This window comes from Cryptomeria japonica, chromosome 10 (genome assembly GCF_030272615.1).
Source record: "Cryptomeria japonica chromosome 10, Sugi_1.0, whole genome shotgun sequence".
NCBI lineage: Eukaryota > Viridiplantae > Streptophyta > Pinopsida > Cupressales > Cupressaceae > Cryptomeria > Cryptomeria japonica.
The window spans coordinates 463957014-464101192 of NC_081414.1; the positions used below are offsets into that span (position 1 = coordinate 463957014).

The following is a 144179-nucleotide window of genomic DNA, read 5'->3' on the forward strand; positions in this document are numbered from 1 at the left end:
TTGGTAGCCTTATCTGCTTGATACTTCCAGTACAGAGCATCAGAAACATCATCCAAGCTACGTCCTGTGGGATATGAGGTATATTCATTTATGGGAGTCCCCGTCTCAAGTTGCAATATTTTTGCTTGCAACTTTTGATTCTCCTCTTTAGATTTTTCATACAACCCCTTATAAGTGATGTTTTCCCTGACCAAAAATTGTGTCTGGTCCAAATTTAATTTGGCAACATCCAAGTTTAATTTAGCAGTGACCCTAGGGTCAGTCTTTCCAACCTGATGAACCATGAGGTGTCCAAAGGTTTCTTCGATATCCACAATAATAGGCCTTTTTCCCTTTGGATATAATGCCCACTGTAGGAGAGCCTTTTTATCAGGATCATATCCGGAGCCTAGGAATAATTTGTCTATCTCCTAAGGCAACACCTGTTGATTCAAGTCTTGCTTCTTCAAGAATCCGTCAAACAAAAGTGCTGAATTTATGTCCCAACCAGAAAAGATGATAATACCAGCCTCTTTTAATAATCTTCTCCCTTTCTCAGGGGTCATATCTTTCATGAGGGTATCAATTTCTTCCTCTAGTCTTTTCATCTGTTCCTCTTCTGGTCTTCCAGCCATGCTTTGTTTCACATGTGCCCCTTTATACTGGTACAAGAATGAAAGGAATTCCCTCGAAGAGGCGAATCCGTCGTCAGCAACAAAATCTTCATGCTCTGTCATCCTTATATCAACAACATCTTTAATGTTAATGTCACCAGTGTCCATATTCACCTCTGTTTCAAAACCAGGAGGATAATCTTCTCTAGGAGAATCAGCAGGGATACTACTAGCAGTTGATTTTGGTGACATGTGAGCCAATGGTTGACTATCCTTTTCAGTGTTGATAAAATGAAGGAATTGTGGGGGCACTCTATGCATGATTTCTACTTCATGTTGGAGTAGCCTTTTGGCTATTTCCAGAGGATCTTGGAGGTTTCCAAGTAAATCTCCATCCACCATCCCCCTTGCCCTTTTCCATTTGAAAGCCTCCCAAGTCATTTCACTCCTTTCTCTCAAAACCCTGGCTTCCTCTCTTTCAAGGTTCTAGATCAAGTCATCTGGCATTTTAGCCACATGTATTCCAGCCTTTAGTTTTTGTGACGCCCTGGCAGCTCTTATATATCCCTCAGGATCAAAGTTCTCTCTAGGTTCACCCAGAGTCATGCCATAGTAGTTTAATTTATTTTGAAGTAGATGGTAACTTTTTGAACTTTTAACAATAAAATCAGAAAAAACCAATAAACCTAGAACGATGGATTGTTTACCGAAATCCGTAAGATGTTTGGCACTGACAGCAGATAGTTGTCTCACAATCTCTAGGCTAGCCACCCTGTTTGGTACTGTAATTGGAAGCATGTGTGGCCTTCCTTCATACCCAAATACCCTGATTTTTGTATGATTATTGTGGCAATACCAATCACCCCAATTGTGATCAATCTGTGACTCCGGAGAGAAGTCTTTTGGCCTGAGAAATCTCTTAATTTCAGGGGACAGAGTATAATCTCTATGTTGCCCAAATGCCGCACTAAGGGGTTTCACAAAATATTCCTGAAAGTGCCAGTACTGGTTGTTCATGAATCTCTGATCCCATGCGGAAACCCACAACTGAACTGGTTTTTTCAAACCATTCTTATCATAAGCTCTGATGCAGAAATCATCTAACCAGAAATTGATTTCTTGTCCACAATAAAGAATAATATGCATCAATAAAGAGTACAATGAAAAATGGATATTCACAAGGTCCCCTTTTAACTTCTCCAACCCATGATTTAGGGCATCTGCAACATAAGTGGCATAATCAAATGACCTAGGGTCTTTTGATTGTAAATCAACACATAGAACCATAACCCCAATATCCATGAGAGGATGAGCTTCTAAACCTAATACTTGAGCTGCAGCATAATATGTATACTTAAAATATGGATGGAAATGGTTGACATCAAATGGCACCTTGTCATCTTTGCCGAACGGAACAAAGGACCCACCCACTTTCGGCCGGTGAATAGGTAATCTCCATGTCCTGTAGATGTTTTCCAAGCTAAAGAATTCCTGCGACAGTTTCTGCATATCGATTTTCTCCTCTACTTCCCAATCTAGATCAAACACCATATCAATAGTCTGTTTGTTAATCACCACCAAGGGATTTCCTCGGTAGTCGCATATGGTTTTGGTTCTCGGATTATAGCAATCTACCAGGGCTTTCATTAGTTCAACATCCACAAACACATTTGGGACTACCAATTTCCCTAAGTTTTTCTTCCATAGATTACTTATGGGCTCAGGAGCATCCCTTCTTTTGTAACTAAATAGGAACAATTCATGTCCCCTTATTTCAGTCCATATGTCTCCCAGATTTTCAAATCTATCCTCTAATCCTTCTTCTTCACTTTTGATCTTCTTAGAGCTCACGCTGGATGTCGGGCACTGGTCTAGCAAATCCTGAGTCAGAGCTCTACCTTCCTTTTTCTGTCTTTTGGGTTTCTCCTCAGGATTTAATTCTTTCCCTTTTCTACTCTTTTTAGAAGAAGAAGAAGATTCCATAGCTTCAGTAAATACGAGAAATCACACTTACTTGGAGAAATGTCTGGCTCTTCAGATTGTCGTTCACGAACCTCAGCAAATTCCTTGCAATTGTCAATCTTTTGGCATCAATCTGGTTCTTATGAAGATTTGATCAGTTCGGCTGTAATTGCATGGGCAACTTGTGCACAGTTAATGTCTCTGCATCTACAACGGCTATTCAAATGTTTAAACTTAATTGCAGATGTGACATTCTTCACTTGGGCCTTTAACTCTTTTGCGGGAAGTACAGTTCGACCAAAATGATCGTAAGTCAAGTTTTCGATGAAACCCTCGTCTTCGGCCGAATGTTTTGATCTTTCATCGAAAGCTCACTTTCCTCGATATCACTTTTTCGGTGAATAGCCCATGTCGAAAAACCATTTTCAAGACTCATCGAAATCATCTTTTCCTCGATGAACTTTCTTTCGATAAGTTATTCACAAGTTTCATCGAAATCATATTTCGATGAATTTTGTTCTTCGGTGAAAGTCCATGCAAGCTCCTCGAAAGTCTTTTTCCTTCGATATCCCTTTTATTGATAAAACACCTCTATTCTTGTTCGATATAATGTTATCGATGAGATTTGCATTTCGATGAATGCTTTATGAATTTCTTCGGCAGTTGTATTTCTTCGAAATCACTTTTTACTTTTTGCTTTTCATTTTTCGATGAAACTGGAGTATCGATGAGCGGCTTCCTTTATTTATCGACAGTGATATTCTGCCGAAAATACTTCTGCGTAGTGCTTTACACGTCATGCTCTATTTCGATGAAAGTATCCTTTCGGTGAAATTCCTTTTGAGATGCTCGATACAATATCTTGGCCGATAACCTTTTAGTTTTCAAGCCTATGGGAAGATTTTTTTTTATTTCAAACATAGTGTTCAACACATTGTATGAAGACAAGTTCAAAATGTTTTTGCGTGTTTGTTTGTCTAGGGAATGAGCAAAGTGTATTGCATCTAATGCAAAGCACATGATGAGTTACAGATCTCGATGAAGCGGTAATCAAGGAGCCGTTGAGGTTTTCTTGATTGATGTGTAGAGATTGCTATGAAATCCAATGGTCATGCTTGTACCGACTTGTTTGTAATCTCAATGAGATGATTAGATTTTTGTTCTGTTACCGACCTAATTGATTTGTATTTAAGGTCGATGAAGTTGTTTTGTTTAGTGTTGGCAAGAGTTAGCAGAAAGCAGTTGAGTGTGTGATTGCCGAACCAGAGTGAGTTTGCAGCTTGAGTAAAGACAAATAGAAGCTTAAATGGATCTGATCAAGCAAATGTAGTGCTATTCAGACAGATCAAGAAACTCTTGTTGTTTTCTAACAATTACAGCAGAATTGAAATCCCCTAACCGGGTAAGTTCTAACAAGCTTGGTTACTTATTAAATCCTCTAACAAGGTGGTCCATTAGATTGGATTTTCAAATCGTCTACTGAGGTTACTCCTTATAGGGTATTTGCTTCTAACAAGGCATTTGTAGTCAATCCCTTAACTGGGTGATTCCTAACAGGATCAGTTCTTAACAAGACTTTTGTAAAAGCTTTAACAGGCTTGGCTCCTAACAGGGCGAACTTCAAAAGAGTTCAGATATTATCTTGTGAGTCTCATCTCACCGTGGTTTTTACCTATTTGGGTTTTCCACATATAAATACTTGGGTCATGTGGTGAATGTTTTTGTGGTTATGATCTTATTATTGATTTGATTAACTATTTCTGATGAGGCATGATAACTGGAAGCATTGAGAGATGAAGTATTGGCATATGATAAAGCATTTGGATGTTTACAAGTTAAATGTTGTTTACTATTAAGTTGTTGTAACAGTCAACCAGTATTCTTATGAGTATTCATATTGACAGTGATATTTCATTGATAAGTTTACTTTGTATGTTTGAATTTGAGTATGGGAAGTTTGTATCAGTTTTTCTATTTACTGATTCACCCCCCCCCCCCCCCCCCCCCCCCCGCCCCCCTCAGTAATCTATCGGATACTTATTCTTTCATCATACCATCAAGGTACACCAACTCTTTCTTTATAAAGCTACACTTCTTGAGGTTAATCAACAACTTTTCTTGTCTTAAATTTTCAAAGACCTTACAAATATGCATCAAATTTCCTCCAATGTCTTATTGAAAATCAAAAGATCATCCAAGTAAACAATAACAAATTTACCCAAAAAATCTTCTAGTGCCTCGTTCTTGAGTCACATGAATGTGTTCAGTGCATTGGTTAGTCCAAAGGGCATGATTAACCACTCATACAAGCCCCACTTTATTTTGAAGGTTGTTTTCTATTCATCTCCTTATCTAATCAAAATTTGGTGATATCTACTCTTTAGATATAATCCTTGTGAAGTACTTATCTCCACTTAAACAATCTATAATATCATCTATCCTTGGCAAGGGAAATCTATACTTATAGTAATCTTGTTAATAGCTTGGGAGTCTATACACATCCTCCATTCCCCATTCTTCTTTGATGATAGTACAGTAGGTATCGCACATGGACTTAAAACTCTCTTGAATCACCCTTCTGCAACAACTCTTGTAACTCTTCACTTTCTACTTGAGTTATTCTATTGGCTATCTTATTTAACAAACTAAATCTAAGAATCCGATCCATCTGGTGACTAATCTTCCTCATCGGTGGTAATCCTTCAAATACATTATTAGATACAATCTCCTGAAATTCATCCAACAAATTTGTAACTTCCACAGGTGCATCTTCTACTTCCTCTCTTTATGAATTAAAATAAAACGCATATTCTCATGTTCCATGCCATCTAGAAATTTTCTTTCATCTACTAACATATTCTTGCATTATTGCATACTTTTTCTTCTACCTCCTTCAATGGCTTCAACTTGTGTCGAACTCCATTCTTTGTCAAAGAATAGGCATTTGCATACCATCATGTCCTGCATGATGATCAAAGTGCCATGGTCTTGCTAACAACATATGGCAAACATCCATAGGCATAATATCACATAATTCTTCATCATGATAGTTTCCAATTTTAAACCTTACCAGACATTGTTCATTAACCAAAATATTTTGATCCTTCTACAACCAAGCAATCTGGTAGGGATTCAAATGCCTTTTTTTCTCTAACTTCAATTTACTATCCATTTCCTATGAAACAAGGTTATCAATATTACCATCATCTATAATAACATTCCAATCTTGGGTTGGTTCTTTCTCATCATTCAGCAAGGCTCTTTTAGTAACAAGAACCTCTCCTCTCTTTGCATATTTAGAATGTGAAGACTCAACATATTCATCTACATGTGCAACATCTGCATTCCTCTCAGGTCTTCAACTTGTCCTCCCTTGATGTTGGGGACAATTGTAGAATTTATGTCCTCCGCACTAGAAATATGTTCCACATAACCTTCCTCTTCTTGGTCCTCATCCTCTACCTCTTCCTCTTTGATCTCCATTATTTTGATTGTGGGGGCAACAAGCATTGTTTCCCTTCTGATTCCTGTTGTTACTAGATTCTACATTCTTCTTCTAGTCTTCATTTCGACCTCCATAAGACCTTCCACTAGTCTTTCCACCACGACCTCTTCCATTTTGTTGGGTCTCAAATCTTCTATTTAGCTTCTCTTCTACCTTCAAAGCAAACCGATATGTATTTTCAATGATGGACATTCTTACCAACTAACCTCTTCTTGAATACTCAATTTCAACCCATTTATGTAATAAGAAACTTTCTCCTTATTGGCCTCAAAATGGTTTGTTATGATCAGGACCGATAGAACTCTTTTGTATACTCATTGATAGATTTTCCTACTTGCTTCAACCCTTGCATCTTTTTCAGCAAATCAAGCTCATGATCAATAGGAATGCATTGGCTCTTCAATTTGTACACCATTTGATCTCATCTTGTTATTTTCTCTTTTCCTCTTCAATTTCTCTCTATCTTAACTTCTTTCCACCAAAAACTAGCATGATACTTTAGTTTGGTCTTTGCAAAGTTGACCCTTTCAGGATCACGCACTTCATACTCAAAATATTCTTCCATAACATTGATCCAATCAATCAACTCTTTTGGATTAAGATTTTCAAAAAAATGTGGAAACTTCAATCTTTGGCCTTTTGCCAACCTTGAAAATGACCCTTAAAAACATAGCCTCATCAAGATCTTTGGCTACTTCTTGCTCTTCTTCAAATTGGCCTTCTTTAGATTCATCCTCACTTTTATCTCTTGCCCTAATATCAATTCCTCTATTTAGATCCTCTTGCAATGCTTGAACTTATCTCTAGAGGGCTCTAAAACCCTCTTCTATTACACGGACATTTATTCCACCACGATTCTTTCATGGAGGCATTTTCCTCTTTTCCTCTTCAATTTCTCTCTATCTTAACTTCTTTCCACCAAAAACTAGCATGATACTTTAGTTTGGTCTTTGCAAAGTTGACCCTTTCAAGATCACGCACTTCATACTCAAAATATTCTTCCATAACATTGATCCAATCAATCAACTCTTTTGGATTAAGATTTTCAAAAAAATGTGGAAACTTCAATCTTTGGCCTTTTGCCAACCTTGAAAATGACCCTTAAAAACATAGCCTCATCAAGATCTTTGGCTACTTCTTGCTCTTCTTCAAATTGACCTTCTTTAGATTCATCCTCACTTTTATCTCTTGCCCTAATATCAATTCCTCTATTTAGATCCTCTTGCAATGCTTGAACTTATCTCTAGAGGGCTCTAAAACCCTCTTCTATTACACGGACATTTATTCCACCATGATTCTTTCATGGAGGCATTTTTATCAATTTTCTCACAAACCCACAACCACAATCTTGGTCCAAAACTACCTCACATTTGATGATTTTTTTACACACTTGGGGAATTTTTGCTCTGATACCACTTGATGTAGGCTCTCCTTACAAACCCAAACACACAACAATAATAGAGAAATAAACTCAATGCAAGAAAGGAAACACTTGCTTTCTATTATCCCAATGAAATGGAAATACATTAAAAAAAATGCCACAACCACATGGGTTTTCTCATTACAATAATATGCAAGCTAGAGCCACAATTTGTACTACTGAAACTATGTGCTTTGACCCCCATTCACCTTCTTTATCTAGAAAACATAATTGCCCTAGAATGTTTTGGAAATTGAAATACCCCATTTCTTGGGCACCAAAAGACTAAATGACCACTTCCCCACTTAATAAAATATTTTATTGGATTTTCGTAGTCGAACTTCTAAGAGCCATAACTTCAAAATTGATTGTCGGATATTTAATCATCATATATCGTTAGAAATTTTGTAAGGAGACCTACAAAAACAAAGGGCACACACTCTGGTTAACTTTTGAGCCCATTTGAAGCTTCTAAGGCCCTCAAAATCGCATTTGACACTATGTTTGAATTTTTTTCTAAATACATTAAATATCTCTAAAATGCCACAAGATATTGGGATGATTATTTCACCATTCAGGAGGTCTATTTAAGATTTCGTGGAAAACTAGCAACTTATTAAAAATATTAACCTTACCAGAAATATCCCTTATTAAAAAATTAAACAATATTTTTTTTGGTGATGCAAGATTGTTGTTACACCCTAGATGCTCTTGCATCAAAAATCAAGAGTTGTGCATAGTTAATATACTTCAAGAAATAATTATGGATCAAATGCATCCCATTTAAATTAACGAGGAGATTACAAAAGCCTCGCAATTGATTATAATGGTGTACCACTAACTATGGCTTAATGTAATCAAGCCAACAAGTATGACTAGAGAAATTCCATAAAATGCTAATAGGGTTCTATGAAATTCCCATAATAATCATGGAGACATCAACCATGGATCCTTCTTGCTAGATTACGCATTCCTTAGAATCATACTAGGCACTTTCAGTCTCTTATAGAAGAAAGACTTGCATCATTTGATACAATAGAATACATTTTGGCGACCTCTATATATATGTGGTTCAAAAGACCAACCAACAATAAACTTTCATATACAACGTTACCATCTCCATTTAAATCCTAAGGTACGAGCATATGTGCAACTCACAAGATGAGATAATTGTGCTATATCATTTCACCATACAACTACAAGCTTTAAACATATGCACTTGCATGAAATAAAAAATATGTATTGCATTAACAAGTATATTTTGGTGTTGTTTCACAGCAACCTGTTGTTGTTTTGCAATAGCCTCCAACGGTTATACTACAACACTCTGTTGACACTACTAATTGTAACCCTGTGGGGTCCCTCCCGATTGATCTCTCTTTTGATGAGTTCCATGACAGTATCGCTTGGACAATGGTTTCTCGCAAGTGGAAGTGGAAGTCTTCTCCCCTCCCCCAAACCCCCCTTTGTTTGGGTTCAAGTGTCTCTCCCTTTCCTTGATTAGGGTTTTGGGTGTTTTTAGATTTGATAGGGTTTTCTTTGGCCTATCTAACTGTGTTTTGTTTCTCACTACCTTCGGGTGGTTGTTTTAAGGGTCAACATCATGTTTTGGTGTTGCTAATGTGTTGTTGATAGTCTTTGACTATGTTAAGGGTCAACGCCCTAGTCAATGTTGCTTTACTAATAAAAAACAAGTACATTCTTCAAGAGTAGGGGAGAATCCTCTCCCAAAGTAATACACGTTATCTTGGTATTAATTTGTAATTCTCTAGAACAAAAGTGCTTGCCCCATGTGTATAAATATTTCAAATCATCAATATCACACTCTCAAATAATGTAACATCATCAAACAAATATCTTGGACACCGTGACACCTAATTTTGCATGAAATATATTATTTTTATTGACATGCCTATATTTTTAGTATGGATGTCTATCGATTCCCACATTTATGTTTTTAGATTGTGTTCATTAGTATAGATTGGAAAGGGTAGTATGAAGTTTGATTTTAGTAGCCTAATAAATGAGTATAAATATTGATATAGATTAGTGGATGCTTGTGGATAATTACTTTCACTATGATACTAGACATAAAATTGAGATTAGATGATTTTATTCTTATGATACTAACCTTGCAGGACGTTCATTAGATACAAGATTTCATATTTTTCTCTATTTTACCATGTTTGAATTAAATGCAAATGATTGACATGTATGTTTTGGATTTAATCATTAATCTTGTTAGAATTCGTGAAATGTGAATCCCACAAGCCCAGTTATCTTCTGCAAGAATACCTGTCACACATAAAGAGAGAATTGAACAACAAAATAATTGAAGACAATAACAATGAAATTGATTGAATTGCTTTGAAATTGTTTGGCATCCTTATAAAGAAATTTAACTCTAAAGATAAAAACCCTAAATGGTGGAGTTTACAAGAAAGAGTTGAAATAGAATGCATGAATCAATCATGTATGCACAAATAGCATAGTAGACTAATTAAATGCATGAAACTCTCGAAATCTAAACATAGTTTTCTTTTCCTAGTTTGCATTATGCATGGAGATAAATACTAATTAATTATCTATAATTAATTAATTAACTAAATAATAAATGCCAATAATTAATTACTAATTAAGGCACAGATTATTTAGTGAATTAATGCAATTAAGTGAATAATTAATATATAAATTATTTACTCCAACACCCCCCTGAATGCACAACTAGAGAGAGGCAAAAAAAATGTAGGAAAAAAGCATGCAAAGATGAATGCAAGATGGGTCCCAGCATAAAGCCTGATGAGGTACCCATGAACAAACATGCAAGTTTCTTAGAAAAAGAGCAAAGGAGAAAACCCAGTGGGAACAAAACTCCTCTCTAAAAGAGAAACGAAAAAGAAAGTAAAAAACCAATGTCTCAAGAGACTCTCTCAAGAACATATGTACAACTAACCCCCCCATGAGAGAGGATTGAGGCTCCAAAGCCCCCCCAGAATGATAGAACCCATGTGCCGATGATCAAACCAATGTGGCTCCAATGTGGAGGAAACAAAGTCAATGGACAAAGAAGAGGAAAAACCTGTATGTAAGACAAAACTGGAAGGCATGGATGTTGATCAAAGGAGAACGCATGATGATCCTTAAAAGGAAGCTCCAATGATGGTGGGATAATAGATGTGATGGATCTATCATCTGAGAGGGGATGAACATCCTCTGATATGTCCTCAACAACAACAGTAGTGGGCTCAATGCATGGAGCTACAATGTCAGGCAGTGCTGACGAGGAATCCTGTTGAACATATGTTAACTCAAGAGGTGGAGGTGTATAAGTCACAACACTGGTCTCAGGAACAACACATAAGTTCAAGTGACTTGACTTCACCTCAACATGCTCTCTTGAAAAAAGAGTGCTTCTTAGACAATGGAGAAAGTGGACCAAAATGAGAAAAGGAGTACAAGCGGGAAGAATGATCAATTGTCCCTATGGCAACAATGTCTCCAGTTTTATAGGGTTTCGGGTCCCTTAAAACCTGTTTTTCCTTAATCAAAAACAATGTCTCCAGTCTCGCCGTCTCTGATGTGCACTAAATCTCTTGTGAACTTAGTTGTCTTCCCTACCCCACTGTGAGCAATCTGATAAATAGAGAAAAGGTTAGTAGACAAAGATGGTACAAAAAGTACATTACTGAAAGTACCGTCATCAATGTCGATAGACCCTTCCCACATATCGTCATAACAGTGTTGTTGCCCATCAAGATGTGTGGTGTAGGAGAAGTCTGAAAAGATGAGAATATCCTGAGAAGATGTCATATGGTGTGGAACACCTGAATCCAGTAGCCATCGAGAAGAGGGTAGACTAGTGGTTGCACATAATGAATGACCCTTTCCATTGGATTGTCCATCTGTTTGGAATGAAGGAGAAGAAGAAGACCTGTCAGAAGAAGGAATGTTTCTCTTTGCAAGAAGAGCAGTCAAATCTGAAATCTGTTTCTCATTTCCATCAAACTTCTTCTGATGGTATTATGACTCATCATGCCATGGCTTGTTGCAATAAGCACAAATAGGTCTTTCTTTCTTCGATGATTCTCCCTTAGGAGAAGGTAAACCAGAGGAGTTTTGTGAACTGAAATCCTTTCCTTTCCCTGTGGCCTTTGGATTTTGTTTCTTTCCTTTGTTGGATGAAGCCTTCATGTCTATCTAAGTTGGTGTAGTAAGAAGAGTTCAAGCTTTTGAAGGCTTCAATGTACCCATCTGAATCAACTTGGACTGCTCTCGCATGAGTTAAATGGCAAACTCGTCAAGAGAAGGCATTTTGTAGTTGGAGCCCATAGCATCCTTTGTAGCATAGAAGGTAGAAACAAAGACAAAATAATTCAGACCAAGCTTTGCAAGAATAGAAAGGATCAATTGGTCATCTTTCTTTTCAATACCAGACTACTTTAGCTAAAGCCTCAAGGACTTAAACTTTGTGAAGAGGTCCTGGATCATGTCAAAATCAAAAGGATTAAGACATATCAACTCATTCTCCAACTGATAACTCTTGAGTGTGTCCTGCTTACCAAATAGAAGCTCAAGTTGTGCCCAAACTTCCTGCGGTGTATTACAAGACTAAACATGAAACAAGAGATCAAGAGAGATACTCATGCAAAAAGTGCCAAAGGCCTCATCACATCTGTTGAACCATTTCCTCTTTTCTGCAACACCTGTTGGTTCAAGTTATGTACCCATGGTGACTCGATATAACCCCAACTTCTTAAGAATGATCTCAATGTGAGACTTCCACTCGAAAAAATTAGAAGTGGTAAGAAGAGGCACGTTGCTTTTCTCCATGATGCTGGAAAAAGTACAGATCTGAGATAAGAAAAATCAAAACAAAATTCCTCTGAGAACAAGAATTGCGGAGCTCAGATCACAAGAAGGCAGAATAGGACCAGAATATGCACTGTTGACTTTGGAAGGAAGAGACAAAAATCTAGTAAACAATCTGCAAAAAAGGACCAACGATCTGGATAGAGCTCTGAATCATCTTTCCGATGATATTTCGTTTGTGAAAAACAAAGTCCGGATGTACAAGATATGCCCCCGAGAGTGCAAATAGCAACTTCTGACTTCAACTGGCAAAAAAACTTGTAAAATGGAAAAATCAGAAGAAAAAAAATTACCTCCACCTCTGGATCGGGCTCGGAAAGAGCTTTCCAACGATATATGGTTTGCAAGATTTCGCCTTCATATGCTCAAGTTAGAGCGAAAAAAAAAAACCCTTGCTGAGAGCTTTGAAAAAAAATATCCCACCCCTTGGTGGCTCCCTAGCCGAGCGAAGGTGGCAGAGCGACAAAAGTTGGTGGCGACACAACTAGGCAGCGACGGGTCGACTGCTAGCGGTGGCGGCTTTGAAAGCGGCTAGCGGCAGGGCTAGCCACAACCGTGAGCAGCTGTAAAAGCCGCTGGCGGCTGCCTAGCTTTTCCTGCAATACAACCTGATTAGGAAAAATTGTGCCCCAAATGCCCCATCATCGAAAATAGGCGAATTATATATTAAAATTCGTGGAATTGGCCTTCTGAATCCAATCGTGAGATCCTTTGGGCCCAAAAAGCTCCAAATTTTCAAGTACCCTCTAGAACAGAAAACCCTCAAACTTCGAACCCTTGCAAAATGGACTCTGTGTATCCGATTTTAGCGAAACAAAAGGTGATCTTGACTTTCTCAAGCCTTCTAGAACTAATTGTGCACCCCAAATTAACCCAAGATAAACAATTTGTTGTGTAAATGCAAATAATCTCCAAAAAAACGTACAAGAATCTTCAGATCTAAAGCTCTGATACCATGTTAGAATTTGTGAAATGTGAATCTCACAAGCCCAATTATCTTCTACAAGAATACCTATCACACATAAAGAGAGAATTGAACAGCAAAATAATTGAAGACAATAACAATGAAATTACTTGAGTTACAATGAAAGATATGACATCCTTATAAAGAAATATAACTCTAAAGATAGAAACCTTAAATGGTGGAGTTTACAAGGACTGATTTTTTAAATAGAATGCATGAATTAGTCATATATGCACAAATAACATAATAGACTAATTAAATGCATGAAACTCTCGAAATCTAAACATAGTTTGTTTTTCCTAGTTTGCATTATCCATGGAGATAAATATTAATTAATTATCCTTAATTAATTAATTAACTAAATAATAAATACCAATAATTAATTACTAATTAAGGCACAGATTATTTAGTGAATTAACAAGTGAATAATTAATATATAAATTATTTACTCCAACAAATCTTAGTATTTAAATAAAATCCATAGTTATTATTTGGCAAATTTTACAATTAGCATACAGTAACAGTTAGAAATTTTATTAGAAATCAAACTATTCAATTTGCACAATTAAGACGCTTTAGTAATATGTATCATGAAAATTATATAAATAATGGTTTTTCTATTACAATGGGTGAGTTGAAGTTATTGTTGTATATTTATTCACCTATCCTTTATATGTATTTGATATTTTCTCAAGTATGCAAGTGGGTATACTTTTCCAATAAAAAAATTGTATTTGGAGGTCCTCTAGAAACCCTAATTGTCATTTCCTTGCGACACCTTGACTTTAGTCTTTGAGGAAAGTAAGTCCTTTTGTGAATATGTGTTTTAGTGTGAAATTTGTGATGTATTTTATAAATTTAATCTTGTTATAAGGTTGCATATGTCAAGGTCTTTGTGTGAGAGACATAGAATATCAAATTGTAATTTACAAAGATTCTTAAAAGTCTTATACTAAATTACTTCATCAATTAGGTAAAATTAGGTCCCTAGTGATGAAGTCAAGATCAAGGAGCTCCATCAAACTACCCAATTTTGCAACCTTCTCTCTCTCTCTCTCTCTCTCTCTCTCTCTCTCTCTCTCACACACACACACACACACTCTCACACACACACACACACACACACTCACACACACACACACACACACACAAACAAACACAAACACAAACACATATATTACAATAAAAATAATTGAGACACGTCTTTATTACAACAAAATTCCTCAAGAACAACTATATCTAGTGAGGATTTCAACATGAAACAAAATTCAAAATTTTAAAGGTTTTCTAGACTTCACTCATACTTTAAATTCTAATATTTTTCTTCATCCTACAACTCTCATGGCTGCCCTGAACACTTACAACACGCCTACAAGTTCCTTATTTTCTTCTATTCCTCTCCTCTTGTCAAACTAATTCCTTAAACTATTTTCGGGCAATCTTTTATAGTTACTTGCAAATCATTTATACAAAATTGTCACTATTGATTGATGTTTGTTAAGACCATAAAAGGTTATATTTTATAGAGTTTTATGAACCCTTGTAGAGCACCAAAAAGTAGCACCCAAATTTTCTCTCATTTCTCTCAACTTGACTTCTAAAATTCCTTTAAAAAAATGAAATAAAAGTTGGGTCGCAAATTGAAGCCTCAATTGCAAACATGGAGTCACAATCATAATTTTTTTCAATAACTTTTTCTCAAATTCAATATGAAACTATATATAACATGGATTTCTAGGAAGGGCATATAAGAGTCTAACTAGTGTAATATTTTTAATAGTGTAGCTTATGACAATATATTGTTTCCTCTTAAACAAGAGGCATTGAGCATGACAATTTGGAATGTATGAATGATTACCAACCATCTAAAAATGTAGGCCAAGTTTTCAAAAGCATGCAACTACTGGCCCTTTAATAATTATAGTCAAGATTATGGTCAAAATTTGGTAAGATGGTGAACAAGATATGATTGAAAATTCTGTGGACATGAAAATGATATACCATAAAATTACATTGGAAAATATAGCTACAACATGTGAATAGAAAAAAAAGAAAAAAAACCATGATCAAATCTTTAATTTGTAAATAATGTCAATATTTATTATTTTATTCTTGAAAATGCTTATAATTACTATGGAGATATAAACGGAGTACAAGGATCTCATATTAAAAATGTTTTGTATTAACTCACACGGTATGTGTTTTCTTGAGGAAAACTAGGATGAAACCCATTGGGTGTAACTTTTTCTATATAATTTTCCTAAAGATCTTTGTTGCCAAAAATGGCCAGTTTACTGAGAACATGTGCAAGGTGAGGAAGTTACCATGCTGAATGATTTTACAAGGAAAGAACGTCAAATTCTCACGAGGAAACGACTTAAAATTAGGTATTATTAAAAGAACATAGATAAAACAAATGAAATGAATGAAATAGTCTTTTGGACTGCATGATAAAAACAGCCACACCATCCCTCCATGTTGGCATTTCTACGCATGATAAGAATAATGCATGCCTTCTCAATTCGAAGTGCTAAAGGTCTTTTTGTCCATTACATTCACGTTATGGCTTGCCTAATCATAAAATGACAAACAAGACATAGGAATTGCTTAAATGGATACTTTATTCACCGTAAAACTAAATAAACATAAGTTAATCAAATATGTTATCTTTATCAAATGATGTTGCTTTGTGCCTGTAATGGATAAGGTTTGAAATCTAAATGAATAGTATAGTAAAAGAAGAGCCCCCTTCATTATTGAAAATGAGAAAGGCGAAGGCGCCTAAGGGTTATAGAAATTCTTTTGGTTTGAATGATTTCTTTACCATCCCAAATTTGATGCCCTGGCTTGCGATTGATCTCATGCAACCAATTGTAGCGAGCTTCCCCGCATAGGAAAAGGAGATCTCCTGCATTCAATAGGACTGGAATTTTCTTCGATGGCAATGCTTTGTCATTCTCATGAGTAAACTCCATCACACATACTGACTCCAATGATATAATTGCAATGCCATCTTCGAAACATGCTAAATCAACATGAGCACATATTCCCTATAAAACATGACACATTAAGATTTTATAAGCTTATGACCATTACATTACATTTACAACTTACAAACATAGATACAAATAAAGAAAGGAGCTCTCCGTTCTATGCATATTCTAACCTCAACGAAGAAAATTGTTGGATATTGTCTGTGTAATTTATTTTCTGTAAAATATGTATTTGATTACTAACATTTTCTAAGCAAAAATTCATATTGGACCCTAGTTGACATCTCTCATTCTATGAAAATAATCACATTGTTCTTGTTTTGTAAATAGATTCTTAATCAAGTAGCCCATAACTGGCAAATGTGTTTAATTGCATCAACAGTTGTTTTGTTGCTTTTTAGGATTGAACTATAGCAGCAACATGGATAAACTTAAAACTAGAAGTAGTTTTGGATAGATGATTGCATTACTATAAAACACATTACACAAAATCCATTTGAAGATTGGATCTAGAGTTTTTTTGTGCCGTACAAGAAAGGTTAAATGCTCAATCATTAGACATTATAGTAGTAAAGAAAATGGAGTCCAAAATACATGGTGTATGTCACAAAAAAAGAATTAAAGATACTCCTCCAACAGATAATAAGGCAAGGAAAAGAAAGCTTAATTTTACAAGTCAATTTGAGATGATATTTACCATGCGTTCTATATATCGTCAAGGAAACAAATATCAATACTGCTAGATATATTCAAAGAGACAATTGATGGATGGATGGATATATTACTACAAAATATTGTGTAATTAGGTATTTAAAGAACTAGATTAAAGAGATTTTATGTACCCCTAAGGAAACAAGGAATTGGAGTTGTATTACATGGCAATGTACAAGAAAGAATCTATAAGAAGATTCATGTATGGGTATTAATGCAATCTCTTATTCAAATATGTTCAACAATCATCCATGCACCTAATTTGTAATATTATGTACATATCACTTTAAGGATGTTTATTAGTTAGGAAATAATCATTGACTTTACTGGTCCTCAACTACCTTGTAATTATAGTCCTTCTAAGGCCCAACAATCTTGCAACCTCAATTGCACATTGCACTTAGCATTCCAACACAATGACACATTTTGGACTGAGGGTGTCAATCTTAATTTAGGACATCTGTTCAAATTATGTATTTGTTATGATACACTTGTGCATGGCCATAATTTTTATATTTAGAATTTATGTGTTGAGATAATCAAATCCCATTAACGAGACATGCTAACAATCTCCTTATATAATTAGGAGGATTCTTGCAGAATGATGAGATGGAGTAGAGATTTTAATATTATATTATCTTATTACGATTGAAATATACATGTGTAAGTGTTTAAAAGCATGCATCTTGCTATTGATATGCGAATTTTCATGTGCTGCTTTGGCTATCTACCTTCCATCAATGTATTTGATGGCTAATGGGTGTGTATGATAAATGTTTGACTAAAGATACGAGAGATTCTCCAAGTGCCAAGCAGTGCATCTGACTCCATGTCATGGGGCAAGAGCTCACATACCCATGTGTTACACATATAAAACTGCATCACATCATCTGGCATTGCATTAGCTAAGACCACCTCTGATGCTAGTAGCATACTTGTCAAACCCTTCCAAACCATTCCCTATAATGTGAATGTTCATTTTTTGTTATCAAGTTGCAGAGCTTCAATGTTTTAGAAACCCACAAAGGCCCTCTCGTGTATGAAATTCGAATGGACTCTTTTAGTGGATTTAAAAATGTTCGTAAGTCTTAATTTTGTTCTTTTCTATTAGTTTTTAGAACCCTTTTAGAGTGTCCTAGGGATTGTGTCAAGTACCTTATTGACCTTGGGATTGTATGGTGTTCCACATGGGATTGTGAGAGGTGGACTTCAAAAACTTTCACATGTCAACCACTTGCATTCAATTGTGTTAAGAAGCTGGAGTACACTTAACTACTTGCTTGGGATGCATATGGGTTTGTAATATTGTTCTGTATGTAGCATTTTAAGCTTTTGATTGTCGCGTGGCTCCATCTTTTTGGTTGGTAAGGAGTGACATTGCACTCGTATTTATTGTTGAATCCCTAGTCTAAGGGGTTCACTCGTTCATTTCACGTTTTGGTTTTTTGGAATTTGGAATGGTCGTCTTGTGTTTCAGAGAGTTTGGAGGGACTTTGGGAAGGCGAAGGATTACATTTCTAATTTGGAGCTTGTGCAAGGTAGGTTCTTCACTTTTTAATTTCAGGTTTTCAAAAGAAAATTGTTTTGTTTTGTATTTTGTCGAGGGAAGAGAGAAATCGAGTTTTGAAATGTTTTGACAGTGTTGAAGTTCTTGTGTCATTGTTGAAATTGTGATCACCTAACATGTGAGCCATCACTCCAAGATGAGGCTCACGTTGGTAAAATGGGGGTTGACAAAGTAAATCTACATGCTAAGCAAGGCAAGTTTGGAGGTAAGGGACGGGGAGAAGGCTTGGAAAGTAACAATTTGTGGCCTGTTCTTAATTTTGATTGTATTTTACAGTTTAAAATGAAGAGAGATCATAAACATGCTGACCTAAAACTACAATCCAAATTTTGAGCTTTTTATCCAGGGCAACAATGTTATGTGTGGATGTTTGCGCATTACAGTTTTAAATGAACAGAGATCATAAACATGCTGACCTAAACCTAAAATCCAAATTTTAAGCTTTTTATCCAAGGCAACAATGTGATGTGTGTATGTTTGTGCAACGCACTAATATCTTGTGATTTTTCAAATTTTGAACCATGGGCTTCCCACCCAATTGCTTGCTCTTACCTACCATAATGTCCATTTGTCTGAAAAAAAAAATGCTTAAATGTCCAAACGTGACCTTACAACTTCCTCATAAGCCTCTTAGAAAAAGTAATTTTTGAATTTTCACAACGCAAGCTACTCCTCTCTCTCATGTTTTGATAGTCCTGCAACTACTCCTTTATAGTTTACCTCCCTATTTTGTCATTTATCCTAGTGACCATCACCACCCCTATCTAATCTCATATGCACACGGGTGTTTGTCCCCATAGACCATGGATTTAACATCAATAGATTTCTTCTAGTGTTATTTTTTATTCCTACACACACGTACGGTTAAGAGCATACATTATATCCAATCTTCCTTGACTAGCTAGACGAGAGGTCAAAAGACCCGTATTAGAGAGGGTTTGACCATCCTTGGCAAGCTCCCAAGCAATCACACCATTCTCCTCTATCTCATAATAGGTTTTTGGAGGACAAAACTACATGGGGGTTTAATTCTCTTCTTATTTCATCATACTCTCAGCAGTTCTCATTTAAAATCAGTAGAATAAAGTGATTTTGAGCTTGCCGTTAGTTTCTAGTATCTCAAGTATGACGTCCTTTGTGTTGCATGTTTAGGTGCAACTATCCTTGAGATCCGTACAGAAACTTGAATTGTGCATCAACTATGAACAACACACTAAAGTCCTAGCTAGTAAGTTAGTTTACTTTCCAAGTTCTCCAGTATTATTTCTTATTTTTCCGTTTTGTAGCTCACTTTTGCAAATTATTTCTGTTTCCAATTTTCTTTGTTTTTATAACACAACGCTCATACTGTAATGTAATGTAGAGTTTAACAATAGCTTAAGCCTTAAAGTCACCTTTTGCACATACATTATGAAAACTAATGGGCAAGCTACACAAATAAACCAACTCTTCAGTGACATGATGCACATGTATGTGATGGACTAAAAGACAAGATAGGAGAAGTATCTACCATTTTGGTGAAATTTGCCTATAATAACAACTATTGTAATTCAAGGGCAGGATAGTTCCAGCCAATAAGAAAGAAAGACAACTCGTCCCTCGCCCGGGTAGGTGGGGGCCCTCGTCCCTCGGCCCAACCAATAAAAACAACTCATCCCTTGTTCTTGTTCCTCGTCCCTTTGTCCCTTCCAGCCAATAAAAACAACTCGTCCCTCGTCCCTTGTTCTTGTTCCTCGTCCCTCGTCCCTCGTCCCTCGTCCCATCAAGTCAAGAGAGAAAAACTCGTCCCTCGTCCCTTGTCTTTCTTGTCTATTTCCTTGTCCTTTAAATTAGAATTATTGATTAATATTAATATGTAATTCATTGTTGTCCCTTGTTCCCCGAGGCCAAATACCCCTACTTCCGAAGGAGGGGTATTGGTTAGGCCTCGTCATTCTCCCACTTCGTCCGAGAGGCCAGACCAAGACCACTCCTTCCGAAGGAGGGGGATTGGTTAGGCCTCGTCCTAAATAGAGGCCAAATACCCCGACCTCAGGAGGGGTATTGGTTAGGCCTCGTCATTCTCCTCCGCCCCCGAGGCCAAATACCCCGACGAAAGGAGGGGGATTGGTTAGGCCTCGTAATGAACAAATCCGCGAAAACAAAATACGCGAAAAAAATGATGCTAAAAAACAGGAAAAAAAAGGATGCCACCTCTATGTTATAATTTTATTAGCTAGTTAGCTAATAAAACCTACCCCCCCAATTGTGGCCAGTGTATGAGGGGGGGTTCAAAAGTAGCGAGGCACTTCAATTCGCTCGTTCTGCCGATCGCCTTTTCGCCAATTTGTGGTCTCCTCCCCTACTATGAAGGCAATAAAGTAGGACATGTTACGGCAAATAAAGTAGGGCATGTGACGTATATAAACAACTAAGCTCACAGACTTCTTAAGCAAGACAGGGTGAGATAGGTCCAAACTAAATAGGGCAATGCGCTCCCAACTCGGTTTCCCTACTAACCCCGTTCCGGTCGGGCAATGGTAGGGATCCCCCCCCAGACCGGTTGTTCATAATTGGGGCTAAAGTTGGCATGATGTCATATGGAGCTTTGTAAGGGTGGCCATGTAGAGCCCCTTTTAGTTGGGATAAATTGGGCGACCAAATTGTGATCATCTTAGAGATAGTATGTTAGATAGAAGAACAAGTGATTCAAATTTAGCAACACCTCAAGGAGGCATGAATCATCAAATGAGTTAGTTGGACTCCCACATGGTAACTAAGAGTTTTGCAATTTATGACACAAAGTTCTTGCTAGTTAAGCCTCATAAACAGACAAGGGATTTGAGTTGGATCTAATTTATTGTACCAATCCATTACAAACAATTGAGGTTTTCAAGTAGATAGGGGCAATTGACTATAAGCTTTCTTTACCAACCAATAAGTACAAGATGAAGAATGTATTTCATGTATCAACATTTGAGAAAATTTGTAACAGATCCATGTCTCGTATTCTCATTTAGTCATTTTTACAAATGGACTTGGGCATATGTGGATTGCAAACAAGTGCTCCTTCAACTTCAGTAACACATGATTGATCAAGTCTAGTGGGACCAATAGATGTGACAAAGATGCAATATCTATATCCATTACTTTTTGGATGAAATTCTAGAAACAAATTTCCTAGACAGGAAAGTATGTAGTGCAACATTTGATGACAAATTATAGCTTATGTGTTGTCTATCTCTAGACTAAATTATGATATTTTCTCTCTACATAATTATTATGTGTGAATTCTATAAGCAATTGTAAGTGTAAAACTTGATTTTGATACGTTGGACATTCCAATGCTTTATTGATGAATTGATCATCTTAAATGATTATGTTGTCAAATGCTTATGTTTTTGAATATGATGATAGAAGAGAACAACTGTTCAATAATAAAAGATGGTGTAAACTGTAAACAATACTTGATTTTAATATTTTAATGATGGTACTTTAAAATTGTTTCATTTTGCGAATGATTAGGACAAAGAGAGATATTATTAAGTAATGACCTGCATTAGCATTTTATGCAAGATGCCTTTATGCTATTTGGTGTTAAGTGTATGTAAATCACAAGAATATGTAAAAGCAAGCAAGGTTGTAGTTGGGGTATGAGGTTTCACAATGGGGGAAAATTGAGTTAACCCAACAATTAGATGACACCAAGAGACCATTATGCCACAAGAAACCAATAACCTGCATTGTAGAATTTGAAGCTAACCATGTGACCAAGAAGATAAGAACTTAGAATTAATGGGAAAAATAAAGGGGCCGACGAGATTTAAACACTACCCATGGAAAACAGAAAGGGTAAAGCAAATTAATGCCCACCCATCCAGATATTAACTATGAATATAAATAATTCATTTAGAGCACAAAAATCACATCATCTAGATGTGTGAAAATCAACATAGGGGCATTAAATGGGAGACAAGAATATTGATTAGATGGGATGAAACAAGGAGGTGGTGGAAGAATTTAAGGAAGCTACATGTGGAAAGAATGTGATCCCATTAAAGTGCACTAGATTAATTGCTTAGAAGAAGAGGAAGTTGTGGATTGGATGAGAAAGAAGTGGGCAGAAAAATGACTAGTAAAAAGCCATCCCTTAACATTCACTTGTTGGAATCAACACCATAGAAGGTAGAGGAAGAGAAATAATAGGAACAAGATGCTTATGAAAGAGGATTTAACCATGTGACAACAAAACCTCATTCCATTGTTTGGATTCCATTCAACTCCTTCGTACTCAGAAAACATTTTCATAGCATGCAACTTTTGTTCCATCGAGTCCTTATATTGTTCTCTAGTTTCCATTGGTTGAGGACTAATTGCTATAAAGGGAAAAGCAGAGTTTCTAGAAGAAAAAGAAAGGGAGAAGGTGAATTCAAATGGGTGGAGAAAAAAAAAGAGAAAGAGGATTTGTGAAATGTTGGAAGAGCAGATTCTCAATGGCTATATTTGTTATGGCCATTTGTTTTAACAGTTTAGTTCAGTTGTTTTTTGCTTTCTTCTTCTTGTTTGTTTATCTCATGATTAAAGGATTTTTCTTGCCATTCCATATTTGGTTCTTTATGTTTTATCCCTTGTTTCATTATTATAGGAAAGGAGGAAAAGGGGGAGGAAATGATTGGCCCATGTAAACCAGCTTCACAGGAGAACATTGTAAGTGAATTTAACGCCTCTGTTATGTAGAGAAGGGTAAAATCAAACCAACACATGAGCATGTTACTCTCTTGCATGACTCTAAATCCACAAGAGAATGGGAAAAGATCAAAAGCTATATAGAATATATAGCACTATTTGACTTGTTATAGACTTATTACTAACCAAATTTGAAAGTCTATTTAAAATAAATTAGAATTCTCAATTTTTTCAAAAAGTTACAATTGTTCAATTTTATTTCTAATGATTTCAGCTTATTTCCATTGAATAACTAGTTTGTTTCTATAGGTTTTTAAAATCCAATCTAATAATAAGTCTAAACTATTTGAAATAGTTCATGGAGGGACAAAGACTCACAAGAGATTCTATTCATTAGAGCACCATTTTATTTTTGAGGCTACATTTAAGGTGGGTGAAGGATAAACTTGCACTTTAGGTCATGAGTTTGAGAAAAATCTATTAAAGTATTGTGATGTTTCTATAATGATCATCTTATTCGTTTAGTTAGTATTTAGAAAGTTCTGATTATGTCTTTCATGTTTCTACTTACAATCGTTTCCGTTATGGAAAGATAGTCTTGTACTCTCTATTTAAGGAGTCTTCTGTCTCCTTTGTAAACATCAAACTCTCAATTATTATTACATGGTATCAGAGTGGGTCGATGGGATTTTTTAAGTTTTGGCCAATTTTAAGAAAATAAAAATCGTGGCCTCCTACCTGGAATTTTTTCCAGAAATTTTTAATCAATTTTTTATGAAAAAAATCGTTGGTGATTTTTTGAAGGGGTTTTCTCTAATTTTTCGAGGGTTTGTTGTGGAATTTTTCATGGTGGATTTCTTTTTTGTGGGTCTCTGAGGGTTCGTGGTGAATTCCTGTGATAACCCCTACGGTATCACAAGATGTAAAATCACTTGCAAGGATAAGGATATTGTAAATGAATAAATTAAAATAATAATCTAAAATAAAGGAAATATATTTAATGTCTTAGTAAAGGAAATGTTATTTAAATAATTAATATATATTTAAATGGAAAGATATTTAAATATATTTTGATATGTAATATTGAATATATTTAAAAGAAATGTTATGTAATATTTATTATATTTAAAAGGAAATAATATATAGTATTTTATATATTTAAAATGAAAGGTAATTAATATTTAATATATTAAAAAGAAATAATATATTGTATTTTATTTAAAATGAAATGTAATTAATGTTAATATTTAATATCTTAAAAAAAGGGAAACAAGATATAAATACAAAACATAAAGGTAATCCCAAAGAGGGCTGGGTTACCTCCGCACGAAGTGGTGCGTAGGTAACCACAGCCTAGGCTGCGATTACCTCCGCACCCCTTCGTGCGGAAGGGGCCTGTGGGGGGGCACAACCCTCACGAGTTATAAAGGAGGCAGCGGTCAAGGCTAAAAGGACAGGAGGAGGAGCGGACTGCAGGGAGAGGGAAAAGGTGAGCAGACTGCAAGGTAAAGAACAAAATTCCTCCCTATATTAAATAATAGGTATAGTATATGGAAGATCATTATTATTAATATTAATAGGTGGTGTTAATAATAAAAGTTCATTAATATTAATTAATATTAGTTAATGAGTAATGGGTAATGGGTAAGGTTCATTGATATGTGATGTTAATGGTAGTCTAGTGAATATTTATACACATCTTAATGTATAATATTCACTAGTCGTTAAAAATAGGAAAAAGATATAATCTTGTTAAATGTTGTATACATAAGTTTGCATATTAAGAAGGATTATGAATACAAGGTATCTTAAGAAATGTAATGCATATGTAAAAGATGGAAAATCATATTGATATATATGTTAATTAAAGAATACATTGAGAATTCATGTTAACACAAGGGATAGTTTATAAACTGAAAATGTTATGCAAATGTATGGCTTGGTTGACTAAAACTCAACCAAGAAGAGAAGGATCTGGTCAATTCCCTTGAGGACTTGGATGATGGAGGCATCACTCAAGACAAGGAAAGGCAAGGGTCTTCCTTGGCTGGCTTGGGTGTAAGAGGTTATACCCAAGACAGGACTCAAAGGTCGGGCCGATCCCCTCTGAGGACTTAGGTGATGAAGGCGTCACCCAAGGCAAGGAATAGACAAGGGTCTTCCTTGGATGGCTTGGGTGTAAGAGGTTACACCCAAGACAAGATTCGAATTCATTTTCGATTTCCTGGAGGGCTTGGGACCAAGGGGTTCCAAGAAGGTGAGCCTCACGGCCACCTAAGGACATACTTACGTATGGCATTGTATCCTTTTTTAGATGAAAATTATGATTATGTTAATTGAGCATTGAAGTTAGATTGCAATTTAAATTACTTATATATATATATGTTTGTTATGTTCTAACAATCTGTTCTGCAGGTTAATGATCTCTAAATAGTAGGGACATTACAATTCCTTTGTGAAAATCGCATCTAGTTTAACACTCTTTCTTTTCCTGAAGATCACGAGTCCTTTATTTTGAAATCGCACGGGTTTCTTTTTTCTAAAATCGCAGTGATTTTTGCAAAATCATGGGTTCATTTTAGAGGAGAATCATGCGGATTTATTTGTTGCAAATGTATGCACTAGGTTTTCTTCTGAGCGCCACGACGATTATTCTTATCAAGCGGCTCCTTGTTTTCTTCCTACGACTGACGAGGGTTCCTTCTATGATGAGATGTTTTGTTAAACAATTTTCTAGAAATCATGGCCGCATTTGCTGTTTCCTCACGCCAAATTGTGGTTCATGGTTTTAATTTCGTGAGCAAGAAACTTTGTGTTTTTTCAATCGCATCAAAGGGTTTCATGTTTTTTTCTTGAGATAGGAGTTTTTGTTTGCTCAATGGAAAAGTTTTTTGGAAACGTGAAGTTTTTTTTGTCCGCATTTCTTGTGGGTTGGGACTTTGCACTGGCAACGAGTTAATGTTTTTCCTATTCACGTGAAGGTTTCTCTATCGCTACTTCTATGTCACACAACTTCATGGTGTTTTTCTCAGGAGTTTCGATGCTTGCAAATCCTTCAACCATGTGAAGGTCTGTGTTTGTCATTGCGGCAATCGTGATGGATTGTGCAGGGTCATGCAAGGTTGTGCCGACGACTAAGGTTTTTTTATCTGGGTTTTTATAATTTTTTCCTAAAAATTACGATCAGGTTTTTTCAGTTTTCTCCTCAAAAATCGTGTCTGGGTTTTATAATTTTTCCCTAAAAAACTATGGTTGGGATTTTGCAATTTTCTCAAAAATCATATCTGGTTTTTTGGGTTTTTTCAATTCTCCTCAAAAATCATGTTTGGATTTTATAATTTTTTCCTATAAAATTATAGTTGGGTTTCTTCAATTTTCTCCTCAAAAATCATGTCTAGGTTTTTATAATATTATAGTTGGGTTTTTTTGATTTTCTCCTCAAAAATCATATTTGGGTTTTTATAAAATTATGGTTGGGTTTTTTTTATTTTCTCCTAAAAAATCGTGGTTTCTTGCAATCTGTTTCGGGTTGTAGTGCTCATCTACAAAAATTTTTGACAGTTTTTTGACAAAATCGTGGCTATTGCTATCTTTAAGATGTAATGGAGAGTTTGGCGATTTTTCCACAAAATCATGATTTTAGTTTTTTGTCGATTTTTTGTCAACAAAAATCGATGCTTTTGAGAACCTAATCTTTGTGTCTCTGGATGAAGGGAGGGACAACTTTGTTACCCAACATCAAGTTGGAAGGATTCTAGTTATCTTGTTCGTTTCTAGAAGTTCTGCAGAACCAGGGAGGGTCTCAGCCGTGTTCATGTCGTAGAGTTTTCTGAAGAGAAGAGGGTGGTCTTCTATGCATTTGTGACCAAAAGATCTACAAATTTTGCCATTCCTTCTATTGGGTAGTTAGAATGATGTGTAACAGGCTACTGCTACTGAAGTTAACAAATAACGAAAACAAAAAGACAAAAATACATAATGATCAAGAACATTTTGATATGAATTTTTTTTTTAAACTAGAACTAATTGAAATAGAACTCTTTAACTTTTCTACAAGATCAAAGAGATAACTATTTGATACAAGAAAGAATAAAAGAGCATATATGAAAGATTTATAACTTATGAACATAATGTAAAAGGCAAGGAGCTTAGATATTACTACAAATGGTAGACCATCTGGTTTCTTCATACTTTGAGTTGTCTTACAAGAGGGAAAGTATAATTAGGGCGATTTACCACCCAACCAAAGACTTGGCGATCTCCCACTCAACTTTCGACCGAAAGTGGCCCTACCGTTCACAAGAGTGTAAGCAAGTTAATTGGTCTATGCCATCTGAGGCTGGTGTTTTGACCCTACACAACTCTAGTCAGTCACACACCATAGGAACCTCCTAACTAGCATGACCTCTAACTCGGTGGTTCTTTGGACCATATGAACTGACAAACGCTCGCTCTACGAAGTGTCACCTTGGCCAAAGGTTTTTATTTTGCATACACGATTAAACGTGTTGTCTTGTTCAACACCCTACTCAATTAGAACCATCATATGAGTTTAGTCTTGCTAACCAAAAAGGAAGTCTCTTATGCTATCTGCATACCGACGTAACCTAGATGCACACTGGCACTAAGTTAGTTACCATACTAGGTGAAGACATGTTTTGACAAGATTTACGGTCTTCTACCTTTATGGTTTAAGGTCATATTTATTGACTTTCTTTTCTGTTGTTTATGCATTATTGGCTTCATACTCACAATCATGAATAGCCATACTACATGCCTCCTCATTATTGTGGGAACGAGTCTCCAATCAAAAACTCATTGCTAATATCTCTACTTTGTGATCTTGTATCATGTCGTACAGCATGTGAGAAGAGTTGCATACATATTACGTCTACTATGACTTCTTGCCTTTATTCTTTCTTGGGTTTTCCAATCATTTCATGAAATCTGTTATATTTCCTTTTTAATGGACTAATTCAAGCCTTAGAAGTTTATTCTATCCTTGTTTCCATTTTCAGGTAAGTCTCAGACTAAGTTTCTCAGGCTGCCATGAGCCATGTTTGCTCATTCAACAAGAGAGGGTTTAGTGCATTAACTTTTAGAATCCACCCATGCTCTTAGCAGTGTTTGAAATATTAAATTAGAGTCATTTAAATTATCTTCTGTTCTTTTACTTTCTACTAATTCAAAGAAGACTCTTCAATGAACGTTTAAACTGTTATGGCTTAATAAGTTAAATAGAATATTATGAATTTCACAGTTATACTTAAACAATTCATAGCAAAAGATGGTTTCCAAGCTTGAGAAGCTTATTGCCTTTCTTATGACAACACTTTAATTTATAAACAATTGATTCCAAACTAGAAACCTTTCAATTTTAAATACAAGGGAAAACCTATTTGCGTAACTTGGGATTAAGCTTGTTATTCAGATTGAGGATGAACTCCGAGTTCCAATCCTTCCTTCTAGCTATCACCAATTACTTCCAAAGTATTCTCTGTGTTTTCCTTTTCAAAATATGCAGAGCAGTTCCTACGTTTTAAATTCCCCTCTTCAAAATGAATAAAACAATGCTCACTTTCTTCTATTTATCGTATGGATTTCAAATTCTATCTTTTACTACTTATTCTAAGGAGTTATGCGAATAACGTCTAATTTGGAGAGATTTCCATTTCATTTCCAAATATTCATTTTGGTGAAGAGGATTAAATTTACTCACGTTGGTGAGTTCCATGAGTTTCTTGCTTAATAGCTAGTGGCGACAGCCTCTTTTGCTTTATGTGATGAAATGAAGCTCTTTATAATGTTTGCTTAATAATGGACAGATTCCCAAAGTTTAGGTGCCAAGCTTGCAATGCTTTTCATATATAAAAAACATGGCTGTTCATTTAAGTCTATTGCCACATTGAAGAATATGGGCATAATAAAGTTTACCGCAAAAGATATATGTTTGAAATAATGAAATTGCTCGCACAAATGAGAATGGCCTAGGCCATTACATTCATGTATTACTATATTGATAAGTTCTTTAGTATTGATAAAGATACTCTATGACCATAATGTATACAATATGGGGTATATATTATACATAGGTATATATGTATGTATACTTGTGCCACACTAATATGTCGCACACATATACATACACACACACACACACACACACACACACACACACACACACACACATATATATATACACGTATATTTTCATAAATATATACTCCATATGGTATACAACCATGGTCATTATATGTATATAGTATATTTTAATTAACTTAAATCCAAAATGATTATAAATACCATTATTTAATGAGCTTGGTTAACCAACGGCTAAGGTCAACACCAACAGTCTATAACAAGAAGGTATCCTAATCTCTCCACTGGAAAACTTGAATCAGCTTAATCAGGTATCTAGGACATAACTCCTCGACACTAGGCTCGATCAACAAAACATGACATGACCACACTTACAATTTTTGGTGAGTTAGATGGCAATCTTGACTAATCAACTACTTTCCTGATGATACTTTCCCTCCCTTCTTGGAGGATAATGAATTCCCTGCATCCACTAGGTTAAAACAATGTAGTTAATCTGCAATCTCATCATTAGGAATCATTTACATAAGCATTATGAACCATTGTTCAACGATATAAAACATCATATATCAATGCATTAAAACATAACAAAATATCAGGGAACAAGAAGGATGTAACACGATGACCATTAGGGGAGGGTATTAAAGTATTGTAATGAATCTATAATGGTCATCTTAGTCGTTTAGTTAGTATTTAGAAACTTCGGATTATATCTTTCATGTTTCTATTTATGATCATTTCCGTTATGGAAAGATCGTCTTGTATTCTCTATTTAAGGAGTCTTTTGTCTCCTTTGTAAACATCGAACTCTTGATTATTATAACAAAATCCTCTGATTAAGTTTAGAGGGATTAGAAGCTAAACCAATGATAACTTTCAATTGATTTCTTTCATTAGGTACCAGAAGGGAAAACTCTATTCTACTTCTACCATGAATTTCAATTGTCATGCATACATGTAATGTCCCCTTTCTAGTACACATTTTATGATGTTGTCGTTAGCCTATTTCTTCATGGTCCCGTAGGCTAACTGGGACATAAAAAGGATCTTGAGGATATTTGGCCTAGGCATTTCCAATTTTAGGCCAATCCGAGTTGATTTGATACAGTTTTGGGGAGCTTACTATTTTTAGTAAGTCAGTTGGCTAGGGCAGTGACTCAGCTTTTTCAGTGCATTCTTGAATGGCAACAATGTCGGTGATGATAGTTGAATACCGACTGGGTAATTTACTTCTAATCGAAGATATTTATTATTTAGCGATAAAGTCTAAGTTATAAAGTTAAATTAAAATATTTAACTTTATCGTTATTTAATAACTTTAGTGGGACCTTAAAGTTAAGTGTTAAAAGTATTAAATGTCCCCTTTCTTTAAAAAGGTACATGGGCACCCTAATGAGGAGATTATAATATTAAAATAAAAGTGATTTCTATTATCCGACATTGCTTGTGAGTTGGGTCAACTTCCTTGGAAAGTGAATAAATAGAAGTGTTGAGACCTCTTTCAGCATGCTTGGTTGGAGAATTTGTGAGTATATTGCTGGGGTAATTTCTCAAAGGCTGTGAGGAAGAAATCCCTCATGAACAACATTCTCTTCGCTGTTGCAAGATACAGTCAGGAGGATTATTAAGTGTTTTCATTCAGGAAACACAATTAGGCTTCAATGTTGGGTTGATATCTGCAATCTGGTTTCTAAGCACTTAGGGTAGATTTTGGAGAAGATTGTTAGAGCATATTTTGAGGACATTGGTGGCAGCCAAAAATAATAATAAAAAAATGTTTTGCTACAATACCGCTGCTACAGTACCGTCACTACATTAACTTTGCTACAGTGTCTTTGCTACAATGATTTGCAGATTTTCAGTCATTTAGAGTGTTGTTCAAGTGAATTTTGTGAGCAGCTCAAACCAAAGTATTGCTGCATTTTCTGAGTATGTTGGATTTAGATAATAGGGGTTAATTTATGAACTGGGTTGTCAGTATTTTATTGAAAAATTGAATATTTAAGCTTGTAGAAAAATCTGAAATTTTCAGCAGTGTGTTTTCTATGTAATGTTCAAATTTTGCTGAGTTTAAAATTAATGCAATATATTCTATTTTGCTGCAATCTATTGGTATGAATAAACATTGAAATTCATCATCAAAAGCATCTGCAAAAAAAAACGATTCAAACATTACAAACAAACCCAAAAAAAAAGGGAGGTATAAGGGTGTATGTTACAGTACACCTCTTGATTGGTCCAATGGCATGTTGATGTTGTTTTCATTGGTTTTGAGTAGTGGTATTGTGTATTTGTTGATCATGGTGTTGTTTATGTGCTTGATTGATAAGTCATGTTTTGCATGTATGATGTTGTGCAAGTACACCCCTCTGCTCTCATCTCTCTCACTATCCTAATACAACACAACAGTGTTGTTGATTGCACAACAAGGGTGATTGAGACATCTTAGATTATATAAACCAAGAGTGGTTGGCATAGCACTATAGCATCCTCATTAACCCTTGGTTTACGAGACCCCACACTCACTATTAAGGTGATCAAGTGGATCAATTGTATCACACCCTTTCTTGGAGTTGACAAGGATCATTGTAGTGGATGGTTCGTGTTTTTACTTATGCTCTTGCTATCATCATGTGTTCTTGTAAAATTAATGTAATTGTCATACTAATTTTTGCATGAATTTGGAAAAGAGATGCCATGAGGACACAAATTGATTAGATTGTAGAATCTATGTGCTAGGAATGTATTTCTACATAGTCACAACATGCACATCATCTGATAATGGTACACTTGCATGGTTAATTTTCATGCATTTTTTCAATACCTTATTAAATGTATAGGAATAGCGCAATGTAGATGTCCATTTTACAGCTACCATGTTGTTAAATAGAGAAATGGCACAAGACCATTGTAATTGTTGGATTTAGGACATATGCATGAGGTGAAAACTTTGCATAGTGTAAAATAGATGAAAATGATTGTAGAATTGATGAGAATAGTCATTATCATGATGATCAATGACTTGCACAATAGCACATGAATGTGCACACACACACGCAAGATATTTACTGTTAGGATAACCGGAAGTTGTAACATAGAGATATGTATCTACTCTTATTATTTTTGCATCTAATAAGTTATGAGATTCATGGATTTATTGAAAAATAGATCATCAAGTCAACTTGAAGCCTAACATTAAGTTGACACTATTGTATATTCTATAAACATAAACCCCTTTGACACTTAGGGAGCCTCTTGTGTCTTCATGCAGGATCATTTCCTTCATCTAAAAGTGTTCTTACGCTAGCACAACAATCTTGTCTTAGTGCAATCTTGTTTTCTTAGTTGCATGAAACACTGTGCCCACTTGTATTTAAGTTTGGGTAAATTATTGATTTCATAGATATTTCTAATCTGCTTGTATACTATGATCCATGTGTTTATGATGATACCATTCCATCCTATTTCATATGGCACCCTTCTACATAGAATGTTGTCATCACCATTTTCACAGCCTGCACCCCTATCTTCTAGTTTAATTGGTGCAGCACATGTAGAAAACTGTGCCCCCTAATAAACTTGTTATGTTGTGTGAGTTGCCTACATCAAAGCAAGTTGTGGCCCATCGGCAACAAACAATCCCAATCTTTTATTGATATAGTAGGAATTTGCTATTGCTTGGTGCTAGGCACAACAAAGAAAATTGGTTAAGAGCTAAATACGGGCAAGGGTGAGGCAAAAACCATGAAATATATAGCTAAATAACATCCCTTTGAAGCAGTAGCATATTGTTCCACTTGCAGCTTACTTTATTAATCTCTAGGTATTGGTAGAAGATTGTTTGATGCTTTTGCACTGCCATGGCAGGAGGGAATACCAAAACATGCACATAATGATAGCATAAACAATCCTAGAATGTATTGTATATGCTTCTTACCTTGTTTTCCCCTATAATAATTCAATGCAACCTAGTTAGACATCACGACAGATAGTGGTACCTTGAATCAATCTCTTGAGTTGTTAAAAATTTTGATTTCTCATGAGAACTAGTGTTGAAGCCTTTTCCTGAGAATTTGTATGGTGCAAAACCAATTCACAAACCACCATTGGTTTATCCTTGTGTAGTTAAAATTCTCAGCATGTTGTAGAAGTCGAAACATTAAAATTTAAAGGTCCTTGGCAATCCCCCCTCAAGTTTTCATTGTTTAGGGTTGAGTTGCACCCTATGGATTTGAAACCGTAACCATGTGTTACTCATCTTGGGCACTATAAACCAAGTGTTTGCTTGACTGCAGAGGATTCTCCAAGCAATGTGGCAATGAGCCTATCTAGAATCTCTCTGTGGCTTGGAATGAAGATGCTATCATTGTTCATATCCTTCTCTAGTTTGGTAGATATTGAGGTATGCCTAAAATTGCAGATCAATGCTGCAATTTTCTATATTAACACCACAGAGCAGAAGTGTCTTTGCACCTTATACAGGGCATGCTGCTTTGCTGCACTACATATTACCTTGCTTAATGATAGTGGTAAGATACGTCATTGCCCTTGGTATTGTTGTAAGCACCTTGGCATCAGATAACAGCTTGTATAAGTTGATTTGGTAAACTACACCACACCTTATAAAATAAGTATGTAGTTGCATTCTTATCAGATCAATGCATTTTTTATTAGTTAAACACGTCACACAAGAGGGTGTTAAATATATCATCTTCTAGAATACCTTGATTCTAGAAACATTATACAACCAAAAAGATGCGAGACATGTGCATCAAGTCACTGATTTCACTCTGGTATTTATACAAGTTGGATTGGATTGATGTTCAATAGAAAATTAAAAACTACATATGCAATTATGAACAACCATATATTATTACTATGCACTATCCTTGTCAGATGTTGAATGTGAATTATCATACCTCACCCGGTTGATATGCATTGACAATCATTTGGTCAAAAAGTGGTTCTCTCCATAGCAAATCTACTGGAAGGTGACAATAATTCTCATCATCATGAGCACAACTTGTCGAAATGTTGCATATTTTGCATACAACACCATATGAACAAAGGGCACATTGAACTAGTCCAGAAAGTTTCAACACCCATGCTGGCAAATTCCCAAACCGCATAACCTGCCAGAGAAAATGCTATTGAAGTTTTATTTTATTTTTGATAATCATAAACTGCATTAATAAGTAAAAAGAAATTACATAAGCATTAAAGTGTTCTGATGTTACTAACAGTTGCAAAGGGTTGCAGCCTGTGATTTAAAAACAACTAGCAACGATGATCAGAGGTCTAAAATAGGATATGAAGTTAAGAGTTCCCCTTGATTCTTCCAAAAGAAAACTGCCTGAGAATACCTTGACATGCTATTTCTGCTGTTGATATTATAATAAACTGTGACATTAAAATTTGGCCATAGAGGGCTTTGGTATTGAAGAATCTGAACTTGAAGCAATCCCCAAATAGATCTAATACAGCGAATCAACTTGTCACAACCCTCCTTTATCACTTTTAATTTGATAAAATTTTATTATATTTTTGGTTAAGCTATTGAAAATGATTGAATAAATATTATAAAAGAATAATTAATGGACCCACATACACACTTGGAGAATATAATTTAAATAGGCATTATTTATTTATTCTTTTTCCCATTCCCAATTATGGCACATGTTGTAGGAGAAATTAGAAGCTTCTAGAGGAATCTTCATTCTTTAATACCTTGCATGTAACTCCCCCACTAGGATATTAATCAATTTTGCATGGGTCCAATATTGGAAAAAGAATCTCATTCCTAATTAATTTCTCTAGATAGTGGAATTAAGGGATTTTTCTTATATATTGTATGCAAGTTTTCAAAAGAGGGAGTTGGTTATTCTTTGAAGAAAGTTTTCTCAAATAGTTGTTTTTAGTAGTCATATTTTCATTTGGAGAATAGTTAAGGTTGTTTTGAAGAAATTTTCCCAAGCTTGCAAGGAAGGATCAAGGGAGGCTAGTTGAAGAATTCAGAGGGTATTCTACATCAAGTTGCAAGTATCCAGGTTCTTTTCTTTTATTTGAATCATGCATCTTGTTCTTGCAGTGAATTAGATTAATAAAATCTTGTTTCAATTTCTTGCTATGAATTAGATTAACTAAATGAAATCTTGTTTCAATTTCTTGCTGTGAATTAGATTAATGAAATCTTGTTTTAGATACTTGCTGTGAATTAGATTAGATAAATAAAATCTTGTTCAAATTCCTGCTGTGAATTAGATTAGATAAATAAAATCTTGTTCAAATTCTTGCTGTGAATTAGATTAAAGAAATAAAATCTTGTTTCAAACTCAAAATCTTTTATCTCTGTAAATAATTTCTTTCTCTATGCATATAATCATTGTATTAAGAAATCTCGCTATGTGATATAGTATTTCAAGTAGGAATTCTTCTCAGATTTATTGTATAAAATCCCTGTGGAAATATTATCTTGTTATTTATTTATTTTCAGAAATCTCTCTCTGTGAATATCAATTTCCAGGAAATCTCATCAAAAATTTTATTATCTCAACATAAGACAGATTTGTTGAATATGATCTCTGTGAAATCAAAATTTATACATGTACCTATCTCTGAGGAGATTTAGCTCTTTGTTGTATTGCTGCCTCGAATTCAAGCACAGTGTATTCCCTAGGCTCCTGAGATCATCTGAAATAAATTTCCTCTATTATCTTCTATGCCTGTGAATAGATTCTTATTTTTTTTATATAATAACATTGTTATATATATATATATATATACCTCTTAGATTATTAAATAAACCTGAATAAGACCATATATATATGTACATATATATATATATATATATATATATTTTGCAAATTTTAAACTTAATGCAAAAAAATATATTTAAGTTAATACGCAGAGGTTTCAAAAAATATTCCTTCGCATAAAATACCAGTCAACGCAGGGGGGGTGGGTTATTACACCACCAGGGAGTGGTACTCTCCACTACCCCCTGCGGTCACTGTTACGGCAGTGGCCGCAGGGGGAGTGGAGGGGACCACGGCTGTCCCCTCATCACTGCGGGCCTGTACCCGCAGGTCCACAGTGGTGATGGGACCCGTGGGCCCCACTCCCACTTGGCTTTTAAAAGTCACTACAAAAATTTAAACTCATGGCAAATTTGGATTTGTTTAACTTTTTTTTTTTTAATCCAAATTTTAGTTTAATAAAAATTCAACTTAGGTAAATTTGTAATTTAATCATCTTTAGTAAATTTATAATTAATTTACCTTTAGTAAAATTTTAATTGTAAATTAAATTATATCCAATTTTTTTTTAAGAATCTTTCAATCTATTTAAGATTTATTGGGTCACTTAGTTGGCATTTTAGATTCATTAAAAACAATTAAATTCATATCATTATGATTAGTCCAAAATTTGTCTAATGTCTAAACTGATTGCTATTTTTGAACTAGTGACTCTATAAGTGATTATTCTCATGGTAGAAATAAACACATTGCTTAACCTTGCATGTAACTTACACTATCCTTGCTTCATGCAAATTACTTATACATTAATTGCATTTATTGATGAGCGAGTTACATTTTCATCATCTTCATGCAAGTTACATGTTTTAATTATCAATATGTGAGTTCATAATTGTCATTATCATGCAAGTTATATCTCCAGTTTGAAATATTAAATAGTTTAGTTGTAGAAGGATGGTATTTTTTATCAAGTGGTACATGAATGCCATCGAGGTAGTTATTTCAATTAATTAAACTTTGCAATGTCTAATTATGTACATTCTTTTCATAATTGTTTCAGACATGATGTTTTTCATAGCTTCTTAGTTAGAAAACTAAATAAAGGAAGTCGGAAAACCAAAACCTAGCAGCGTTCGGTATTTACGGTGTCTCTGGGTCACGCTTACGGGTAATGCCATCATGTTGAACTACTGCACTTAACGCCTAATAAAGTTGCATCAACGACGTTTGTGGCATCGTCCCTATAAATCGTTGAGGAGTAATAAGGGACACTTGGAAGATAAAATCCAAGGGGCGGGTAATCTCCCTTGGATCGATAATCTAATAAGATAATCCTTAAATGATTTTTCATCCGTTGAGTTAAACCATAATAAACCCCCTTTAGGGTTGATTGAGTGAAATGCTTTTATGAAAATGATTTAACCTCAAAGAGTTGTTGACGATTGACAATTGGGTCAAGGGTGACGCTTATGATAGGTAATAGGATCTAGTTGTTTTAGGCCACAAGCAATACGCCATCTTGAGCCTTTGCTTAAGTGCTACCACCGTGGGTAGCAACAACAGTGAAACTATCTGGGACATTGACCCTAAAAAGGGTTGCGTACCCACTAATCAGTTTACATCAAACCATAGAATAGAAAACAGAACTACATACTTTACGCCTTGATCCCGTGCCGAAACAGGTATGTAGGCAGTCTAGGGACGGAATTGTCCCTAGTACTCAGGCGTTCGTGGGTGGGGTCTAGGTTTTGGTAAGAAGAAGGACTAAGAAGAATCCTAATTTGAAAGATAAGTATAATAAGAAAGAAAAAGTAATTCAATGCATACTCGGAAGGAATCCCGTATGGATTCGCTTGACTTCCCGAGGCTTTAAGCCAAATTCCGAGGCAGAATTCAAACTTGTATTATGTTATTTTGATATCTCTTAAGGACGGCGACCTCGGTGCACTCCTATTAGAGGAGTGTAGTACTTAGTGAGTGACTCAGGACCCGGATGGTTCCGATGAGTCTAAGTCTCTGGCCAGAGCACCTCCTATCCCAATTGGATAGATGCCTACCCCGTTTGGGTAGATGCCTATCCCGTATTGTATAGATGAAACCTTATGTTCCGTATGGACAGATGCCTAACCCGTATGGTTAGATGCTCATCCCGGATGGATGAATGCCTAATCCAAATGGATGGATGCCCAGAGTATGCGATTGAATCAAACACAAATGATTAAGTTAAGAATTAAACACACAAAAAAAAAGAGTGGTCAAATTTTGTTGGGTTAAGTAAAGTGGGTTATTACACAACTGCATATACCATTGGGTAAGGTAAACAGAACGGATTAAAAGTCGGTAATGTGTAGTTGCAACTTCCATATAAAAAATCTTCCCTATTTATAACAAGAAATGAAGTGTACAGTATGCTATTTTAGGTCCTCAAAATTTATGAAAAACTGTTCTACTTAGACAATGTTTTGTAAATTCAACCCTCTCATCTATTATTTGTGGATTTCCTCGGAAAGGGTATTTGTTGCAATCCCTATGAAGTATGTTGCTGGAGCTGAACAATCAGCTGCCATATGGATGGATGGTCCAGATGCTTTGAACAGCAACATAATATACAATGTGACAAAACAAAAATTAACAGTGAATGTGATAGCCTATCAATGTAACAAGATTTGTTAAGAGAAACCAGAATGTTGTTGAAGGAAATATTGCTGTCTTTTACAATGTGTTATACAGGGAAAAAAAAAACCTGTTTATGAAGAAATCATAAATCATAGGTTAGTATGAATAGGGACTTGATCCTATCATGATTGAGTTATGATCTTATAAACTCATGATGAAGTAAGAGTTAAATACCTCTTTATGTTTTAATTAGCCTTTTATGATTTATCAAAATACCGACAACTGAAGATAGCTTGTTTGAGAAGCATATTGCTGCACGTCTATGTCACATGGTTTGTGTTCAGCAAAGATAAAATTTACCAAAGAAAAATAATGATTAAATTTGATTAATATAATTAAATAAATAAACAAATTATCAAAATAAATAAACGTTAGTATTTATATTAAATTTTATGTATTAAAAATTTAAATATATTAATAATTAAAATCTAAATTAGATATTCCTATTGTAAACAACACTAAAATTTGAACCTCTTTACCAAAAAAGCTCACACCCAATTTTCTGTTTATGTAAGAAATTTCAAAACAGGCAGAAAGAAGGAAAAGTGAATAAATAAATTGACAGAAAAAAGAAAGTGCAGAACAAATATTATTGAGATGATGGCAACAACAGTTGGAAGATGAGCATCAATGGAGATGTGTCAAGCTGTTGACAACAGACACAAGATTTAAAATCATAACGTCCTAACTAGTAGAAGAAAATGGGACTCCAAACATGGCTGGAAAAGGAAGCAGAAACTGGAGAGGAGAGTTGTGGCAAGTGGGGCAAATGCAATCCTGACCGGGAAGGTGGAGAATGCAAATCAGCGTACATTAAACATTGCAGGGGAAAAATTGGAGCAAGCAAAGAGAGAACTACAAAAAATGGTTTTGTTCTAAAAGAGGCAAATGCTTGGCCTGCCATGGAAAGACAACAAAAATGGGAGGAAGAACATTGGGGATCAAACACCAAGATAAGACAACTATCAAAAGGACTTTTTTTTGGTTTAGTGCAAATTGGAGGACAAAAAAGTACAAAATTCAGGGCCTTGGATGATGGTCGAGATAGAGTTTTTATCTGAAGAATTGGATCCCAAATTTTGATCCACTAAAGAATGTCATCTATTTCACCCCAATGTGGATCCATCTTTACAACTTGCGAATAGAATACTAGAATCAGCCATCCCTAGCAAATATTGGAACTTCTTGGGAACATTCATTAAAGAAGACACTGTAACTCTGGAAAAAGAGGCAGATATGTATACTCACATTTGTATATATATTGAACTTGCAAACCCTATTCCTTCATTAATTGAGATCAACTCAGAGGCTGGGGCATGGCAACAAAAAGTGGAAATGGAAGGACCTGCAGCCTATTCCAATGCATATGTGATATAAGGCCATAGACACAAGGGCTGCAAAAGCTAGCAAAAGACCAACTCCAATGGCAACGGAAAGGAAAATCTCAAAAGAAGAAACAAATTGTGCTCACTTGTTCTAAATCTACAGGGTAAGTTTTGGAAACAAAAATGCAGAATACTTGCAAGAATTAGAAAGCCTGTGGAAACTTGCACCCCACAGGGAAAATTTATGATGACCTTTACTGATGCCCTATGATTATTTGGTATCACCAACAAGGAAAGCCCCTAAATTGCAAGATAAGGGCCTAAGGTGCATAGAATTCTCAGATCTTGAGTTTGAAGAGTAAGATTCAAATAATGAAATGGAGATAATCCCACTAAATTGATAAGCCAAACTGAATCTAAGGTAAGGCAAATTGTTGAACCAAAAATTCAAAGGGGAGGAAACCTAACAAGGAATTGAGATAACAAGATGGACCTACAAATGGTCGAATGAAAATAAACGTGATGCTGAGATCTAGGAAGAGTTTCCCCTTCCCAACGATTAATAAAAATCATCACATGGGATGCTAGGTGCCCCTAAAAAGAGGTGCTTAACAAAGTGTCAAAAGGAAATATCAAAAGCAGGTATTTTCCTTTTCCAAGAAAAAAGAGTGAACAAAATAGAGACAAACAAACTCATGCACAAAATGGTCATATTGGCATGGAGAATTTGTGGGAGTTGATGGGTTCTTCAAGGGAATTGAAGTACTTTAACATCCTGCATCAATTAAGACTGAGGTGAATGCAGCTAACACATACTAGCAGGTATGTAAGATTCTGAGTCATTACATTGGGCATATTTTCTTCCTTATAAATGAATATGGCCCTAAGGGATGCATTCAAAAATGAATGATGTGGGAAAAAATAACCTCAACTCTTGAATCATTGGCCTCAAATGCTGTAATTATTAGGGGGAAGACTTCAATGCAAACCTCTTCAACTCAAATGAACCAGGGGAGAAGAAAGTTGTAAGTATCAAGTCTACTTTGGTGAATTTTCAGACAGACAATCTATAAGATATTGTGCCAAAAAATGGCTCCTATAGTTGGACTAGCAAAAGATTGGGGTTCTCTCACATTGTGGAGAAACTAGACAGGTTCTTATGCACTTGTGATCAGTCTTTTCTCCCACTTGAATATGAATGCCAAATCCTACCTATTTTGGTTCAGACCATTAACCTCTCCAACTCACACATTTTGGAGATAATCCGTCTTCCTATTGCCCATTTAAATTGGAAATATAATGTTTAGAGACCCCACTTTTATTTATTCCATTGAATCCTGGTGGAATGAGACTCCTAACAAAACAGTACCAAAATGCAAAACATCTTCAAAAAAGCTTGGATATATCAAGAACCAACTAAAACACTAGAATAGGTTGCACTTCACCACTATCTTTCAAGACAAAGAAAGGGTGGAATCGGAATTGTTGCAGTTGCATGAAAAAAAAAAGTTATAGAATGGATCAAGAAGTGTATCTAGAAGAAACAAGGTTAATGAAAGAACATACTAAGCTATTGGAAAAAGAAGAGATCTAATGGAGGAATAGATCTAGAGAAACATGGATCCAAGAGGGGGATAGGAACACTAATTTTTTTCCAAAATTGCACCAAGGTTAGAAAATCAGAATCACAGGCATTAAGATTGGTAATGAAGCTGTGAACTACTTTGAAAACTTAACAATTGGGATGGTTCCAATTTAAGAATGCATAAACTTTTTTTTAGTATCATACCAAAAGACTCGGGGGATGAACAAAATAAAATGCTAATGAAGCCATTCACATGGGAGGAAATCAAATTGGTTGTTTGGAAAATGCAGCTAGATAAAGTCTCAGTCCTAATGGTTTTTTGACAAGTTCCTTTCGAAAGAGATAGCATATTGTAGGGAAGGAAGTTTGGGAAGCAGCAGAAGAATCAAGGAGAAAATGGACAATGTTGAGGGACATCAGCAACACATTGATTGCCATTATTCCAAAAAGAGTTTAACAGAAACTTTTGATGATTTTGGACCTATTCCACTATGCAACACTTTATACAAAATCATATCAAAAGTCATGGCAAACAGACTAAAAGATTCTGCAAGAGATCATAGAAGAACATAGTGAATTTCTTCCCAAAAGGTCTATTATGGATGCAATAACTGTGGCACGAGAAGCTATACAGTCAACCACTGAAACCAAGACAAGTGGCATGCTGATGAAACCAGGCATCAAGAAGGCATTTAACAGGGTGAATTGTAGATTCCTACACAAGATCATGGAAGATTTGGCCATAACTATCTAATACTAATTGTATCACAAGAAACTCACATGGGAATTTTATCGCTGTCATGTCAGTGAAAATAAAGGAAGGAATAAACAACGAGGATGAGGCTAAATAGTGGTGCTAGGCCTTCAAACATATCATCAATTTAGATTGAAGAATGTAGAAATTGAAGGTGATTCAATGAATATTATTATTATAGAATCAATTCATAAATAGAAAGCGAAAAGATAGATAATCAATAATACTTTATTGCAGGCTTGGCCCTATATCTACTTATTAAACTCTTTCATGGCCCAGCACACATATAGAGAAATCAATTTGGCTACTAATTATTAGCTACTTATGCAATTGATATGGCGACAGCTGAAGATTTGGAGTACAGTGAAATAATTTCTTGGTAGAACGGACCACAGTTTGAGATGAAATGTGATACCTGACACAAACTGGAGGAGGTAATTAATGTCATCTCCCTTGTCATTATGAGGCAAAATGGAGAACGAGGTATAACCTCAAAGCAAAATGGTTATTTTGCATTCTGCCATTCACCATCAATAGCAAGAAATATGGATGCATGTGTTAGGTTAACTAACAATGGCCGCCAAATGGCATCTTTTAGTGTAATTTCAGAATTCTTTCCTTAAGAATGTATTTAAAAACTGTTCTAAATATGTTCAATGGGTGCTGCATGAGGATTTTCTTATTGCAAAGCACAAATATTGAGTGAATTCTAACATCCAATTTATGTTCATGTCAATGTTACTAGACTTGGGAGAAGGGAAGGAAATGATGTGCACAATGGCTAAAGTGTTGGTGAAAACCATGTTCTGGGGGGTTTAAATGACATTATATAAATCGTGGCTCTGGTCTAGGTCTTCCAATGGATGGCAATGCTCCCTCACTCAATGGCTCTTCCATTGCTACTTGGAAGCCATCCATCATCACTAGCAACCCTGCAATGTAGAACAGAAAGAAGTGCAGGGCCAATAAAGTTGTGGACTTTTTGAAACAGGCTGTAGGTTTGATTGCTTCATCTTTACTATGATTTCTATTAATTTTTGTTTATTTTGTCATTTTGTTTTAGCACTGTGGAATGTAATATACTCTCAAGATTTCTGACTGTAAGCATATCTCGAGCCTTGTTAGATTGCTTTTCTAGAAATGTAATTGTTCTCAGCATTTCTATTGTCATTATTGTAAATGTTGTTATGCATAAAATCTATCAGTTTCTCGTCTGGGTCTGGTATAAATTTTTAATTATTATTGCAAAGTAAGGTTCAATGAAATAACAAGTGATCCAGTATATAATTATGTTTTTATGTTATATAGGTAGTATGATTTGGTACCAAAATTGAAAATTGAGTACCAAAATTTACAAATATTTATTTTTTTAAAGTTGAATTTTTTGTTTTGTTTTTTGAGGACTAGAAAAAAAGGGATAGTTAGTTCATCCCCGAGACGGTCAGGAATGTCTCAAATGTCCCTTATGCATTTTGGGGATGGTCAGCCATCCCCCCATTTCTGAAATGTCCCCAACATTTTTGCAAATTTTGGGAATGGCTAGGAAACATCTCTGAGACGTCCCCAATGCGAGGACACAAACAAAAAACCTCAAAGACACATCCCCATGTACCCTTATTTATATAGGTTGAATATGTAGAACTTCGTATGAATTTGGAGCATTTTGTTTAAAAGCCCAATAGTTGATAATTGCATGTAATACAAGTTGAAAATTAGGAAGAACTCTATATATATTGGGGGCATTTTATTTATAAGTCCTACAAAAGGTGATAGTCTAGAATTTTGGAATAATCCAAATAACTGCACTATAACTTCATCTTTAGGTTTGAATGAAAAGGGAGTAATCCCCATGGTCATAGTTCATCTATCAAAAAAGACAAAGAGGAAAAAAAAGATATTTTAAAATATTAAATTTTCATATACTAAAGAACTAGGTTACCGGGTTCGCTTCTAGGCCCCCCTAGTACGGGTCCGGGTTCGACCGGGTTCGTGGTACGGGTCCGGTTCGACCAGGGTTCGAAAAACCCAGAGTGGGTTTGAACCTGAGCGGACCCAGTCGAACCCAAGTGGCTGGGCGGCATGTAAAGTCAAAAAACAATGCAAATTTAATTTTTTTTTCAATTCTGCCTTGTAAAAAGTGAAAGTTATAACCTAAAATTGATTTCTAAAACATTTTATTGACTCATTTCACCTCATTTGTGTTGCAAACAAAAGTTTTATGAGAGCAGGTTGAAGAAAGGGTGAACAAAATTATGTTTGTTTTGTTGTTTATATGATGCTATGTGACATGCAAATTTTAATTCATGCTTATAGGCTTCACAAATATCAATTTATATATATATATATAAAATTTACATGTTTTTGTACTAACGAACCCAAACCCCTTTTCAAAATTTTGCCGTACCGGCGTACCAGGTTCTTCAAACCCGAACCCGAACCGGTAACTTAGCTAAAGAAGATAAAAACAAAATAAAACAATGTTGATACATTTTAATATATTAAATTTTATTAAAAAATAAAACATATAATAAAAATGAAACAAAAAGTATCATCATGATTATATTGTCAATGCAATATATTAGCCTATAAAGATGATTATATTATATTGTATTAATAATCCAAACCCATGGATGAATCACGATAGCCTCCCGACAAAAAGAACATGATTCCTAACTCCCTCAACAACACTTAACATAGGTATGAACTATGTGTAAAGAAGACACCAATACTTCAAAAACAAGTGGCAACTGAAAAGCACACAGAAAATACTGAGAGAGGGGGGGTGAAACAGCATTTTAAAACTTTTATTCACATGAAACCGCATAAAAGAAAGATAGAGCAAACATCAACAAGAAGAACACCAAATTTCAAGTGGAAAACCCTTTTGGGTAAAAAACCACAACAGATCAATAGCTTTCATTAACGAAATGGGCACCAACCCAGATGACACAAGTGAGCACCAAGTCACTGAGAGCACTCACCAACTTCAGCTTTAGCACCAACTCAAATGCAAACCTTAAAAAAAAAACTCAAAATCCACTCAGCACTTCAAACATCATACAAAAATTACACAACACTCCCTGAAACAGTTCTTGACTTCTTATCTCCAACATGTTGAAAAAGAAACAATTCCATAGTGGCACTACTTCTCTGAAACATGAAGCACCTAAAGACTCTAAAAACTCATTCCTCCGCATTATGACTTGAGGACCATGCACGGTGATGGTAGCTATAAATCCTCAGAAATGTCAAACTGTTATTTTTGTTCCACACACTCTCAACCAGCTTTTACGCAACATACGGTCAACCATCACACATTGAATCGGCTATTTGCATATACTAGTCAACTCATATTATATTAGCAAGCCATATTCTCCAAAGTAGTCTAGTATATTCAAAAACAATAGTCCAAAAAAAAAACTCTTATTATCATTGTGATCACCTTAGAGCTTTCTCACCAAAATAGATATAGTAAGTTAGTAGCGATATGCCAACACCCACGCCTCAAAAGCATCACGCCAAAAAAGATTCTACAACGGTTTTGATAATAATGAATTCACTCTTCCTTGCAAAACCAGGCCTCCCAAATCAGAAATAATCACCCCGATAAAAGAAAACGCAAAACGTTTTATCGCAGCAAATACCATGTTCACTGTCAAAAATAGTCTCTCCAAAAAAAAAGTAAAATGATAGTCAAAACAACTCATCTTAAATCAGCAATAAAGAAAAACGCGAGAATCTTCTTCCACGCATACATCGGAATCAGCGAATACCATGTTCAATTCATAAGATGGAAAATCGTTACAAAAGGCTTGAAGCTGTCCCACTTTCATACGTCGTCGAACTAAGAGAATAGAATAATTAATGAGATTGTTTTAAATAAAAACGGCAAACACAAATTCTTGACGCCATCCAGATAGCATTAAGGAAATATGGGATGAAGGCATACTAAATATGGCCATCATTTGCAAGAGACTACCTGTTGATGTGGTCTTTATGCACTCTGCAACATAGAATAAAATACTAAGTATTATATCCTCTCTTGAACAAAATCTCCTCTTATGCTAAACTTCGTGATCATAGGAGGTGACTCCAAGGTTCTGAATGCCAGGTCTTGACGTGCTCCTGGATAGACTCAGTTGTTTGATGTGATATTGCTAGAATCACAAAAGAAGCCTTACATTGAATCTTGAATGCTTGAATGTTGTTGGAACGTCGGATTTTACTTAATTGAAAAAAGAAAAAAAGGATAGGGTTGAGGAAGCTATTCTAATCCTAGGAATGTAAGAGCAATGGACAATCTTAGATGAAACTCAACTAAGCTTTGCTTTGACATGCAGCAAACATTTCCACAAAGCTAGTGCAATCTTCTAGGGATAGTTTTATGATTTTCAAATAATCACTACAAGCATAGACACCCTCAAGGTGAAGCATATCAATGAAGAAGTGATAATTGAAGTTAAGCTTGGCTAAGATGGATTCAGTTGACTACGCAAGACACTTTACAATCAGCAAGGTGTTAGTAGTATGGATGTACGAATTTCACCATTGATCATGCACAAAGTTCTTCCATTCATCTAAACAACATGAAAATAAATGAGAAGTAGAGACCATGCAAATTGTTGAATCAACATATGAATTTCACCATATCTTCAATGGAGTTTACATGCTTCTTACAACAAAGTCTTGGCAACAATCTTTGTATTCTCTTCCTACTCTACTCTAGCTATCTAATTATTGTCTGCCGCCGATCTATTCAGCATTCACTATTGCTGAACTATTAACTATTAACCTTTACAAATGAAGATGTGTAGCCTTATATAGTGCTCTCATTACAATTAGTGGCTCAGATTGATTCACAATCAATGGCAAAGATCGAAAGATGAAAACCCTAATTAGGGTTTGTTACACCCATTACAAAGCATTTAATGCTTGACCAATGATAGAATTACATTTTATGGGACACATGTCCTTCCTTGAATATTTGACCAATAGATGGTGAGGGTAGGTACATCAAACTTTGTGCCCTAATGTGGTAGTTATCTCTTTGATGGATGAGTTAGGTAAATTGAACTTGGACGCCTTAGCTTGAAATGATGTCATTGGATAAGTGATGATTGGGCGCCACCTCAACTAGCCGATCCTTGTAACTCATCACAAGTTGTAAATGAATGAGGCATATCTCTTGATACTCAACATTATCCAAGCGCGTGCAATGAAGAATGGGATGATGGTGGGAGATACTCCCAAATTGCATCATCTTCCTAACTTGATCACCTTCACCCTGGAGCTCCCATCTCGGATTACTCTTGCTATACTGGCAATGATTCTTGGATTTCCAGAGGAAATTCAAGATTGTGAAAATTTTCTTCCTCTAGCACGTGCACTCTCATGCTCACTCTTGCACATCATCACAAGTGTTTTCTCTTTCATGATGTTGATTTTGATTTTGCCTTGAAGATGCTGATATCTCTCCTTTATGATGGTGAGTTTTGACTTCCATTATTCCTCATGCTGACTCCCTGCATCAGACCTGAAAAGACAATGAAAACACCTTAATCATGATTGTGAATTGATTATGAACGCATCAATTTACCTTTATTTCCAGAAAAATAGATGTTACTAAGTTCTGATTTCATTTTTTTATAGTTTGGAAATGTTTTCTTTTGAAATTCTGGAAATGAACAAGGGCGGGCTGGAAATGATATTTCAAACTCACAATTTTATTTCAGATCTGGAAACGCCTGCTTTTGGGTCTGATCTGCATGCAAATAACCTTGTTCTCACTTGCATTGTCCTTCCACGAATTTGGAAAACAACCCTTGTGCTCTGGGAATGGTGTCTGTGGATCAGAAAAATTATAATTTCAAATCTGGAAATGACCTCCTCAACCTGGCAAATTCTGGAAATATCAATTTTGCCGATGAAAATTGTCCGTGAACAAAATGCAAATCAGTTCTTTCTACTGGAAAATTCACCTTCCCAGTTTAATTCGAATTGTCTCTTTCAAGTCTAAAATGGCTTAAAATCTGATCCCATCATTTGATTCACTCAATATTCACCTCTAACTGCTGTAATTTGCCCTGATTTCTTCTTTCAATCAGTTGATATTGAATTTGTTTGTGGTGGAAATAAAATATTTTCACTCTCATAAATAGGCATCTATGTTCACTTTGCAAAATTCCTTCACATAGCTGACTTGGGCAAATGTTTGCTTTATCAATTTCTATTAATGATTTTGCAAAATATGAATTCCAATATGGGAAGCCGACTTGTCTTACAATGTTTTTATTTTATTTAGTTTAAATTCCCGACAGTTTGTTTTAAGTGACACGTCCTTCTCCATGGGTCAGCTTTCTTATTTCCTTAGCGCCACACCTTACCTCATACCTTGTCGTGGATGCTGGAGATCAAAGGAAATGATTGGGCTTTTGGAGCCTCAAAGGTAGTTTGCGCTTTTGAGAGGTCAAAGGAAGGGCTTAAAAGGGGGTTTGCGGTTTAGAATGGGCAAAGGAAGTGGAAGTTGAGAGGTCACAACTTTGGGGTGGCATTAACAATGCAGTTAAAAGTTTGTGGTTTTAGACGGCATAGGAAGTGAGGGATGGCATGGCAAAGGGGGCACAAAGGATATGGATGTGAGGGATACCGTGGTGTAAGGGGTCAAAGGAAATGAATACAAGGCAGGTCGAGACTTTGGAAGGGCAAAGGAATTGCCTCTAAGGCATCAATCTTGAGTTTGATATCCTCGAAATCAATGCAAAAAATTATCAAATGCCCCTCCTTAATCAAATTTAGAGGTCTCCTACCTTGATCAGGCTTCAGTGAGATCAAAGGAAATGCATCCAAGCTAGATGTTCAATTTTGCTTACTTAATCACCTTGCCCAAAGCCACTTCATGATTATTTAGACCTTAGCCTATGATCCTTCCAAGCATTCACTCTCTTTCAAACAATTTGCCTTAATCAAATTCAGCATTTCATCTCTGATTTTGAAAGTCAATGAGGATGATCAAATGGAATGATCATCATATATCATTCATTTCCAAGGTGTTGAGAAGCCATACTGACTCAATTCCCACCAAAGGGAGAAAAATGACCTAATCACCTCCTATCAACCTGAGACATTAAACCACCTCAAGTGAAAGGTTAACAGCCAAAACTACAACAACTAACCTAGAAAGCAGAAAAAAGTGCGGGTTCCCATTTGCAATGGGGCGATGTGTGAAATGGTCACAACACTACTGCAATCCATAAATGAGGTAATCGTGCCTCTTTTCATTGGTTGTTTTGAAGAGTCAACCTATAGCATCATAAATTGTCACCAGTCCAATTTACAACTCATGTTTGCTCCCCTACTTTAGCGTGTCCTATCCTTATCTCCTTTCTAGGTCCGTTTGTGCCTATTCTCCAGCTTTGAGGCCATGAATAGCCTTTTGTGGGTCCTACTATGGGATACCCACCCCATTTTAGCATTGTTTTGGTCCTAATTGTGGTGGGGCCTAGACTATGGCACCCTAAAACACCATGGTCCCGCTCAATTAGGCCCCAATTTGAAATGGGGTAGGGGCTATATCTCATCAATAAGATTTGATCCCCGTGGCTCTGCATGACCGTTGGAGGTCGGCCTAATAGGTAATTTACCTAGGGAACCCTATATAAAGACATTGTATCAACCTATTTTCATCTAAGCAATCTAAGTCTCCATCCACAACTTACCTAAAGTATTCATGCATTCATGAAGCATTCATTATCAGGCATTTTCAGAGATCTTCAAGGCTGCATATTCATCATTCAACCATTGTGGAGCAAATTCATGTCAATTTTCGTGCAAGCATGTGTGTGTGATTAGGGTTTTGTCATGTTAATGCCATTTCATACAAAATTTGTGATTAAATTCAAAGAGCAAAGCATCATCAGCAGCAATTGTAGATCTGAGGAAACAAGTACAAAACTGCGTTCGAGAGGATTGACATAATTCACAAAGACGAACAGATTCAGCTTTTGATTATGGAAAATTCAAGGGACCATGGTGAATTTATACTACTTGGTCCCGAAAAATCAGGCTGAACTTCTGGGAACAGATCCATGACATCTTATTTTGCCTAGATCTAGATTGGTGGCTCCATACAACATCTGTAGCTCACTGTTTCTGTTTGATCTCTTCAATAATCACCTTTTTCCCCCTAATATTCAACAATCAAAATCAATTCAATTCAAGGAGGAGAAGGCTCTATCCAAGGAGCCTGGAATCTGATTAGAATCTTGGTCTTGCAAGGCTAGATCTATTAGATTCCTCTCCTCCCTAATATAATTGGTTAATTAGGACATTTAGTGGTTTTATTATCTTAATTTAACCCTAAACCTAATTTTCCACCATTACATTTTGGTGAACCCGACTCCTTACTTACACCACTATTTCTGATTTGTGTTCTCAGATCTGATTAGTAAACATCTTAATTTTCAAGTTTGCACTCATAGATTATATTCTTAATCAATTTATATAAATTTAGAGGTTAAATTCATAAAAACCCTAATTTATTTCGGTTAATTTGATTTGTAGGTTGCATAATTTGTAACTTGTGTTTTCATATATGATCTTAAACATTCATAATGGCTCTTAATAGATCTGATTTATTTGTCATTTCACATATGATTACATTGCTTTTCACTTATATTTATCATAATCATGTGTTGGGTAATGGTTTCTTTCACTTTACATTGCTTATTTCCATTCATAGCACTTTGGCATATTGCATTTTTAGAGTTTCCAAAATGCTTCTTATCAATCAATTAAATCTCAAAGCTTTTATCCATGATGCATGTTGTTGTATGGTGATATTTTTAAGAAAATGCATTACATATGTAGATCACATAAAAGCTTTTGTAGATTATCATAATTCTAGAGATGCTAGTGAAAAACCTAACACTTGTACCTCTCCTAGGGTATCTCATGTGAATGAAGAAAGAGCCAATACTCCTATCAATGATCTCTCTAATGGAGAGCAAGCATTGAAGAGAAACATGGCACCATCTTCTTCACGTACCCTAGCGCAAGGGGGGTAAGGTCAAACTATTGGTGTTTCAATCTCTCTAGATTCCCCTTATTCTCCTAGAGCTTAACCATCAAAACATTTGTAGAGATGATGATGTTATGCATTTCATTCATGATCTATCTCCCCATATAACATTAAGTAAACATGAGGCCTTAGATAATAAGGATCTTCCTTCCCACACTGTCAGAGGATATGAATGCCGATAGAAAGGAGAATCTCCCTATAAAGGATATTCCTTCTTCATCTACTTCTCCCTTTGTTCCTTCTAGATATACTTACACTACAAAATTTAAAGAAATTCATTGTAATACTCCTCAATTAAAAAGCTCTTATAGGAGTGGCTATAACATAATATCAAGACAAGGTTATAGAGGACAAGGACTTGGAAAATATGAACAAGGAATCAAGTCCCTATAAACCCTCCTACACAAGCTAGTACTGAAGGTCTAGGACATCCTCATCATTCACCTATGGATGATCTTCTTAAAATTCAAAAAATAAGGAGTATCTTGCAAGTCATAGAAAGTATCGTCCATCTAAAGATGCTTCTTCCTCAAACACTCCTTTTTGCTCACATCATCATACTAATGATCATGATACCAATGATTGTCTAGATTTTCAAAACTGAATGCAAGGACTCATTGATAATGGCATAGTTAAAACCATAGAAAACAATCCATCTCCTTCTAACAATCCTTGTCCTACATCTCAAGAAACAAGACCTACTATTAATGACCAGGAGAAATTAGCTACTAGAACCTTTTGGAGATTGAAGTATGATAAGAATGTTGTTTTCCCTTTCATTAGACTTAATAACAATTATAAGCATAAGGTGATGAACATTGTCTTTTTCATCATAGTTATTCTCATTCTCTTGGAAATTGTAAAGCATTTAAAACATTTGTTCAAGACCAATATGATAGAGCTTGCATAGCTCTTACAACCGATCTTGCAATCTTCCTTGGTGAAGAGGGAGTGCCTTAGCACTCCATTCACCCTTCATGTTGTTCCTCGCCCTATGGCACTAGTAGTTAACTTAATTGGAGGCTCTTTGTCATAAGAGGTGATGTTTTTTCAATATCAATCATCTTGGGGCGGCAACATAACTCATTCTTGCCTCTATGCTTGGGGGGCAAGAATATTATACTATCTCCTCTCTCCATCTAAGGTTTCACTATTTCCTTTGTGGGTTGCATTTTGCATACCTTGGTGTTCTTTCTTGCATGAAACAGTACGTCTCTTATGAATAATCTCTCCTTAGGGGGGTGTGTGATCCTTCATCTTAATTTTACATCTTTTCTTTTCAAAGCTTATCTCTTCTTTAGAGTTGCATTTTGCATATGTTAAATGTATTTTCTTGCATTGAAAATTCCTTCATGCGAGTACATGCGTGCTCCTTGTTTAGGACCTTTCTTTGCTCGGAATAGTGCAATTTCTTATGTATAATCTCTCCTTAGAGGTTGTGTAATTCTTCTCATTGCCCCTACACTTGGAGGGCATTGATCTTCCCTACCCTTTCTAAGGATCCACTTTTCCTTTGTTGAGTGGTGTTTGCTTATGCTATGATGTCATTCCTTGTGTGAAGTTGTTGTTTGCTCAAGGATTCTCTCTTATACAAAAGGTGTGTATCCTTGATTACAAGGTCTTCTTCATTTGGCAATACATATCTAATATAAACAAACCCTTCACTTTGGGTCAAAAATATGCCATCCTTCATCAAGAATCCCTTTAGCTAGCAATAGGGGGAAGGTAGGCATTCTTGTTCTCCTTCCTCTCTTTTGGTAGAAGATGTTATGTTTGTTCAAGAACTCCTCTTGGAGGTAGATGTCTTTTGAGCAAAGATCTCTTCTCCTCCAAGGATCCTCTTTACCCTTGTTGCAAGATATCTCTTTTTCAACTATCTATCCTTGCTTGTAAGAGTATTGCCTCTTTAGCTTGGTTTTATGAACATTGTTGCCTAAAAGGCTAAGTTACCGAATCGTGGGAAAATAAGGCCAATTCCAGGTACAATACGTCTCAAAATCGGAGGCGTCCTGGAATCGGTGGAAAAACGACCAGGATTCATTCACTGAGTTTTGCCCGCTTTGCAACCACTGAAAACCCTAAACAGAAATTTTTTTACTCCTAAAAATAATAAATGTGTTTCCCAAACTCGAGTCCAAGGGCATGACGAAGATTTCCATATGCTGGCTCAGCTCAACGCCCACAGATAGCTGCGTCCAAACTATATTCTCTCCCTGAACGGAAATGACGTCGACAGATAGCTGGGTCCAAAGACTCCAAACTATATTCTATACCTGAACGGAAATGACGTCGGCAGATAGCTGCGTCCAAAGACTCCAAACTATATTCTCTGCTTGAATGGAAATGACACCCGCAAATAGTTGCGTCCAACCTATATTCTCTACATGAACGATATTCGTCTAAAACATCTCCGTTCAAAATTATTCTTTGCGTCCAAAATTATTTACTGCGAATGTTTCAGACGAAAACTGTAACCATGACGGAATGCTCTCGCGAACCTTCACAGTAAATAATGAAATATATAAGATAGATTTTTTTTAAGTATTATACATTATATTAATAAATTGTTCGGTAAACTATGTATTAATAGTTATATAATAAGATTTTAAATTTATGAAAATATAAAATTTATAAGATATTTATTTAATATTTAATTTTTAATAATGAAATATATTATATATAAAATAGTTTATTTTAAAATTATTATACATTATTTTAATATATTGTTCGCAAAACTATATCTTAATAGTTATATAATATAATTATAAGTTTAAAATAATATAAAATTTATAAGGTATATATTTAAAATTAATTTAATTAATATATGAAATTTTTAATATATATAAATATTTTTTGATTTATAATAAATATATTTAAATTTTAATTTACATATTTATGATTTTTAAATTTTTTTATACTGTCATACCCAAACGTACCCAATCCCCTGTACCCGATTCCAATTCGGTAACTTAGCTAAAAGGATATCTCTTCGATGTTGAAGGTGGATATCCTTTTTTGTAGCTTCCTTAAGACATCAACATAGGGCTATGTTGACATCTTAAGGGGGGGGCATACATATCTCCCTCTTTGTACTATATTTTTGCATTTCTTAAACGGGGTGTTCATTCTCGAAACTTGAGCAAACAAACTCTTACACAAGATGCTTCATGCCCGAAACCAGACCCAACATTCATATATGTCTTATACGGGGTGCACATTCTCGAAACCAAAGCAAACAAACTCTTACACGATATGTCCTCGAAACCATGCATATATTTGTCTTACACGAGGTTACACATTCTCAAAACCAGAGCAAACAAACTCTTGCACAAGATGTTTCTGATACCAAACACACATTTGCATTTTCATTTCATGCCTTACATAGGTTGTTTCATGCTCGAAACCAGAGAAAACAAACTCTTATACAGGATGCTTAACACCTGAAACTAGACGATTGCATACACAATAGGATGAGTGGAACTAGCAAAACAAAGCTAGACTATTATGACTCTCCTCCCCAACATGAATCACCTAGAGAACACAGATAGCCCATGGCATCCATGTCCTCTCTCTCTCTCTTCTTCTCATAGATCACCTAGAAAAACACAACTAGAATATGATATCCATGTCTTCCCTTTCTTCTTTCCATGAGCTCATAGCTTTGCTAAATGTGGTTCATGGTTTGAAGCATGCTTGTGCTCTTTTTATGTGATCGCTTGTGTCCTTGTGATGGCATTTCAAGAATGATATTAGCGGTTGAGACATTTTGACTATTGACATCTCTTCAGCTATTTGACTTGAGGTCTTATTTTGGTTTTTAGCTTTTGTGTGGTGTCTTGTCTTTTGTCTTTATTTGCCTTTTTTGTTTTTGTCTTGTTTTGTGTGCCCTTGCATGTGATTGTGTGAGTTAAGATCCTAAGATTGGGGGCTTGGTTCCTCAAAATTAGTGATGTCTTATCTCCTTGTAATCTCACTCCTAATTGTTCCTCTCTCATCTTTCATCTACTTTACCACAAGTATTTGCATAGGCTCATACTCCCATTACAGTGGGGGCTAAAGGTAGCGTTGAAATTGTCACCGGTCCAATTTACACCTCATGTTTGTGCCCCTCCTTTAGCGTGTCCTATCCTCATCTCCTTTCTAGGTCTGTTTGTGCCTATTCTCCAGTTTTGAGGCCATGAATAGCCTTTTGTGATTCTACCATGGGATACCCACCCCATTTTAGCATTGTTTTGGTCCTGATTGTGGTGGGAACGCTATAGTCTAGACCATGGCGCCCCAAAACGCCATGGTCCTACTCAATCAGGCCCCAATTTGAAATGGGGCAGGGGCTATATGTCATCAATAAGATTTGATCCCCATGGCTCCGCATGATCGTTGAAGGTCGGCATAATCGGCAATTTACCTAGGGAACCCTATATAAAGACATTTTATCAACCTACTTTCATCTAAGCAATCTAAGTCTCCATCCAAAACTTAAAGTATTCATGCATCCATGAAGCATTCATTATCACGCATTTTAAGAGATCTTCAAGGCTGCATATTCATCATTCAACCATTGTGGAGCAAAGTCATGTCAATTTTCATGCAAGCATGTGTGTGATTAGGGTTTTGTCATGTTCATGCTATTTCATACAACAATTGTGATTACATTAAAAAAGCAAAGCATATTCATCAGCAATTGCAAATCTGAGGAAACATGTACAGAGCTACATTCAGGAGGATCAACTTAATTCATAGAGATGAACAGGTTCAACTTTCGACGACGGAAAATTTGGAGGACCATGGCGAATTGATACTACCTGGTCCCAAAAAATCAGGCCGAACTTTTGGGAATAGATCCGTGACATCTTATTTTGCCTAGATCCAGGTTGGTGGCTCCATACGACACCTGTATCTCACTATTTCTGCCCGATCTCTTCAAAAATCACCTTTTTTGCCCTAATCTTCAACAATCCAAATCAATTCAATTCGAGGAGAAGGCCCTATCCAAGGAGCCTAGTATCTGATCAGAATCTTGAGTTTGCAAGGCTAGATCTATTAGAATTCTCTCCTCCCTGATGTAATTGGTTAATTAGGACATTTAGTGGTTTTATTATCTTAATTTAACCCTAACCCTAATTTTCCACCATTACACAACTTTCAAACACTAACATGGCAGATAATTTGACTTGGAATAAAGAAGTAGACAAGCAAGTGGGTGAAGTGGGCACACAACCAACTCAAGTAGACGACCAACCAACTCAAGCACACAACCAAGTAGCTCATGCACGCAACCAAGTAGCTCAAGCAAGTAAGCAACCAGCTCAAGCAAGTAACCAAGCAGCTGATGAAAATCTGATGAATAATTAACAGCTTGACTAGTATTTCATTCCAGTTCTCTTTTCAACAAACCTTTGACATCAATGACAAAATATTCAACGAACTCCCTCTTTGTCATTGATGGAAACTCCATCTATAACCAAACTGAAACTGAAACTGCTCTAGAAAAAAATGTTGCTCCCCCTGACATACCACTCCCCCTTTGACATCATGACTAATATCAACCTGCATAACTGAAATGGGGTTTGAAGAATATGACAATGAAAACTCCCCAAGTCAAAATAGTAATTCAAGGATGGAGTGAAGTCACTCCCAACTTCTCCCTCAAGAATTCAAAAGTTTCCTTTGGTAGAGGCTTAGTGAACAAATCTCCAATCTGCTCTTTAGTAGAAACATTCCAACTTGTTGATTACTAACTTGTTCTCTCAAAAAATGATACTTCATAGAAATATGTTTAGTCCTAGAGTGCATAATTGGATTCTTAGAGATATTAATAATACTCATGTTGTCACAAAAGATAGATATAGGATGGTCATACTCTACCTTAATGTCCTTCAGCATTTGTTTCATCCATAGAACTTGTGTACAACAAGACAAAACTGCAATGTACTCTGCTTTTGCTGTAAATAATGAAGTAGAAGATTGTTTTTTGCTCGACCAAGATACAAGACAACCACCTAGAAAGAATGCACCTTCACTTGTGCTCTTTCTATCATCAACAGAACCACCCCAATCTACATTTGTATAAGCTATGAGTGTAAAATCATTACCTTTAGGATAGCATAACCCATAATCCATAGTACCCTTAACATACTTGAAGATCCTCTTAACTGTATCAACATGAGTATACTTAGGAGTAGCTTGAAATCTAGCAAAATAACCAACTGCTTGCATAATGTCAAGTCTAGTAGCCGTAACATATAATAAACTTCCTATCATAGACCTGTACAAAGTTTGATTAGCATCTGGAGACTCATCATTTTACTTAACTTACATCCTAAGGAGTGCTCACAGGATTGCAATCATTCATTCTAAACCTTTTCAACATCTCTCTAATATACTTTGTTCAATAAACGAAAATGCCTCTATCTAATTGACAAATTTTGCAAACCAAGAAGGAATGACAACTCACCTTTCAAGGACATTTTAAATTTATTCATATTAGTAGCAAAATCTTGACACATCTCTTCCCAATCACTACAAAAAATCAGATCATTGACATAAACTACAACAATCAGCATAAGATTACATTCTTCTTTAACATACAGAGTGATGTCCACTATCCCTATTCTGAATCCCTGTGCTACAAATAACTGTCTAGTCTAGCATACCAAGCATGTGGAGCTTGTTTAAGACCATAGAGTGTCTTTTTTAACTTGCATATATAATTTTGATTTTCTGATATAACAAACCCATCTAGCTGCTATATATAAACTTCTTCATTCAAATTACCATTCAGAAAAGCAAATTTAACATCCATTTGAAAAACGTTAAAACCTTCGAAAGAAGCACAAGCTAAAACATTATAATAGCTTCTAAACGTGCAACAAGAGCAAAAGTTTATTTGATGTCAATACCTTCAACCTATGCATAACCTTTACACACAGGTCTTGCCTTGTTTCTCACCAGTTTACCATCTTCATTTAACTTATTTCTATACACCCACTTTGTACCACTCACGTTCTTGTCTTTGGGCATTGGGATAATTTCCCAAGTTTCACTTCTCTGAATCTAATCAAGTTCTTCTTCCATGGCTGCCACCCAATGTTTATCTTCAGCTACTTACTCAAAACTTTTAGGCTCAATCATGGACAACAAGGAGATATCTTCATTTTCAGAATAGTTATCACTTCTTGTGGCTCTTGGTCTATCCTCTTGCAAAATCTGATCAATAGGATGGTTTCTTTGAACAAAATTTGATGAAGCCTTCAAAAAGGTCCTAAATGTGTTCTTACCTTGGTCATTTGTAAGTGCATTTTCTGTACTTACATCTACTGTCACATGTTGAACACTTGAAGATGCATTTTTAGAATTTATATCTGCTGTCCCATGTTGTACATTTGAAGGTGTAATTCCAGAATTTACATCTATTGTCCCATGTTGTACATTTGAAGGTATTTGTTGAACAACACTTTTTTCTTCATCTACTTGACAAATACCATCATCATCTTGCATCTTCTCATGAATGTTAGCATCCTCATGAACCTTCACATTAGCACTTTCAACAATCTTGCATAATCTATTGTTAGAACATCTATAAGCTTTACTTTTAGAAGAGTATCCTAAGAAAATCCCTTCATCAACCCTAGGATCAAATTTTCCAAGATTGTCTTCATCCCTCTTAATATAACAAGGACTACCAAAAAATTTGAAATATTTAACTAAAACAGTCTTACAACAATATGGACTGCCTCTCTCCAAAAGGAATCATTCACTTTAGACTCATTCATCATATTACGAACCATTTCTTGGACTGATCTATTCTTCCTCTCAACAACACCATTTTGTTACGGTCTCCTTGCAACTAAGTATTGTCTTTTTATACCGTGTTTTTCGCAAAAATTTACAAACTCGTTTGATGTGAAGTATCCTCCATTGTCTGAACATAAACATTTAATTTTCAAACCCTTCTCATTCTCCATAAGGCTTTAAAGGCCTTAAACTTCTAGAGCACTTCTGATTTTTCCTTCAAAAATGTAATCCAAGTCATTCTTGAAAAATCATCAATAAAAAGCATAAAATACTTCTCACCTTGCATACTCCTAGTTCTCATAGGCTCACATAAATCAATACAGATCAACTCAAGAGGCTTTGTGCTCGAAAACTCTTTTGATTTGAAGTTCTTCCTTGTTTGCTTTTCCAACTGACATTCCCTACAAACAATGTCTGAAGGTTTAGCAATCTTTGGCATGTCTCTAACAGCTTCCTTTTTGCTATTCTGAACAAGAGTATCAAAGTTCATGTGTCCCATTCTCCTATGCCATAGCCACCTTTCATCCACCTGACTCAAACAACACTTTTCACTTTTGATATCATCAAAAATGTATGTACAGATTGTTAGCAGCCCTACTTGCATCAGCAATATATTTACCATCTTTCCTAATTTCACAACAATCTAAATTGAAAACTAAACTATGTCCTTGATCACACAATTGACTCACACTTAATAAATTGTGTTTCAAACCTTCTACATATAAAACATTCTCAACTTTGGTCTCTCCATCATCCAAAACAAGTGTTCCTTTACCTTTGATTTTTGCAAAAGCATTACCACCAAATCTTACCTTGCCTCTATTAGTGCTTTTTCATTTTGTGCAAGAAAGGTTGTTTGCACAATCAAGGATTCTACTAAAACTGCTTTCTCCTTCTTCCTCCAAACCTTAGTAACCTCCTTTGCTTTGTCCTCTTCTCCAACCTTCTTGTTCTACTTAGAGAAATTTGTCATACCACTTTTACAAACTTTTGTAGTGTGACCAAAGTTATTACATTTATAACATTTAACATTGTAGTTCCTCGGAGGAGCAAAAGAGTTCCTCCTTGAAAGTCTGAAATCATTTCTTGCAAACACTTTATAGTCGATTGCCTTGTGTCCAAAATAATTGCAAGTGAAACAATAGCCATAAAAGAAAAAATTGTTAAACCTGGTTATAAGTGCTTGTCTTGAGATAGGAGGCCTTTTGAAAGTATGATTTCTGATTTTTGATGGTGAATCCTTTATGTTGTCCACGTTGTTCTTCAGCTATTCTTCTTTTGTAGACTTAGAACTTTGACCTTCTCCAAGACCAACTCCACCTTTATCAAAATAGACAATTATTGTGAGCCAATGACTTTATCCAATGACATGGAACTTTTCTTATTTATCTTCTCATGATTCAGATGTCTCAAAGATTTATCTAAATTTCTAAGTGAAACAATTTCAGCTTCAAGTCTCTCACAGTTTTCTTCATTGAGCTTAAGCTGATTTCTAATTTCTTCTATTTTCTTTGCTTCTTCAACCTGAACCTTCAAATCAACTATCAATTTTTCTGCTTCTTCAAGAACTTGAGATGACTTAGTTTTCGTGTCATTCTCTTCTTGTAGCAGCAACTTCAAATTCTGATTTTTCTTTTTAAGTCTCTTGATTTCACTTAGAGCGCTTATTAGTTCTTCAAAATCCACTTCTCCTTCTTCATCAATACGATCTTTATCTTCTTGATTTTCAGTGTGTACTGCTTCTATGGCCATAAACAATATTTCTTCACTTAAAGACTCTCCATTACTAACATCGGATGAACAACTTTCTTCTTTTGAATAGAAAGTCTTTTTGGATTTCTAATACTTTTTCTCTTTTCCCTTATACTTCTTCTTGTTGAATTTGGGCATCTTTTCATAGTTGTTGTCCTCACTTTTTGCATATGGACATTTAGCTACAAAATGTCCTACCTTGCCACAATTAAAATGCTTGAAAGGCAACTTGCCTTTATATTTACCAAACCCTTTCTTCAACTTCCTCATGAAATGTGTCTCTTTAGAATCAGATTCTTCATGAAAACTTTCACTAAATAAACACTCCTTGTCTTTTCCTTTCTTTGAAGCTTTGCAGGCTGCCTCCCTTTTGAATGAAGAATTAGAGTTTGTTCTCATCTCATAGGCTGTTAGAATGCCATGAAGCTCATCAACAGTCAACTTATCAAGTTCTTTCATCTCTTCAATAGCTGAAACCTATGCATCAAATCACAAAGGAAGGACCTTAAAATTTTCTGAACTATAGTGGCTCAACTTTTACTCCTGAGACTTTAAAAAATTCTTCTATGAGTCTAAAGTTTTGCATTCTTAACCTTGTCATCTCCTTCATATGCTTTTTGAAGTTTCTCCCAAATGTCATGAGTTGTATCACAATGAATAACTTTCACAAATGTTGTCTCGAACAAACCACATAACATTGCATTCATGGCTTTTGCATTGTTTTCAAAATCCTTCTGCCCATTAGCATCCGTTGGAGGAATTGAAGGAATTGAGTAACCAAACATCGAAACCAAGTGACATTAGATAAGTACACATTCGAACACTCCAGAATGCATAGTTGTAGCCATCAAAATAAAGGTGCCCTATTCATAGCAAGACCTTCAAGAGAACTCGTGGGCAATCAAGATCAACCTCCAAGTGTTAATGCTCTATTTCCGAAGGAACCCTACTTTGATACCAATTGAAACGCACACTAAAAATATAGAGGGGGGAGGGAGGTGAATTGGTATTTTAAAACTTTTGGACACATGAAAACACATAAAAGAAAGATAGAGCAAACATCAACGAGGACACCAAATTTCGCGTGGAAAACCGTTTCGAGTAAAAAACCACAGCATATCAATAGCTTTCAGTAACGAAATGGGCACCAACCCTCCTAGAAGCACCAACTCAAATGCAAACCTTAAAAAATAACTTTTCAGAATCCACTCAGCACTTCAAACATCATACAAAAATTACACAACACTCATTGAAATAGTTCTTGACTTCTTATCTTCAGCATGTTGAAAAAGAAACAATTCCATAGTGGTATTACTTCTTTGATACATACAAGTAGCTCAAGCATGCAACCAAGTAGCTCAAGCAAATAACCAAGCAGTTGATGAAAATCCGATGAATAATCAGCAGCTTGACTAGTATTTCATTCCAATTCTCTTTTCAACAAACCTTTGACATCAATGATGTAATGTCCCCATTTGGGATTCACCTTGATTCAGTCCTGAAACAAAGTGAGAATTGTAATACATTTATAAATATAATTTCAGTGATTCTAAAGACATTTTTACTATAATATTTAAATCATAATGCTAAGAATAATTTTGGAAGATGGAACTTATCTTGATGGCTTTCTTTGATTTATATACTTGAGATATGTGCTTTTATATTGTAGAATTCTGCTCTACTAGATAGATCCAAATCAGAAAAAAATAAATAGCTCATACTTCCTCTCTAATTCTGCTCAACTATTTCCCTTTGTTTTGCTCAAGATCTTCCTTTATTCCATATACAATCTTCTAGTTAAATTAGGCTTTTATGATATCTTTATTTTAAATATTTCCTTGAACATATAAATATTCATCGTAAATAGTTTACTTCTATTTCCTCCATATAGATCTTCAATACTGTTCCACTCATATTCCTTCCGTGGCTATCTTTATGAAGTAGGCTATTTTTTCTTCTTATAGATTGGATGCCTTCAATTGTTACGATACCTCTCTTAATCGCTGCTCTTCAGGGGTGTATTGGATCATACCAAGGCTGCTGTATCTTAATTCCTTTGTGCTTGATATTTACATTGCCTCCTTATTGACAATCTGCTCATTATATCTGTTGCCACCTTCCTTATGTCTGATGTATGAAATGCCTATGCCCATTCATTGTGTCTGATTTCGATCCTTATGTCCCTGTGAGAATGATGGATGCTGTTTCTGATTCTATTATTTAGTTTCAGGTGCCAGTGGCTTAGTAGAATGGTGGAATTACAGCTTGCTATGATGTAAATAATATATAATCCCAAAATCTGGAAAATATTAAATAAACAAAGTCTTCCCTTAGGCCTCAATAATTATTGGTGATCAATCTTAATAATCCTTCCCACGATACTGAGTGATGGCCACTGCTCTCTTTCCTCTTTCAATCGTGGCTCTATATACTCATCCATGATGAACATGAATGATTCCAATTAGATCAGTGAGACCTCCACATGAATAATAGTGATTGTACTTCTGGAATGGATGCTTGTCAGGCTTATCTAGTGTATTATGATAATTCCCCAAGGGTCAATCCTCACGTCAAAGAACCAATAAGGGGATGTATATGTCGTAATTCCCCGTATGTAATCTTTTAGAATGTAAGACTGATTTCTTATAAATTTCAATTGTAAAAAGACTTCTCTTAAAAACTGATACTCTAAATGAATTCCCCTAGTCACCTTACGCTCCTTGCTATTAATGCAATTATATACTTGCTCCATTGGGTGGATGTGTCCCTTGGAATTATGGGACATGTTCATTTGTCAACCTAATCGCATCTCTTCCATATATCGACCCTTTATCATGTTTAATATCTTATTTTAGTCACTCCCCAAATTACTTGCTATTAACGTGATCACACCAAATTAGATTAGTCGCTACTTGTAGTTCTGAGTTTCCTCTTATCAGCGTTCCTTATCAACCGATATTCATTACCATTTTCACAAAGGTAATTGCTGACGAGTCACATAATCTGCCTTCCATTGGCTGACTTCCACTTGTGTATTCACTATAGTTAGCCAACGTATTTGGAGACATCAACCTCAAGCACTTCCCGCAATGCAGATATGATATATAGTCATCTTTATGAAGTGTTTATCCCCTTGTGTGACTACGGTATTTGACAACTTCGAAGGTTGGCAGCACTTATGATGTTAACACATAATACTTGTGATAAACTCCATATGTGGTCTTGTAATAGCTTATCCATGTAATATATCATTTATAAAGATAATACAGGGAGCTTTCTTAATATTAACAATACTGATGAGGTTCAGTTTGGGGACATCACAAATGACAAAATAATCAACAACCACCACGTCTGCAACAATGGATTGGTCAATAAAAATGCTTTCAATTCTTGGCATCCAATGTGTATGAAACACTCCATGTCTAGAAATGTTGGGTATAGCAATTGTTAGGTTAAGTTAATGCATCAACAGAGAACTCCACTATGATGTCCATGATCCAGGCCCCCTAGTTTAACTAATGCATCAAGGACAACAAGAATGAACAGAAAACTTTCAAGACTCCAAAAAAACATCCAAAACATGTTTTTAAAATATGTTTTAGTGAACAACCTCCAAGCCCTTTTCTGTGAGAATTTAGGGAAAAATGAAACAATGTTGTAAGATTTGCTTGAGCTTTGCCAGAATTCAACTTTCTTGCTTGAGATTTGGGGAACCCTATGACACAGCTGCACGTTATTCTATATAAAGATGGCCAATAGAATTCCAATGCAAGTTGTAGAATCCTTATCAATGCTACAGCATTACTATCCTCCAACTCCATATATAGAATTCTCAAAACAAAGAGGTATATCACTTGAATTAAGTTGCATTTTACAGTTTGTCAATTCATTAATTAAGCATTAACCCATCTTCATAGTTGTCTTCCATGTCTAAATTTATCTTTCACATATTTGCAGTGTTAATTTTGTTTTTTATAATCAAGCATCAGGTTTAATATTGCATTTTTATTTTCCGAATGGCCAATATGCCAGCATTGCATCGTCCCTGAATCTCTTTTTTTTAGGTACCAGTTTGCAGAGCAAAGAAAAGATACAAAACGGACACAAAACAGAAGCCTTTAGGCATGCAATCTATACAAGCCCAAGGACAGATGTTCAAAATGTACTATATAGATCCTGATTATATACATATAACCCTCTTGCGGTTAACCTGAAACTTGCAACATTGTACTTGACATCTGTTTTCAGAATGACTACACCATAGTTGCACATATGAGGTAGTGATATAATATGTGAAAAGATAATCCACGAAAAATTTCATCAATCTCACTCTTTTAAAACATGAATACAGCAAGTAGTATAGTGTAAATTGATGCAAAAAAAACCCAAAAAATGGGGATTGGGACACTATGGAAAACAGTACCCTGAAACTGGAAGATAATGTGTCTCAATCTGTTGAAGTTCACTCCATTAAATATGCATCAATTTTGTACATGTGGATATCTATTTTATGAATGCAGAAAGAATGATGACAGCCAGAAAGACCTATATGAAATGTTTAATCAGATGCATATTACCTGGAATTCAAAGCAGTACATGTCATTTATGTGAAACATAGTTAATAAATGGGAATTCATGGTGGATATAAATATATGGAGAGAGAGAGAGAGAGAGAGAGAGAGAGAGAGAGAGAGAGAGATTTATCGTATATTGTATATAAAAATACACACAATTGTCTTCTGTGTGTAACTAGAGATTTATTGTATATTTTAAGATCTTGAAATTTGCATTCATATGTTGGCACTTGCCATATGTATTATGGACTTAAAATTAAATCTATTTGATCATCAACTTCTGAAACTAAAATGTTTTCCAACTTTGTTTCATGCTGTTCACGACTTGAACTTCGATATTTGATTAGTGTTTCCTGCATTATATGATGGAAGATTGTATTGTGATATTCAGAAATGAAAGGATTGTGAGAAATTGCTGAAAATGTTGACAAATTTGTAATATTCATATGGCATAGCTATACATATTTGTACAGGTAGATTGAACTGCAAACCAAAATTTGAAGGGGTCTGCTGGCCATCACACCAATACTGAACAGGTAATGCAGTGCTGGTTCTGTTCATTTTAGGTCAGATTCATAAAAAACTATTTAAGGACAAAAACCATGCTCTCCTAGCTTTGGAATTTTCACTTCTAGTTCCTATGCAACCCCCATCTTGCCTGACAAATCACTAACTTACAGAATCACTCATAAAATAAGTTTGAATTCACCAGAGACCTAGAATCTACAAAAATGTTTGACAAGCAAATTTGAAACATGGCATTTTTTATTACTATTTTTTTACAGGTTTAGTAATTAGCACCTTGAGTATTAAACCATCCATCTCTCTGAATTCTTAAACATAACAATAACTGATAGCAAACACTAAGTGCCTGAAGAGCAACAAAGGTGCATATTTATCAATTTAACAAAAACAAAATGAGACCATTAAGACTACGGATAATTAAAGAGAGGAAGAAAGAGATGGTTTATACTACTAGAAAAAAGTTGTGAGAAGAAAGTGCAGCTAAAACATGAAAGAAACTTCCACGTATTACAAGCTTGAAACGAAATAACTAAATAATGATATAAAGAAATCTAAACGCAATCACAACAATTGACAACATACAATTGCAAATCAGTGGAAATAAGAAATATAAAAATGAACACATTAAATAGGTAGACCTATATCTGGCAATATAGGGAGTCAAGCAATGAGGAACCAGATTTCCTATATACCATTCGAGTTTACTTCCATAGGTAGAAAGAGGTTTATCACCGTATTTGTTTCTTTTAATTGCACTTGAAAAATCCAAACCAAGATATAGGTACAAAAAAACACACCTGGTTTTTAGAAGGTTCCTCAAACCATCTTTCTGCAAGCACATAAAGATCAAACAAACAATGAGAATAAGAATTTTATAACAAGAGAAATTTAGAATGTGTATCAGTAGCAAGCATTTATTTCCAATATATTAGTTTGAATGTTTTTGCGGAATGATTTTCCTTCAGATAAATGAGCCTGAAATGGCAAAATTTAGAATACATATCAGCTAATCCCATCTCAGAAAAAATGAATGTAAGAACTACGAAGACTCTAGAAGGCAAGCCATTAAGAAAAAAATTTACATGTAAAACAAAAGAAACCAAGATTCCCATTCCATCACAAATGGAAAAATGCTATTTCACACCTCAATTAATTATAAATCAGTTTCAAATATTGTCCAAATAATTTCCTTAACATCTACAAGGATTTTTAACAAAATTTATATTTGTAACTAGGCGTAGGTTTTCATGACCATATTTAATTAGATTGTAATTTTTTGTTGGATTCCACCCTTGTAATTTTTAAATATCTCAATGAGTAGTCATTACAATGACACTTCTGCTCATTTATGTTGATAATAATTACAAGACAAGGAGACCCACTTAGCACACCAGAACCTTTTAGCATCTGCTAATAGAGGGAGGGAATGAGGAATACATTCATTGCGTTGGGTTTTTCACCCTCTAGCCCCTTTTCCCATTGGCAAAGCTTTTGGAGCATGTAATGTCCTAGAAGCTACCTTTGTCTCACAATTCTTACCAATTTGGGATTATCCAATCACAACCTACCCATATAATATGTTAAATGGGTGAAGGCTTTCTTAGGCATTTTAATTAGACTTCAATTTTTCATGGGATTTAACACATGTAATTTTTAGTCATATCAAGATAACCTCAATGAGTTGTCCTTACACTAATTACATTGCTCTTTGTATTTTGTTTGCTTGCAAAACACTCCTATTGTGTAGAGTTAGCTCTCTATTGGCCTCATTTGTTTTCCTCTAATAACCTTCAAATCTGTTTGTGTAGATGTTGTCCTCCAAGTACACTCGGGCTCCAGATAAAGACCTTACGGAAACCTTGGTAAACTAAGTACGCAAACCAAGAAGATGCCACTACAAAAACATTTATATTTTCCCTAATACCTTTTGTAGGCCACTAAATTTCCCAACAGTTAGTAATCAAACCCATAGGAATAACAGGAGATGACAAGGTTGGTCTTGGTATTTTGAGTTCTCAGCTTTGAAGCCCTGGTTTTTACTAGAGGATGCCTCTGAGGTGTAGGTACATTATTGTAAAAATTAATAGAACACAATATTTTAATATTCTATTAATTAACAAGATGATCGTTACAAAAAGGTTCATCTCCTTATAGAGGATTAGAGAATGGAACCACCCAAACAGATATACATTAAATGACTCACTTAAAGCTAAAAATAGCGAACCAAAAAAATAGAAATAAAACTTGCCACTAAGGTGACACTATTACAACTGTAAGCCTTATATTTTAGTAATTCTTTGAAAAAAATCTGTTCACACAAACAACACCAACCTGTGATTTAACCTTGAAACCATCACAAGATTCAACTTCATTTCATGTGACACCTTGCATTGACACCATATTGTAATAATTGATAGAACACAATATTTTAATATTCTATCAATTAACAAGATGATTATTACAAAGAGATTCATCTCCTTATATAGAGATCAGAGAATTAAAACAATTGAGAGAATCCTTACCAAGGAACAATGTGATTAAGGCCCTTAACAAAACAAGGTCTCCTCTTCTACAATTTAGGCTCTATAGACCCTATTGGGCTTCCCTAAGGTTCTAAAGATTAAATTGTTCCTAATTGCAAATTAAGTGAGCCTCATTTCTGCAAGGATGCATAATTCAGCTGTCACTAGCATGCCTCAACACCAATTGACTTTGGAACTACAAATAAAAAAACTTATTCTTGCAGAAAAAGGTAAATGAAGCATTAATCTATTCATGATAGCACTATTCAAATCCTTAAGGTATATTTTGGATCCCAAGGCAAACACGGGAATTTAGTTCCATATGAGTGGAACCCAACTAAAAATCTAAACCCAATAGACAATCTAATATTCCAATTTTTTTACAAGGATAAAATGGTGTATAACACTAGCATTGATTGGGGTCGTCTTGTTGGCAACAATGCAGCACACTGAGAGGGTGGGGGTGAATCAGTTTGCTCACAAACTTTACTTAAACTCAAATTCAGATCTGATGATTAACAATTAAAGCACAAATCAACACCACATCAATAACACACATAACACCAAGATTTTTGACGTGGAAAACCCGGTTAAGGGAAAAACCACGGTGGGAACCTACCCACAATGAGATAATACCCTATTAGGAGTAAGTGAAATATTACAATGGGTAAAGCACATGCATTCAGGCACACTATGTAGAGCTCACTGCTCAAAACAAGTAACAAAAAGGGCTACAACCCTTGGGAAGGCTCACTGCCTTACAAAAACATTCGGATTACATCCAGAGGATCATGAACTGATGAAATAGCATCTCCTCATGCCGGGTTATAGTTTCGATTAAGCACATAACACAAACTCTACTCTTTCACACTTCTACACACTTCTTTGCACTTCTCCTCTGCTATTGAAAGATTAAATCAATGTTCGCACACGCATTACATCTCTCAAATGAATATTACATGTATTTATACAATTCATCAACCTATATTTCAAGGTTGGCTCAACCCTTAACACAAATTACAAAATAATATCCCTACACACTACAACAACATATGCAGACCAAAACAATGTCGGCTAAGACATAGTCTGGACCTAAATCAACTCCTCGAACACGCAACACCAACAAGAATTACGCCTCGATCATCCGCAACATGCTACAATCATCATAAATGTCACTTAACACGAAGAACACCACCGAATCAATAAAATGATCAATATCGCACACAACAATCAATGCAAACCAACAACACGGATAGAGCACGATCTAGAAACATCCACAAGCAACGCGAATCACCATAGAAATAACCGCAACATCACCACTTACTAGAATCATCATCAACATTATACCAAACCTCAAGAACATCAAAGCAACTGACTGTCAAACTGAAAGATTCACTTGCGGACTTCCAAATCACGAGCCATCTGAATTGAGAATACACTTGAACGTCTCAAACACTGTCAAATCCGCAAACCAAGATATTGTAATTCTAGAGCAATGCAGAGCACAATCCAAAATACCGAATAACACGAACAATTGAAAACTAACCACAATACCGGATCTTATAACACGATCAAATCATCATGCGAACCTCTAAAACTTTCGTAGAATCAACTAGAGATAAATATCTCAAAACCCATTAATCCACAACAGCTCATCTGCAACACAGTAGCCAAACCAACTCATCCAATCTAACTGCAAAACTGGAATACACCGAAGAATATGTTGACATCAATGGCAACACATCATTCCAGCAAACTTCTCAACAATATCCAACAATCTCCCCCTTTGGCATTGATGGCAACATATGAATGTGAAAAACAATCAATGCAAAGAAAGAAATCAACAACCAACAATCATCCCATAACTCTCAATAATCTCCCCTTGAGATCAGCTCATGATATAGCAGTTTTTCACATGCTTCTCTCCCCCTTCAACATCAATGCAAAAGGCACATATGCAAATCATAATCTCTCCCCCTTAGAGCAAACTCACAAATCTAAACACCTGAACCACAACACTGACTACTCCCCCTAAGTAGCACCCTCACTCACCAATCTGGATCACAATATATCTATGTGAAGCTCACTGGACTGATGCAACTCCATGCATCTTAGTTCTCATCAGGAGGGGCAATCACCCCTAGCTTCTCTCTGAGATATTCAAAAGTATCTTTAGGCAAAGCTTTCATGAAGATATCTGCAAACTGTTCCTTTGTAGATACATACTCCAATCTGACTTCCTTCTCATTCACCTTCTCTCTCAAGAAATGAAACTTGATTGATATATGCTTGGTCTTTTAATGAAACACCGGATTCTTAGAAATGTTGATAGCACTTGACTTATCACAGTATATAGCAGTAGGCTCATCAAAGACAACTCTAATATCCTTCAACATCTACTTCATCCATACCACCTGATTACAATTGCTAGCAGCAGCAATGTATTCAGCTTCTGCAGTAAACAAAGAAATAGCATTCTGTTTCTTGCTCATCCATGAAACCAATCTCTTTCCCAAGAAAAATGCACCACCAATTGTACTCTTTCGATCATCAATATCACCTGCCCAATCAACATCAGTAAACGCACTCAAAGTAAAGTCATCGTCTTTAGGATACCACAAACCAAAATCAACTGTCCCTTTCAAATATCTGAAAATTCTTTTAACAACAACAACATGAGATTCCTTAGGATCACCTTGAAATCTAGCAACAAGACAAACAACATTCATAATATCTGGTCTAGTCTGAGTCAAATACAACAATCCACCAATCATAGATTTGTATCTAGTCTGATTTGCTTTCGGAGAGTCATGTTGTGACCTTTTTCACACATCGCCCCATTGCTACTGGGGACCCTCTGATTTTCCTGCTTTCTAGGGTTTTGTTAGTGTCTTGTGACCTTTTGCTGCAGTTTCACCAAGCCTTGTCCAGTTCAAAGCATTTTAGGCCCTGACGATTGAAAGTTAGTTTTTGCAAGTTATGTGATTCCAAAATGTGAACACCACCAGAGTGCTTAGAAAGGCCAAAGGACGAAGATTGCAATCGATTTGGACGAATTTGGACAACTTTCTAAGAAAGTTTGTTTTTTTTGCTTTTTCCTATTTTTTAGGAAGTTTCGTTTTTGGTATTTTTAGCCCGATCCCCGGTATGGCTATTTTTAGAAAGTTTTTCCTACTTTTTAGGGATGTCTGCTTTTTGCTTTTTCAGGATGCAAACCTAGGGTTTACACTTGCACCACTGACCAGCTTCGATCGGAACTCGAAAATTCCAAGTTTTGACCTAAAAAAGCTAAATCCCTAGATTTTAGGCTTTTTGTTTTTTCGGGATGCAAACCTAGGGTTTACACTTGCACCACTAACCAGCTTCAACCGGAACTCGAAAAATCCAAGTTTTGACCTAAAAAGCCAAATCCCTAGATTTTAGGGGGCGTGATGCCTCAGATGATCCACCTAAGCATGGATTTCAAATTTCAAGTTTATCCGGTTAAATTAGATTAAATTGTGAAATTTTGAAATTTCTCTGAAAATTATTCTAAGTCTGGCTAACAAGGGTTTTGAAGTATTTTTGCAGGTTCAAACCCCACCATGATGCAAGAGAGGCCATGAAGGAGCCTTGCCTGAAGTCCGCCATGCCTTAGAAGGCTGTGTGGGTGCTCACCCTGAAGTCCGCCATGTTTGGGGAGGTCACATGGGTGCTCACCTCAAAGTCCGCCATGCCTTTGGGGGTCACATGGGTGCTAAGCCAGAAGTCCGCCATCTGTTGAAGAGGCCATGATGGCCAGCACCACCAAAGTCCGCCCAAGCAAGAGGAGGGATGCCTAAAGTCCGCCACACCCTAGAGAGGTCATGTGGGAGCTAAGGCCAAAGTCCGCCATGCCTTAGGAGAGTCATGAAGAGGGACCTTCAAAGTCCGCCCCAATGCCTTAGCCAAATTTTCACCTTGATGGAGGCCATGAAGGAGCACACCTCAAAGTCCGCCAAGGCTAAAGGGGTCATGTGGGAGCTAACCCTGAAGTCCGCCCCATGCCTTAGCCAAAATTTTGCCTTGAAGAGAGCTATGAGGGGAGCCTTCCAAAGTCCGCCCAAAGGCTAAAGGGGTCATGTGGGAGCTAAACCTGAAGTCCGCCCCATGCCTTAGCCAAAATTTTGCCTTGAAGAGAGCTATGAGGGGAGCCTTCCAAAGTCCACCCAAAGGCTAAAGGGGTCATGTGGGAGCTAAGCCTCAAGTCCGCCCCATGCCTTAGCCAAAATTTTGCCTTGAAGAGAGCTATGAGGGGAGCCTTCCAAAGTCCGCCCAAGGGCTAAAGGGGTCATGTGGGTGCCAAGTCTAAAGTCCGCCAAGGCTAAAGGGGTCATGTGGGAGCTAACTTCAAAGTCCGCCCCAATGCCTTAGCCAAATAACATCAACAATGGAGGCCATGAAGGTGCCTTAGCCAAAGTCCGCCATGCCAGATGGAGGTCATGATGGAGCCCTCTCCCAAGTCCGCCAAAGTAAGAGAGCAAGGTAGGAGGTGCCAAGTTTAAAGTCCGCCAAGGTTGGAGGCTAAGGAGGAGGAGTGACCAAAGTCCGCCCAAGCATGTGGGAGCACTCTCCAAAGTCCGCCCAATGAGGAGAGGCGCTAGAAGTCCGCCCAAGGTGGAGAAGCCACCAAAGTCTGCCTAGGCCATGAAGGACTTGCCTGAAGTCCACCCTATGCCTTAAACCTTCAAAGTTCGCCTTGATGGAGTCCTTCCTAAAGTCCGCCCAAGATGAAAACAACCCATTAAAGGTCCGCCTACACATGGAAGGTCAAACAAAGTCAACATGATGTCACAAAATCCACAGAGATTTCAAAATTAAATCTAAAATGAAGAAAATATCTAAGGATTATTAAAAATCCTCAAAACAAATCCAAAATGGAAAGTTTTTTTTTTTTCCTGGAAAAAGAGAATATTGAAGGAATATTGGAAAATTATTGAGATATTAATTCAAAATGGAAAGTTTTTTTTAAAATTAGAAGTATGAGTTGGATGATTTTAGGGGTTTTACTTGAAGATTTAACCTTGTCTACAAATACGTCATTATCAACTTCATTATTACACCAAGAAGTTCAAAGTTACTAAGGAGAGCTTAGTAAGGTATGTCAGTTTGAAGATCATCTGGAGAAAATTCTAGATATTGCTGAAAGTTGGATAATATTTTTTGGCAAAAGGTTTACAGATTTCTGGAGAAAGGCAACTAGTACCAGGAAGAATCATCCAAACTTTTCTGAATTTTCTGAATATTTCGGAGAAAATTCTAGCCTTACTTCTATCCAAGTCAGAGGTGAAATTAAAATTGTGAATTTTCTGAATATTTTCTAGAATTTAATAAATGATTTTTTCGAAAATTTTGGAGGAAGAAAATCATTTTTTTTGGCTAAGTATGAAATTTTTTTGAAAGTTTTGACACTTGGTGGTAACCACAACCAACCTTAAGACTGAGGGTTTTAAGGTGAAAATTCCAATTTTATGGCTAAGTATGAGAATAAAAAAGGGAAAATTTTCGTACACTTAGCCATTTCGCAGCTCCGTTACTTTCAAAACTTTGCAAATCCTTTTCTAACTTTACAATTCCCATTGTTTGCCTGCAGGCCTTATACGTTTTGAAATTCCAGGTAGACAAAGATGCTCCTCCAAAGTCGAGGATGACTTCAAAGTGGAAGAACATCAACGACACCAACCTCGGACACATCAATCTGAGGGAGTTTAAGAAGCGAATGTTTGGTTTGGACAATCTTGTGCCTACCACCATTGCGCGAAAAATGATGAAGAGTGGTATCGTGCACGCTGTCGGCTTCCTCCCCACCATGCAGTGCAATGAACTAGTAGTCGAATGTGTCAAACACTACAACCCCATCAGTAAGGATATTGTTGCACCTGATGGAAGAGTGTTGGCGAATGTCAGCGATGAGGCCATCAGAGAGGTCTTCAGGATCCTTGAGTACCACAACGCAGTATATATGACAAAGGACGAAGCTAACAGTCTGTACCATGACCACCTAGAGGAATATGATGCCATAGTTAACCATTCCTAGCTAGACAAGCCGAGGAAGGGCGCCTCCAAACTCCACAGAAAGAGCCTAATGCAAGCATACTTCAAGGAGGACATTGGGGACATGATTGTCCTGCTCAATAGAATAATAGGAAATCCTCAGGGAGCTCCATTCGAACCCTGGATGTATTATTTCATTAATGAAATAATCAATGGAGTAAAAATGATAGACTGGGCCCGGATGATCAGCGACAACCTAGACAGCCAGCTAAGGAACCTGGAGGCGAATAGGACTTTCTTCATGAGTTCTTACTTGTTTTATTCTTTGGCCAGGACCTACAGGTACAGAGGTCTCACATGTAGAGGAGAAGTTGGGAACAAGGAGAACCAATTTCCAGTATATGATTGCTATCCCCAACTCCACATGGAGGAGAAGTTCCATTTCAAAAGGGTGAATGATACCTTCCTGATGCACATTACCTGGACACTTCAAGGTGGCCTGCACCAGAGGCTCTCTCAAGAGTCTATGGACTTTATCGGTCGGTTCGGGTGTTGGTACATCCAATATCCAAAGTTCACTTACCTCCGAATTCAGGGATTCTCTGGGCCTCCATACAAGCTTCCAGCTTACCCTACCAACCGAGTGGTGTCGCTCGAGGTTGTGAGACAATTGGAGGAGTATATAGTGATTCAAAGGGATAAGCAAAAGAAGGCAGGGACGTCCTCACTTACAATTGGTAATGGGCTGGAAACATGTCCATCATCACAGGCTGCAGCCATCGCTGAGAAAGAACTGGCCTGGTATCCCTTCTATCAATACAAGGCAAGAAAGGATTTCGATCCATTCCATAGGATAAAGAAGATCGAAGGGACAACGTTTGAGCACAGACTGGATCTAGAAGACTACTGGGCTAATGCAGCCGATAGTTTCGAGATCCGAAAGAGGTTCTGGTCAAGAATTCCTTTGAGTATGGTGAGAGCAACGGAAGTATTCAGAGTTGCTGATCAGGTAGAAGAAAGCCTAGAACTTCAACAGTCGGGCTTTGAAAAGATGAAGAATGAACCCTTAGTCTTAATAGATTGGACAGAGGGAGAGAAATCGGATCTAGCAGACCTCATGAGGTTGGTGGTTGAGTACTCAAGGTGGTGGGCGTCTGAAAAGACAAAACAATTGAAGGCCAAAGGTATGACTTTGACTTATGAATTAATGGGAGTAGATGATACTCTGTCCGTCGACCTTTGTACCTCCGCCGGTGATGCTCAAAATCCAGAAAGTGTTGGGTCTCGAAAGAGGAAGGAGTTGGGTGGAAGCTCCACAAAGGTCACAGGGAAAAGGGTTGTAGGTGAGAGAAGAGAATCCAGCGAAAGTCACTCCATCCTAAGTGTTGCTTCCATTGCGCCTGATTAGAGTGCAATTGGGGAGCAAGAGATGAACATTTGTGTGATTGATGATGAAGTAAGAGTGCTTTCCCAGCTAGTTGAGGAAGTGGTGGAAAAGGTCTTCCGAAGTCCAGACAGGGGGCAAATTGAAGCACCTACAATCTTCTTGGATGGCATACCAACGAACCCAGGAGAGGCAGATGATGAGTTTGATTGGAACACTGTAGAACAATCAACCATTCCGGATTGGCTGAGAGCAAGGATAAAGGCCAAGGTTCCCAAGGAGGCCCACTCAACCGAGGAGGTCACCGCAGCATTCCTGGAGAAGGTGAATGAACCCGCTATAGCTAAACCGCCCAAACCCGCCAGGAAGTTTTCCCTGATTCAGAGAGACAGTGTCGGATTCAGGACAGTCCAGATAGCGGTGCCCAAAGAAGGGAAGACTAGGGACAATGTCACCGCAAATGATTACAAGGTTACCACTATAAAGATGGGTAAGCCTACCCAGGACCAAGAGATCCAATATTTTGATGACTCCTGCAACATTCTAAAGACAAGGCTGGCTCATGAAAAGGAAAAGGAAGAAAGTGCAAGAAGAGAACCAACAGTGGACGAAGTATGTTCTCCATCTTACTAGCCCGCTCAACCATGAAGCCCCGGCTACTCCACCACAGCCTCTTCAACAGGGATCAATGAAGGACTATGATGATATGAAGGGTTTGTACACTCAAGGAAAGGAATGGATTTCAGACGCTTCGGTGCGTGCTGACACCCTGGTAGAAAACTTAGTATCAGCACATGAGGCAACTTCTTTGTTGATTGATCGTATCCAGGATCTAGCATCCAATTGGGAAGAAGTGGATGAAATTCAGAATGAAATACTCCCTCACCTGAAGGTTATCCGAGGCATGTCAAAGAGGAGCTTAGTGGATGCAGGCATCATACAGATAGGAGACAGGTACGACTTTGGCACGTGGTACTATGCTCTGGTCACTCGGATTGAGGTTCTGAAGAAATCCGAGACCAAGTGTTTTGAGACAGAGGCAAGTGTTAGAGAGATCCTGGGCAAGGTATTCCGTGTGGCGTTAGAGATCTGGAAGAAGGAAAGCCTAAGGGAGAAGCATTTACAAGCAGAGAACCTGAGAGCCAGGATTCAGACGAGCTTCTTTCGGGATTCAGGGATGATTGACAAAGGTGATCTTTCGAAGATTGCAAACTTCCTCTCCATCGATGACAACTTCCTCACCCAAGCAGTGGAGTGGGAAGGCATCCTTGCCACATGCGCCGACAATGTGGACCTCATCGACTTCCAGATTGGCGGTTTGCCAAGTGTCACCATGGAGGAGGTCAAGCTCATTGTGTCCAGATACGTTGAATCTCTGAAAGAGGAAAGGGGCCACTCACCTCAGTGAAATTAGCAGCTGCGCCACTTGTCACTCTTTCATTTGTTTGAACTGATAATATTTCAGGTTTCGACTTTCAATCTTGGCCCTTGATCACTGTTTGATCTCGGCCTTTCATTTATTTTTGAGAAACTATATAAGGTTGCCTCCTCTCATTTGAAAAGTGTGAGGTTTTTGATGTATTGTATTGTTGCTTAAGGTCATTTCCAGATAATATATTGCATGTGCACTGCTTTGTAATCTCTATTATTTGAATGATTTGCATGGTTTCAATTGCCTCAACACTTAGTTAAAATTAATCTAGATTTGCTTTCATTGTTGTTAATTTGAATGAAGGATTTGATAAGTATCAATTGATGATGTGTCTCCGCTCATACTTTTGGTAAATGGATGATTTCCATTCTACCGTGCAAAATTAGTCTGAGCCTATCCCCTGTGCATCCCAACATCTCGATCATAAGCACAACCCATTGAAGATTGCACCGACCTTGTGTAGTTGTCCCTAGTGTGGCGAAGCAAGGTTTGGTTTCTTGAGGGCACCCAGTTGATACCGTCTCCGAAATTCGTAGGATTAAATTAGCCTTCCTAAACCCTATCTCTTTTCCCTTTCTTTTGAAAGTCTCAATCCCAAAAAATTCCCAAAAAAAAAGAACCTAAATTGCTAAATCCATCTAAGTCCAGTAGTTCAAGATACTTGTCAAACGTAAGTCCCCCTTGAAATTCCAGCATACACTACCCAAGAAGCTATTCCACTAAAGTCGCTTGTTCGCACATATAAACCTTGGAATCAGTAGTGATTTTTCAGGAGAGGATAGAATACCTTCGGGTATCCTATCCTAATGTTTGGTAGATGATAAAACAGACACCAACAAGTCATCATCCTTTGTCAACTTACAGCATGTCACCATAGGTGTACCAACTGGCTTTGCATCATCCAAACCGAACTTCTTCAACAATTCTTTCAGATATTTAGAGTGAGATATAAAAATTCCTTTACCTGACTGAGTAATTTGCAATCCCAAAAAGAATTTCATCTCACCAATCATTGACATCTCGAACTCATTCTGCATATCATCAGCAAAATTCTTGCACAAACCATCATTTCCACCAAAAATAATGTCATCAACAAATACCTCAACAATCAAGATGTTATCATCATCAATCTTGAAATACAAATTACTATCAGGAGTACCTTTATTGAATCCAAGCTTCATCAAATACCTATCCAATCTTGCATACCAGGCTCTTGGAGTTTGCTTCAATCCATACAGTGCTTTCTTCAATCTGCAAACCATATCTTTCCGATCTGTCAACTGAAAACCATCCGGTTGCTCAATATAGACTTCTTCTTCTAGCTCACCATTAAGAAAGGTTGACTTGACATCCATCTGATAAACTTTGAAATCTTTGTAAGCAGCATAAGCAAGAAATAATATAAGAGCTTCAATTCTAGCTACCGGAGCAAAAGTCTCCTCAAAATCAATACCTTCCATCTGAGAATATCCCTTACAAACAAGTCTTGCTTTATTCGTAACAACTTAACTTTTTCATCCAGCTTATTCTAAAAGACACATTTAGTTCCAATTACATTTTTATCCTTAGGTCTAGGAAAAAGAATCCATGTATTATTCTTCTCAATTTGATTCAATTCTTCTTCCATTGCTTTAACCCAATTTTCATCTTTACAAGCTTCACTAACATCCTTAGGTTCAATCTTAGAAATCAAACAATACTCTTCAGCAATTCTTCTCCTAGTCATCACACCTCTATTCTTATCTCCTATGATCTGATTTTCTGAATGATTTAACCTTACATACCTGGGAGTCTTAGGATTTTCATGATTTTTAGACTCTTGAACTCTTTCTTCAACACTAGCACTTGCACCTTCTCCTTCATTCTCGAGCTTTTCCGAAACAATATGCACTTGTTTCTGGGTTTGCACTTGCTTTCCTTTATCTGCACTAAAATCCTGATTATTTGAATCATATCCACCAGATCTGATCTGTCTCTCATTTCCTTCATCAACCTTCACATTAGCACTTTCAACTATCTTTCTCAATCTCTTATTATAACACCGGTAGGCCTTACTCTTAGTAGAATAACCAAGAAAGATTCCTTCATCACATCTATCATCAAACTTCCCTAGATCTTCATCTCTTTTGATATAACATTTACTACCAAAATTTTTGAAATATCTAACTGTAGGAGCATGACCAAACCATAACCCATACGGAGTCTTACTGGTATCACCTTTGATATGAACTCGATTCAAAGTGTATACCATAGTACTCACAACTTCTCTCCAATAGATATGCAGAACATTTCCTTCCATCATCATGGTTCTAGCAACTTCTTGAACTGTTCTATTCTTTCTTTCCACAACACCATTCTGCTGAGGGGTCTGGAGAGCAGATAGTTGTCTCTTCACCCCATGCTCTTCACAAAAAGAATTGAACTCACCGGAAGTAAATTCACCACCTCTGTCAAATCTCAGACACTTCAGCTTCAATCCAGTTTCTGTCTCAACCATAACTTTGAAAATCTTGAACTTCTCCAATGCTTCAGACTTCTCCCTTAAGAAAGTAACCCACATCATCCTTGAATGATCATCAATCAGCAACATGAAGTACCTGTCACCCTACAAGCTTCTCACTCTAGAAAGACCACACAAATCAGTATGCACAAGATCCAATATTCCATTAGAAGTATACTGTTTGCTTTTAAAAGTAACTCTTGTCTGCTTCTCTAATTGACATTCCTTACATACCAGATTAGAAGGCTTTACCAACTTAGGTAGATCTCTCACTACTTGAGTAGAACTTATCTTAACCATGCAATCAAAATTTACATGACACATCCTTCTATGCCATAACCAACTTTCATCAACCTGAGCAATCAAACAACTTTTACCACCAGCATTTAAGTGAAAGATATTACCTTTAGTCTTTGTACCTGATGCAATTTCAATTCCGAAGCTACTCAAGATCTTGCATTTGTCATTCTTGAATTGCAAATCATATCCCTTATCAACCATCTGTCCAACACTCAAAAGATTATGCTTTAGACCTTCAACATACAAGACATCATCAGTATTATGCTTACCATCAAGAGAGATAGAACCTCTACCACGGATTATACCAGCTTTGTCATCTCCAAATCTTACTACACCACCATCATCTTTTCCATACTTACAAACTTACTCTTATCACCTGTCATATGATGAGAGCAACCACTGTCAGTAACCCTTTCATCCTTCTCTTCAACTTTAACAGCCAAAGCTTTCTCCTCATTAATGCAGCTAGTAGAATCAGCACCTATCGGATCATCTTCCTTGATAGCAATGAACACCCATTCATCTCTTGAATTTCCCTTCTCAGATTCATCATTTGTTACACCTTCATCAGCAGCAAAATAACACCTCTTCTGATATTTAGGCTTATATGGCTTTAATGGCTTCTTAGAAACTCTTTCCGGACACCTTGAGGCAAAATGTCCTATCTTATTACATGAAAAACATTTAAGAGGTAACTTTCTTTCATGCTTACCGGCACCTTTAGGCAATCTTCTGGCAATCAGGGCTTCAAGCTCTCTCTCTTCTTCTTCAAGCTCACTCATCTCCTTCTCATATCTGGACACCCTTGTAGAACTTTCTCTTGGATCATATTTCTGCTTCCCGAATAAGTAGCTTTGAATGCAGATTCAGATTTAGGAAGAGTTTCTCCAAACTCGCTCAACTCAAAAGTAGCAAGCTTTCCAATCAACATATCTCTAGTCACATTTGTCACAGTCCGGATCTCTTCAATAGCAGTAGCCTTGTGCTTGTAAGCAGGAGGCAAGGATCTCAGCACTTTAGCTACAATCTCAGATTCTTCCAACACTCCACCAACACATCTGATATTCAACACAAGCTCATTCACTTTTTGCATAAAAGAGGTAATGTTCTCATCTTCACCCATCTTTAGCATCTCATACTTTCCCTTCAAGCTCTGCAACTTAGCAACTTTCACATGGTTGTCACCTTGATACAAAGTCTCTAGCTTCTTCCAAATCTCATGAGCAGTCTACAAATACATCACATTAGTCATCTCAGAATCAGACAAGGCACTCAACAATGCTTCCTTAGCTCTAATATTGAATTCAGCTTCCTTTATCTCATCCGAAGTTGTAGGACCATTCTGAGGAGCACTATACACATTCTTAGTAATCTTCCAATAGTCTTCACCAATGCATCTCAAATGACTTTCCATCTGGTTCTTCCAGAAAGTGTAATTTGTTTCATCAAATCTCGGACTATCCTTCTTAAAAGAAAAGGTTCTCATCCCGGATCTCCTCAAGCGGTCAAGCTTCTTCCAGAGGATTTAGCTCTGATACCAATTGTTGGCAACAATGCAGCAAACTGAGAAGCGGGGGGGGTGAATCAGTTTGCTCACTAACTTAAACTCAAATTCAGATCTGATGATTAACAGTTAAAACACAAATCAACACCACATCAATAACACACAACACCAAGATTTTTGACATGGAAAACCCGGTTAAGGGAAAAACCACAGTGGGAACTTACCCACAGTGAGATAATACCCTGTTAGGAGTAAGTGAAATATTACAATGGGGAATGCACATTCATTCAGGCACACTACCTAAAGCTCACTGCTCAAAACAAGTAACAGGAAGGGCTACAACCCTTGGGAAGGCTCACTACCTTACCAAAACATTTACATCTGGAGGATCATGAACTGATGAAATAGCATCTCCTCATGCCAGGTTACAGTTTTAGTTAAGCACATAACACAAACTCTACTCTTTCACACTTTTGCACACTTCTTCGCTCTTCTCCTCTGCTACTGAAAGATTAAATCAATGTTCGCACACGCAAATACATCTCTCAAATGAATATTGCATGTATTTATACAATTCATCAACCTATATTTCAAGGTCGGCTCAACCCTTAACACAAATTACAAAACAATATCCATACACGCTACAACAACATATGCAAACCAAAACAATGTCGGCTAAGACATAGTCTGGACCTAAATCAACTCCTCGAACACGCAACACTAGCAAGAATTACACCTCAATCATCCGCAACACGCTACAATCATCATAAATGTCACATAACACGAAGAACACAACCGAATCAAGAAAATGATCAATATCGCGCACAACGATAAATGCGGACCAACAACACGGATAGAGCATGATCTAGAAACATCCACAAGCAATATGAATCACCACAGAAATAACCGCAACATCACCACTTACTAGAATCATCATCATCATTATACCAAACCTCAAAAACATCAACTCAACTGACTGTCAAACTGAAAGATTCACTAGCTGACTTCCAAATCACGAGCCATCTAAATTGAGGACACACCTAAACGTCCCAAACACTCTGCCAAATCCGCAAACCAAGATATTGCAATTCTGGAGCAATGTGGAGCACAATCCAGAATATCGAATAACACAAACAATTGAAAACTAACCACAATACCGGATCTTATAACACGATCAAATCATCATGCGGACCTCTGAAACTTCCGCAGAATCAACTAGAGATAAGTATCTCAAAACCCATTAATCCGCAACAACTCATCTGCAACACACTGGCCAAACCAACTCATCCAATCTAACTGCAACACTGGGATACACAGAAAAATATGTTGATATCAATGATAACACATCATTCCAGCAAACTTCTCAACAAATATCCAACACATGCTCCCTGTGAGCACACAAAGATCCTAACTATATTCGGTGGGGCAGCCCAAGAAGAAGCCAACAGATTCATTTGGTAAGCTTATCCTATATCCCCTTGAATCATGGAATCTTAAACAATAGCCTTAATTTTCATTTCTACCTCTACATCTTGAATCTTTTGTACCCCTCATAGTACAACATTCCTTTTAAATATCTCCTCTTTCTATGATATCCTAGGTAGGTCTATTTTTAAATGACAAGTTTTATACCCTTATTTATTTATACCCTAGGTATTGATATCCTCATTTCAATACAAAAAGAAGTTAATTCAAATGCATACAAAAAAAATTATGCATTACGAAATACACCTCTGTCCAAATTACAGTTACTCTTAGCTTCAAAAATTAACTAAAAAATATATATGTAACAAAAAATTATGAAAAAATATCCATCCACTAGATATTGGTGTGACAAATCTATATTTTAAAAATTAGAATTTCATTCTTGCTAGAAAAAATATTATGCACTACACAATGAATATCAATTCTGAAAAATGTTGATTATTGTAAATATTAAGTTATTAAAAGTTACATAAAAATATGGACAATTCATTTTTAATTTTAAATATATATATATATATTTAGAATCTGCATGAAAAATCTCACAAATCAATAGTTTACTTCATCTTCAAATTTTTAATGGTTTAGCTGCTATAAGTGTTAGAAAGTGAAGATCTGGTGCAAAATGCCGATTTCAATGTCAAGTTTGGCCAAAAAGTATCACTCTGTATTATGGGATCACACACACACACACACACACACACACATATATATATATATTGCCTAACTAGTGATCTCCTCAGGAAGAAGAATGAGATACTAACCCAAAGCAAGACAAGGCTAAAAATAAGCAAATCTTTAGGAAAAAAAGTCAAATGATCCAAGAAGAAAACTCACGTAAGTCACTACATTATGGGAAAACAAAAGTGTCCATGACATTACAAGGGAAATGCAATACATTAATACATACATGGTGTTTAAAACTTTCATGAAAAGTAATGTTTTAGATTTTTCCCATGCATGAACAACTCCATCAACTTACCACCTAGACTTCTCTAGTAAAAGGTTTATTTCCCATCTTTACTATCAACAATATAAGGCCCAACCTAGAGAGCTTAAAATTATCCATGTTTCCCTTTATCCTCTTATCTAGCATTCCACACAAGGACTTTTTGTGACGTTTTCACACATCGCCTCATTGAAATGGGGACCCCCTTGTTTTCACTTTTTAAGGTAGTGTTTTGAGTCGCCAATCTTCCTAAGTCTAGAGTTTGGGGTTTTAAAGAGTTTTTTTTAATTTTTCTAAAGTCCTCAAGTCAATTGGACCAATCATGATCAAATGAGCATTTTGACATCACAAAAGTGCTAAGACAAGCCAAAGGACGAAAAACACAACTGCTTAGGGCCAATTCTGACAACTTCTTATTTTGTGGGATTCCGCTTTTTTGCTTTTTCATTTTTGGCACTTTGGGACCAATCCGGGAAGCAGGTTTTTCGCCTGCTTTTTGCTTTTTCAGCTTTTTTGAAAGTTGACCTCGGATTGGGTCATTCAAGTCATGGTAGTAAGGTTCCTATCTTCAAACTGAAAAGTTTGTATCTCCAAGGTAGAAAAGCAAGGAAAAATCTCTAGGCAAGGCGTTGATCCCAAAGGTTCCAAATGAATGTGACAATGAACAAAAATTTCACTAAGTGTTTATGGCTAAAATGATATGTCATGGAGAAAGCAACGTCCTGTGTCATGCTCAAGTCCGCCATCAAGGAGAAGGCAATGTCTTGTGCCATGCCTAAGTCCACCATGCCTAAAGAGAAAATGACATGGCAACAAGAAAACTCCACCCAAGGCACCAAGAAAATGGCGTGACAACAAGCAAACTCCACCCAAGGCACCAAGAAAATGGCTTGCCAACAAGCAAACTCCACCCAAGGCACCAAGAAAATGACTTGACAGCAAGCAAACTCCGCCCAAATACCAAGAAAATGACTTGCCAACAAGAAAACTCCACCCAAATACCAAGAAAATGACTTGTCAACAAACAAACTCTGCCTTACACATAGCAAAAATGGCTTGCCAACAAGCAAACTCCACCCAAATACCAAGAAAATGACTTTAAACAAGCAAGCTCTACCCAACATTTAGCCACAATGGTGTGACAACAAGCAAACTCCGCCCTACACATAGCAAAAATGTCTTGGGACATGATGAATTCTGCCCAACACTTAGCAAAAATGTCTTGGCAACACATGAATTCTGCCCAAACACTTTGAAAAATTTCTCAACCACATGCAAAGTCTGCCCAAGGAATGGGTAAACAAAGTGGTTAAGTGTTGGCATTTTTGAAGGGAAAAGTCGGAATTTTGACTAAGTATACAGAGATGACAAAAAAATTCTAAAGTCAAGATGAAGTTGGCCTTGAAAAGTTTAAAAGTTTCCTATCCACACATGAAGTCCGCCCTAGGTGGATAAGTGAGAAGTTTGGCTAAGGGTGAAAGAAAAAGTGAAAAGCATGAGGAAATTTGCCTAAGGAAAAGAGTTTGAGAATTTTGACAAAGCAAATCAAAAAGAAATTCGCCTAAGTCTTGGAATGGAAAGAATCTGAGAAAATTTGGCTAAGTGTTGATCAAAATTGCAAATTTCCAAGACATCTTCCGGGAAAATTTCAAAGCCAACTTCCATGTTGGAGGTCAAAGTTGGAGTGATTTAATAAAGAAATTTTTCCAAACTTACAAAACAGCTTTCACTTCAAAACGTCTTGCTTTTTTATGCTTTTTAGGGGCAAATGCTTCACTTTCCAAAATTTTCATAAGTTAAAATTAACCTTTGAAAAATTCTTCAAACTTTGCACTCCAGGATGGGAACAAACATCCAACCCCCTTATTGTTTTTTAACTTAGAAAGTTTTTCATGATTTTCAAGAGTTAAATGTTAGCTCAAGGAGGACTTTCAAGGAAAGTTCAAATGAAGTTTGCCAGCAAGGGAGCACAGCCAGAATCTAAAATCACTTCAAAGTGGAAGAGGGTTGGTGATACCAACCTTGGCCATGTTGACTTCAAAGACAATCAAAGAAAGATTGAAGAGAGAAGAAGAAAAGAAGAAACAATCCAAGCAGTCCAAGACAAGGACATGGACATAGAAAGCCAAAGTTCAAAGCAACTTCTTCACTTTTACAAATCCAATCTAGAAGCAACATTTTAACAAGGCATCCTCATTTCCGTCCATTGAGGATGGTTTTCGAAAACTGGAAACAAATTGGATAACCACTTTTGCCACAAGTGTAGATGAGGTGGATATATTGCCATATGTCACAATGGAAGAGGTTAATGCTCTTGTGCCCAGGTTCATCGAATATGCTGCCACAGAAAAGGGATAAGGATGCATTCTTCTAGAAGAAAGCTTCCTATGCCACATGTCTTTCTTTTGTTTGCTCTTATTGGATAACTATTGTAAACCCTATTTAGGGTATTTGTGTTTTTGATCTCGATCGTTGATCTCTATTTGATTTGGGCCTTTTGTTCATTTTCAAAACTCTATATATACCCCTCTTCTCTCGTTTGTATGGGAGAGATTGGTGAAATTGTTGCTTAAGACTATTAAGATAATAAAGTTCATTTGCATTGCATTGAATCTCTATGTTATCTTGTAGTTGCATGGTTTCATATCTTCTTCAACATAGAATAGAATTTGCTTTATAAAAGTTATTAAATGAATGCGTGATTTGATAGTAATGATTGGTGAAATCGTTGCTCATACTTTTGATGAACGGATGATTTTTGTTCATTGTGTAAAGTTAGCCTGAGCATATTTTTGTGGATGCTTAACTTCTACTTTCTAATAAGTATTGTTCATTCTGATGGTACTATTCATGGTATGAAAATTTTAAGCACAACCCTTGAAGATTGCACCCACTTTGTTTAGTTGTTTAAGTTGGCGAACCAAAGCATGGTTTAGTTTCACCCAATCACTACCGTCTCTTAAATTCCTAGGAATGGTATAGAATTCCTGAATCCTTTTCCTTTTTACCTTTTTTTTTAAGTCTAAAATCGAAAATCCCAAAATAAAAGAGTTTTCATAGCAGAAAGTTTTCATTGTGAATGAAATTCCCAAGTTTCCCTTGGATTACCAGCATACATCACCAAAAGAGTTATATCCAACATTAAAGTTGCTAATTCACAATAAAACATTGGAATCGCCATATGATCTTCTTTGCAATCTTAGCATACGTGGTGATTCTATTCAAGAGAGGATAGAGTGTCTTTTGGGCATCTTTATTCTGTGTTCGGTGTGTCATAAAACATGCACCAACAGAACTATACCTCCTAACTTGAACTGTCTAGGGTTCACCTTCTTATCAAACAGCTCTTTCATTTTCTCTTAATACCCTAAGTTTTTTTCATGTGTTTTTCTCCTAGATTCATCTAACTCTATTAGTTGATATACCCTATTAGTAATAAAGTCAATGTCCATATTTTCATATTGTTGCAAAAGTTTACATGCATGAAACTCTAGATTAGTGGGCAAACTAGCATTGGCCCCACAAACCAACTCACATGAGATCTTTCCAATGGATTTTTATGAGGTGACTCTATTTGTCCATATTTCAAACTTTAACTTATCATTTCATCTTTTCTTGTTTAATTCCAAATTCCTTATGATACTCATTAAATTTTTGTTGTTGGACTAAGCTTGTCCATTTCCTTGGGTAATAAGGAAAGAGAAAATCAAACTAATAACATAATGTTTGCACATCTCCACCAAATCATGTGTTCTAAAACACATAGCATTGTTACAGTGATCCTAGTGGAGCCTCCAAACCTAGTGATTATATTGTTCAAAAGAAATTTCATGACCCACTTTGTTAGTGTCATTTTTGATAGGGATGACTTCTACCCAATACCCATTTGGAAAAATAGTTTGTGGCAACCAAGATCCACTTGAAACCATTGTTGGATCTTTCTAGTATCTCACCACTGAAGTTAATCCCTCATTGCTAGAATGGAGCTTCTATCGAAACATGCCTAAGAGGGAGAGCTCTAAATGCCTACAATCTTCCTAAATTATTAACATGGGGATCACATCTTCTCACCTCTCTAGCCACTTCATCAAATAATGAAGGTTACCAAAACTTTACTCTAATTATTTTTTGTAAGCAATAGTCTTGGCAATGTAGTGACCTCCAAAACAAACCCTTCTAATATTCATGTGGGATTTTCTTGGAGTCCTCTTCATTCACATTTTATCAGAACCCCTTTAGCATTTTTCCATACCAAGCCATCCTCTATTAGGATGTATTTTTGTGCAGTTAATTTCAAAGTTCTTGTGAGTTTTACTCTTCATGAAATGCAAGATTCTTCAAATAGTAGATAATGATCTTATACCATGTGTATTCTTCTAATCCACCTAAATTTTGACTTACATGTGTCATCTATTTGGTTGATATTCAAAACTTCTAAATCGGATTTAGCCATCAATCTTGTTAATGCTTGATCTCTAAATAGTTGTGATGTCATTTTTTGGGATATTCTTGATTTTTGCCTTAAAAAAATAATATTTACTCAAATTGATAATAGCTTCTATCAAAGATTTAAGAAATTATGATAATATTCATTTCAATAAATCATAGCACAATACTCAAAATTAATCAAATCGTGAATTGTCTGGAAATACTTACAAATCTGCTGAATTAGAGGTTCTCGTCCCTAACTCAACAGTGACAATTTCAAAGGTTTTCATCCTTAGCTTGCCAAAGAGCATGAAAGGGTTTTCATCCTTCCAACTGTTACCCACCTTGGAGGGTTTTCATCCTCCTTGACCAAGATTTGGGTTTCTGTCCAAATTTAGTAAGAGCATTAAAGGGTTTTTGTCCTACCAGTTCTTGTGGACTTGGAAGGAATTTCATCCTTCCTATTTGCAAGATACCACCTTGAATTTAAAACTGATAACTTGATGCATTTGCTAGACTATTGCTGATTTGATTCTTTAATGATTATGCTTCAATGAATTTCTGCTTTATATTTATTGCTGAATGAATTGATTGTTAAGGAATATAGATCAGTGATAGAGAAAACAATAGTCTATTCTTTCAATGTATATCTGATATATATATTTGATTCTGTCAAAATAATAACTGATTTTATTATCGACTGCTTGCTGTATAACGTAATTGCCACTGTTATTGATTTCGTTCACAACAAGCATCGATATCATTGGTTATATGTATATCGGTGAAGGGTTATGTCTACGTAGAGACATGACCCCTACGTGGCTTTATGCCACGTAGGGTCATGACCCTACGTAACCATAGCGCTTCACTATATATTGTAAACCACTATTAGTTATGCACCGAATTACTTATCGAGCTCGATACTATTGTGCTTGACAATAACAATTCGGTAGTAATAATATTGAATATGATTTGAAAGTCATCGGATACAATGATAATATGTTTAATGTTATTTTCATTATATATATATATATTTCTATTCAAACACACACACACACACACACACACATATATATATGTATTTCTATTCAAACACACACACACATATATATATATATATATGTATCATTTTACTCATAATATATTGCTTGCTTCAATCCGAATGAGGCTACATCCTTAACACTCCCTCTTACAAAAGAGGATTGAATTTCATAATTATGTTTAAGGAACAACATTCTAGATATATATTCATTTGGCATGAGTATATACATTCACTCAGTAATGCTTACCAGTGAAATACTTCATATCTCAGGGAGATATGGATTATCAGATATCCAGCACTCTGGGACAACAACTACATGAAGTCTATCAGATAACAACCTTGATCCTAGTGACAACTGTAAGATTGTCATTATCACAGGTGCAATAATTTTAGTATCATGACATCTGGCACATTCCAGGACAGCAAATTAATGTAGTCAATCATGATATGATTGTTATCATAATTTCCGACACATTTCGGGACAACACTTAATAACAACAAATCAATAACTCAACATAACAAATTTAGTATCAAGATTTCCGGCACATTCCGGGACAGCAACTTAATGTAGTCAATCTTGATAACAGATCAGGCTATTGTTAAGGTCATCACCTTACAATAGCGATCTTACACATACATCACATGAAAGGTCGTCACCTTTCATGACATAACACATAAATGCAATATTGCATCCAAGATATTCATGAATATATCAAATTACATATGACTAAGATTCACTATCAGAAATTTGAAATTTCAATTATAATTTAGTCATACCAAGTTTACCTCTAAAGTACTCCACTTTCAACTTTGCAAGAGGTTTGGTGAATATGTCGGCACTTGGCTCTTCAGTGTTGATGTAGGTCAGTTTGATAACATCTCTGTCTACCATATCTCTTAAGTAATGGTAAGGGATTTCTATATGCTTGGATCGATTATGAAAAACTGGATTTACAGAAAGTTTGATGCAGCTTTGATTATCACAATGAATCACACTGGGGTTCAGGGGCTTCCCAAATAGTCCAACTAGCAATTTCCTTAACCACACTACTTCACGAGCTCCCATGGAGGCAGCCATATATTCGGCTTCAGTGGAACTCTTAGCAACTGCTGACTGTTTTCTGCTAAACCGGGATATCATAGCTGATCCAAGACTAAAACAACACCCCGTTGTACTTTTACGATCAATGGAACTACCTGCACAGTCGGAATCAGAATACCCTTGGAGTTGTATCTCAACATTTTCATACTTCAGGCCAAGTCCAATAGTACCATGCAAGTATCTCAGAATATGCTTAGCAGCCATTAGGTGAATCTTCTTGGGTTCGCACATGAAATGACTTAACACATTACTAGCGTAACAAATATCAGGGCGAGTGTTTACCAAGTACATAAGAGATCCAATAATTTGTCTATAGTATGTAGGATCTGTAGGTTCTGAATCTACTGCTTCATTTTTTAGCTTATGAAGATTTGTTTCCATTGGAGTGGATAGAGGTTTACAATCCATCATACCAAATTTGGTCAAGATATCAGTGGTGTATTTTCCTTGATTTAGGAAAATATAATTCTCTTTTTGCCATACTTCTAGACCCAGAACATAGTGCAGAAGACCTAGATCCTTCATATCAAATTCACCCACGATCTTGTTTGCATTTTGCAATAAGATGATCTTCACCTGTTATCAACAAGTCATCAACATAGAGAACAAGTATTAACATGTCACCATCCGATATTTTGAAGTATATGTTAGGATCTGCTTCATTTTTGGAATATCCTAGCTTGGAGAGATAACTATCTATCCTTTCATACCATGCCTTGAGAGCTTGCTTAAGGCCGTGGAGAGCTTTTTTTAGTTTACACACATAGAGGTTTCTATCATGTGTAGCAAAGTCTTCAGGTTGTTCTAAACTTCTATATATACTTCTTCTCAATAACACCATTCAAAAATGCAGTCTTTACGTCCATTTGATGTACCTTCCACCCTTTAGATGCTGCAATGGCAATGATGGTTCTTACAGAAATATATCGAGCAATTGGAGCAAATGTCTCTTCGTAATCAATTCCAACCTTTTGAGAAAACCCCCTGGCAACGAATCTAGCTTTGTGTTTTTCAATACTACCATCTGGTGCATATTTGATTTTGAATAACCACTTTGAAGAGACAACTGATTTGTTTTTTGGTCTAGGTACAATGTCCCAGACATCATTTTTTAAGATAGATTGGTATTCCTCAATCATTGCATCTTTCCAAGCTTGACATGTTAAAGCCTCTTCAACATTTGATGGTTCAGATTTTGTAAGCTCGGTCATGAGTGCAACATAGCATGATTGACTTCTTGTTTTCTTATTCTCTCTGAAGATTTCATCAAGTTCCACATTATTTTCTTCAATCATCTTCCTTGCCCATAGTGGTCTTTTCTTGTTGTTAGGATTTTCAGCATTCTCAAAATTAGATGATTGAGGTTCATGATCTTCTATGCTATTCTCCCTCTGATTCTCAATTGTAAGATTTTCATCTGATTTGGTGGTTTGATCATCTTCTGCACTTAGAGAGAGTTTATAAGCAATGTCTTCTTCAAATTTGACATCTCTACTGATTTCAATAGATCTTCGTCCTGGAATATAGACTCTGTATCCTTTAGTGGTTTCACTGTAACCAACAAATATGCCTTTCTTCCCGGAGGGTTCTAGTTTGGTCCTCTTTTCTTTAGGAACGTGAATATACACGTGACAACCCAAAGATTCTTAGATGGCTTAAATCTGGTTTATTCCCTGTAAAGGATTCTTCAGGTGTTATATTCTCTAAGATTGAATTAGGGCATCTGTTTTGAATGTATACAGCTTGTATTTGAGGCTTCAGCCCAGAATGAGATATGTAGATTTTGGTCATGCATCATGGCTTTAGCGGCTTCGATGATGGTTCTGTTTTTCCTTTCTACGACTCCATTATGTTGAGATTTATAAGGTACTGTACACTCCCTCTTAATCCCAACAGAAATGCAGAATTCTTTAAAATTTTCAGAGATATATTCACCCCCATTATCTGATCTTAGAGTCTTTATTTTCTTCCCAGTTTGATTTTCCACTAAGGCTTTAAATTATTTGAATTTCAATAACACTTCATTTGATTCTTTGAGTTTTATGAAATAGATCCAAGTTGTCCTAGAGTAGTCATCAACAAATATCACATAATACAAAAATCCCCCTAGTGATGGTAATGACATTGGACCACACAAATCCGTGTGGACAAGTTCTAGTACAACTTTTGATTTGTGTTCACTTGAAGGAAAGGACCCTTTTGAGTTATTCCCTAGTGCACATCCTTTACAAGTTCCAACATGATCAGATTTTAGATTAGGTAATCCTGTGGTGATCTTTCCTATAGAAGGTAGGGCACTAAATCGAAGATGTCTTAATCTTCTATACCAAATTTCATTACAATTTGATACTTCATGATTTAGTGCTTGTTTTTGAGTATTACATAGTTTATATAAACTACCATCTCTAGATCCTATAGGAATAGCATTATTTATGTTAGAATTTTTAGGCCAGAGTAGAACTTTATCTTCATGGAAGGTGACGCGATATCCTTGATCAGCTAGTCCTGAAATAGAGACCAAATTCCTTTTGATACCCGGTACAAAAAGAACATCTTTCAATTGTAATGTAAATCTTGTTCTTAATTGAATTGAGCAGGTCCCAATTCCTTTCACTGGATAGGTAGAATTGACTCCTATTGTAACTTCTTCAGTTGAGTGCCCTTCAAAGGTTTCGAATTGATCTCTAAATCCGTTTATGTGTCATGATGCTCCGCTATCGATTATCCACATATGTTTGTTTGAATTTAGTTCGCTTGATAAAGCTAAGAAGAATAGAGGATTCTCTACTTCCTTGACTTCAGCTATGGTTGCTTGGGCTTTCTTTCTTTCTGGGCAGAATTGCTATTATTCGAATCCTCCATGAGACAAAGTTGGATGCGCCTTCGATTCTATCCTCCACTCTAACACTGTTCACCGTGATTGTTCTTCCTTTGATTCTGAATGCAATTCTGAATTTTAATTTAAAATGTCACTATCTTTTATTTATTTCTCTACCAACCTGGCTCTGATACCATGTTAAGGAATATAGATCAGTGATAGAGAAAACAATAGTCTATTCTTTCAATGTATTTCTGATATATATATTTGATTCTGTCAAAATAATAACTAATTTTATTATCGACTGCTTGTTGTATAACGTAATTGCCACTGTTATTGATTTCGTTCACAACAAGCATCGCTATCATTGGTTATATGTATATCAGTGAAGGGTTATATCTACGTAGAGGCATGACCCCTACGTGGCTTTATGCCACATAGGGTCATGACCCTACGTAACCATAGCGCTTCACTATATATTGTCAACCACTATTAGTTATGCACCGAATTACTTATCGTGCTCGACAATAACAATTCGGTAGTAATAATATCGAATATGATTTGAAAGTCATCGGATACAATGATAATATGTTTAATGTTACTTTCATTATATATATATATATATATATATGTATTTCTATTCAAACACACACACACACACACACATATATATATATATGTATGTATAATTTTACTCATAATATATTGCTTGCTTCAATCCGAATGAGGCTACATCGTTAACATTGATACTTGAAAAATGAATTTCTGAGTTGATAGAGATTCCTTGAATGATTGGTGTTTGAATGAATTGATGCTTGAATGATTGATGTTTGAATGATTTGATGCTTGATTGGTTGATGCTTGAATAGTTGACTTTTGAATGATTGATGTTTGAATTAATTGAGTTTATTGGATGCTGAATTGTTTGTTTTCTTGATCCCAAGATGAATTGATGATCATTTGCATGATCTCTACTAATTGATTGTTTGCTTGATTTCTTGAGGGATTGATGATTGATGATTGCTTGAATGATGCTTCTTCAATTGATCTCCCCTTCATACTTAAAGGTGAAAGAGTCGCCACCTTTCACAAGAATTGAGTCACCACCCATCATTGCTGCCTTTGAGAATAACAATTTATTTCTAATTTGATTCCTTGCTTCCTTTATGAACTGATGACTTATCGAATGATTGTCTCAATGAAATGATTTGCCCTTTATATACATTTCTTGAAGGAGTCACCACCCCTTCATTGCTGCCTTTGAGAATAATCATCTATTTCCAAATTGATTGATTGCTTCCTTCATGTCCTCTTCTCATAGAATGATCTCTTCTTTAGACCTTAATCCTTCAATAGTCATAACTCTTTATTTCATGCCTTTTGACCATTCATTAAACTTAATTAAATTTTAATTATATTATATTCTATTTTTATTTTTGTATATTTTAATTTATTATTACTATTTATTATTAAATCTCATTTCAAAAAGGGGACATTAGCAATCTCGATGTTCATACCAAATTCTTCAATTTTGTTTATCCACCAGCACCTCTTTCAAGATGTTTCTTGCTTATTGAAAATATATTTTACAATATTGTGTGGGACATAAGCAAAGATTCTAGCCCCCATCAAATATGGTGTAAGATTTGACTACTTAAACGGTTAACCAATGCATAGGCTTGCTTCTCCATTATGCTGTACTTCAATTCTGCAACCCTTGGCAATTTTTTGTAATAAAAGTGTTGTCACTATGTGGAATGAGGCAAAATAAAAGAGCAGAAAAAGCTTTGAATAGTTGGGCTAACCAAAAGTAGTGCATGTTTCAAGCCTACAAAAGCCACATCCATTGGCCTATAAAAAGTAGCCCTGGCATTCATCAATCTAAAGGGAATTTTTACATAGACATAAGTACCTCAAGGAATGGTGAATGCTGTCTTGGGTCTCATCCATTGCCACATCAATCTGAAGGGGTGCTAAGGAAGAGTTTACCGGCCTTTGTTTTTTCCTATAGAGTTTTGTATCAGGTGATCACATGCTCAAAAAAATCCTCTCTATAAGCTTTTAGTTGAACACAAGCCCACACAAAGCATCTCATTTAATTTCTCAAAAGATTGATGAACATTTTTATCTCTGCATTTAGATTCACTTCCTAGATTTGCATCTTCAATGTCCTCATCTACCACTAGTTGACCTGTAGCTTTCATTTTATTGACATTGTCAAACGATCACCAAAGCCACAAGTGCCCTAGGAAGCATGATCTTCAATAGTATAATATCTGCTCCCATAAGCCCTTCTTTTCCATCTTCATTTCAGCATTGAATTCCCAATCAACTAGTTGGTCTTCAAACTCCTTCACACTATTGAGGAATCTATATATTTGGTAATCATCTTCGAAACCTTGCCAAACAATGACGTTATCAGCGATAATAGAGCTCACCAGAACTTCTATTCCATAGGTACAATATAGTGTGACCATGCCAACATTAAATCTGGAGGCAGTAACTACCATCTCATCTGCCATGGAATTTTCTGATCTATTGATCCAGTTGATGATCAAGGCATCATACAGCTCAATGGTATCCCATGCTGCATTTCTATACTGCCTATGCCTTTTTTTTGGAGCATAAACATCCCTGTATTAAAACATGCCCAATTTCAAATTTCCAAATACCTCCAAGCATTTCATCCCATGTTTGTGAGTGATATTTAAGCCCAGTAACAGTGTGTCATGTTCAAAAAAACTCTTAGTGCACTAAAACATAATCTCTCAAAGGATCATTTGAATATCTTTCCCTCACGGGAAGTTAAAATCACCCTTGCACCTGAGCCTTCCTATGAACAAGCACCATCAAAGTGCATGGTCAATAAGTGATTTTTTGAAGGCTTTGCAGGGTGTGGCAAATCAGCAGGGTCAACCTTGTTTTCCACATAATCTAATGTCCCAACAAAGTTGACAAGCCTTACATCGAAGGACATGACCTCATTAAGAACATATAACGAGTTTCCACAGTATCTAGTATTCTCTTCTTCCTATGTCTCAAGGGCACTTAGCTAGAAGGAGGTTGTACAAGAACTTGATAGTATTGAGGAGGCTGATAATGTGGCAATTCAGCAGGGTCCACCTTGTTTTCCACATAATCCAATGTCCCAACAAAGTTGTCAGGCCTACGTCAAAATACATGATCTTATTAAGAGCATATGAAGAGTTTCCACATCATTCTAGTATTCTCTTCTCCCTATGTCTTAAGGGCACTTGTCTAGTAGGAGATTGCACAAGGGCTTGATAGTATTGAGAAGGCTGAGAATACCTAGGATCTACATAAAGCTGACTGGCTGCTTGAAATATCTCCAGTATCCCTACATTATGTGACCTCTATCTATTAGTATTATCTGGTATAAGCATCTGATAAGGCACTTGGTGGGCATCTAAGATAAGTCTGTTTATGGCCTCTGCCTCAGCAGGTCTATAATGTCACCCATTTCTAGAATGAGGACGTCTCTGATTCACATTCCCTGATATCTGTGGACAAATTAAAGGCATAAGGGTACGCAGAGTCACTGACTCAAGGCCAACCATTCCCAAGAGAAGTATAAGGAAATCAATTTTTTCCTTGACTTTTTGCCTTTGGCTTTCCTTAACAAATGTGCAGAACTTTCAGAATAAGAAGAATTATCACTAAGGTCTTCATTGATAGCATCTTAAGGCATGAAAGATCCAAAGATACAATCATCAATCAGCTGGTTAATGGTATTAGAAGGCATACGCATGGGATTAGCAGCTTTAGTATTTGTGTACGCATCTTCTTTCTCAAGAGAAATTCTGGATCCGCTATCTCAGTTACAAGCTTCTTGTTGGAATTCATCTTGAAGACAGATCTTCTACCATCCAGCTCGAATGATACCTGCATTGTAATAGGGAGGCTCAAAGATCACAAAATCCATAATAATTACTAGAAGATGTCTAAGGTTTTGGCCTTGAAAGCCTGGGTTTAGACCAGTAGAGTTGCGCCACTTCTCAGAAGGAGAAGAAAGAATAGCATATTTTTTTGATCCTCTCAGCAAATCAGATCAGGATTATCAATGGATATGTAAGATGAGTTGTATGACAAAATTCCAAGCAATGACATACAGACTTAAACCCCAAAACACCACAGATCAAACAAGGTTCATTCAGAAATTTGCAATTGAGGCAGATAATACAGTAAGAAAAGAGGAATAACGATGCAATGTTAAAAATAAATAAAAATTATTGTATAATGATACCGATCTCTGCAAAAAGATGTTTTTCTATGGAAACCCTCTTCCCCCCTTTCAGATAGTGCATCTCAATATACAGCAAGGCGCATTAAGAAATGGAGGGGCTCAAAGGGAAAGGTGAAACTTTACACCTTACAATCAAAAAAGCCATCAGTTAAAGGTGGAAAGGAACAATCTAGGTTGGCAGATAAGGAAAAAGGAAATTGGAATGCATGTTGAATTTCGGGTTAGATATATATTTTGTAATTTTCAGACCTTCTAAAGTGCTTTTTTGAAGTCAAACATTGCCCAACAAAGTTCTGCCCCCTGGCCTCAAGTTCATTTCAATATTTCTGAAATAGATAAATGGGGTCATTTCAAGCTATCATCACAAAGTCATCAGCCTACAAATCTAGTTCTTCATTAGGCATTACAATGCTCAACCAAATGGACCAGTCAGCCCTCCTTGGAAAGCAATCACCTCCATTGCTTCAGACTAAATACAGAAATTCCCTTTCTATCAGATTCCCAGTGAAGCACTTTCCATGCTGTAATGTCCCCTTCCTAATTTCCCTAGAGTTTGCCCGAGAATCACCATTGCAACAAATTAGGGTTATAGTTAGATCTTTACCAAGTAAAATATCTCTTAAAATAATGTGATCCTGGAATCAAATCCTGAAATCATAACATAAGAGACATATACACATATAATATATATCCATTATTAGGGTTAGTCCATAACACATAATATTCATATAATATCTATAACATCATTTCAAACACATTCGGGTGTGGGAGAAGAAGCATGATAGGTCCGCCCGAAGCCATCCCACACTAAGCCCAAGAGCGGGATTTTGGCCCCGATGGCAGGGAACATGGACATCCACTTTGGGTATCCTACCTAGTGGGGTGCTTGTACCTGCTTTCCCTATCCATGCTTCATCTCCTAAGATTAAAAGCCATCATTATAGAGTCGAAGAGGAGATCGTAATGGAGGTTCCTCGATTGTCCTATCTAAGCCCAATAGCGGAGCTTTGGCCCTCTTGGCCCCAGTGGCAGACAACATAGACATCCACTCGGGGTATCCTACCTAGATGGCAATCCTCATGATTTCCCCCTTCTTTACACCTCCTTCCTTCCATACATGATGGAGGTTTACAAACAGATTTATTAATCAGACATGCAATTTATATGACAATTAGAGCATAAGTAAATACATACCACAAGCACAATTATTCAGATTGTTAGATGCTGATTATAGAAGGTCTGAATCAGGTTAATGAAAATCTGATCCTGATTATATTTCTGCTGTTTACACGATTTCTGAGTCTGCTTATTGTTCGCTGATTGCTGTACTGAATTCTTCGACGATGATTTTTGCCTTGGATCTTCATCCATTTATATCTTGACGATTTCATGAAAAGAGGCGCCCCTTTAGAAAGTGGCTGCCCTCTCAGCAAAGATGTGACTGTTCAAATCTGCCCCTTTTGGAGTCTCTTCATAACCAAACTTTATCCTCCTTAATCACAGCTCATGATGACAAGTTATAATCCTCCATCGATTGCTGATTGAATGTTTGATGACATCCTAATCGCTTGTTTGCAATCATTGTTCCTTAACGAATTACATGCTATCCGATTTACCTTCACAGAAAATCGTGAAGTCTTAAGGATAAGACAATTTTCTTGTTGTTGTTATCTCCTTCGCAGCAGGGTTAATTAATCACTAATTGCTGCAATTTGAAAGACTATGGTAAGTCATGAAGGATATTATAATATCCCTAAGATAAATTGCCGACTATCAAGGTATGTATTATCCATATACAATGGGCCATGACCCATGGTGGATGAGTTGACTCACATTCACAATCCAAACAAGTGGTGTTATCTAGTAACAAGTGCTCTTAGTCTCTATGTCTGCTATCTAATCTATCATCATTGGAGAGGCATAGTCTGTTGGCCCAAGGTTTGTTGTTGCACCAAAAGATTGACCTGTTAACAACTGATACAAACACCAAAGATAAACAAACCACAGGAGGCGGTTAAGCCATGTCGTGAATCCCTTGGGCAGCGCTAAACAACTAATGGGACGAAGGCACCAACCTTCTAACAATCCCCCCCAATGCAATTGAGGGATTCGAACCCGTGACCTAAGCTTTGATACCACTTGTTGGTCCAAGGTTTGTCGTTGCGCCAAAAGATCGACCTATTAACATCTGATACAAACACCAGAGATAAACGCAAACCACAGGAGGCGGTTAAGCCATGTCGCGAATCCCCAAGGGCGGAGTTGAACAACCAAGGGGACAAAGGTACTAACCTTCCAACATAGTCAAGATTCAATTCTTGAAGTTGTGGTTGCTCCATTGCATGTTATGTGTTTGACAATGACATGAAAAATGGCTAGAGAAGATCCACACTAGCAAAAGGTTGAAATTCAAGGTAGGGTGGTTGATTATCTCTAAAGCACTTTCTCCAACTTGCTTGTTCATGGTGTACATCCTATATTTGAAAGACCCAACTTTCTTGTTTAACCCTTTTAGTCTCTCCCTATAGCAAATGTGATTCCAATTGGTTGAGCCATTTGTCTAGTTCATTTGCATCTATTGCTTCAAACAGAGAAACTTCAAAATTCACTTTAAGGATGTCATACCCCAACGAATCTTCTTGACAAAGAGGTGGAGACCTCCAGCATGACACATAAATGGACATCAGCGAGTCATTCCATTCTCTTTACCCTACTTCACAAGGGCTTCATCAAGTAACTATTTGAAAGTATCTCCAATTCTCTTTTTTTGTCATATAAGATCATTTGAACCAAAGACGGAGATAATTTCAAGTGTCACATTCCCAAAAAACCATACTTCCTATAATTTGACCTCGTTCATTCAATGGGATAGAAATTTATACCATTGATATGAATGAAATTGGCAATCTAGAAGATGAGACACTAAATAACTACAACTAAGAAGCAAAATGAGAAAAACAATATAAGAAAAAGAAAAAAAAAAGAATATCAAATATGTCAGAACATAGTGTTACTAGGAGTCATATGGTTATAGCATTTATATATTGTTCTAATATAAAGTTATAAATTATAAAAAACTTTATGCTTTATAATGCATATACCTTTTGATAATTCATAATCTAGTTAACTAGTAGATTATTAATTATTAATAAATGGTAGGTTTGAATCAGTGTCACTAATACCCCTTCGCGTATTTTCCCACCTCTTCTCCTATATTTAAGGAGTTCCTATTTCATTGAGAATGATATATAATTTGAAGATTTAGTGAATTCTATCGATCTGCACAAGAGGTATTATTGACCAAGTGAGAAGAAGTGATATTCCCAAATTCTATCTATAATTTTATAGACAATACTATAAGTGATTTAAGGTTTTATGTGGTTTTTTAAGAGTCTTCCGATGTATATAATGTGTAACGTGTTGAATCTATGCATCTGGCAATTCTCATTTTATTTAGCTTATACTTTATTTGTGATAATTAGTAACCAAAGATCCTAACTTATTAAAAAAAACATAGCTATGTACATAAGGAAAAACCCGTGCGAGATTTGTCTTGCTACAAAAACTACTCTATTGTCCTTTCACATGAAGCACATCAATATATACAACAAAATATATCAAGATATGAAGAGGCTCAAAGGCGGAGAAGGCCAAATTGAGTTGGTGGATAAGCAAAAACAGATTGGGCAAGCACGACCTTAACTTGGATCAGAATTGTATTGCAATTTTGGGGTTTCTTAGAATGGTTTTTGTGGTTCAAATTTTATGAGTGCCACAACAGGACTAGGTGGATATCCATGTATCTTCAGCATGGGGGAGTTACTTATTAAAGGTTAGCGATAAAGTTCGTATAGTTACTTATCTGGCGTGGATCAAGTCGAGCACTGCAATTTTAATATCAATTGATCGACTTTGATCACCTGTTTAGGAAGTGTAAGATGGTGGAAGAATGCACTCAAGCGTATTTTTGGTATTTATACATGTGGAGAAGACTTGGAAAAGAAATTAGTGGTAACCTTACCCTGTTGAATACAATAAAGAATATCGTTTTGTTGTTGGAGAGAAAGGAAATTTCTGCACAGCCACAGCCCGTTTATCTCCTTAACGGGTTCCCACACATTCTGTGCGAGTTGTTTTTTTGTCATTGGGGGTGGATTGCAACGAATTGAAGGCCGGGAGAGCGGATGCGACTCATCTTCAGAGTCGGAGTCCCCAAAAACATCTTTCAGTGTCAGTGCTAGAGTGACCGCATTATTGTCGTCTCTCCCTCCATCTCCCTCTCCCTCTTCCTCCCTGTTCATTTTCGCAATCTCCTCTCTTCACCTGCCCTCCCATGCCAGAGCCCTCCAAGCAATAACATACTTTTTAGTTGCTCTTTAGTCCAAGCAAAATGAAACGAACCTGTTAGGTGAAATACCACAATAACTTCGTGTGCACCCGGAGATTTTAAACTGTATATTGGATTTCAATCAATTTTTTTTATTTTTTTTTTATGAATATTTTTAATAACGTTTATAAGGTCAAACAATTTATGGGACTCACGGAAAGCTAGCAAAAAAGTGTTCAAAACCCCAATAAATTCAGATGAAGTACTCTGACTATTAAACCTCTTTCTCCCACATCAACCTAGATCTTTTGATGTGCATCTTGATTAGGGAATCTACAACTCTTGTTATCTTTTCTTCGTCAAATAGATTACTCAAGGTGTTTGAGTTTAGTGTGTCCACATAGTTGATCTGAATATCATTGTAAGTTGGACACTCCATGATGTAATGCCATTTTGTCTCCATCACCTCTTGAGTGCAATATTTACATCTTCTATCTTCTCATTCCTCTTTGGATATCATCCATCTCTCTTTTTCACATCTAAGTTGATGTGAGTTGGTCCTTATCTGAGCAATTAACATTTTTGCCTTCCACTTTATGTCCATTCCTATGTAGTTCTTTTGTGTATGGTCATATGTGGGATTGAAATGTTTGATATAGTATTCTTTTTTCCTCCCTATTTGACCTAGCCACATGTTTTCCTTGAATTTTTCTTGCACATATTTCTTTATTTCTCCATTGTTATTTGGGCAATCTTTTAGATTAACATCCCATTTATTAATCCACTTAATGTTTTGTTTCATCCATGTGCTCTTCCTTTTGTCTAGCTTTTCACTCGCTGGCAATTTTGGCTAGCGATGTATCTCCATGTTTTCTAACCTCCTTAAATAACTTAGCAGCTAGATCATAGTTGATGCCTCAATAGGGAAAGCCCTTGCCTCTGCTAGGACAATCTCGTATGGGATAAATGACTTAATCTTGAAGCTAGTCATAATTAAATGTTTTTGTAATCTCTCTATTTGTCTACATTTTCTTGTTGAAGTGTCGCTACCCCATACTTCACATCCGTATAATAGCACCGAAACCACAAGATGCCCAAATAGAGTTTTCTTAGTTTTCCAATCTCATAGTTCAACTCTTCTACATCTATTTGAAGTGAGTATAAGGCTTTTCAACCCCCTTGGATCCTCTTTGCTCTACATGTTTCCCAGCTAGTTTATTATGGAAGTCTAGGCCAAAGTACTTATATTCATTGACCATTTGTAAGAGGTTGCCCTCAAAAATAAATTCTCTATGGACCTTCTTTCTCTTCAAGGTAAAGCTCATGACCTTGGTTTTACTAGTGTTCACCTGCATCCCCATCTCATGACAAAAATGTTCTAGAGCCTTCAAGTGTTCTTTCAAATCTTGTGATGTTTTTACCATTAAAATAAGATCATCGGCATATAAAAGCAACTTTATGACATAATTGGTCAAATGAACTCCCCCGCCACCAAACTTGTCTATCCATTCCTCTAACTTGTCAATATATAACCCAAATAGGGTAGGAGATAATGGGCAGCCTTGCTTGACCCCAATGTCACTTCTAAAGCATTCCAATAATCTTTGTTTGGTTTGTATCTTAGCCTAGACTCGATCATACAATCTGTGAACAACAGCTCTATATTGTAGTGGAATTTTCAACTCTTCCATTCTACTCCACAATTTGCTTCTGGATACTATGTCAAAAGTTTTTTTGAAATCAACAAAGCAACAAAAGACTTCCCCTCCCTCTTTATCCCATACCTTCTCAATCAAATGTCTGAGAGTGATGCAATGATCAATGGTAGAGTACTTTGGCTTGAAGCCCACTTGTCCTTTTGCTCTCTTGCCCTCTTCTTTTTCAACCCAAACACTGATTTGTTTTTCAATCATGCTCCCAAAAATTTTACCAAAGAGAGGATTGATCATTATAGTGCGGTAATTTCAGGGGTTATTTATGTCACCACTTTTGAGCAAGGGGATGACAACACTAGTTGACCAATTTGTTGGAAATCTATTTTGGATGACTCCATTTAATATTCTTTTGTTGTGAGGCATGAAGATTTCTTATCCCCATCTTAGATGTTTTGCTTGTATGCCATCTATGTCTCAAGCTTTACCCACTACAAGCTTTATGATTCCTTCTTTAATATTGTCTAAGGAGAAGAGTTTAATTCTTGATCTGATTGTTGAGGGGGTATATTTGTCCTAATTTCTCTCATATACTGCTTTGCATATTCTAGCCATTGAAGATACGTGATATTATTTTATTTTTTTGTGTCTCTTTGCTACAACTCTTTCCAAAAGCCTCTTGGGTTGTGCTTCCCAAGCTTAATCAATTTTTTTCTCCTTGTTTGCATGTAATCCTCTTTTTTCATTCTCACTAGTTTTGTATATTCATTGTTATTACCTCGTATTTTGACTATTTTCTTTGTTGCCTTACATTATTCATCATACCATGGGTTTGCAAGGAAGCTATTAGTGTTGCCCCTTTAAAGTTTACTCCTTTTGCATGAGTTGAGAGCCCTGAGGATTATAGAGGTCAACCTGATGTTGCTTATCATTTCCTTGTTTGAATTGACTAGCACATTGGCTCCCTAAGCATGCAGTTATTTTTTGAGCATTGTTTGAAAGATTTCTTGGTTTCATGTGTCAAGAGGATAGTCCCTTTAGTGACCTCTTTCTTTTTTATTTGTTGCATCTTCCTTTGGTGTTGATTGTAGTTTTGCATGCTAATCTTTATATATATTGGGTTGTGATATGATTTCATTTCTAAGGGACAATCCTTCACCTCTATGTCTATTACATTTGTCACAAGTTTCTTTGAGCTTATAACATAGTCTACTACACTCTGACCACTGTAAGTGTGAGATGTAATGTTCCTTGAACTCGACCAAGCCTTTAAACCATTGCATATAATCAGATCATACAAGTTGCAAGCTCCTAGTATTCTGCCCCATAATGTGTGATAGTTCCATTTTCATCTTGAGACGTTCTCTCTTGTTTTTGACTCCCTTCTTCCTCTAACCATAAAGGATTGTCCACTATTCTCTCTTCAATATTAAGACAAAGAGACTGATTATTGATTGTTCTAACATTAAAGTCTCCAATTAAGATGATTTCACCTTTGTGGTTATATGTTGATATATCTTTTTTAGGGCTGTATAAGGGTCCTCTTTGTCTAATTTCCTCTTCTTATAGAATTTTGAGTCATAAGGAGAAAAGTAGCAAGTTGCAAGATAGATTGTATACTTTGTATCCTCTATTTTTATCCATATGTACTGCTTATTCAGATCTTCCTTTTCCACATGTATAATTCTTTCCCAAGAATCTCTTACTAAGATTGTTACTCCTCCACGGCTTTTCCCACTTTCAGTTAGCTTATTCTATACGGATACCTTCACATATCCCTCAAAGTTTTGGGACCTTACATCCTTCATGCTTGTGTGTTTCAAGGAGGACAATCGCATCCATCCCCTATGCTATGGGCCCTAAATCAGGCCCTCTCCTCCAAGGGTAACCTCTACAATTCCATCTTACCATTGAGAGGTGTTTCTGGGGGGGCCCACCTTCCTATTTACTCTGTGTTGTTTTGTTGTTGAACCGAGCTTTCCCTCTATACATCCATGCTTTGTTACCTACGCTACTTGTTGCTACAACTTTTTCTCATTCTTTCCTTCTCTCTTCTAATTGTTTTGTTGTTGAACCAAGCTTTCCCTCTATACATACATGCTTCATCACCTGCACTCCTTGTTGCTATGACTTTTTCCCATTCTTTCCTCGTTGCTAAGATTCTTTCCCATTTTTATGTGACTTAATTGTTTATAGTTAAGGTTTTGGCTTCAAGTTAGTAATAACACATGCTATGGGGCCAGTTATGTGCATAGGGGTCATATTTCAAAGTGTGGCCCGATATCTATTTAAAGATGTTCCAATAATTGTCCACTCAAAATTGCCTCTACTTGTGGATAAATGTCTAAATAGTTGTGCACAAATGTCCCTATAGTGGTGCACAAATGGGCCAATTATGGATCAAAAAAGCTAAAAAGAGATCAACTATTGTTACATGTGTAACTTATTAATGAGTTATTCGTTATCATTTTTCTAGCTCCTTTAATATTAGTAATTGGCGGGTTGGGTGCACAAGGAGTGATTGATTTTTGGAACGCGGTCCACTAATTGTGCTCTTCCCCTAGTTAATAAGTGAAAAAATAAATTATATACAAGTAACTCAGGTAAAATGAAAATATTTACATCTTTTTCATAAAAATTATATGGTAATACTAACATATCCCAGGCTTCGAATTTGAGGGCCACCCTACGTGTCATATGCAAAATTTTTAACTGTTTGTTTATTTTAATGTCTTTCATTTTACATTTTAAGAAAAATATTAATTGTCAAAAAATATATATAAAAAGAATGTAAAATTAAAAAACAATGATGAATTAGTAAAATATGCAAAAATCTTAAATTCGCTAAGTTTTAAAATTTATATGAAAACATATTCAAGATAATCTTGTTTACAATTATATTATATTTTGAGAAGATTCTAAATTAACATATATCTATAATAAACATTATAGAATTATATATAACATAGTAATATTAAATGATGATCATTTAATAATTATTAAAATAAATATTAAAATCTTAAATTTTCCTATTAAAACAAGTTTTCAAATTCATATAAAAGAAACTATTCTAAAATTTCATAATAAAATATTTTTAAAATTAGAAACAATTATATCTTATCTTTTCAAAATATTTAGTTTATAATTTTATAATAAATATTATAAATTAGAATACTATTATTAGCTATATTAATTTTTTATGGTTTATAAGTAACTTAAAGTGTCATATATATGATATTGTGACTAGCATACTTATATTTTAAAAAATCTATGTATAAGACACCTAAGAGATATCATCTACAAGGTAAAATATGACAACATATACATAGAATTTGCCTCATAAAAAATATCCTTTTAATATTTTCTTAAGGTTCGATGAGGGGTCTCAAAGATCTTCAATTGTATTTCAATGTGGGTGACTATAGTAACTTGATTGATAGTCCTTTTGAACGAAGATGTGATAATAGTGTAGCATGTAACTATTGTAACAATCAACAAGACATCATAACTCTTGTATATTATTATCTCACAATCTGTACCAATTAGAAGAAAAAAGTGAAATCTAAATAAATATATGAAAAATACATATAATTAAGAATAAATAAGATTTTGCCCGTTAAGGGGCAACGCTGGGTTCAATCTAGCAATGATTGTCTTTCTATTGAGAAGTGGGAGAGACCTTCAGAGGGATGGTGGAAAATAAATTTTGATGGTGCCTCTAAAGGTAATCCTGGACCATCTGAGGTGGGGTTCATTGTTCGGGATTGGAAGGGTGAGGTGGTAGCTCTAGGTGCTCAAAAACTTGATGAAGGCACAAATAATATAGTAGAAGCATCAATGACATTGTTAGTAGTTAAAGTTGGTAAGATGGTGGGTGTCAGAAAATTACATCTAGAGGGGGATTATTTGATCGTCATACAGGCTATAATGAAGGGAAGTATAGAGGCGTGACACTTACAAAATTTGATTATTAGTATAATTGAGGAACTTAAATTTTTTGAAGATTTTCAAGTAAATCATGTAAGGAGAACAGGTAATATGGAGCCTGATATCCTATCTAAATGGGCTCTGCCTTTTAATGAGATTGGAGATTTAAAACTGGAAGATTTTCAACAGATTTAATTTGAGGAGGAGTAAGTGTAGACGTATAAATCTGACCACTTTCTTAAATAAATATTTAATATTTATTTTAACCCCATCCCCCCTATTAATTAAATCCTATTTAATTTATTTCTTCATTTTCATCTATTTGATTAAATAAATTACTCAATTTATTTAATTAAATTCACCTAAACCTTTTCTAGCCTTTAATTAAATAAATCACTTTATTTAATTAATTCCCCTTTCTTCCTTTTAATTAAATTTACATTTAATTAAATCCCCCCACTTGTATTTATGCAAGTTGCATATATTTTAGTTGAAATAAAACATTTTTTTTTAATTAAAATTATTTTTCTCCCGCTTGCATTTTCCTACATCTCTCACTTACCTCCTAAACCTCTTCTAGAGGCTTCTAGATTCTTCTAAACTATCTTAATTGGCCTAATCAAATCCTAATCACGTCCCTTCCCTAAATTTGAGGAAGTCACTTCTCAAATTTGGAGGAAAGTCTTCTAAATGCATTTAAGGCTATATTTCTTCAACGACCTAACTTGTTGAGTTCCCCCAAATTTGGAAGGACTCTTACAAATTTGTCCCCAAAGTCTTCCAAACCATTAATGGTTAACTCAACCTTCCCTTCATTGTTAGAGACTTTCTCTCTAACTTAACCCTCATCTAACCCAAGGGTCTTATCAAGCACCCATGGCTTTACCCTTGGTTATCCTATTAACCCTTGCACAAGAGTTTACCCCTTGGGTAAAAGCTTTATCCAATGGATGACCCTAACCTAACCATAACCTTACCTCCTAAGGTAACCTTCATGTCTCCTCAGGCATTTAATGCCTCTTGCATCTCCTCTCAAGCCACCTCTCTTTGACAATTATCACCATTTCATTGGTGAAAACTGTAAACATGGATTGGATAATTTTCAATCCTAACCATTGTTAAGATTATTCAATCTTAACCCTCCATTGCCCTATTTTACTTATAAATAGAGCTCTCATTCCTCATTCTCCATATCCAAGTCTCATGCATCTACATTATAGTCTAATTTACTAAGCATTCCTCTCTTTGTTAAAATATCATCATAACATTTAGAAGCATTTTATTTCATATCATAGAATATTCATGCTAGTATATCATGTTAGGATAATTTGTTAATCTCATTATCATATCACTATCTTCATCTTAACTTAATCATCATGGCTTTTAACATATCATATAGATCTTAAAATGCATTCTCGCATATAGATCATAATATCACTCGTTCTTGGAGTTGTCATTCCTAAGTCACTTGCTCAATGATCTGAGAGCAAAACATTGGCTTCAGGGATCCTATGAGATAGAGAACAATGGGACACCCCTTGGGAAGTTAAACTAGTTTAAATTAGTTTATACTTGCACTAAGAGTTTCATTGGTATGTAGGTCATTTGATCTTGATTTATTTGTTTTGATCACCACACTTTCCTACGTACATCTTAGGCGCCCACCGTGGGGCACATCCACAAAAATAACATCATTTTTTGTGCAAGTTAAAGATTGCAATCACGCTGGAACACTCTTTTAGTGCATCTAGGACTTTCTGCAGCGCATCTGTGGTAAACTTTACTGCATCAATCCCACTGTTTAGCGCATAGGAACCATCTCTCAGCGTGTTTAAACTTCTTTTTAGTGCATAACCTTTTATGATATCTTAGCGCGTAGGAGTATCAGATTAGCGCTTCCAGGCATCAGAGTAGCGCATAGGGTTCATTTTTTAGCGCGTATGCACCATTGTTTAGCGCATCAATCCCATCTTTTAGCACATAGACCGGACAGAGAACAAAAACTTTGTAATAGAAATAGAATTTAGGCTTGTGAAGCCCACCATCATGATTTGATTTTTTTTTGCTAACTGACTGTGTGCAGGTTCTAACATTTTTGTGCAGGAACAAAAGGAATTAGTTTAGTTTTCTTTGCTTTCTTTCAAAGTTAGTAAAAAGAACTCACTTTTCCTTTTCTTGCAAAATTTTAAAATGGATCTCACCTTTTCTTTTGGGGTTTAAAATAAACTTCATGCTTTTCTTTTGATGCTTAGAACAAGAATCAATCTTTTCTTTCTTGCATGGATAAAAAGAACAACAAATTCAAATCTTCCCTTTTATGCAAGATAGGATCATCTTTTTGGGGGCTTTAAAAGGAACAACTTTCCAATTTTTGCACAAAGTTAAAATTGAACATCACATTCCTTTGGTGCTTATTAAAACAAGCTTCACCTTTGTTTTGGAAGCTTAAAAAGAACCTTCACATTTCCATTTCAAAAGTTTTCCAAATTAAGATCGTTGTTGTTTATATTGGCGATTCATTTTGTTGACAAGGCTTTACTTTCAAAAGTTCAAAATATTTGTTATCTTCACACATTGCTATATTGGGTTAAAAAGAACCACATGTATTCTAAATAGATCTTTAGAAAACAACTGCGATATTGGATAAAAATAATGTGTGTATTTTGTGTCTTGAAAGTGGTAGGCATATTCTCTCCCCTTAACTGGGTGACCAAAAAGTCAAACCCACTCTTTAAATGCTTTCTTTACTTCAAGTATCTTACATCGTTTAGAGGGCATGCCTTCCCAAAGCCTCAAAAGGGCTAGTGTGAAGGGTAAGACCCAAGTGGGAAATGACTTTATCGCCAAGTATTCCAACCCACTATAATCAAATGTGGAGGCTAATGAAAATCCCCTCCAACAGTTTTGCTCAATGATTAGCCTTCCCTCAGTATCTTTAAGATACATAAAGCCTTTGTTCTAAAGGTGGGAGTTTATCACTGAAGACCAAATGGAAGCCTAATTAAAAACCATAGAAGTAGAAGCTTTGAGTCGAGTCAATTACCAAACATTGGTAATATCATAGTGCATGGGTGGGGAAGAATCCGCCCCCAAGATCACTCACCATATATCTCCCAAGATAACTACCCAATTGTGAAGCAATTCACTTTGGGTTAATTTCTGGACAAAGGCAAAAAAATGGGCGCCCCCTAGGGGGTGACAAGATTGTTTGAGCTGACGGAGTATCGAGACTAGTGGGATATGATATTGTTAACGATCTTTGAATAAAAAGTCTACTTGATATGTCTTCTTTGTAATCCAAACTAGTGAAAACATCGGGGATTTGAAAACATCCTCAAAATGACATACACTATTTGTTAGCATAGGCAAATTGTTACTACTTTGTCTAGTGTGTTTTCAAGTCATTTTTCAGAAAAAAATCATCCATCAAAACACAAAAATCATTTCTCAACATCTCAGAAAAATCATCAAAACAAAGTTATCAGGACAAGTAGCGCATAGGAGCAACATCCTAGCGCATTTCAACCAAAAGACAACACTTCTAGAACTCACATTAGTGCATAAGAAGTATAACATTGCTAAAACTCAGATAGCACTTGCCAACATCTTTTTAGCGCATAAGAGCATCAACCTAGCGCATATCAACCATAATATAGCGCATTTAGACCAAACATTAGCGCTTAAGCAGGACATATTAGCGCATAACCTTTTCAACCTTTGTGATAACATATAGTAAGAAATAACGCATTTGACAAACATCATAGCGTATCTAGAATATTCTGTAGCACTTTGGGGTCATTATTTAGCACATCGGGACTCTGTTCTAGCGCATAATAAAAAATTGGCAAAAAAGAGAGAGCAAACCAACCATCTTGTGAAATTTTCATCAACATTTTCGGATACCCTTTTAGGTCCTCTAATAAATCTAACACAAAAAGGAAAAATTACAAAGAGGGATCATAAGTGAGAGAAAATTCCAAATCCAACTAAGCACCCTTGGAAAAAGATATCAAATCTTTGACTATCTTGAGATCAGATTTTATCCAACAAGATTAAAGAGTATCAAAAACAGTGATCAAAGGTTCCCCCATCCAACAAATCCTATCAAAACAAATACCTAGTTAAGATCTCAAGTTGTCAAATTAAGTTTCTACATCGTGAAACTTGTCTCATATCATTTGGCACACTTTGTCATAAGGGCGAATCAAACTAAACCTTTACTTGACAAGTAGACTTGAGTATCCAAAACAAAGTATCCATCCAAAATCAACAATCAACATTGATCATTTGTGTATGACCACTCCCCATATTTTGAGAAGAAGTCTTCATCAAAAGACTAAGTTGAAGAAGAGACAACCTAGTTCTAAGGCAATTATCAAGAGGAGTAAATTTCTCTATATCAACTGTCAACTCTTTAAATCACATCATGTTTTCTTACGTCATATGCGGTTGTATATCCAAGGAAAAACCAATGAATTTGACAAAGATCCTTTGAGAAGTAGGGTTTACATTCAGAAAGCAGCATTCAAATAACACCTTAATAGTGGAGGAAGGATTAATCTCGCCTTGTTTCCAAAGTTTCTTGTTACTTACAACGAAGCTCGACCTGAGCCACCAACTCCACCAAGAACCCCAATAGAAGAAGAGGAATTCACTACTATAGAGATATATTGATGCCCGTTGTCACTCGATCTCAGAAAAACAAAGAGAAAGAATCACAACCAGAATCAAGCATGAGTCATAAAGAGTCCAATCCTTTTGAAGAATATACAAATATGGGAGAAATAGAGATCACCAAAGAGATTCTCCAAGAATGTCAAGAGAATGTCGCTTTCCAAAAACTCGTAGAAAGGCTTATAGAATCAGATAAGCAAAAATATCTCCTCATGCTAACTAGTAAAGGAGTCAATATTCCTACAGATTTTGACATAGAAAATTTAAGGAATAATGATGAGAGAATCTCATGAACAAGAGCAAGGACTTATACTTACAAAAATCAAGAAGGAGAGGAAACACATGATCAAGACAACACACGCAACTGAGATCACACGCATGGACAAGATAACACTCGCGAACAAGACAATACTCATGACCGTGATAATCTTAATGAACAAGGGGAAGATCACCATCGAAGGACCAATGCGCCCCTAACTATTATTACACAACAACTCCGAGCACTCCAATAACAAATGCATGACATGCAACAAGGGTCCACAATAAGATACTCATTGGAGGACATTTGTCCTTATCCTTTTGATTAGAGATTAAACATGGTACCTTTTCCCCCAAATTCAAATGTACCAAAGTATGATAAATACGATGGTAAGAGTGATCCCCATGATCACGTCCAAGAATTTTGTACTATGAGCTTGGAGTTTGCTCACAACAATACATACCTGATGAGACTATTCCCAAAAAGTTTGGGAGGGCAAACAATGGAGTGGTTGTAGAAAATCACACCTCCCATCAGATCATTTGATGAGTTGGTAAATAAATTCATAACATAATACTCCTACAATATTCAACACGAGGTCACCATGCTTGATGTATGCAATATGAAGCAGAAAAACAATGAAACATTCATGGTGTTCCTCCAACGATGGAGGTGCATGGTCTCAAGGTACCCATGAGATGTACCTAAAAAGGAAAATATGGAAATCTTCATAGACAATTTAAACAGTGAAATGAGTTTTCGCCTCAAACTACAATGTATACCATCTTTTGCAAAATTGATAGAGAATGGTATACAAGTAGAGGAGGATTCCATCAAGAAAGGGACCTTGAAGTTCTTCAAGGAAGGTGTTAGTTTGTCAAGCAATAACACCTTTAAAAATCAATACAATAACAACAACTTAGACAAGTCCAAATTTTGGCATATAAACAAAAAGGTTGTTAATGATGGGGTAGTCGATGCCAACAATGTAAAGTCTAAACAACCAGTGTTGGCTTTATCAGGTAACACATTATCCAACACTGATCCAAGAAATACACATCAAGGCATTGTGTGGGGGAAAAAGTGACACTAAGCAAACATGCCCTAATCTCACCTTCAATCACACATTTGTGGAATACGAAAGAGCCTAGAGGTATCACACAATTGGCTACTTCTTTTTGTGGAAGAGAGAACCATGGGCTACCTATTAGGATTTCTATTCCTTTGTTGTAATTGGAAGATAAAATAATGCAAGTTCAATCCCTAACCCCAAAGTGCAAGTATGAACTAATAACAAGATTGCAGAATTGAACTTAAACAATGGAAAGCAGAAAACACAAGGACAAGACAAGAATGCAAATGCGTACCCGGAGTTAAAATCTGACTGAAAATGTTCGGGACGGGGGCGCGGGCGCCACTGTCCTGATTCTGCCCCTGAAACTGCTCCGGAAACTGCTGTTTTGCACTCTGGAAAAGCTGTCAAAATGCTAAAAATGTTGTCTGTCAGGAGGACCAGGGCGCCCAGCGCCCTTGTCCCAGGGACCAGGGCGCCCCACGCCCCTGTCCTGGTCTTTTGCTCTGAGATTTGGTGTGAAGTTCGGTCTCCGTCTGCTTCTTCCGGATCTGTAACTTGCGGCGTCGTCCGGATTCCGAAACCTGCACTTATATCTGAAAAGGTGTGGTGGGCGGCTATATAGGGTTTTGCCTTAGTCAAACCCCCGCTTCGGTGATTTCCACCTCCACGAATAGCCAAGTTGTATTGTAAAATGTATTGTTTGTGCAGACCTAGTGTGTGTGCAAGGTCCTTAAATGCAAGAAAGCAAACTAGAGCAACCTAGAAAGTAAACCCTAATTGCTTGTAAATGATAATGTAAATGCTCTAAATCAAGATGCAAAGTGATCTAAAGCATGAATAAAGGATATATTGAAGCTTATGCAAAGACATGAAAACAACATGAAATCATACCCAACCCTCAAGGGAGGAGTACAAGCCAATCTTCAGTCGGTAATCTCCTATTGTTCTTCAATGTCTTCAAAGCCCTAAATGGATGAATGAAATTGATAGATGCTTGATGGATGGATGTTGAATGTTATTGAAGTCTTCAAAGATCTACTATTTCGCCACATAGAAGGTCCTCCAAAGCCAAAAATCGGATCCCTTCAAATGAAGAAAGAGAGCTCTTATATATGAAACCCTAGGTCTTAATTTCAACTTTTGGCTGACCTAGAGATTGAATCTCCCGCCAATTTCTTGGGGTTAAGCTTTATTTTATGATTGGATCGCGCTCCTAAAATTTCGGGAAAAATGTCCGGGACCATGTTGCACTCCGGGCGCCATGGTCCCGACAACTTTTCACCAAATTTTCAGGGCCGTCGGATATGATGATTTTAGAGAGAATCCCGAAGTTACAGGTGATTTCGAGATGTTTTGACCCCCGAAATCAAGCCCCCAAGTTCAAAATAGGACCTAATTAGGGTTTTTGATTAAATGATGTATTGGAAGAATAAAATGAAAGGGGCACACTTTAATGAAAAGGGCCCAATTTTATGATATAGGAGATGATAAAATAGAACCTTAGACCTAATTAATTTAATTAATTAAGTGCTAAAGGGGAAATGTAATGCAAAATGTAAAATGCGCCAAGGCGGGTGCTAAACTAGGTGTGAAATTGTACCACCCTAGCAAGTGCGTACAATTTACGATGCTACAGGCATTAACAATTATCAACGTAATACCAACCAAGGAGCATCAACATCAAGCAACCACAATCACCAAGGCAACAACAACAACCTAGGGAATAACATAAATCAAAGAGGCCACGCTAACACTTCCTCGTATCGAAGAATATACACCCCATTGGGACAAACCTTAGAATCAGAATTTTGAGAACTATTGGCAAATAAGATCATCACATTGCCTGTCACAAACAACTTTGAACCCCAAGTCAAACCACCATGGTGGAATGACTGACATTATTGTGATTATCATCGAAACAAGGGGCATAGAACAAATGATTGCATGAGGTTGAAGAACCTAGTTCAAGATATGATAGACAAGGGAGACTTAACAGTCGATGGTCATAAAACCAATGGTGACCATGAAGCTTTCAAAAATCCTCTTCCTAATTATGACAAGGGAGGAGCACCAACATCAAACAACAATAAAGGAGCTCGTATCAATCACATATACGAAAACACCATCAATCACATATCGACATATGACAATCAAGTAAATATCATAAAAATCAAAGAAAAACAAGAACATGCATCGATAAATGTGACAACAAGGGCTCAAAAATATGTCTTGAAGGGGAACACATCAGCAACAACAACTCTCCCCAAGAATCAATATAACTTGGTAGACCAACTATAGAGAACACCCACTCAGATATCAATACTTGAGTTGCTCAAACTCTCACCAAAACACAAAGATATTTTAGAGCAAGCTCTTGTCAAAACAACCGTTCCAAATGATCTAGATGTCAATCTATTTCAAGCCATGGTGGCCCATATGATAGTGCCACATAACATATCTTTTTTTTTAACATGATGATGTCTCTTTGAGTCATCCACATAATAGCCTGCTCCATATCGAAGTCCTAGTCTACAAACATCAGGTGAAAAGAGTACTCATAGATGGAGGAGATGGTCTCAATATATGTACCTTAAAGCTTATCCATGCATTGGGATTCTCCAAGCGAGCTATTGATCCCAAAAGGAAGATCACCATCAAAGCGTATGATGATGAAGAAAGGTCATCTGAAGGAACAGTGGTACTACCCATTCAGGTAGGGCCTGTGCAAAGAGACACATTATGCGAAATGGATTTCTAACATTATGCCAGTATCTAAATCGGACAAAAGCATCAAAATTTTTACAGACTTCGGAGATCTCAACAAAGCTTGCCTGAAGGATGACTTTCCTTTGCCAAGCATTGACACCATTGTTGATCTAACAATAGGACATGCTATGTTATCCCTCATGGATGGCTTCTCTAGCTATAACCAAATCAAGATATCTCCTGAAGATCAAGATAAAACTACCTTCACATGTCCATGGGGTACATATTGTTGGAACCTCATGCCTTTTGGCTTGAAAAATGTTGGAGCAAATTATCAGAGGGCCACGACAACAATCTTCCATGACACGATGCACACTTTTATGGAAGATTACGTGGATTATTTGCTAGCCAAATAATTCACAAGAGAAAAACACCTAGACATCCTGGATAAAATCTTTCAAAGACTGGAACAATTCAATGTCAGATTGAACCCTAAGAAGTGTGTCTTTGGGGTAACATCTGGCAAACTTTTGGGATACATAGTATCAGAAAAGGGCATTGAGGTGGATCCAACAAAGGTTCAAGCTATCATGGAAATGTCACCTCCTAAAAATATAAATCAATTGAGATATCTACAGGGATGACTACAATCTATCTAATGATTCATTGCTCAGTTAGCAGATAAATGTCTCCCATTCAACCATCTGCTTCATAAGAATGTACATTTTAGATGGGAAGACAAATGTGCAGAATCATTCCACTAGCACAAACAATATCTAATGAATCCACTAGTTTTGGTACCACCAATAGCATGAAAGCCACTAATCCTCTATATATCAGCAATAGAAGTGTCACTGGGGGCACTACTGGCACAAGAAGATCCAACAGGAAAGGAAATGGCTATCTACTACATTAGCAGGACTTTGAATGGATATGAACTCAACTATAAATTCATTGAAAAAGCTTGTTTGGTTGCGGTGTTTGCCTCTCAAAAGTTTTGTCACTACATGCTAACCCATACAATCAAGCTTGTAGCAAAGATTGACCCACTAAAGTATCTACTTAGTAAAGCCGCTCTCATAGGGAGGTTAGCTAAATGGGTTATGATCCTAAGTGAGTTCGACATTCAATACACAGAATGACAAGCCATCAAAGGACAAGCAATTGTAGATCAACTGGCAGAAGCACCTTTACCAGACGAAAATCCACTACAGGTGGAATTTCCAGATACAGATGTGCTCACTATCACACCCAAGCAATGGACCCTATGATGGATATTATACCCAACATGGATCAGGTGCTGACATTTTGTTCATCACTCCAGAGGGACACACACTTCCAAGATCCTACAGATTAATGTTCTCCTGCACCAATAACATTGTTGAGTATGAAGCCTTGGTAACTGGCATCAAAATAGTTGTGGAATGGAGAATCACTGAATTGAAAGTCTATGGAGATTCTCAATTAGTCATCAATTGGGTCAACAATGATTATGAAACAAAGGATGACAAGTTCATGCCCAATAAACACATGGTGGGCGATTTTAAGAAGTATTTTGTGAACATCACCTTCGAGCATATTCCAAGGTTGGATAACAAAGCTGCTGATGCAATGGCCACTATCTCCTCGCTCCTACAACTTCCAGATAAACAAAATCGTTATGAATTCCTGGTGGATCAATTATTTTCCCCGGCCTATGACAATTCAAAATCCCAAGTTATCTGTGCCCTGGTCGGCTTTGATTCCCCTCTATACGGGAAAATCCATGACTATCTCAAAAACAATACTCTCCCACCTGACTTATCTCGGAATCAAAAAAGAAACTTTATCCACCAAGCAACCCGCTACACCTTAACTGCTGACACACTTTATCACTGAGGTCTTGATGGTACTCTTCTTCGATGCCTTGATCGGAATGAATCTGAATCCGCCTTACATGAGCTTCACAAAAGGTATTCGTGGTACACATTCAAGTGGTCGTACTCTTTCTAAGAAACTCCTAAGGATGGGATATTACTGGCCGACAATGGAAAGAGAGTCTTATCAATTTGCTAGGAAATGTCCTAAGTGCCAAATTCATGGCAACCTCATACATAAACGAGCACAAGAGTTGCAACTATTCACCACATCATGGCCTTTCTATCAATGGAGACTTGATATAGTGGGAAAAAATCATCCTTCCTCATCAAATGGGCACAAGTTCATCATCACGGCCACTGAGTACTTCACTAAATGGATTGAAGCAGTTCCATTGACTATAGTGACTGGCAAACAGATTGCTTCCTTCATCTTGAAATACCTCATCTGTCGGTACGACATCCCTAGCTCCATTATCATAGATAATGGAAGACCCTTTAAAAATCAAGATGTCCAAGAGCTTTGTGAGCAATTCCATATCCAACATCACTTTTCGACACCTTATTATCCGCAAGGGAATGGTGAAGTAGAGGCCTCAAACAAAACAATTCTGAAAATCCTCAAGAAAACCATGAATGATGCTGGCAAAGATTGGCATGTGCAACTCAATCTTGCACTTTGGGCCTACAGAACAAGTATCCACACACCTATGGGAGCTACACCATATTCATTGGTATATGAATCGAAAGCTATTTTACCTATTGAGGTAGAGATTCCATCACTCCGGGTATCCTTGAAAGGCCTCATTCCAGATGAGGAATATCGAGTCAACAGGTTACAAGAGCTAGAGTTTCATGATGAACATCGCCAACGTGCCTTCGATCATCTCAAGGCATACCAACAAAGAATATGCAGAGGGTACAATCACAGGGTCATCCCAAGGGCTTTCAAAATCAGTGATCTAGTTCTAAAAGAGAATCCCAAAAATCAGCAAGCTAAGAAAAAGAGGGGGAAATTTTAACCTAATTCGTTGGGACCCTTTGTCATCATACCAGCCTACGAATCAGGAGCATATCAATTGTCAAATTCAGAAGGGGACGTGCTCGATGAACCAACCAACAACATCCATCTGAAGAAGTTCTACACTTGAGTCGTCCAATTCACGGATCAAGCAAAAAAGCAAAAAAAAAAGTATCAAAAATCATCACTATGGTGAAAACCTGGCAAATAGGCATCTTGTGACATAAAAAAAATAAAAAAATCAGAAAAATGAAAAAAAAATGAAAGCGTAATAAAAACAAGTGGTGAAAACCTAGCAACAGGCGCTATTTGTGAGAGAATCGCTCCTCTATCTATCGGTACTTGCATCATATCTTTACTCCATCTGATCTAAGCCCATATCCATCACAAAACACTTATACACACAACATTATCCCAGACATACTTAGCGTAGTCATTGACCTTGATTCTCTAAAATAATTATCCATATCATATCCCACCATGGCTTGGTGATCAAGGTATATTCCACATCAACAAGTGTCCATAACTAGGGGCAACATTCATCTCACTTTAACATTTTGAAAACAAACAAGGATTGCAACATACTAAGGAAACCAATGTCAAAACTACTCATTGGACTAGAAAACAGGATCATTGTCCAACTACAACTGCAACACACACACGATGAATGATATATTCTGAATTATGATTTGTTTACATTTAGCATAAAGTTTTGACTATTTGTATCTTATTTTTAAATCATTAGATCTCCTGAGCTACTCAAGGATGCACTCAACTAGAGAAGGAATGAAGGAATCTGATAATTTCTTTGGTTTTCTGTTTGTGAAGAGATCATTCATATGGTACAAATTTATCTTGAGTCATGATTAGAAACACATCATTGAAGACATTTTCCATTTTGCACATAAAATGGTTAACTCTTGTCTATTTTACGCAAGCAACACTCAGGTCGTCTTGGTTCAAATTATACCTCGACACTTGTGTCATCTTGCAATATCAAAAATCATGTAAGTTATACTCAGGTCATCATGGTTTCATTATACCATGATGCTTGTATTAACTTTCAACATATCAAAAGCTCAATGATTACAAAAGAAGCACAAACAAGTGACTAACAAGAATGACAACAACAAGATTACAATTATCATTTAGTGGCATTTCATACTTAGTTGCATTCATTTAGCTACATTTATACATCTCATATCATTATCATTATCATCTACATCTCATTTTCAAGATACATCTCACATCATAACATTCGGATAACATCACATCTCATATCAAAGTAAACACCATACATATCAATAACATAGCAATGCATCATCACATTATCAATCATTCCATCACGAGCCATGCATTCACATCATCATGTAATAATCAACTTTAAAAGATCAAGAACATCATTATTATCTAAGCATCAAATCATCCTCATAGTATCATCATATCAAATCATGCACATCATAAACCAATCACCATCAATAACACATCACATGTGGATCAAAGAAAATCAATGCCATATATCATATATCTCTCGCAAAACTATCAAAATGTACAATGAGTATCATGTCTATCAGTACAACAAAGGTGATCAATACAACAGAGCAGGTCTCTCAAGTGTGACTATCTCCTGAGGTAGAAGGTCTAGCAGCAGATGTCCCAGCTCCCGGATCTCCAACAGATGGATCACGTCATATCGGCTCCATAACGCCTCTGCTCTCCATCCTCGAATGAATACGTCCAGATCAAGTGGATGCCACTCCAGCGTAGCTAGGAGCTCTATGCTCTCGAGGGACCATATCCTCGTAAAAATGCCTATAGTACTCAACCTCTTTGGTCAAGTACTATATCTCCCTCAGTGTGTCCCAGAGCGAAGCACCTACGGTGGTTCTATCTAACTTGTCAGTAAGGGCCTCTGCTCGGCCATGACGCTCTAATCAAGTACCCCTCTCTGCCTGGAGTTGCACAATTTGTCGTTGTTGCGCTAGCACCTGTGCCTACATCTTCTGAAATGAGACCTGTAGCGCCCTAATTTGAGTATCCTACTGGTGGGTCGACACCCTAATCTGAGTAGGTACCTGTGTCGTGGTTCTAGTTGTAGGTGTCCTTGTCCGAGGCGCTGGTGAAGGCAGCACATCGGATCTCCTCCTCTAGGTGAGTCGCCTGCCACCCTCCATCCCTACCACAACATATAACACTGCACCTATCCCCACACCCCCACTCACACCAAGCACAAGACCACCTCTGCCACCACCCCCTCCACCTCCACCTCCACCATCCCCACCTCCACCACCCTCTCCACCTCCATCTCCCCCCTCCTCTCCCTCATCCTCCTCTCTCCGCCTAGGACCCCCTCGCCTTTGTGGCCACTCCTCCTCCTCATCATCAAAAGCTGGCAACAACTCTACCGGATCAGATATACAAGCCACTGCATGTGCCACAAAGTAAGCTGAGAAATCCTCTGTCATCCCAACATCCACTACCCAGCCCCGTAATCCCAGATCTGTCCTACCAGGTTCATGTACTCATCCATGACTATTGCTCTATCTAGGGTAGGCCTCCACTCCGGCACATCCTGTTACCGACGAGCATACAAACAGGCTCCCTGTGGTATCCCTTGCTTTCTACCATACTATCGATGAACGCGGCTATGCAGGAATCTCTCGATAATAAAGGGTGTCTGCCCAATCAAGTACCTAGACATACATACATAGGGAATCTCTAGCCCATCCTTGACCCACACCTCGCAATCCATATATGGTCTCCAGACAACCGTATCAATATCATCAAAAGCCCTACAAAAGTGCTCTAGTTTTCCCAACTTACGCTAAAAAACTACACTTGTATAACCATATGCATATGCACGACCAACTAGCCTATCTCTGTCCGCAAGTGGTCTCGACACTAGTATATGCTCTCAAGCCCACACCTGTAATAAACTCACCCCAACTGATAGACTAGTGTATCCTAGATATACTACCTGGTGGAGCTCTCTATATAGGTGGGCCAACATACAAGACCCCCATGCAAACTTGTGTCTGTGCGTCACCATCTCCTCCAAAACCAATCCCCATCCAATAGCCAGTCCCTTGTCCCTTCGACCTATGGTTGGGACAAAGGAAACCACTGGTGAAACCTGCTATTACTGACGACAGAGGAGCATAACCCAAATCCAAAATCTCCTGCCAAGGGATCTTGTAACCACTGATCCGATCATCATGCAATACCCATCAGAGAGCCTCTGTTCCACCCTCCTCGGTTTTCTCATATGGTAGCAAATCTCCTACCACAGGAATCCGCAAAATCTGATAATAGTCCTCTGCTGTAATTGTCATCTCATCGGTAGTCAAATGAAACGTGTTCGTATCACTATGCCACCTCTCTGCCAATGTTGTCAACAGATCTCGGTTAATGGTATACCAGGGCATGTCTGGTAAGGATGATAAACCACATCTCTCAATCACATCTCGATCAACCTGTGATAGGCGCAGGATAAGTGTCCACGACTTCGGCAATCGCTCCCGAGACTGTAACACACCAAGATCTGCCTGCAAACCAAAAACATATACACCATCAGTTCTCGATTCGATCAAATCTATCAAAAGCAAATCAACTTAAAAAATGAATCATATCAGAAACAATTTTAAACATATCAACATCATATTAGTGAACCATATCAGTGCATCATATCGGGACTCATTCAATCGATTAGAGTACCATATCGAAGAATTCCATATCAGCCTCATATTAGTGAAACAAAATCAGTGACTCATATCGAACAATGATCCATATTGACAACTTGAACCATATTGAGAAAAGACTCATATCGAAGCAACTCCTATCGACACCTTGACCCATATCAAACAAATGACTCGTATCGAAGCAACTCCTATCGACAACTTGACCCATATCAAAAAATGACTCATATCAAACAAATGATCCATATCAACACCTTGACCCATATCGAACAAATGACTCATATCGAAGCAACTCCTATCGACAACTTGACCCATATTGAACACAGACTCATATCGAAATCCAACAACATATCAGAATCAGGCATCATAATGAAAACAAGACTTACATCCAATCATGACCCCTATGAGACAACCAACGAACCCATACCAACATCTACACAAGCTATCTAATTCATCGGACTCATGACGCATTTTCAAACACAATTTTTTTCAACTTTTTTTGCCTGACGCGCTAAAACAGAGCTTTGATGCACTAAACTGCTCTTTAAGTGCTAAACTTTAATACGAATGTGCTACAAAATGATCTCGACGTGTTGTTTTCTCACCACGCGCTAAAACAGAGCTTCTACGCGCTAGACTGGTCACCCTACGCGCTAATATACCCTATGCGCTACCTTACCTACCCGATGTGTTGCGAAGTGCACCCTATGCGCTAAATCACTATGATGCGCTATTTTACCCCCCATACACTAACTTTTGACTGCCATACGCTAAACCTAACCTAGGGTTTTCTACGTGCTAAACTTCATTTCGTATGCACTAAACTATGGACCCTACATGCTAAAACGGAAAAATACGACCCAAAAAAAAAAAACGTGACAAAAATCAATAAAATTAATCACAAAAAGACAAGTATTTTGGCCACTTACTGGTGGGCCATATGTGGCGGGTCTCCGGTATCGCCTGACGCGCTCAAATCGGTGAGAGGAGTATGGAATCGACATCGTGGTCAGAGCTCCAAATGTCACAATCACAAGAAGACAAGTGTGCAAATGATTTTTCAAATTCACTTTTTACCTTTTAATAGGGTAAATCAAAGGGTTAATAAGTGGGGCATGTATTTTACTCCCACTTTTTCATTATTAACCTTATCACCATTTTTTTTCGGGAGATGAATCAATAATATGTATCGAACGCAGTTAATATTCTAATATTGCAATTAATTCAAAACGATCACAAAATTGACAAATTTTATAAATTTTCACCTAGACCCTTGATTCATTGCCCGAGGGGGCATCATCAATATCATTCATCAAATCTACATCTGGGGCATCATATCAAACATTTTGGCATACAACATCATATTGATTAAATTTTGGCAGCATATCAAGTGATTTTCTTTGAATCAACATGTGCACACAAGTCACTTCAAAGAGGGGCAAAATATAGACACTTAAATCTGACCACTTTCTTAAATAAATATTTAATATTTATTTTAACCCCATCCCCCCTATTAATTAAATCCTATTTAATTAATTTCTTCATTTTCATCTATTTCATTAAATAAATTACTCAGTTTATTTAATTGAATTAACCTAAACCTTTTCTAGCCTTTAATTAAATAAATCACTTTATTTAATCAATTCCCCTTTCTTCCTTTTAATTAAATTTACATTTAATTAAATACCCCCACTTGTATTTATGCAAGTTGCATATATTTTAGTTGAAATAAAACATTTTTTTTTATTTAAAATTCTTTTTCTCCCACTTGCATTTTCCTACATCTCCCACTTACCTCCTAAACCTCTTCTAGAGCCTTCTAGATTCTTCTAAACTATCTTAATTTGCCTAATCAAATCCTAATCATGTCCCTTCCCTAAATTTGAGGAAGTCACTTCTCAAATTTGGAGGAAAGTCTTCTAAATACATTTAAGGCTATATTTCTTCAACAACCTAACTTGTTGAGTTCCCCCAAATTTGGAAGGACTCTTACAAATTTGTCCCCAAAGTCTTCCAAACCATTAATGGTTAACTCAACCTTCTCCTCATGGTTAGATAATTTCTCTCTAACTTAACCCTCATCTAACCCAAGGGTCTTATCAAGCACCCATGGCTTTAATCTTGGTTATCCTATTAACCCTTGCACAAGAGTTTACCCCTTGGGTAAAAGCTTTATCCAATGGACGACCCTAACCTAACCCTAACCTTACCTCCTAAGGTAACCTTCATGTCTCCTCAAGCATTTCATGCCTCTTGCATCTCCTCTCAAGCCACCTCTTGTTGACAATTGTCACCATTTCATTGGTGAAAATTGTAAACATGGATTAATAACTTTTAATCCTAACCATTGTTAAGATTATTCAATCTTAACCCTCATTGCCCTATTTTCCCTATAAATAGAGCTCTCATTCCTCATTCTCCATATCCAAGTCTCATGCATCTACATTATAGTCTAATTTACTAATCATTTTAGCCTCTCTTTGGTAAAATATCATCATAACATTTAGAAGCATTTTATTTCATATCATAGAATATTCATGCAAGTATATCATGTTAGGATAATTTGTTAATCTCATTATCATATCACTATCTTCATCTTAACTTAATCATCATGGCTTTTAACATATAATATAGATCTTAGAATGCATTCATGCATATAGATCATAATATCACTCATTCTTGGAGTTATCATTCCTAAGTCACTTGCTCAATGATCTGAGAGCAAAACATTGGTTTTAGGGATCCTGTGAGATAGAGAACAATGGGACACACCTTGGGAAGTTAAACTAGTTTAAATTAGTTTATACTTGCACTAAGAGTCTCATTGGTATGTAGGTCATTTGATCTCGATTTATTCATCTTGATCACCACATTTTCCTATGTATAGTAAGGATTCAGGAAACTAATGATTATAGTACATGGTGAAATGCACGGATAGCAGAGAAGATGTTGTAAGAGGCGGCAGATATTTAAAGCTTGGAGGAATATTAATGATGGTTGTCGAGTGGATGGAACAAACAATTAAGTCATTGTCCCATCATCTATCTAGGCGCTACTGTGAAGAAAGCCGAGTTTCTTTGTAGAGGGTTTTCCCAAGGGTGGAGTTGAGCAGAGAAGTGCAAGGTGGTGGAGGGGAGTGGGTAGAAGTAATGGAGGCAAATTTTACACTGCGTGTAACAAGAAGCAATTATGTCATTTTTCTGGGGACTTAACCACTAGAAGGCTCAGGAGTTTATTCAGATTTTCGGATGAATTGTTGCCACAATGTGTGGCTATCATTTTGGGTAATTCTTTTAACTCGGTTAAGCATAGATACCAGATGAAAATGGATATTTACTCATTGATAATGGCATGGGGTTTGGAAGTGGGGGAGATTATAGGCACAGTGAGGTTGGTCATGGAAATGATAATTCATGGGGAGTTTTTGGTGGGGATGGAGACTTTTCTGGAGTGGGTTGTGCCGAGAGTAGGCTTCAATGTGCAAGAATGCTTGGAGGAGGATGTTCGTGGTAATAGGGTAGGTCTGATTCCATTCTTAAGGTGGTCATGAGGTTTGTGTTAGGTACACCATAGAGCAGAGGCGAAGCATGGTTGAGAAGCCTTTAAACTCCCAATGGAAATCAAAGAGCTTGAAGCAATGATAGAAATTGCAAAGGCCGAAGTGGAAGGTATCAGGAGGAGAGTGTTGCGCCCGAGGAAGTGAAGGGAGATAGAGGAGGAAAAATCTAATGAAGACTCTGGCTTGCAACACAAGCGAAGATTATGAGTTGATGAACTTGCAAATAGCTGGGTCTATTTTGTTTGTAGTGGTTATCCACTTTTTTGTTTACATCTTAGATTGGCAGGCTAGCAGTAGAAAGGGGTAGTTATTTTTGAAAGTGTAGCTGTCATGTTAGTTTGGGAGCATTTTGTAATGGCTTGCCTTAGATGTGGTGATTGTTTTTTATGGATATACTGTGAACTTTTATGGAAGGTACTATTATGTTTTTGTATGACCATCTTTGAATATTAATAAAATACAAGCAAAAAAAATAATAATAATAAATAAGATTTTAAAAAATGAACCTTAACTTTACATAAAATTATACTATTTGTCAACATATTTCATAAATAAGTAGAAAACTAATATGAAAATGGGTAAGTTATATGCACCTTTTACTTTTAACTTGTTTTGTACTTATCAAAATGTAAATTTTAATTCTAAGTGGAGGATCTACGTGCCCTCACAACTAAACTCAAAATTCAATGTTGAAACATTAAAATATATTATAACGTATGCATGAGTTCATTGAGTGCTTCATAAAATACGAGAATTCTATGCTGATTCATTTTCACGATGCTTACAAAATAAAAATTTATGGGATCAGCCTCTGAAATGTTCCTCTAAGAGAAACCCACTCCAACCATTATTCCCTCAAATGTAACAAATTTTGACGAAAAGTGAACATATTTTAAACTTGTTAAACAAGAGAATTCAAACATAGAGGAAACAAGATTTACAGAATATATGCAAATATTTTCCTAAATGTAATATGTGGACAATGGACAACATACAACACACTTTCACATTACTTAATGGCTATTTTTGAACCCAATTGTGCTACATTAATGTCTCTAGAGAAAGTTGTTTTGTGCCTATTTCATTTGTAACAAAGGAGAACCAAACAAACAATAGCTTCAACAAATAGGTTGTAGACAATATGTATGTGTTTGTGTATAAAGAAAAAATCTTTAGATAAGGAGCAACCCATTGAAGGGAAATGAGAGCATATTAATAAAACATCTGATATTAGTGTATACCTGCAATATCATGTGTTTCTTCAAAATAGATTACAACATGCTGATACAAGTACATACTACTATAGCATAAAAGCAGAAACAAACATAGTTGATTTCCCACAATTAAATCCTTAAAGGATAAATCATGCAATTTACAAATCTAAAAAAAATTCAACCGCATTACAACATACAAATTCAATACTTTAGAATCATGAAACAAGAAGAATGATATAAAAGAGAGAACACAAATATACATAGGAAAACCCTTTCGGGTAAAAAACCCTATACTCAAAAACATCGTGATGTATAATGATGAACAAATAATACCCTAACCGGTACTGAAGGGGGGAGGGGTGTGAATTAGTATAGACAAAAACTTTCTCAACACTTTATCATATTAAAACAATGCTGACTAGTTGTCTTCACCACTGAACTTAATCATGGGTATACCGGTTAAATACAGATACTTCAGACAACATTTGACAGATCTCAAATCTTGATGACTACTTCTTGATATAATCAAGCATGAGTTACATCAACAATACCACAATCATTTAGCACTGCACGCATAACTAACTTAATCAACATCTACTCAATCATCACATGAAAACTCACAACCCATAACACACATATTTTTTCACGTGGAAACCCAAATGGGAAAAACCACGGTGGGGATGAATACCCACAAGCTTGTTTTGAACTCTTTCTAAGTCCGCTCTGTTAGGAGCCTAGTCCGGTTAAAGACTTTACAATAAGGTTCTGTTAGGAACCGATCCTGTTAGAGATCACCCGATTAAGGGATGGCTATAAACCCTGTTAAAGGTTACTTCGCTAGAGGATTTAAAGAACTCAATGAACTTGAGTCACCTGGTTAGAGGATTTGCAATGAGCCTGTTAAAGCTACCCGATCAAGGAATTTTCCTTCTGTTGAAATGGTTAGAAGTCAACAGGTAAATCTTTGATTTGATAACAACACTACTTGCTAAGGCAGATCCTTTTCAACTCCTCTCCTCTGCAGATTCCACACTCTGCTTTGGCAAGTATCTCAACATGCGGACACAAACACATCATTTGCCAACAACCTACAATAAAAAACATCATCGACCTTATAGACAACAATTAGGTCGGTAGCATAAACCCTAAACCCTGAACATTTTAGGTTTACAATTACAAGCGGTCCAATCCTGACCATTAGATCCATTGCATAGAATGAAGAAATCTAAAATAGATCTTCAGTCATTCTGCATTGTCCATTCCTCACCGCAATCTGGAAATCAGTAACCCCTCACACACACTTCATACACCGCTCAAAACATCATGCATTCCCAAGGTAGACATTCAAATGCATTCGATCTTCATGCTCACAAGCACATAGCTGATGTGGCACCACGATCTCATCCTTATCTCTTAACCAACTCATCACAGAATGTCATCAGTTGCACCACATAGGCCAAATCGGAAACCCTAGAGCTGAACAAGGACTACCAACTAGTAGTCATACTTAGTGAACCCCGACACCGATCCACTCCATCCCGGTTGACCATAATCGCTTCCAATCTTCATACCAGTTCATACCGGTTCACCTATTGACATCAATGACAACATACATTGTCACCGCTTCATCATATACCAACACATTGACGGACATCATAAAGAGTGTTATTAGTTTAACAACTTTTTTAATAACATCATTACAATCCAACAATAAGCCCTTTTCTAAAAATGGACACATAAAGAAAGTGTTATTAGTCCTCAATGGTTAAAACATAATGAGTGTTATCTCCAATTTCAGCTTGCTCAATTGTGGGATAACCCCTATGAAATTTGTTCATTCATAGATCACGTCCTCTAAGCATGCATATTGAGGCCTTTTTCAAGTACCCTTGCACGTAGTTTGATCCCTTGAAAATTCCTTTCAATTGGATCCCCTTCTTGTCTTGTTGTTTTTAGCAAGTCATTATTTTCCAAGAGTTAGAGAAATTCCTTCATATGTAGTTTGGGTTTTAAAACCAAAATTGTAGGTCACCACGTTGCATAAAGTGCAAATCAGGTTTTAAAACCTAATTTGCATATTTCTTTGCTATCACAAATGCACATGGGTTTAAAACCCAATGTACACACCCTCTATATTTCCTTTCACACATATCGATTGGGTTTTAAAATCCAATGAACATGTTAACCTTTGTGACACCCACTTGTAGGTTGGGTTTTAAAACCCGATATGCACAAAGTTGTATGTACCTGCATGCAAATGGGGTTTTGAAACCCGACCTGCAACCTTTTTGCACTTGCATTATTCATACTTGTTGATAGGGTTTTAAAACCTAATTAACATATCCTAAATCGTATTCTCATATGTAGTTCAAGTTTTAAAACCTGAACTATAGCTCTCTCCAGTCACACACACATGTAAATTAGGTTTTAAAACCTTATTTACGTCATTTCATCTGTAAACCCAACATAGATGTAAATCGAGTTTTAAAACTCGATTTGCATCACTTTGTACATCGGTTCATATGCTCATCAGGTTTTAAAATATGATGTGCAACATTTTCATTGTGACCCTTCCCAAGTGCAAATCGGGTTTTGAAACTCAATTTGCATGTACTGCACTAGCCTTTGTGCAAATCGGGTTTTGAGGCCTAATTTGCATGTTTTGACCTACCTCGGTGTAAATCAAATTTTAAAACCCGATTTGTAATTTTTGAACCAAAAGGCAAAAGAATTCTAACTCTAGGGATTCTTCAATTTAGTACTACAATTTCATTCTAGATGTTTGCTCCTACACACTAGGACCAGACGACTTTGAAGCACAGGCTACCTTGCAATGATATGAAGTTTTCTCAAGAAGGATGATGATAATGAAGACATGTCTCCAGACACTTAGTTTATTTTCATGTTGTCAGTTATGCATTATCTAATTTGTTTATGATATTTTGCATGTAATTTGTAAAATTATAATTACATCTAAGAACAACACAAGTTTGAAATCAAATAGGACTCTGCTATTGAATAAGTCAAAGTTAGTTACAAATTTTCCTCTTTTTTATTATAAGCTCTCCTCAATAAACATGAGGGGCTTCTTTGTAAATAATGATCTTTTGGCTAATGCATAGAAACTCTACTGGATTGTAGAGCTTTCTAAGACTTTGTTCTTTCAAGCAAAATCTGAAAATTCAATCAATATAGAAGTAGTGTTGTTTACCAATCTTTGCCTTGGATTCACTTTATTTTATGGTGAGATTGTTATTGTGTCATTCTTATCATGTTATCTTTAAAGATTGAATTGTGCAGTATATGAGGTTGTGAGACTAAAGAGTATAAAGGGTATAATATTGTAGACTTTGAGCTATAGTATTCTATGTGGAGCTATTTTTCTATTATTGATAACAAGATGGAGACTTTGTGCTACATTTGGTTATTTGTTTAGAGTAGTTAAAGTTGTGATATATACAAAGAAACTTTGTGGTGTCTATATACCATAATTTTTTTCAAGAATCAATTGAGGAACTAGACAAGAATCTGGGCTTATGAAGTTTCTTAGTTATTGTAGATTGGCCAATACATCTTTTGGCCATTCTTTCATTTGGGTAAAATTTAAATTGATTATTATTTCTATAATTAGTCTTGTATTTTGTAACTTGTAAAAATAGAAAATCCATTCTAAAATAAGAGAATTGGATAAACACTTATTCTGAAAAAATAGAATATAGTGATCATAACACCTTGGAATATAGTTTAGAAGATAGAGGTTAAATAGATATTAGTTGTTAGATTGGAATACAAAGGAAACCTCCCCTTTGCAAGGAGATATTTTATCTCATCATGTTGTGGCTAAAAGACACATTTTGTAATTATCCTCTGATTACAAAATTTTGAACCAACAATGAGTAAATTATAATTTCTATTAGTAGTGCAACTAACAGTTGCTAATGATTAAGATTCAAATTTAGTTTTAATAAAATATGACAATAGTTGTCTCATTAAAAGTAAGGACAAAGCCTCATCATCTCATGAAGTTCATTATGATTACACCAATTACATTTCTGACTTTGATTCCTTGGTAGGCCACATAGAACTTGTCGATACCCATGTCAACACCAGCACAATCCAAGGAGATAATCCCCCTTGCTTCTTACAAACCCAGGGTTACCATTCAAGGTGTCCCTCCCCGTAATCATCAAGCCGATCCTCCCAAGCAAAGATAGTCATTCAAGGTGCCTCACCTTCCACTTCATCTTCTCAAAATGACTGCAATGTCACTACCCACAGAGGAAGAGTCACCGTTCAGGGAGATCCTCTCCCTCCTCCATATGCCCCCATGTCATCCACTCACCGCTATGATATCCTTGATCATCTCGGTAAGACACCTGCATAGGTCTCCATCCTGGAACTCCTCAACACTTCACCCATTCATAAAGAGATCCTTGAGAAAGCTCTTTTGGAGTCTCATGTCTCAGATAACATCAATGCAAGAATTCCAAGACCTCATTAGTAGCCTCGTTGTACAACATCACCTCATTTTCACATCCAAAGATGCCCCATCCAGCGATCCATCTCACAAAAAACCCCTTCATATATTGAGGCTATTGTCCAAAAACATAAGATCAAGAGGATACTTATAGATGGCAGATCTGGCTAAAACCTTTGTACATACAAATTGATTAAACAACTGGGAATCTTTGAAAACTTGGTTGATCCATCCGGTAAGATCACAATAAAGGCCTAAGATGACGCAGAAAGGGTTTCAAAAGGCACCATAATGCTCCCTCTTCAAGTGGATCATGAAATAATAGAAACAACATGTCAAGTCTTGGACCTTGATCTCCCATCTTCTCGGTCGACCATGGATTCACTCTATTCAAGTTGTTCTCTCCACCTACCATCAATGCCTGAAATTCCCTTATAATGATAGAGAGATTACCATCTCGGCTGATCCACAACCTTTCTAGTACTGCAAGCTCCTTGAAGGGAAGCATCCCTATCATTGCCCACTCTATTCACCTACTCTGCCACCTCCGTCTGATCCATCCAATTCATCCCAACTTGAGATCAAGGTCAAGATAATTGACAATGGTTGTGGAGAGTACACCCTTCAAAATTCTCTCTATGTGGGTCAACTACTACCCTCTCCTAAGTCATATGGAAAACCTAAAGAAATCAAGGTTCAAAACAAACCCACCATGAAATGCAAGAAGACCACCTTTCAGTAGTGGGGCCTACTAGATGAAGAGAGCTTGTAGACTGAGGTCACTTCTTGGTTGTACCGGGAAGAAAATGAAGCACCAACATATATCCCCAAACAAATTTATCCTAAGGCATATGCCATAGTAGATAAGATGGGTTATAAAGGACATGGTCTTGGACCACAAGAACAAGGAAGAAAAACACCCATCTCTCCAATCTCTTACAAGTATAATAGGGGCTTGGGTTACTCCCCTGTGTCTAATATCATTGTCACTAGTGCTCCGACAGACCCTCCTACTAAAATCGAAGACTCTGATGAAGAGGAATTCCACAGAATGCCTTTCGAATACCTTGATGATATGTTTAATGATGTCCACATTAACACCATCACCCCTGTTACCCCCTCCACCCCATCTGAGATTCATTTCATTCACCCTGAGCTTATTGATTGAAATCAATGAGGACCACCTGTTCTTGACATATGTGCTGATGAAAATGTACTTTTGGAATTACTTACTAGGCGAGACCTTGAGGACCACACAACTATAAATGGAATCCAACTCAATCAAGAAGCATACTTTGGTAGTCAAGTCAACTCCCTTAATCACAAAAGTGAAAACAAATAGAAAAACCATAAGTCCCCTGGTGAAAACCTCTTTGTGGTGCCCTTGGACTTGGAAAAAGTAAAAATAAAGGATGTATCTTCTAGTGAAAACTTGAATTAGGCACTAGAGGATGAGGGACTTGACTTGCCTACCATGATTCTCACGTATCAGGAGAAATCACCTCTACCCATCGAAGAGACTGACACTATCAACATGGGTACAAATGACAATCCAAAGAATGTGCTTCTTTACAAGTCTCTTACAGATAAGGAGAATTTTTTTTCAAGAGTTTCCTACAAGAGACTCAAATCAACTTTGCCTAGTCCTATGCTGAAATGCCCGACCTTGACCTAGAATTAGTAGTGCATAATCTTGTTGTTCGACTAGGTGCAAAACTAGTTAAATAGAAGCTACACAATATGCATCCAGAAATTTCCCTCTTGGTTAAAGAAAAACTATAGAAAATGTTGGATGTGGGATTTATTAAACCCATTGACTATCCTGAGTGGGTTTCAAACGTTGTACCTGTTGGCAAGCCCACTGGGGGCATAAGGATTTGTATGGACTTCAGAGACCTCAACATAGCATGTCTGAAGGATGATTTCCCCTTGCCAAACATAAACATGATTGTAGACCTCATAGCTAGACATGAGATTCTCTCCCTAATGGATGGGTTCTCCGAATACAATCAGATCAAAATTGCAGAAGAAGACCAACACAAGACATTCACTACCCCTTGGGGTACCTTTTTCTATTGAGTCATGCCCTTTGGTCTAAATAATGCAGAAGAAACTTATCAAAGAGAAATGGAAACTATCTTACATGACCTCTTGCACAACATTATGGAAGATTACGTGGATGATCTCTTAGGAAAGTCTAAAACAAGAGAAGAGCACATTCCTATCTTAAGGATGGTATTTGAGAGACTTGAGAAATATAAGGTACGTCTTAACCCCAAGAAGTGTGTCTTTGGGGTCACATCAGGAAAATTGTTGGGATTCATAGTTTCTCGCAGAGGAATAGAAGTGTACTTGACCAAAGTCAAAGCAATAATAGAAATGCCTCATCCTAGGACACTCAAACAGCTTCGCAGTCTCCAAGGAAAACTTCAATCCATCCGTCGATTCATCGTACAACTTGCAGATAAGTGTTACCCATTTGCGCACCTCTTGCTCAAGGACACCAAATTCAAGTGGGACTACCTATATCATAAGGCCTTTGAAAAATTAAAAGAATACTTAGCCTCCCCTCTAGTTTTGATGCCACCAATTCCAGGACAACCCCTCCTCTTGTACATATCAATAACCACAGTGGCACTCGAGGCACTCTTAGCTCAAACATATGACAAAGGTAAAGAGCATGCAATATACTACATCAGTTGCACTCTTGTGGGATATGAACTTAATTACACTCCCATAGAAAGAGCTTGCCTCACAGTGGTCTTCAACACACAAAAATTGCATCACTACATGCTTAACAACAAGACCAAATCTATAGCAAAGATTGATCCCCTTAAGTACTTGTTGTCTAAGGCTACTCTCATAGGGCACACATTAAAATGGGTCATGCTCCTAAGTGAATTTGACATTGAGTATGTAGATAGAAAAGAAATCAAGGGAAAAATAATAGCTAATCAACTGGTTGATGCTCCTCTTCAAGGTGAGCACCCCCTCACAACAAAATTTCCCGATGATGCCATTATTATTGTCACTACATCAATACAATGATAGTTGTTATACTTTGATGGGTCCTACACGCAACACATATCAAGGGCAGGTATACTACTGGTTACCACTCAAGGATATTGCATCCCCAAGTCCTACAAGATATCCTTTTCTTGCACCAACAATATTCTGGAGTATGAAGCTCTCATTACTTGGATTTTTCTAGCTATCCAATGGAAGATCATGAAATTGCAAGTCTATGACGATTCCCAACTTTTCATAAAGCAAGTTCATGATGAAAACCAGATAAAGGATGACAAGTTGCTTCCTTATCGCAACATGGTTGAAGATCTCAAGAAACACTTCACCTTCATTCAATTTGACCAAGTTCCTAGAACAAACAACAAAGCTGCCAACGCCATGGCCACAATTGGTTCCCTTCTACAGATGCCTGCAAATAGGCAGAAGTGTGAGTTCTTGGTCAAGCAACTCTTAGTGCTAGCTTACGATGTGCCCAAATCAAAAATGGTGTGTGTCCTCATTAGTTCTGATTCTCCATGGTACTAAGAAACATTCGCCTACCTTGAGATAACATCACCCCCCCTCACCTCACTAAAATCCAACAACAAACCTTCATCCATTGATCCGCTCGCTACACTAGCCTTGGTGACACCCTATTTCGAAGGCATTTCGAAGGAACCCTCCTAAGGTGTTTAGACAAAGAGGAGGTTGAATGGGCACTACGTGAAGTGCATGAAGGTATTTGTGGGGCACACTCAAGAGGCCTCACCTTGGCTAAGAAGCTCTTGCGTATAGGATACTACTAGCCAACAATGGAAGAAGATGCATATCATTCTATAAAGAAATGTATCCCTTGTTAGAAACATGGTGACAAGATTCATGCACCTTCTCAAGATTTGCAGTTGTTCATCACACCTTGGCCCTTCTCTTAGTGGGGACTTGATCTCATATGGAAAATCTACCCCACCTCATCCAATGACCATAAATTCATAATAAATGCTACTGAATACTTCACCAAGTGGGTGGAATCCATACCACTCACTTTTACCACTGGCAAACAAATCTCCAAGTTTATCCTGAATTATCTTATCTGGCGCTATGAAATTCCTAAAGTTATCATCACAGATAATGGTAGACCCTTCAAAAATCAGGATGTCAAGAAATCGTGCCAAAATTCGTCATCCAACATCATTTTTCCACCCCTACTACCCGCAAGGTAATAGTCAGGTTGAGGCTTTGAATAAAACCCTTATCAAAATCCTTAAGAAAATAGTTAATGAAGTTGGTCATGATTGGCACTTGCAACTCCATCTTGTCCTTTGGGCCTGTTGCACAAGCATTTGAACTCCCATAGGAGCCATTCCATACTCCCTGGTCTTCGGTTATGAAGTCGTCCTTCCCCTCAAAATCGAGATCCCCTCACTATAGGTATCGCTGCAAAACATCCTTCCTGACGAGGAATACAAAGTAGCCAGATTACAGGAGCTAGAACTGCTGGATGAAAGTCATCTTAAGGCATTGGATTATCTCTGGGTATATCCGAATTTCTTACAACTAAGCTACAACAAGAAAGTTAGAACCCATGAATTTGACATTGGTGATCTAGTTCTTATGGAAAATCAGAAGAATCTCCAGGGTCGTGAGAAGAAATACAAGTTTGAGCCTAATTGTCTTGGACCTTATGTTATTACTGTAAAATATGGATTAGGAGCCTATCAGTTGGATACACCTAAAGGAGATCCCTTGGATGAACCCATGAACATCATGCATCTGAAGAGATTCTACACCCAGTCTTCAGAAGTTACCAGTTTTCAAAAATTAGGAAAAGATAAAAAAATCAAAAGATCATAAAATAAATAATAATAAAAAAAGAAAAAAGTAAAGAAAAATCAATTCGTCCCTCAATGAAAACCACTTTTGTGGCGCTATGGGCAAGTAACTTGGTGAAAACCTGGTTCCAGACATCAAGGTAAATAAGTCAAATCCACTGTCTCTTCGGATACTTATCTCCTTGCTTTCATTACTTCCCCTTCCACCCGCCTGGTATCCATATTCTATAGTGTAAGCCATTAATTAGCCTCAAACTCCTCACATCAAGCACAAAACACCAGACCTCAACCGCCTAAGATGCTTATTATTTTAGTGATATCATTGATGAGACAACTCACCATGCATAGGACTGCGCTTCAATCATTCAAACTTTGACCATTGCCTCTCCCTTGCACCACTCTGCACCATATCCATATTTCATTAGTGATGTCAGGAATTGATTCGCCATCTAGCTCGTCCTTCCCCACCTACCCTAGCTGGTATCCATATTTCTTTAGTCTCGTAAGTCATTAATTTGACATCTAGCCCATCAATCCGCCTCACTCATATGTGCAAGTCACTTCTGTCTTGATTGCTTGCAATACTTGCCTACATCCCTTGCACTCGCTTTCCCCTCATGAGATAGTGAGCTTTTGTTTAGACCCTGAATAAGGATCATCCTAGTATACTTAGCTTATATCCGATCACACTGAGCTTTTCTCCATTTTCTGAGCTCATCCCATCAAGATGAGTTTCTTCTTGACTTGTGCATCATCCAAACATCCATCCACATGAGCTAAATCAAATCGGAGCAATCAGTTTCACATCCGCATTCACTTGTGCATGCCACCTTCTCTATTGCCTACTTAGCTCCATCACTTACCTTGTTCCCATCGGGATGTATCCTTCCCTTGTCCAACACTCTCATCCTAATCCTAGTCCTACTCTTGGCAAGAGATGTCGGTTGGCCATGTGTATGTCATTTGCATGATTTGGTCCCTTTGCTTTGATTTGCATTTTTGTGTCTTGTGACTACTCCTATCTAGCGCTACCATGATCATCCTATATCTTGGTGTGTCTTGGGTTGGTGTATAATGGGACATCTTTTTGTGGTTTTGTGTGTTTGAGGGTTTCTGTTGTACGATCCTGCAATCTCGTATTTACATCATCACGATATTTGCGAACCTATGTGCATAAAGATACCTATTGTTTGAGAGTCTAGTCCACGCCTCAGATCCTCACAACATCCTGATTCCTATAATGAGTGATGTAGATCATCCTTGGCAATATTAAACTAGGTTTTCTCTCCACATCTACACAACAACCCCCCTCCCCCTTCTCATTCCATTTTTCATTATATCCCCAATATTAAACTAGGTTTTCTCTCCACATCTACACAACAACCCCCCTCCCCCTTCTCATTCCATTTTTCATTATATCCCCTTATCTTGGATACTTCAATTTATTCACCTTCTCCCCTCTCTTTCTTCTATCTAGTCTTATATCATTGTATTATGGTTGGCTCACTATAAAAAAGTGTGCATTTCCATTTGCATTTACATGATATCATATGGTTACATTTCATTATCTCATCATTTAGTTATTATTATTATTTTTAAGTAAAGGCATAAACCACATATTATATTAATATAAAAAGTATTACAAAATGCCAAGAATTGTAGTACTGGCTCGAAGTTTGAACTTTGTTACAAGAACAAAATGCATCTACATTAGAGAATAGACACATATACCTATTCGCAAGGAGAGCACATAAAGATTCAAAGATCTCTTCTACTATGGAAGCTTAGACCAATAAACATAGACAACCTAGAGAATATATGAAAGTTTTAAATCTATTTACAATAGATAGTTGCAAAAAATATCAACCAAGGAGATCCAAGAAACAACAATTGAGAAGCAAAAAACAAAAGAGCCCCGAATCTGTAGAACTACCCATTTAGCTGGAAGTTGAGTCTTCTTCAAGCTTGGGTATCTCCTTCTTCTTTTTTCGAGAAGAGGATGCCTTTGCAGGAACTTCGTTTCTCATCTTTCTTTTTTCACCAGTGTTAACCTTCTTTTCTTCAAACTGGAAGGCCTATGGAGCATGGCGGGTTCGACGATTGAGCATAACTGAAATTGCATAAAATATGTCCTTCAATTTTTGTGCCCTTACAACACAAAATTCTTGACGGCTCAAATGCAGAGTGTCGAGCAACTTTCAAGTATCAAGTTATATCTTATAGCAGAGATGAAGGAGTCGAAAATAGCATCCGACCTGGACTGCATGAGATCCCATCTCAGAAAGACCCCCAAAATAAAAGATTACCATTGCTTAAACTATATTTTTGAACACCCTGCAATAGTTCCCCGTGCTTAAGAAAACCTAGTAAAACAACATCGTCCACAATAACTTTCAGCAAATTAAAATATTGCAGACCATCAAGGCAGTTGGAGATGAAGACCGAGAGTAATTGGGAAGGAAAGAGAAGTTTTGGCACTCAAGGTTTGAGAATCCCTTCCCCAATAACTGTTTTAATTGCCTCAAGCCTTTGTGAGCAAGAGACTCTAAAGACCCTGCCTAATTCCCCATCATCTAATGGCTCATCAAAAGGGAGTTCGCCCACCCTAAGAACAATGGGCACCCTGAAATTCATTTGGTAGTAGTCCATCTCTGAGACAACTAAGAAACGAGATTGAAAAGATAGGAAATTTGAAACCCCAAGAAGTAAAATACCCAGAAATTTCGAAAAATATAACATATACCAGTAAACGGGACGAGAGCACAGGAATACGTGTTCGAATAACACTTACTCAAACCAAAAGATAAGGGATTCAGAGCAGGAAGAAGACTCAAACCACGAACCGAGCAATAGAAATCCTGCAACAAATTTGAACCCACATCCGAAATAGAAATATTGGTAGAGCTGGAAAGGCAGATGTGAGAACTGAAGCTCATGAGTTCATAAATAGAAAAAACTGTGAACGGATCCATAAAAGACAATTATTATCAGATATGGCAAATCCTTTGTAGCAGATCGAAACGATAGTAATCACTACAGAATTATTCCATTTGAGCTACTCTTGTAGTGAAGAGGCGTGCTGATCTGATTTATGAAAACCAGATTACAATACCTCGTGTGATACCTGCGGTATTGTAGATTTCAACACAAAAATTGACAACAAGAAGATTGCAAGCCAAAAACTGTCTCCATTCTATTCAAAATTGGAGTTTATACAAGTCGAATGTATCCCAAGGGTCACACAAATCCCTTGGAATTGAAACGAAGAGTCACCATAATGTTTATTACAATTAAACTACTAAAACTATCAAAATTATCAAAAAACTAAATATAAAATTTAGTCCACTTTGAGAAGGCATAACTTTCTCATCCTAGCTCCGAATTACAAACCGTTTGATGCGTTGGAAAGGTATTCAAATAATCTAGAACCAAATTTTGGAACCCATGTGAAATTAGCATGGGAAACCAAAGTAGCAAACAAAGAACAAGAATCAGTTGCTGAAGATGATTTTATACTATCTCTTGATAAGAAGCCCACATGGGGAGAATTTGTGGAATATATAAAAGAAGCTTACCTCCCGGAGGATATATATGAACAAAAATACATAGAATGGCAGCTTCTTCGCCAAAGGAGGGATCAGTCTGTGCAAGATTACACCAATACATTCCATTCACTTTCAGCAAAACTCGGTATTAATGATTCAGAGAAGCATAGAATTTTAAAATATCGGAGTGGACTTCACAGGTATATTCAAACAGAGATGGATTTTTTAAATATTGAGACATTGGCAACTGCCTATAAATATGCTACAAAAATTGAAGAAAAATCCAAGCAAAGATGGAAGAGGGACTACTTTGCAAACAACAAGCCAAGGGCTGAAGGTGGCAATAAATTTGCAGGGAAACAGGTGACCAAGGAACCTCATTCAAATTCACCCAAGAACACATGGTGGTCTACTAAAAAGACAGACACGGGCATGTGGTGTGAGCTGCATAGGTCCCCAACCCATAATACAAAGGATTGTCGAAGTATTAAAAATTTGATGACAGAAATACGAGGGGAGGAAGCTGAACCTGAATCGCCACCAATAGATAATTCTAAGAAAGAGGAGAATGATTCCATCATAGAAGCAAACCCATATGCCGTAGTTGGAACTGCTAAAGTATTTCCCCGTGAAGATGAAGAGAGACTTTTTCATTCACAGATGTGGGTTGATGGAAAGCCTCTACATTTTATTGTTGACAGTGGGAGTCAAAAGAATTTGATCTCTAGGGAGACAGTCAAAAGATTAAATTTGAAAGTGACAAGACACCCACAACCATACTCTATGGGATGGGTGAATGAGGGACAAGATATTCAAATCAATCAACAATGTCGTTTGCCATATTCAATCAAGCCTTTCAAGGATGAAGTGATATGTGATGTAGCACCATTGGATGTATGCGATGTCTTGCTGGGGCAGCCATACATGTATCAGAGGCATGGGGTGTATGAGTCAAGGCCACGTAGTGTTACAATCAAGCTTGGTGAGAAGAGGTACCGAATACCAAAGGTATGTCCAACAAAAACTGCATCTTTAATTAGTGCTAAACAATGTAAACGCTTGATTGCTCAAACTGGAGCTTTTATTGTACTCATGATTCGCCCTGAACAAACAAAGTCAGTTGTTCTTAATACACATGCTAAGGTAACAGAGAATCAACAAAATCAAATAGATAAAATTTTGAAAGAATATCACAATGTGTTTACACCACCAGTGGGAGTACCAACACACTGTCAAGTCAAGCACTCTATTGATTTAATTCCAGGCACACCGCTACCACATGAGCCAATATATAGGAGGTCAGTTTTGGAAAATAATGAGATTAAGAGACAAATTCAGGAGTTGATTCAGAAAGGACACATTCGTCCAAGTGCTTCACCTTGTGGAAGTCCAATTGTCCTTGCTAAAAAGAAAGATGGGACATGGAGGCTTTGTATTGATTATAGAGCATTAAACAAAATCTCTGTTAAAAATAGATATCCAATCCCTCGAATTGATGATTTGTTGGACCAACTTAGGGGGGCTAAATTCTTTACAAAAGTTGACTTGAAGTCTGGATACCACCAAGTACCAATTGATCCAGCAGATGTGTGGAAGACTGCATTTAAATCTAAGGAAGGTTTGTTTGAATGGTTGGTCATGCCTTTTGGCCTAACAAATGCCCCAGCCACATTTATGAGATTGATGAATGATGTGCTTAGACCATTCATTGATTCCTTTGTAGTTGTTTATTTGGATGACATACTCATCTTTAGCAGAACTTGGTCTGAGCATTTGCAGCATGTTGAACAAGTTCTTTCAACTCTGCAAAAACACAAACTTTATGCCAACATTGAGAAGTGTTCTTTTGGTATGCAGAGTATTCAATACTTAGGGTATATCATTGACATTGAGGGTGTTCATGTTGATCCAGCAAAGATTCAAATAATTCAAGATTGGCCATCTCCTAAAAATTTCACAGAGCTTCGCAGCTTCTTGGGCTTAGCCAACTTCTATCGTAGATTTGTGTTTGGTTTCTCACACATATCATGGCCTCTTAATCAATCACTCAGGGGTGGAGCACAAGCAAAATTTCAATGGACAGAGGCAAAACAACAAGCATTTGAGGAGTTAAAGAAAAGACTATGTTCAGCACCAGTATTGGTCCTTCCAGATCTACACCAAGCATTTGAGATAGAAACAGATGCATCAGATTATGCTCTTGGTGCGGTACTCACACAAAATGGGCATCCTGTTGCCTATCACAGTGAAACTTTTTCTGATACAGTACGTAAGTATCCCACCTATGATAAGGAGTTGTATGCCATTGTTCAGGCTTGCAAACAATGGAAACACTATATACTGGGAAAAGAAACTGTTATACATACAGACCATAAACCACTCCAATTCTTGCAAACACAAGGAAAGCTACAGAATGATAGACATCAACGGTGGTCAGTCTATTTACAACAATTTCACCTCAACATTCGTCATAAAAAAGGAAGCAGTAACAAGGTGGCAGATTGTTTGAGTAGGCCTCCAATTGCAGGTTTGACAATAGTGTTGGATTCATGCGGTCATCAATCATCCACTTGGGAACAACTATATAGTACTGACCCTGATTTTGCTAACATCTATAGTAATTTGGTAGAAGGAAAATCTGTCTCTGATTTTCACTTGCAGGATGGGTTTCTTTGCCATAATGGTCACATATGTGTACCCACCGAAGAACGGAAGAAAATGATATGGGAAGCTCACTACAGTCGTGTTGCAGGACATTTTGGTATTGGTAAGACTACTGCTATCCTTCAAAAGTATTTCTATTGGCCAAAAATGAAGCAAGATGTCATTTCACATATACAAGCTTGTGCAGCCTGTGCAATTGCAAAACCAACAAACCGTAAGTTGGGTCTATACTTACCATTACCTATTCCTGACAAGCCATGGCAATCTATTTCAATGGATTTTATGTCTGGGCTTCCAACTACCAGGCGGGGGCATGATTGTGTATATGTTGTGGTAGATAGGTTTTCTAAAATGGCTATCATGGTGGCATGTAAAAAGATGATTTCTGCAGAAGATACTGCCAAGCTATTTTTTGAACATGTGTGGGTTCATTTTGGTTTGCCAAAAACCATTATTTCTGATAGGGATAGCAGGTTCATCAGCAAATTTTGGTCTGCACTATGGGCTAAAATGGACACGAAACTGACAAAGTCCACAGCATTCCATCCTCAAACAGATGGGCAGACAGAAGTGGTGAATCGAATGATTATTCATATTTTACGGATGTATCATTCAAAACATCCTCGCACGTGGGATGAAAGCTTACCCTATGTGCAACACAGCTACAACCGTGCACTCCATAGTACTACAGGGCACAGTCCATTTGAGGTTTCTCTTGGGTACCAGCCATTGGCACCTATGGATGTAGCAATACCATCTCTACAGTCTAGCAGTCCATTGAATGGTGACA

General features: G+C 36.6%; 1 protein-coding gene across 1 annotated transcript; it reads right to left on the reverse strand.

Annotated features, from left to right (window-relative positions):
• Nucleotides 1–15761: 15761 nt before the first annotated feature.
• On the reverse strand, nucleotides 15762–102298 carry LOC131859473 (uncharacterized). Its single transcript, XM_059213260.1, has 4 exons — nucleotides 101925–102298; nucleotides 66962–66993; nucleotides 34268–34480; nucleotides 15762–16363 (listed from the first exon to the last, which is right to left on the reverse strand). Exons 1-4 carry the CDS (start codon nucleotides 102202–102204, stop codon nucleotides 16067–16069), a joined length of 822 nt encoding a protein of 273 aa, XP_059069243.1. The 5' UTR covers nucleotides 102205–102298; the 3' UTR covers nucleotides 15762–16066.
• Nucleotides 102299–144179: the final 41881 nt, after the last annotated feature.

Bases quoted from the DNA above. Each gene is read 5' to 3' on its own strand.
- LOC131859473 (XM_059213260.1), bottom strand. From the start codon at position 102,204: ATGAACAGGGAGGAAGAGGGAGAGGGAGATGGAGGGAGAGACGACAAT. The intron at 34,481-66,961 runs GTGTGTTTTTTT...TTTCTCTGGCAG, and splicing joins AGGAACCTTCTAAAAACCAG to GTTATGCGGTTTGGGAATTT. The intron at 16,364-34,267 runs GTATGATAATTC...CATGTTTTATAG, and splicing joins ATGCATATCAACCGGGTGAG to GGAATATGTGCTCATGTTGA.